Source organism: Lepisosteus platostomus, chromosome 3 (assembly GCF_059453375.1).
Source record: "Lepisosteus platostomus isolate fLepPlt1 chromosome 3, fLepPlt1.hap1, whole genome shotgun sequence".
Classification (NCBI taxonomy): Eukaryota; Metazoa; Chordata; class Actinopteri; order Semionotiformes; family Lepisosteidae; genus Lepisosteus; species Lepisosteus platostomus.
This window is the reverse complement of record NC_142613.1, coordinates 12,224,157-12,330,802: the sequence shown is the minus strand read 5'-3', so window position 1 is coordinate 12,330,802 and position 106,646 is coordinate 12,224,157. Positions and strand designations below refer to the sequence as shown.

The following is a 106,646-nucleotide window of genomic DNA, read 5'->3' as shown; positions in this document are numbered from 1 at the left end:
AAGATCCTGTGGATCTTCAGAAGAGAGGGGTTGTTTACTGCATTGTACAGGCTTCAGAACAGTTCAGATTTTCTCAGTCTCATGGACTTCACTCATTTACTGGACAGAGAACTGCTGAAATGCACATCGAGACTAACTGGGCTCTATACATTAAAAGCACTATTTTGTACATTGACCCCACCTCAAATTAAGGTATTTAATTTCCTTGCAATATAATTAACATTCATATTAAAGCAATCGCCAAGCAGCTGTTTGACTTGGTTACAATAAACATATTCTCTGCAGTCATAGGCCAAGTTCCTCAGTTCTGCCAATATATAAAACAAGAAACAAAAGATTACATTTAAGGAAATTTTAAAACACTTTTTGTACCGATATTAAAAACAATCTATTTTACCACGTAGCTTCCATAATCTCATGTTTTCATGTCCTTTTAATGTTTTTTCTACTTACTGTATTCTTTATGACTTACATTTTTTTTAACAATACAAACCTATTATCAAGACCAAAAGCTTTTTCAATGTTCGGCTTTCTATTAATTGTATGCTACTTTGAGCTAGATGAAAAGTTAGCATTCCTTACCAACAACTACGTTTTCCATATCATTCATGAAGCTACAGTACAGTATTACACTTAATTAGAACTCTGAGAAAACACAGAGAGAATGGGCCACTCGCATTAGGTTTGACAAGTAACTGATTCAGTGTAATGCATCACTCATAACAAGCTCTATAATGAAACTAAGCAGGAGGAAGTCAGGGCCACTAAGGACAGCAGTCCATTTTGTCAATGATGCCTGAAAATAAAAATGAGTTCCTGTTCTTCAGTCCTCTGACCACTGTCTGGTACGAATGATCTTTGAGACTGTTATCATAATGCATCTGTACAGTTTGGCCACTGCAGCACTAATGGCAAAGAGACATCATACCTCTTATGTTTGTTACTGCTGCATTTTTTCACTGGAGGGAACTTCATTCTTTTTGCACTGTAAGTTCATGCAAAAGCTGTGCTGAAGCTTGTTTATGTCTGTAGCAAAGAAACACTGCTTCCCCTTAATTGTAAGAACATTCACAGACCACCGTGTTGAGAGTTAACAAGCAATGCATAACAAGAAGAATCTTCTATATGAGAAAAGGCTTAATCAGGCTGTCATTCAGTTCTGAAGTGGTTAGGGCTCTGGGTTTGTAACAGGAAGGTTGTGGGTTCAGATTCTAGGTGGGGTTATGCTACTGTTGTGCCCTTGAACTTCACTCAGATTACAGATTACATTTTACAGCTGTATACATGCCCACAAAGATAACTTGCTTTGCATAAAACAAATCAACAATGTTTTCAAAAAATCGAATCAGGATTCAATCAATATTCCTTCCATCCATTACAGGATTGTGGGGGAGCTGAAGCCTCACCCGACAAGCACAAAGCAGGATACACCTGAATGGGATGCCAGTCAACTGCAGGACAAAATCCATCAATATTATTCAGATAATAATAACATATTCCACTGGCTTCTGGCAAAATTGGCCCCGGTGTCAGTTTGTGGTAAAAAAAACCCCAACATTTTACAAAAATGTATCTGTCTGCCTAAAGATCACTAATGACAAGATCATCTAGTGAGAAATATCCATCTATCTTCTAACTGCTACACCCAATTCAGGGTTGCAGGAGAGCTGGAGCCTAGTTTCAAGCAATGGGTGCGAGGCAGGATACTGTACATCCTGGATGGGATGCCAGTCCATCATAGCGCACACACAGAAACAGACACACACACTCTCTCACCTGGGGCCAGTTTTCATAGAAGCCTATTAACCCACCAGTATATTGTATCTTTGGACAATGTGAGGAAAGCAGAGCACCTGGAGGAAACCCACGTTCTCTAGGGGGGAGAACATGCAAACTCCAAGCAGTAATGCCAACCACTGTGCTGTCCTTATGACAGAGACTAATTAACTCATATTGGATTTTATATATATTTGATATAATGGATTTTTATATCAAGAATATCTGGGCTCATTTTTCATCCTGCACTCTTTCAAAGCACACGTGCACAGCACAGGACGTTCAGCCAGGCATGACAAGTTTGTTCTGCAGTGCATTGCAGTGATTCCCTTGCTTAACGTGAACCGGAGCTGCAGGAGTACATGGCAAAGCTGGACGAGTGAGAGAGGTGCCTCGCAGATCAGTTTCTGAGCTGCAATTCACCTAGACAAGCCTGGCTCCAGCCTTGGATAGTAAATTGACTTTCACGTAATTTTTGTCTGCAGGGCTAATGCAAGACTACAACGGGAAATGGAAAAGCCCAGGTCACACAGGTAGGCACAGATCAATCAATAAAAACCCTGGGTCCTTCCTTTAAAAGTGAACAATGCTGTATTAGCACTAAAGCAATGCTGTGTAGATAAAAGGTTTTGTTACTGGTCTTAAAAGCCCTGCATTAGAACAATTAGATTTGAAATAACAATGAAAGGCTACAGTAGCCTGTGTGTAGGAGGTGAGGAGTAGTGAGAACAACAGTTAGGTTGGATTTATGAACTGAGAAAAAGATCACAGCTGCAAACACTTATTAAAGCAAAGGAAAAGCTGCAAACAACAGGAGACCATCCGGAATGCCATGCACATCCCACTGTTATAAACCTGTTGGCTCCTAGAACTGTGTCTCAAAAGACGCAAGTGAGTCATCTCAAGACTGTGGCTCAAAAGATAGTTTGATTCACAAGGGGCCAAGATTAAATGTAAACTTCAAAAGGCCAGCAGAGCTCAGTCCACTGAATTTGCCCTGACTGGAAATGCATTGGTTCTGAAAAGACTTGGGCTTAGAGTTATGTGAACCAATCTTACTAGGAGCAGTACACATGACTGATGAAGGAATTTATCTGAATCTTCCTGCATAGTGCAAGTAAACTTTTATTTTTTCCATTCAATCAAGAGAGAATGATATCTTTCTTTAAATTGACAAACAAAACACATGTTTAGAAACACCGTCCATCCATCCATTTTCTAACCACTTCTTCCAGTTCAGGGTTGCAGGGTAGCTAGAGCCTATTCTGAGAAGCAGCAGGTTCAAGACAAGGTACACTCTGGACCGGACACCAGTTCATCACAAGGTAGGCACACTCACACCAGGGCCGAATTTCCCAGAAGCTGATTAAACCCAAGAGCATGTCTCAGGACTGCGGAAGGAAGCTAAAGCACCCAGAAGAAACCAACATGAACACAGGGAGAACATACAGTACAAACTCCAAGCAGACAGCATCCCAGGTCTGGAACTGAACCCAGGGCCCGAGCTCTGCAACGCAGCAATGTGAACTACTGTACTACACCACTGTGTTGCCCAAAACAAGAACCACACATTTGAAAATGTGGGTATAATGAAACCATTACCTCTCTTGCAGAGTCAATCAGAATCTTTCATTTCTTCCTGCAAGGTGCTCAGATACCAAAATTCTGTCAGAATCTGGATATGTTCCATTTCCATTTCTACGTGCACTAGGATCTCTGGTCCAATTATTCTTAGTATAGAAACTAGTGTCTGTCTATGGCATTCTCCTTTCTAGAGAGCTAGTTTGCTCTTCATTGCCTAATGTTTTACTGTTTAAATGAAAGAAATATTCATCTCTTGCCAGAAGACAATAATTTAATTATCTCCAGAAATGATTACGGTTACTACAACACAAATTTTCTGAACATCCCATTAAGAATGGAAGCAGTGTGGTAATGTTTTTAAGACAGACAAAGAAAAGTAATAACTTAGAGCCTATTTCACTTTAAGTCATTCTAAAGCTTTTTATACGCCTTTGCTATGTCTCACAGTGATTTCTGTAATCAACTGTTTGATAGCCTGCCAATATCTTCAATCTCAAAATTGTAATTTAGGCTTGCACACTGAGTACATGTACAACAATTCTATGCTTAAACATCTGCAATTGTCTTGAAATTTCATAGTGAGTTTAAGGTTCTTTTTTAGTATATAAAGCACTGACCACCCACTCCAATCCCAATCCTGGGCCTGGTGACGAACACACCTGTTAGTTTTCATTCCATCCCACCTTAATTAGATAACTGAAGCCTTAATTGATCTAAGAAGTTAAAGCTCCATTAGGTTTAAAAGCTGGGAACGAACAGTTCAAGCTAATCTTCATAACATTTAGTCAATGATATTATAATCGACTCGACTGGAACGAAAAACAGAAAACACCCAGGACTGGGACTGGGCACCACTGACCTAGCTCAAAAACATTGTGGTAACTTCATAAAAATCTGCAGCTTTGTACAGAAACGCCGTGACAATGCAAGTACCTCACTCAAGGGTCCAACAGCAGGGTCTGAAGCTTTGAACCCGCAACCGGGCAGCTGTGTCACTTAACCTGTAAGGTGTCCCCCGTCCTGGTCCTGCAGAGCCATTGTGTCTGCAAGTTTCCAGTGATTCTCTAAAGCTGCAGCACCTGAAGAGCTGGAAGCAGCTGTTCACTGGTCCAGCCGGATTCAGGTTGTTACAAACACAGCTGAACACACTGCTGGCTCTCCAGGACTAGGAATGGGGACCCCCTGGACTACATGGAAAACAGAACACATGAATAAACCCTAAATTCTTCTGGGTAATAACGGCATTAAGAAACAGCTGCTGCAGTCATTTACAATAAGACCAAAGGTTTACCACAAAAGCCCAAATTACTAGAGCCAGGAGACCTGTGGATGAAGAGGTTTTCAATGAACACTTTTTTAACTCTAACCTCAGGTGTTCCAGCACATTTAATTTAAGATGGCAGGGAATCCCAGCTGAATGCGTTTGTAGGACAACATATTTCAGGCGCATGTTGACATAGTCTTTAAAACCCTTTATCAAGGTGTACTTTTCATATGTCAGCAACTCCTCGAAACGGAAATACACGCTAGCCAAAACCCCAGTCAACAGGAACAGACCCTCGGCGGCTGTGAATGTGTGACTGTCCGGAGGAGCAAAAGGCTGACTTCCTTCACCTTCCCCGGTCGGAGCAATCCTGGTGATCTTAGTTCTGCAGGGAAGTGGTTGAAGCCCTAGAAAGGGAAGAGCCACTGGCCTAATCACAGCATCTCCTGAAGGTGATGAGACTGGGTCACAAGAACTTCAAGATGTGGATTGTGAACTACATGCTTTTTCGGCTGTTCTTCACTTCCTACTCACAGAGGCCCTGGCACCTCTGTAATAAAGTAGGTGGGGGTCCTAACTATTTTGGTCAATGATTGTGTAACTAATGGTTGTGCAAAGATTGTGTGCACACAAAAATGTGGAACATTGTTTTTAAAAGGAATGGCGAGCCAATACTGTATATTTAATTTTGAATTAGATAGGAACAGCAGTCTTCATGGGGAATTACGGGAAAACAAAACACAGCTGCTGTATGATGCTTGGTACATATGAATGCTTCTTTCTGAGTAGGAGCACTTATTAAAATACTTCTGCTCCCGACGCCCTGGAGTTCAAGCGAACAAGAGAAGGAAACAAAGACAGGAGAAGATGGACAATGTAAAGCGAGAGAGATGAGACAGGAGCTACAGAGACAAAGGGAGAGAGCTGGCTAGCTGCAGGGAGACTGGGGCACTGACTGACAAGGACAGAGAGAGAGAGAAAAAGAGATAGAGGGTGAGCTAGCGTTTTTCCAGGAATTCACATTAGTTTCATCTTCAGAACACACACACAAATAAAATACTAACAAGCTGGGGTTTCGTGACACCCGGGAGATGGTGCATCACTCGTCTTTAGAAGCACAGGCACTGCTGCAAGCCAGAACCGTTCGCAGTTACATAACAATTACCCCAGCCAGGCAGCCAGTGACAAATTTAACTTATCATTATCAACAGGACAGTGAGCTTGACAGCTGCAATCAGGAAATTAAGTCTGGGATCAACATATATACTGAAATGTATTAAAAATATAAATGCCTTCAGTACTATTTTTTTATATTTTGAATGCATCTCAGTACACACTGTTCTAGTGCCTATGGCCTGAGATTGAAAGTGCAGTGAATTTAAAGTTACTTAGTTAACTCTGTATACTGTTGCAAACACTGCACTGTATGTACTCTATGCCTCTAGCTACTTGGTTTAGGTTGACGTTGCTGTACTTATATGCAGTACACTGTTTCTAAAGGAAAAAACTGCCTGTAAGCTGACTGCTTCGAGCAAGATGTGGGAGGACACCTATAAATACGTGACAGTCTTTACTGCAGCCGGTACGATATTGTGCAAGGGTGGAGATGAGCCCTCATTATTGATCTGCTTGAAAATCTCCCTTTTTAATCTCGTTATGTCCTTTTGCCCTCCGGCAATGGCCACTGGTTTTGTGAAGGCCAAAGCAAATTAACGTTAACTTTTCAATGTGGTCTTTTCTTTCAGGGCTTCAAACAAAGCGTCTTCAATTGATCCTGGATGGGCACATTGTTACACTCTCAGGCACTGAACTGCAGACCAGAAAAAAAAGAAAAGGGTTACAATCTCTTCCATCTTAAAATGTCACACACTTTCCAATGTCTCCTTCTTAAAAAGACAGAACCTCCCCCCAAGGTTAACTGAAGGTCTTGGAGTGGAGACCCAAAACACTGAGACCAGCTTAAAGAAATAATCATTTGTGGTCATTGCATTTGATCCAACCTGTCCGGGGAATTAAAAAGATCAAAGTGTGAAATTAATGAAATAAAATTAGTCATTACTTGCGCATGTTCTGGGTGGCACAATTTTGCATGGGTTAGCTTTGCCGCCTTGCAGTGCTGAGGTCCTGGGTTCAATTCCTGGAGTGCTATCTGTGTGGAGTTTGTATGGTCTCCCCAGGTTTGCATGGGGTTCCTCCCACTGCCCAAGGACATGCTGGTAGGTTACCGGGCCCTGGTGTGAGTGTGTGCCCTGCAATGGACTAGCATCCTGCTCAGAATACCCTGTCTTGTGCCTGTTGTTGCTGGGATAGGCTCCAGCTCCTCTGTAACCCTGCCCTGGATAAAGTGGCTAGAAAATGGTTGCAGATACATGTTTTCCTGGTTTATTTGCATTGATCGGCTGAGCCCTGTATTTGTGTTGCACAGTAAACTTGTTTGTTGTTTCAATGCTTTGTAAACTGTAGCAGTGGTGGTAACATAGAGAGAGGTGCTACATTACGTGTGTGACAATGACACAAACATCACAAGTCCCTCTGCTTTACCAAATTATCGCCCATGAGGGTGAGTGCACTGCACAGATACAGTATGAACCTGTAAATGAAGATCACATCAGGGGGAAAAATCAGGTGCACTGTACAATTTTAACTATACACCCCTTGATTTCCACACTTTTGAAATGACATCCTAAATTTGTTTGCCTTTTTAATTCTACCCTATATTGTCTCGTATCAATATAGTGAATGTATCAATTGAAACAAAGTGTCTCATAAGTAGCCTCTGCTAGCTCAGTGTTTCCCATTTTGTAGTTACAGTTTATGTTTTCATGACCTACATACGAAATCCTGCACTTATCTACATTAAGCTGCCAGGCATTTGTCCAGTCTTGAATTTTATTTCAGTATTTTATTATTTAATATACTTATTCGTCAATGTTTGATATTATCTACAAGCTTAACTACAGTATATCAGAATCTAGACCACTGATATAAATTAAGAAAAGCTGTGGTCCTAGTACAGATTCCTGAGGTACTCCATTAACTACATCATCCCAAATCTCTTATCTCTGTTTTTATGAGGACCTTTCTGAAAACCTTAATATATTTGCTGTGTGTGTCCACTACCGTCGTAGCTTGTTCAAAGAACTGGTTCCTTAGACAAGACGGACTTTTCTGAACTCATATTGACTATTGCCTAGATTATTTTGACTTTGATGATCCTCTGTTTCAAATATCTTTTTCGATAACTTTCCCCGTGTTAGATGTTAGATGTATTAGTCATAGAATTTCTCGAGTCTGTTTTACCACCATGCTTGTGGATACTACTCCAGAGAAACCACTCAAGACAGTGTCGCAGGCTGCTCGAACTCTAATCTATCATACCCGTCGTGAGATACAGCTTCTACATTTAAAGAGAAATGGCCTTTGGATATATTATACACTTCAGATTTGTAAGGATGCAACAGCTCTCTTGATACTTTTTCTTATAAACATCTTTTAACCTTTAAACTGGAGATTCAGATATAATCATTATGGAACATGTTTTAAATAGTAGTACTGTGTTAGCTGGATTACAGTGAGAAACAGCATGATAAAAAGCCAAAGTTCAAGGACAAGAGTGCCCAGAGGGTGTCCAAGGATGGGGAAAAAGTTTTCACTCCATATTTGTGAAATTTGTGAAAAAGAAGTGCACAGAGTTCACACTTTGTGCCGCTCAAAATAAGTAAATAAGGCCAGCTAGTTTGGAAATGAAAAACAAGATTAATGCCTCACTTCTATTACCAATATGCCAATTTAAAGAGCGAGAAGGGGAAAAGTTACAAAATTATTTCAAATAAAAAAGTACGCAAAATAAATGAATCAGTAACAAGTAATTGTTGATGTATGATGCGGTAAATGAAGAAAAAGGTTTAAATGATCATGTGGTAACCAACATTGAAACATGTGTACTGCCATGGATGTGTTAGTAACATTCTATAGCACTGTACAACACCTGACCGTAGATTGACAATTAACAGAATATCTAATTAATAATAATAATTATAATAATAATTTCTTACACTTATATAGCGCTTTTCTGGACACTCCACTCAAAGCGCTTTACAGGTAATGGGGACTCCACCACCACCAATGTGCAGCATCCACCTGGATGATGCAACGGTGCACCAGAACACTCACCACACATCAGCTATCAGTGGGGAGGAGAGCAGAGAGTAATGAAACCAATTCATAGATGGGGATTATTAGGAGGACATGATTGGTAAATTTGGCCAGGATGCCGGGGTTACACCCCTACTCTTTTCGAGAAACACCCTGGGATTTTTAATGACCACAGAGAGTCAGGACCTCGGTTTTTTCGTCTCATCCGAAGTACGGCGCCTGTTTACAGTATAGTCCCTGTCACTATACTGGGGCATTAGGACCCACATACACCGCAGGGTGAGCGCCCCCTGCTGGCCCCACTAACACCTCTTCCAGCAGCAACCTTAGCTTTTCTCAGGAGGTCTCCCATCCAGGTACTAACCAGGCTCACACCTGCTTAGCTTCAGTGGGGGGCCAGTTGTGAGTTGCAGGGTGATATGGCTTCAGCAGTTATAAAAAATAAGCATTTTTATAACTTAATCTAAATCATTATCAAAGCGTAAAAGACCTCTTTGAATGGCAAAGCCAACTCCATTCTAACCTATATTTTAATTTTTTCTCTTACGAGTCATGTCTATCTTTAATGTCTCTGAAATACACAATCCTATAGCATATCCTTAAAACGACATGGAAGACTTCTGATCTACATTCAGGATCTGTGAATTTCGATGGGCATAAAATCTCCTTCTCCCCTTCAAGTGTTCAGTCTTCCGAGTGTTTCAAAGGCTTAGGTTTGAGGCACCATTCATAAATCGGCATGAGAACAATAGTTGGAGGGAGGAAACATAAAGGTAGTACAGCATCGATCCCAGTGAACTGAAGCTGTTTTTTGGAAGCTTTTCTCCAAACTGAATTAGGAGATCAATAAACATTTACTTTAACCTACATTAGGAGGAAGGCGGAGCGGCATTAAAAGAAATGGGTGATTCTATATATTGACTGGTGTTAGCAAGACAAGGACCAGATAGCGTAGCAGTTAAAGTACAGTGAAAGAAGAAAATGTTTGTATATGAAGAATAAAATGTGTGTTGGGTTTACATAGAATTGCATTTTTTATAAGGGACCGGTTAGTCATGCATAAGGTTGGGTACAAGCAGATGTGCAAAATCACAGGCATTCAGGTTTACAAGCCACAGCTGCTCTGGTAGTTAAGCAAAGAATTCACGTAACATCAGCAGCATTTAAACAATTTATGATGTACAGTATCATTCTTGCATAACAATTGTACAAAGATTACGCTTGTCTTGCAATTAATGCATAACCTGCTGCAATTGTGAATATAGATGGATCCATTCCAACAAACACAGTATACTGAGAAACCCTTAAATTACAGTCCCACTTCATAGAATGGAAATAATTTAAGGCTTAATTATCTGAAAGCTCTATTATAAATTGTACAGACTGCGTTGTCTGTACAAAGTATTTAGTATGACATTGACTTCAAATGCCCCACAATGAACATTTACTAAAATAAAGGTAATGAAACTAATATAGCCAGCACTATACTGGCTCAGGCTGTACCTGCAATGGAGGTCTTATCTTCCTTCTATACATTTTGTTAGAAACGTGCAGCTTCATGACGTCGATGTTTCATTTTGTTGAACCATGCACACATAGATACCATGTGCACATACCAGACACACAACGCGTCAATAACAAAAAACAACCAAACAATTCAAAGACAAATTAAACCCTTCTAAAACCTCACCTTTTCAGAATGGGCTGCACTACAAGCTCATTTCTTTAGTTTTTATACCAAAACCTACGGGAGAAGATTATTACTCTGTTAATAGAAGTCTTTCTGCAAGATCAACAGGCACAGTTGATTAAAATTTTTATTACATTAACAAAAATAAAATAATGAACTAGTAATCATCTTAATCCACAAAAGAAGGGTTCCACTTATACAAAAGGACTGAACAGGAGGCATTAGGAGCTAATGCAAGGGTAATGATGTGAGCAGCACAGCTCTGCAATCCAATCCATGCACTCTTGTGGACAAAATAAGTATTGCAGGTATAGCCTTCAACTTCTTTCACCTGAAGATAAACTAGAACAAGTCTGGCCTCACTGGCAAACTCCACCACCTCGTCCATCGCCAGACTAGAAGTCCTTTTTCCTCCTTCGTATTATTTTACTTCTTCAAGTTGCATCTCCGAGCTCCAGCACAATGCGAACCCTTGGAAACACTCAAAAGTCCAAACGGGATTTCTCACAGATGTTCAAACCACTACGTTCAGACAAACCCGGATTTCAGTGTTTCTGTTGCACAATCTAAACAAAAGAAAAAAAGAAAAGAAATCTTAATTACACCAAAATCGTGCTTTGTTAAGCACTTGTGACTCCACAAGGGTATAGCATGGAAAAAGAACGATCCCGGTTCCACTGCCTTAAAAAAAACCACACAGTCCCTCGTACAAAGGTTAGCTGGTGAGAAGTACCTTGATTTTCCCTTCAATAATTAAATCCCAAAGAACCTTCCAAGGACTTGGAAGAGAGGGCTGAGACCTCACTCAAGCTCAAGACCAAAAAAAAAACAAGGTAAAACCTCACATCAAAAGCTGTCTCAAACCCTTCCGGTGGTAGTGTGGAACAGCGGTCTGGGCTCTTGACGCCCATCTGGAGGGTTGCAGGTTCAAATCCCAGGCACGGACACTACTGAGTGACCGGCTGAGGATATGGTGCTTCAGCCAGGTTGTCCCAGCTGCATAAACTGGTGCTTCAATTGACATGTGGCCAGTAAAAAGGATATTTGTCATTTATTTTTATTACAATTTGGATAAACGCATCGAGCAAATAAAATAAGACAAACAACAGTGAGGAGGTTTGAAGGCTTAGGCATTCCAAATAAAATCAAATTAAACTGCTCATTGTTTTAAAAGTTTAGAATGAAAAAAAGTGTTTGAACTTCAGTGTTCCCTCCATTGATGATGACAAAGTGCACCTCTCCACCATGTTCAAGGTCAAGATTCCTCTCACTGCCTTGCAGAGTTCCAATACATTCAGCTAGCACTGCGAGCACAGAACAACAGCATGCAACACCTCCTTCTAGCAAAGTACGTTTCCACTCATAGAGATGGTTTTAGCTGCTTCAGATCGAGCCTTTATTGAGATTTATTAAAGTGGAAATTAAAACCAATTGATGGGGTAATCGCAGTGGTGCAGTGGTTAGCACTGCTGCCTCGCAGCCCTTGGTTCAATTCTTCATGGAGTTTGTATGTTCTCCTCCTGTTAGCGTGGGTTTCCTCCCACAGTCCAAAGACATGCTGGTTAATTAGGCTAACTGGCTTCTGGGAAAACTGGACCAGGCGGGAGAGTATGCATGTCCATGTCTGAGTCTGTCCTGCGATGGACTGGCCACCAGGGTGTACCCTGCCTTGTGCCCATTGCTTGCTGGGATAGGCTCAAGCTGCCCCCAGACCATGAACTGGAAAAAGCGGACAGAAAAAAGATGGATGGATGACAGGATGGGGCAACAGCGCTTCAGTGTAACTCTGAGGTTCCAGAAAGCTCTCCACTATCATCCCCTCACCAGCAGGCCCTCAGCCCGGCACAAACACAAACGCCTCTCATCTCTCTCTTTTTTTTTTTACAGTTTTATAGAACAATGAAGAAAGGAGATTGTAAAAATACATAATGTTGTCCTAGATAACGCTTGAGTCGCGTGGAAACTCTGGGGAGTTATTCCATTCCCTCGACCGTCCGTGACTGCAACTCCAAAAAAGAAAAAAAAAAGTAGGCCAGCGAGTTTGGGAGTTGATTAATGTCGTTCCGTTGTTCAGTCCCTCCCAAAAAGGGGAATAAAGCACAGTGAAGACACCAAACCGTTCACAAAGCTGTGCTGCCAGGTGAAAGACTTGGGCATGTGGTTGAAGGAGAAAGGCTCAGAACCAGGAGGGTCCCAGGTCAAACCCTGCATTACCCTGAGCACGTTACTGAACCACCTTCTGCTCCCTTAGATGGGCCATTAAGTAGGGGGAGGGATATCTGTGACAGCACACAGTGGACAATTCCTGCCACAGGCAAGGTCAGAGTGTTAAGAAGATGACTCCCACTTCACACAGGTGTGCAATACAAGCAGCAATGGCTAACTAACTGGTCTAGAACCCAGAAGCCTTGCAAGTTCAGATCTTTACTTGCAAACTGCACAACATCCTCAATTTCTTCTTGAACAAAGCCCTTCATCAGGGGAAACCCCACAGTGGCTCCAAGCCGAAGCAAACGCTTACATTAGGAGGAAAGTGTACATTAAAGGGATAATGTGGGGTTATTTTTTATCTTTAGCACCGCCGTCACCATGTTTGATAATGGAACGTCACCACACTTGTGTTACTTGGTGCTCTGAACCGTGATGCCATGATGTAATGGTGTACAAAACGTCCACGTTCTATACACTGATGGAAGTATTGGGATTTTTTTCTTTAATTCCATACAGCAACCAACCAGCACTGACTTGCTTACCTAGTGTTACAATACATATACTGGCTGCACTGGAGAGGAAAACATATTACTAACCTGTGTATGTGTCTGCCTTGGGATGGACCGTCACCCCACCTCGTGCCCTACACATTAAAACTAGTCGGTGGATTGCCACTATACAGCTTTCGTATAACAGATGGATAGTTGGAAAACGTGCATTTAATTTTAATTTTGGAATTCTTATTTTATAGAGCACTTGTGAAATGTAGGTGATCTCACATGTTTGCAAGCTGACACCATCTAATAAAAATCTTGAAGGCATGTGCATTTTCACTGCTTATAAACATGCAACTACAATCGAATACCAAAAAAAATCTTATTTTATGTGTGTATTTATCAGAAAACTAGAGCATTTCGTGAATGAGCAAGAGAAGTTCGGGTGGTGTCTTACCTATGAATGCAGGCAGGGCCCAGTTTTATTGTCATGTCACTGTTCAGTCTCTCTCAGGTACATTTGGCTTCCAAGTCATAAAGTTGCAAAAGTTCACTGATAATGTCGTCAATGATGGGTTTCGTAATATCATCGCTTAAGACCTGGACAAGACAAAACAATTTTGGATTGGAAACCGTAACATGGGGGGGAAAAGCATAACAAGGACAACACCCAGTTCATAGCACAATGTAAGTATACAGAAGAGAATCACAAATAACTTCTTTTTATCAGTAATTGGTAGAATTCTCTATTTTTTGTGACCTGGGTAATGGCTAAGGTTCTGGACTCTATATAGTCCAGGTATATAGCTCTTCACTGTACAACCCTTCAGGAAAATGAAATAAAAAGAGTCAGTAAAAGAGAAGCTGCAAGCTGAGACATGACAAACACACTATCGACTATTCCAAATCAAGTGGTGGGGGATACAAAAAATCTGTATTTAAAAAATTAAGTATCATCTAATGCATCAATCTTCAGTTTTTATTAACAATTCCAATTAAACAGCTCATGTCAATAATAATACTTGCACATAGCAAGGTTAATTAGAATGATTAACTTTCAGTGTTGAAGTGAGGATGTCCACATTCAGGTATCACACAATCCAGAAAAAAAAAAACTAGAACCCATTATGAACTGGATTAGAGAATCACAATATCACTGGATCAGAAGGAAAAGGACCCATCCAGTCCAGGTAGAAAAACTATGCAAACTATGCACAGCTTTCTGAAGAGGAGAAGAGGTGTTCGACTGTTCTACAACTGTGTAAAAACATTAGGAACAAAGCACACTCTGTCAAAATCAAGGAGGCATGTGTCATGAAAAGCTCCCGCAGTCCATTTTATTTTTAGCATTTTCTTGCAGAATCACAGCCTTTTTTCCTGTTTATATCCCATTCTCTTTCCAATCACCTCCAGGCACTATTAATATAGTATAGGTCTAGTAGGTCCACAAACATTGTTTATCATTAGTCAGCACACAAAGGCTGCATTGGGAAAGCTGCTTTCTTAAAGCAAACGGCATGACTGCCATAAAAACAGTATTGCCAGCTCAGAGACTTAGGTGTAAAACAAAATCAAGAAATCTTCCAATCAGATCTTCTGAAGTGTTTTTTTTTCCTATTAAAACCTAAAAACGGAGAGCTGTATGTAGGTCCCACGCAAGTCCTGGAAAGCAGGCAGGACTGCATCTCTCTCTAAACCACTGGCCACTGAAGATCTGGGTGAAGCTGCTTATTTGGTCAAGTCAAGTCACTAAGCAATGGTTTAGCTTATTATGAACTGAAGTGGAATTAAAATCTGTAGACACACTCTCCTACTCTCCTTCCAGGACCAGGACTGTAAACCCTGCCCTAAAAACAGACGTAAGTATGGATAACGGAAGCAAAATTAGGATTCACAGTATACCTGAACGGTAGAATGAGACAACGCAGTGCAACACAAGCTTGGTATCTGCATATATATCCCACTTTAAAACTGTTTTGTCAGATACCACTTACAACAGGGAACAATCTGCCAAGACATGTTAATTGCGAAATTATGTATCCTGTCTGTACCTTCATTTTCAATCAGTGGGGAAATATTTCAGCTTCCAGTGATGACTGGGATTACTTGCTCATTCATACCTCATGGAAAAACACAAACTGCTTTCTAGCAGCTGGACTTTACTTGTCATTGGCTACAGGAGTTTCAGTATTTCTGACACAAACTAGAGCCTAACGCTGGGCTTGTGCCTGAAAACATGAAGTCTAGTGAAAGAATGTTAGAAATTTTCTAACATTATGTGAATCGTTGTAAAAATCTCCACTCCATTAAAATAAACAATCAGGCATAAAGATAAGCTTTAACTTATAAACAGTTTCAAATGAGAGGATGCCTTTTAGCCTTTTTAGCAGTCAGTAGCTAATAGTAGCAAACAGTAGCTATAGTAGCCAACCTACTATAGGTTCTTATCTAGCTGTTTACTGAACAAACCCAGGATATCAGCTTCAACAGCATGGTTGGGAAGTGTGTTCCCCACTCCCACAGCTCTCTGGGTAAAGTGACCTATTCCCATTAAACAAATAAAATTCACTGGTTTCTCTAGCTTTAGTTTCCCTCAAGGCTCATTCACTTCCACGCCGCCCAGCAGGCTGCCAGCTAGCGCACCTGGGCTCAGGGCAGCAGGGACAGGGCCACTAACCTGCCACCAGTGTTTCTCGGCCTCCGCGTCCCCCGGCACCTCCATGCCGTAGGTCTCCAGGGCCAGGCAGAGCACGGCCACAGCGATGTGCTGGGGGTGGTGGCGCAGACACAGCGTGCCGTGGTAGCTGTCCCGCAGCAGGGCCCACGCCGTCGCGCTGATCGGCGTGCGGCTCCAGGCGTGCCTGTTCACCAGGTTCTTCAGAGACACCAGGTAGTGCAGGAGGTACTGCAGGGAGTGCAAGGATAAAGAAAGCATGCTTTTAGACTGTGACGGGAAGGCGCAGGGGTCTGCGCGCCCACAGGTTTCTGATGAAGCTTTAAAACGTCACCTCCGGTCTCAATGTGGAAAAACAAGGCACGCACCAAGTTTGCGAGAGGCCTTCGAGGCATCCTGGAAGATCAGAATGCGAACTTTCAAATTCCAGCATTTAGAAAACAACAATGTGCTAAAATTGTGACTTATTTCCTATTTAGTTCCAATAGGAAACACTCCCCAGCTTGCCAAAAATGTTTAAACAGCTATGCAAATGTTATTCACTGCAAAAGCATCACGGCTGCAGGGTGGTAAGCAGTAAAGGGTAATTTTACCATGCATCTTAGTGCACGCACAAAACATTCCACTGCTTGCAAACAGGAGATCACAGTTACACACCCATTGACGCCACCTTCCACCTTGTTTATTAACAACAGCATTTCTGCACTGATGTAACAGTACTTGCCCGGGGTGAGCCTGTTGAAATAACTGCACCCTCTGGAGCTTGAAAACCATAGGAAATCCACTGGGATACATGACCACCTTTGGGGGTCAGTGGATCTGCTTGCCCGTCTGCACACTGTGCTGTGTTTTGCTGCTGGGAGATTGAACAGCATTCTGGCAAGAGTGCCACACAAAACTGGTATTGTGACTTGAAACACTGAAAGTGACGCCACTGTGGTAGCTCTAGACTGTGAAGAAGGAATTTGGAGGGGAGAACCCAACAGGGCTCATTCAGCAAAAGCTTACAGTAGTGTGACCCTTTGGTTCTTGCAAAACTGCAGAGTCACTAGACTGGGCTTTTGGGTCATTGGATTGGTCTGCTTGTTAAATAATAGTACAACAGTGTGTTGGGGAACAGATCTAACAAGTAAACTGAAACATTAACTACATATGCAACAAATATATGGTGTGGATTCTCTTTCAATGAACATGCCAATAGTTAAAAAATGGCCTAAAGCAAAATGTTAAGAATCTGTTCCACGATGATGCAGGAATCAATATAATGTCCAATGTCATCACTGAAACGTAGGCAAGTCCTTTTAAGTTTTTAAAGTCAGTGAATTTTTTGCATTTGTTTTTATATATATTCAACTTATCACAAACAAAATTCGTCCGTCTGCATTCACAAAACTGCTCCCCGGAGGCATTTGCAGTGAGTCTCACTCAACTGCAAAATACATCACTTGGCAAAATAAATATTGGCTCACGTATATAAACCAGAAAAGTACAGCATGTAATGATTATAGTTCAGGTGGGTAGCTGCGTCAGCATGCGTAGGCTGCAAAGGAACAAGTAATAGGTTTATTCCATGCTGAAAAAAAGAAGAAAGAGAACACAACGTTTCGGCCGTGGAGCCTTCTTCAGGTGTGAGGAAGACCTGAAGACCTCACACCTGAAGAAGGCTCCACGGCCGAAACGTTGTGGTCTCTTTCTTCTTTTTTTCAGCATAGAATAAACCTATTACTTGTTCCTATGTAATGATTATACCGGTTAACACCTTGCCATTTTACCACTGCAGTCCCAACCCCTTAGGTACCCAGTCTCACACTGTGAAGGTCTGTAGTAAGTTAGGTTAATCTTTTATTCTTTCAGAAAGAAGAAGGACTTACTGCCCCCATAATATATATAAATATTTTTATGGGCTTATTTTTTTATTTTAAGTATATACTACTTGAATTAAATCTCGCAGAAATCGCTTCTCATCCTGGGCTCCTGACCTTGTGGGGATGCTGGAATGACACCTGGAAGCCGAGGACCCTGAGCACGAGCAGTTCACACTGGACCACGCTGTCCCTCAAGTCCCAGAACCGGCTGTCCAGCTCCAGGGGCTCACTCCGGGGGTTCAGGTACCTCCAAGACAACAGCACAGCACAAGGCGGCGCTCAGCACCGGCGAAGGACCAGAAATCACATGAGCAATGACCCTCCCCACTGTGGAGACCAAAATATCTGACCAATCGGATGGCACCATGGTCAAGGAAGAAAACAGGAGCTGTGAGGAGGGACGCAGTCTGCAAGTACTGTATAGCCATACTTTCTCCTGGACACATTAAGGAGGCACAAGCCATTTATAGGTGTAAAAAGGAGGAATCCCTATTGCTGGAAGGAGAGGAGTCTCTGAGTGATTCACAAGTGTAATAGTAGTACTACTGGACACACTGCAACATGGCTCCCAGATCAGAATGTCGAATGGTATTAAAAGGATAAGACTGCATTGAACTTTAGGGGTTTTGAAGGCCACCAAATGGTGGGCAAGCGCGTTTGTGGTTGATGCAAACTCACGGGATATATTCCCACTCTGGTGCTTTCATGACGTGTTTGCCCAGCAGACATTCTAACAAAGCCCTGAACTCAACTCTCCTATGGGTTTTGCAAGCAGTTTTAAACACAAGGGAAGAGTTCCTCCTTATACAGTATCATGCTTTTACACCAGCTTCGTCAGCTCTCTATGGAGCCTGAGGGTTCAAAATCTCTTGTGAGCATCCCTATACTCACCCAGCAACTCAGACTCATCACAGCTCTTACCTATGTGATTTAAAATTCACTAGTCTGCTAACTAATTAACTAGCACTAGCTGTAAATAAGTAACTAGTTTGCAGTGTGCTTATCAAAGTTTAGGGTGGGGTGGGCAACCCTAACACTGGAAGGCTGGTATCTGTCAAGGTTTTCATTCGAGTTCAGTTCTTAACAAGTTAAACTAGCTAGTTACTGGCTTAACCTGACAATTTAACAGTTTCCTCCAGTTCGGGCAGGTACAGCTGACGACAAAATAACCCTCGCTTGGTTCATAGTTTGCGAACACAGGTGGAAATCAGGCATTTGTCAACTCCAAATTGGGTGGATACATGATATTTTAAATGACAAGTTTTCACATTTCTTCTTTAATTACTTGTAAAACACTAATCAGATTGAGTAGCTCTCAATTAAACGACCTTACTCAAGTGAACATCGGTAAATAACGCCAGTTACCAATGAAGGCGTGAAGTTTCACTGGGAAACAGACCCCACACCTTAAACCCTAAACTGAATCTGTTTTTTTATAAGATCACTTTATTAGCCAAATACAATTTCTTGCATTAGGAATTCATCTTTTCGCATATCCCAGCTTGCTTTCCATGAGACACACAGACAGGGAGAGAAGCTTGGGGTCAGAGCACAGGGTCAGCTATTGTACAGCGCCCCTGGAGCAGTTGGAGTTAAGGGCCTTGCTCAGGGGCCCAATGAAGTAGGATTCCTTTGCCGGCCGTGGAATTTTTACCAGCAACCTTCCAGCCACAGGTGCAGATCCTTAGCCACAGAGCCACCACTCCGCTCCGGCTGCTGAAAAAGCGTGCTCACCAGAGCCGAGACAGGCATGCACTGGTGGGAAAGGTGGGCACCTGCTAGGGCCCAGTACCTGTGGCACACGTTGATGATGTCCCTGGTCCGCAGGTGCTGCTCCTCCACTTTGCCCGCAAGGTAGATGGCAGACATGGCCACGAGATGAGGCTCATATACCTGCAGGCTGGCAGTCTGGAAGAAGCGGTGGTACACCGTGCACGCCGTGGCAATGGGCACCGAGTGCATGCCGAGCTTCACCCCTGCCGCAACACAAAGAGGGAGATACAGCAATGAAGGAAACAACAGTCCGCTATGGTTGAGAATAGAACTGCACGTCTGGGGCTGTGCTCCTCAAAGTGGCTGTGGGTCACCCTCCACAGTCCAGCTTAAGAACACAGCAGGTCTGTAACTTTTTTTTTTACACGCAAGAGGCCATTCAGCCCATCTAACCAGTTTGGTAGCTAGTAGTCAACTGAGCTGAGGATCTCATCGAGCTTTTTCTCGAAAGAAGCCATCAGCTACCACCTTTACTGCAGCCTGCATCCCTTTGGTTCTGAAAAGACGTTCTCACGCCCCTGATTAAAATCACTGAAGCAGTTTGTCTTTTCCATTTTTGTTTGATTTACCTTTAAAAAAAAAAAATCTGGCACACCTCAGAAAGGTCATCTTGCACCCCAGGGTAAGAGCCACTGAGCTACAACACCATGGCAAGGCAGCCTGCTCCACACTCCCACAACCCTTTGGGTAAAGCTGTGGCTCCTGTTCTCAGTTTGAAATGCACTTCCATGTAATAACTATAATAATTGCTTACACTTATATAGCGCTTTTCAGGACACTCCACTCAGAGCGCTTTACAGGTAATGGGGACTCCCCTCCACCACCACCAATGTGCAGCCCCACCTGAATGATGCGACGGCAGCCATAGTGCGCCATAACGCTCACCAAACATCAGCTATCAGTGGGGAGGAGAGCAGAGTAATGTAGCCAATTCATAGGGAGGGATTATTAGGAGGCAATGATTGGTAAGGGCCAATGGGAAATGTGGCCAGGACGCCGGGGTTACACCCCTACTCTTTTTGAGAAACACCCTGGGATTTTTAATGACCACAGAGAGTCAGGACCTCGGTTTTACGTCTCATCCAAAGGACGGCACCTGTTTACAGTATAGTGTCCCCGTCACTATACTGGGGCATTAGGACCCACATGGACTGCAGGGTGAGCGCCCCCTGCTGGCCCCACTAACACCTCTTCCAGCAGCAACCTTAGTTTTTCCCAGGAGGTCTCCCATCCAGGTACTGACCCGGCTCACACCCACTTTCACTGTTCATCCCAGCAGATTTCTTTATAATGACTGTTAGTGGTTTCAGATCTAACAGACACCTTGACAGACAGGTGCTACAGCAAAATACTTGATCGCTGGTGAGGCCAAAATAACTAGAATGGTAATGGGACTCAAGGGTCAGGTTGCAGAATAAGAGTGTTTTAGAGAATATTTAAATTTTTACTTATAATAATAATAAAAATAATAATAATAAACTTTATATTATATAGCACCTTTAAAGGTGGCTTCTCAAAGCGCCTAACAGAATGACAGCAACAATAAATAAAAATAATACACAAGATAAAACACAATTACAATACACAGAGGAGACAGTGGATGGTGGTACTAAGTATAGTATAGTAGGAGCAGAGGGATAAAGAATGGAACCAGTTAAGTAAAGGCTCTTCTAAAGAAGAAAATTCTATTTAAAGAAGAATATTAAATTTGCATTATTTCCTTTCTTTTCTGAGAGTGACATTTTGTTTCATGCAAATCTTGCAGCGAGAGTCCCTTGAAGCTATTGTGAAATAAAGAACTTTAGTTAATGTGGCAAACAGAATGGAGGAAAGAGCTATACCGTCATACAGTTTAATTTGGTGCTTGACTGGAGATTGAGATGTTCTTTTGAGTTGCGATGCGCCCTACCAGTCTCCATAATGAAGCGACACACTTTGAAGTGGGTTTTTATGTCCGAGTTGGCATCCACCTCACTGGGACACCGGCCACTGTCTGCCTCTTCACAAACCTCCATTGGGGAACTGTTCGGGTCTGCACTGAAATATAAATTCAGCAATGGAAACCAGCGCAGCGCACAGTGCAAAAAAACGCTAAGCTAACACAGACAGCTCTAGCTAAAGTTAAATCATTGTAACCATTGTGGCCAAATGCTTCCCACAACCCAATGCAGCAGGCCACCGACCGGATTCTCAATAATGCAAAGACTATTCTGACATCGCCACAAAAGTTTAGAAAAACAACCCCAAGTCCGTTGAAGTGTGGTTCAACAGTTCCCGAAACATTTTTCATCATTTAAAACTCGAAAATGTAAAATCTCCGCTTTCTTTTTTGTACCTATGTATCGCAGGTCGACATGCTCTGAAAACTATATTTGTATATGCACTACGTTCAGTCCATACGTTAAGGTACAATAAACCACGATTAATTAACCACGACACTTGCAATCGCTTTTTTTAATGTTAGGGGCCTTTTATTTTCTACTAATAGAAATACACAGAACAATTCCGTACATAAGCATCAATTAAAATTTCAATTACCAGACATGCAAAATCTTGCAAATACACTTAACCATCAAAGAAAGTGTGGAAAAAGTTTTATCAACTGAAGTATAAACACTCACCCCGAATTAAATAACTGAAATCCAAGAAAGAAAAATAAGTAAGAAGAGGCAATGTGCTTTTAACTGCTAATGTCTTAGACTTAAAAGATTAACTTACGTTACTCAAGAAACGAATGGCCGAGACTTCCGAATAAATCAAATATTTTAAGACATCCACAGAAATTTTAAATGCGAAACTCTCCAATATTATATATCAACCAAAAATACGTTTTCTTAGACAACATACAACTACTCCAACGCATACTTCCATCATGCACTGTAATACCATAGAGTACACATATAAACAGTGCTCTAGTCAAATCGGGAAGTGCGAATAAAATAGTACGCCACCTGTTGAACGGGAGTCGCCAAAATAAACATTATTGACATCACCACAGGCTCTCAAGAACAGGTCAGCGTAGGCAAAAACAGAACAGTACATAGGTTTTGTTATATTTTCCTGGTTGAAAAACGCGTCTGCTTATTTTAATCAGCGATTCGGTCAACCAGTGTTTATAATTTAAATCCAGGAAGGCCTTTACTACTCAGGTATACAATCAATTAACGTGCATGATAGCGAAGCAATTATATTTACTTGGATAAGACATATACATATAGGTATAGACTTAGCATTTACACCTTTACTGCGTATCACAATTCATAATGAAATAAAAAAGTTTAAGTATTTTAATAACATTTTATGAACTTCTAATACACATCACACCACCACAATTAAGGCATATATCCATAAAAAGATACGAGGAATTGTGAAAGAACTAAAAATTGAACCTTTAAAAATGGACTGTTTCGCTTTGGATTAGCTTCCACTGAACGTTAGGAAGTTCCTTTAACTTTCCAGTGTCCTCTCCGCCTCTATTCTTGGCCGGGGACGGTTCTGAATGTCGGCTGTTTGTGGTCGCCTTTGAAGCGGGATCATCAAATGGAGTTTCAAAGCACCTGGTCAGTGCACACAGGCTAGCCTGCGCGGTGAGGTACACGGTCTGAGGCTTTTGCTTCTAAATGCCGCTAACGATTTTCTGATAAATCAAAGATTTATGTGTGTGTATATATATATACCAGAGCTAATTTTGCAAAACTGAGAGTTGCTGTCTTTTACCAAACCAATACCATTTACCAATATTTGGGGTATAGTTTAGCATCAAACGGATACTCTCAGAAATGTTACAAATGTCGGTACGACGCTGCTATATTAAGATACTCACACAAAACGGCTTTCTAAGCAATAGAACATGAGCTTCTCTAGACAGCTAATAGAATTCAATAGTTCTTTCTTTCATCTGTAGAAGAACGCAGACCTTGCATTATGTAGTGGTAACAGGTTTCATAAAATCGGTTCCTGTTGGGTGTATTTTGTTTGTGTCTTAGATGCTTTTCTTTTGGTCGATAAAAAAAGCTCGTTGTGGATCAAAGTAGTGCTTTCACAGCTTTTATTACCAAATTAAATAAGAACTGTGCCGCCCCCTTCACTGGAATTTTCCTAAGAAAAAATAGCGGCCCTTTCTATCCTGGCTCACTGTTGGTGGAATGCGTTTGAGGCTGCCGGACTACAGCTCTCGCAGTCGGCTGTTAGCAAACACGAGCCAGCCCACACTGCCAGATGCCTTCTCCGTGCTTCAAGCTCAAGGTTCAAGTTCAGAACGAACTGTGCAGAATATCGTGTACCTGCTGGAGGTGTTAATAAGGTTGGGGAGGGAGAGCGGGGTGCTGGAGAGATTATATAAACACCAGTAGTTTGGCGCAAAGATGATTCGATGTGTTACTTGTCCCGTGTGCTTCTGCCATTTCCCTCGCTGACTAACTAACCACCTACGTGTTGAATCAGAAATTAGCTGCAGAAAAATCTTTCTGGCAATCAGGTTGTGTAAGTTTTCAATTTTAGTCTATTTTGTTCGTTAGCTGTTGAAAAAATGAAACGAGAAACTCACGCAGAGTGCAAACAACAAAACCATTTTTGTTTGCTATACCCACTGTCCTAGTCCAGACGGCTATTGAGAAGAGTTCTCAAGGATTCTATTGTTCAGGGCAGACAAATAAATGTGTTGGCTCTCCTAGATAAAAGTCTAACTGAAATGCACGTCTATATAGGTCAGTATATACAGTATGATATTATTCATCACATTTAATTTTTTCTTGCAGACGTGTGAATATTTCTGTATTTAACTGGATGTATTTTTCTATTTCATGTCATTTCGGGGGAAAAAAACTATCTAATGTGGTCATTAGCTTTTCACATGGAACGCACTGTCACATAGACATATGTTAACCAATGTGTCCCCACTACTCTAATGAAAGTATTCTTCCCAGCATCACACAATAAATGAATGGCTGACTTGAGGTTTCAGGAGAGAGCAGAGAAAGACATCTGGGGCCATATACTCTGTATCTTCATTCCATCATAGTTGGCTTTGTTTCTCATACACCCTGTACATACAGTACTACACACTGCAGTGACCACATTGTGTGAGGAATACTCAGTGCACACTTAATGATGAGCACTGTACACGGACCAACCTGACTTTGAAGTGCCATCACCAGATTGGCTTGTGTAACACTATTCTGATTCGCCTGCACTATCCCAGGCAAACTGGGTTGAGGAAATTTGTCAGGAGCTGTTTTTGTCCAGAAAGCGCAATGGCAAATAATAACTGAGGAGAAACAATGTCAGAGCATCACAGAATATTACACATCAGAGGATACACCGCCAGCAAGGAATGAAAAAGGAAGATGCAGGTGGGGGCAATCAGCTCCTTAGACAGGGACGTTTTAAAGCTTCAGGGGATGGAAATTATGGGAAGAGCGAAAATTGATCGCCTGTTCTCTCCCCCCGAAGGAAGGAAAGAAATCAGAGGCTCGTTCCTCGAATAATGTCAGGAAGCCAGCCGGCTCTGGCAGCAACAAAACAAGAATGTGAAATGACGTCAACATCTTTTTTGCACAAAAGAGGTGCAGACAGATTGTTTCCCCAAGCGCTGCTCTGGGATCGGTTTGGCTCAAACTACCTCCCTGACCTGTTGCTATCTATGGAAGACTGCAGCCCGTAGCTACAACTGGCAGGGGGAGGCTAACGTGACACACACACAGGCAAAAAATCCAGAACATATTCAAGTCCAATAGAACGGGCTTGTAAATGACCCAAACTTGTTCTGAGCACAGGCATATTCCTGGTTTGAACCTGGTCTGTGTCTTTAGCCAGCTGTGACTAACATTTCCCAAGAAGCAGCATAAGTGCAGTCATGGCTTGAGGTGACAAGGGTATCCTCAGCTTACAAAGCAACAGTAGCCCTATTGTCTAGCTAGTTATTTGTTTGCAGTGTTATCAATGAATGTTAGTGTACTTGCAGTATTGTCAATGAGAGTAAATGTGCTTGGAATATTGTCAATGAGAGTTAGTTTGCTTGCAGTGTTGTCAGTGAATGTTAGTTGGCTTTCAGTGTTGTCAGTGAGTCTATGTTTGCTTGCAGTGTTGTTAATGAAAGTTAGTTTGGTTGCAGTGTCATCAATGAGAGTTGGCTTGCAGGATTGTCAATAAGAGTTAGTTTACTTGCAGTGCTGTCAGTGAATGCAGCATCATTCAGCTGATGCTATCCTGAATGGCACTGTGGAACTTGGCCTGATTAAGATGAAAGTAATGAGTCTCATAGGTGTGAAGTTCACAGGAAATATATTTATCATAATTCAGAGAACAGAATGCTTACAGATTCCTCCAAGCAGCAGAAGCAGAGGAACTCTTCCCTGTCCCTGCAAAAATTGTTCTCCATGAGCTTTTCCGGGGATCTGCAAGAAATCAGCTATTTGCAAGGCTCTCCAACAAGTTCAGGCCCAAAATCATTCAGAATCCTGCCTGAATCTTAGTCCTTTTACTGTATGCCACCTTCTACAGTACAGCACAGTTTCCAATGTTAACTTAAAGGGATGATGATTGGGTGGAGAAAGAAGAGACCCAACTCCTGGGCACCCGATCATACTTGCAATCAGCAAGCACATTAGTCTTCCCTTACGACGTCTCTTTCTGAGAGTAGCTGTTTGATCTCCCTGTTTGTGCTTTGTCTTCCTAAAACAGTTTAACTGGTGTCTCGTAATTGTCAATGTGCTGGTGTGTGTGTGCCCTGCCTTGAAGATTTTACTGGCTATTATTAAATTGTACCTTTGTCCAAGACCTTGTGATAGGGGATGAGCTGTGGTTTGCTCTTGGTCCCCGCCTTGCGCCCTATGTTTCACGGATAAGCTCCCAAGACGGAGGATCAAGAGGCTTTCTGGTAGTGGACTCAAGAAAGGATGTCTGCTACTCAAGAATTAACCAGGCCCCGGTTGGCTTAGTTTCTGAGGAGATCAGGTTTCAGGGTTGTATCGCTGTTAGATATGAACTAAGGTGACAATAAAGACCTACACTTCACAGCCATTTTAGAAACAGGGGCGCAGGTGTAAAGCAAAAGGCGATGGGGAATTATCCAGTTCAACGGATAGTAACAATTAATTCTTTTCTAAATGGTGCCATACCATTGTCATTGTTGCTGTACGTCTTCATCCAATCGTCTGAAAAGATATGCTCACATTCCGTGTGACTAGAACGACAATTCCCAAATGCGGCAAAAAGAAATTAGAAGTCGCGAGAATGCCTTCAATTCGCACCAGTGACAGTCTCTGCTCGGGAGGTGAGCGCTGTGCTTGACTGAGTGACTAACGAAAATGAGCATCGCGGGAGCAGGGATGAGGTCATCTCTGTTACTAAGACTTCCCGTATGAAATATCGATCAGAGAACTGCTGTAACCTTTTAGTTTCTGTGCTTATAGAGTGTTAAAGGATTGCTCTTACAGCGTGCGTTACAAAAAGGAACAGTCATATTTGAGTGTTGAAAATGGAAAGAGAAATAAAGTAATATATGAAGGCATATAAAAAAAATCATAGATACTTTATTGATTCCGTGAGGGAAATTGCAGTGCAACAGCAGCTTAACACAGACAACACAGCCACAGTGTAACGAATGATATAATAATAGTACAATACATACAATACAATCACTACAGTGAGGGGTGCACTAAAAGAGTTACTCACGGTGCAGGACATACAAAGAACAAACTAGAACAGAACAGTACGCAGAAAAATGGTATTGCACATATGAATATACTGTAAATATAGATGTAAATATAGATTTAAATATAAATATAAATGTATTGCACGGGTCCCTGGCATATATTGCACAAAAAAACGGTTGTAAACGGGAAAAGAAAAAGAACAGATGTGTCAGTTTACTGTTCAGTCCAGAAACAGGTCACTGTCAATGTTGCCTCTGCCCGGACGCAAGGTGGATGCGTTGTACAGTCTTATAGCAGAAGGCAAGAAGAATTAAAATTTTCCCAGGATTACCGAAAACTGCAGAGGCAGGGAAGGAGCGGTGTCTCCATCCTAACATTACAGTTTTCATTAACAATAACTGGACCGGAAAGTTAAAAATACTTCTACACGCTACAGATAATATCTGACTAGTAACCAAGGGAACATCACCAGATATGTAGACACATTTATCAGCATTATTACCTCATTTACTGTACATCGAAAGCCAATCAGCTTTGTAAGTTCAAGCAAAAGTCACAGAATTCCCCTAAGTTGCATTCGTAAAGGAGACATTGATATTGACTAACCGCAGCCAAACGTAGGCTTTGGAAACAATTAAAAATACGCATAACTTCGGAGTAGGCTTTTATTTCCTCAGACAATTTGCAGACTGGGGAATTAATTGACAGGATTGCCGATAAAGCCTGCTTTCCTACGAGATATAAAATACTCGACATATTGTCTTCCTTGGCATAGACCTGCTGTATCAGTTATGTAATGCACGGTGGCGTGCTTAGCAAGTCTCCTGCAGCACGAAGACTCTTGGTTACATAATTTATTGCCTGCACTTGACCCTATCTTTTCCTGCATTCGAATGCCTTTCGATTCGATTCACATAATGAGTGTGCATTTTGATCTCGGTTATGGTACAAGACAGAAGCTAAACACACATAACCTCGAGTGGACGGGCAAAGTATTTCCAAAATCACGGAACGTTACACCTGCGTTTTAATTGCTGTGCCAGTTCTCGTTTGCCTTAACTCCCCCTACCTCTCAGTGTTACGAAACACACGAGGCCTGATTTAGGATCCACTTTTATTTTCGTGGCAAGCAGCAAGGGACTGAAGTACAGTACATGATTTGTTTCCCCCTTAATTCTGCCCGTCTGCCTTCTCTCCTGACATTGCATCTTTATACAATTCCTTAGTTCAAAAAGCAGTTCACGGATCCGAAACGGTTACAGAATATGGATTTTAAGCGGCTACTGAATTGCATTTTAACTTGGAGGGTACGGCATAAAAAAGTACGCCTAATGTACGCTTTCCTGCATCTTTTGGGCGGCAGGACATCAAGTACTCCACCGCCCACCGTGGTACTATGAAAGCCAAACGATTATGTTTCACCACGAAAACGCATTTGATACGCATCTGTACAAAAGCAGCACCTACATTTGCGCGCTCAAATAACTCGGTTTCCTACTGTATTGTTTTGTTTATTTTGCAAGAGATCCGGACATCCTTAATACTGTGAATCGAAAGGGGAAAAGGATGTGTATGTAGACCACACGCCTTCAGCGGTTTTCATCTGCCGGGCGAAGAGTCTGACAGCATTTTTCTGAGACCATTGATATGAGCTTTACACTGCCGGAGATTCGCGAGAAACCGCCTGTCAAATCCGAGTCGTCCCGTATCGGCGCTACAATACCTGGATTAATTTCGGTGTTTAAAAGCTTGACTCGGTGGCTTTTTGTAGAAGCAGAAGAAGCGTCTTATTTTGTCATTAAAGCGCTTTCTTGTTATACCGCCATGGCCGCTGCACTTAATTTTTAGTCTCTTGAAGATTCTAAAGAATTAGGCAACTGACAGTCGCCTTTTCTGTCTACGCCAGAGAATGACCCGTGTGCGCAGCGGAAAGTTAAAATACAAATATAAATACAAAACCGAATGCGTTGTTTCTCCTTCTGTCTTATGCCTGCAATTTAAAAAGCCGCATTATTACATCCCACATTGAATACTAACGGGCCAACTGGTGTGGGGCAAGACGACTGAAACTCCACAGTGAAAAATAACGCACCTTCGCACTTTCATGCCAGTAAATCGTAGGATTCGAGAGTCGAAATCCCATTTTAAGTATTCTGAAACAAAACCTTCATTTTTCGGTTAGGGGGCTTCCAAGGAAAGCAATCTCTCGCTTTCATTTCGTTTTTCTTTGGTGAATGACTGCAAGTCGGTATACCCCGCCTGCTCTTTTATCAGTCACCACAGCGCTGAATCACTTTTTTTTAAATACATACTGAATATGGTACAGCAGCCTGTCTTCAGTTGCGATCGAAGATGATTATTGCATGATTATCAACGTCTTCCCATTAGTGCAGCTGGACTGCAAAAGAAGGACAACAAAACAAATCATCAGAAAGGGTAAGTTAATATACTTCTTACTGCAGTGCTGGTGTTCTGTTACAGTTATTTTAGTGCGACATTCTGTATGTGCTCTCTATCCAGCTCAGACAACCCTAAGCGAGACATGTGCCATGTCTTCACTACAGAGCAACAAGCCTAGGGGGAGTATCGCTAGTTTCAGTCATTGACCTCAAAAGATTAAAATGAGACAAAAATCTGTTAGCCGCCGACACCTCTATAAGTGTTTTCAAGATCTGAAACCACTATAATGTGTTTTTTTTCGTCAATAAGAAACACACATGGTTTTAGCCTAGCAAAAACATAACGACACAAAGCACTTTCTCTGACGATGATGATGTTGTACTGTAAATCAGCACCGTCCTTAATTCTTTAGACCCGTAAAGTTAACGTCACCTTGTAACTGCAAGTACACATGTACTGTAAGTACGTGCGAGTCATCGTCATGGAAGTTATTAAGTTATGATATAAAGTTTCTTTGTTTTTAAGGTCAACAAAAACAACATTTTATCTGGTCTTGTAACCCACTCAAAGGCAGCGTTTATGATGCAGCGGTTGCAGAAAGAGCGTGGTTCATCACGAACTTCCCAATTTAACTTTGCTGCAATTACAGTATAACAACTCAAGTGTGAAACTGCTATTGCTTTTGTTTGTAGTCATATAGTGTATCACTTGTGCAGTTCCCTCATAAATGGCAGATCTCGATGGTGGCTTTGTTCTACACTTTCTCAATGGTTATTTATACCAAAGTGGGTTGATTTGCTCGCCGTATTTTGAAGTGCGCAACAGATCGTTTAATTTCCCAAATGTGCGTGGATCGCTGCAGTCACGCGCGGTCACTAAGTGGTCGTTTTTTTTTTGCCAAGATCTTTTGGATGGGCTCAGACGCCGTGAACAAGTTGTCAGGGTTAATTAAAATTGAGCATTTGTGCGCTACGCTTTTGTTGCTGCTCAATGACATTTGTAGAAAACGAATTGTGTTCTCTGCAATCATTTTTGAGTTTGAACTTGAATCTTGAACAAGAAAAAGGACAATGACGGAAACCGCTACTACCAACCCAATTATAGCAAATACAATTAATAATAACAAGTTTGAATGGTTATACTTTTGAATAGTAATAATTCTGAGTCATATTCTGGTGGTGACTTCTTATTTTATGATGTTGTCCTTTTTCATAATTTTCTTCTTAAATAATTTCTTCATGTTTTATGTTTTTTTTGCAGCCTTGCAGCTGAGAGGTAAAGGAATCCACTCAGTGCAATCCAGTGCAGTGCAGAAGCAGGGGCATGCAGGTGGTTTTTCTGTGGAGTAAAGACATCTGGGGAAGAGAGCTTTGAGGGAATCCTGATCCACTGAACCACATCCCACAGAAACAAGCAGGGTGCATCTACAATGCCCAGACTGCATTACAGGATGGATCCAGAATGAGCATATGTGAGAATTCCTCGCATTGTCAGAAAACCAATGGTAATGAAAATCCAAAGACTTTTTCTATAATTGAGGACTGACCTGACACATACTTGACGCGTTTTGGATATCTTAAAATACATATTTTCGTAAATGAATTTAGTGTACAAATGAGTTAAATATTTAATACTGCATAAACTATTCTTTTAAAGACCAACACGGCATATTTTGTATGAGATTCCCTTGAAGCCAGCAAGTGGCCACCTTATTAATAAAAGTGCCTGCAAGCTTTGGGCTGAATCTTTTCCAATGTTCAAGTCATTTGGATGTCTTGACTCAGTCTAAGTGGCATGGTGGAGTGAACCATTCCAATCGCACTTTTAAACTGGTGAGATGTAAATTCTTAGAGAGCTCCCTGCCTCTTCATGAGCAGCTCCTGGTGTGTCCCTCTAGCATCAGGTGAATCAGAGGTCATTCTGCCTGAGTTGGTCTAAAGTTTAAGTGGACACCAGAGAGCATGACTGTGACCTCAAGGATAGTTTAGTTCCAGCCAAATACTGGGTAACACTTTGCAGGCCACCTTCTCTCATTTCAACAGGCTCGCCACCCGTGCTGGATGCCAAAACAATAAACACATGCTTGAGAAAGGCCAAAAACACACCACCAGTTGTGAACGATCCATTCTTTCCCATTTGCCAGCAGGTTTTTTGAACCCTCTTTCACTTCAGAACAACCTCGTCTGATCTTCTTCACGTGTCTTCAACAGACAGTCCCCTGGGGTGACATTTCCGCGTCTCTGTGAGGGCAGGGAAGAGGAACAAGGCTCTGTGTGTGTGATCTAGCCGCTGGGTTGTAGCGGAGCACAACTGGATGGAGTTCTGCGCACGACGCCCCAGCCTTCACTCCCATCAGGCCAGCTGCACTCCCATGATCCTCTGCTGCTGAAACTCTTTTTTATGTTGTGGTGATTTCAGCCTGTGCCTTCAGAGGATTTCAAATTGATGCCCAGCCCCAGAATACGCCCAGGGTCCCCCATCGGCAAAGCTGTGAATGCCCTTCTGGCCCCACGACGGTAGAGGGGTGAAGGCCGCAGGTATGGAGGCACTGGCCCGTTCGCCGTCCTGGCTGTGCGGCGAGCTGGACCTGAGCCCGGAACCTGGGGTCCTGGTGCTGGACTGCCGCCCGCGGGAGATGTACGAGGCTCTGCGGGTGGTGGGCGCCATCAGCGTGGCCATACCGTCCATCCTGCTGAGGAGGCTGAGGCGCGGGCAGCTCACGGTGCCCTCGCTCATCCGCTGCCCCGAGGAGAGGGAGGGCTTCGCCAGCCGCTGCGCCACTCACGCCGTGCTGCTGTACGACGAGGGCCGCGAGGCGGGTCCTAGCGGGGGCCCCACCGCCCTGGAGGAGGAAGAGGACTCAGTGATGGCGGTCATGCTGCACACTCTCAGGAAAGACGGCTGTCAGGTGTACTACCTGAAAGGTGAGTCCAGTTACTGGCACCCAGTACTGGGCACTCCAACTCCACTGTTTCTGGACCAAAAGTCCTACCATCCTCTCCATTTGATGTTTTCTTTCTGTAAGGAAGGTGTTTTGATGAAGGCTGCCTGAACCTTATATGACAATGCTGTGGAGTATGTATAGAAACGCTCCATGATCTGTGGGCCATAGTTTGATTGCATACTGAAGGAAACTAGGGTGGCATGGTGGTACAGTGATTAGCATCGCTAGCTCACAGCACTGCAGCCTTTGGTTCTATTGTGGACCTGGGGTGTTGTCTGTGTGGAGTTTGCATGTTCTCCCTGTGTTCACATGGGTTTCCTTCGGGCGCTCTGGTTTCCTCCCACAATCCAAAGACATCCTGGTGGGTTAATTGGCTTCTGGAAAAATTGGCTGCTTGTGTCTTGCCCTGTAATGGACTGGCATCCTATCCAGGGTGTATCCTGCCTTGCGCCCGTGGCTTGTCGGGATAGGCTCTGGCTCCCCTGCGATCCTGTGCTGGATGAAGTGGTTGGAAAGTGGATGGCACACGCAATATTTTTACCGTTCCAACAACAATATTTTTTGCTTTTTCAATGTGTAAAAAGCAGAAACTAAGGCTTGTAGCACATACATCTGGGAAATATGGACCCCCTTGAAAAGGAGATGATGCATCTCAAGTGGTTTTATTATATTAAATGTAAATTAAATGAAATGTGTGGGGTTATTGGGATGATTCAGGTTGTATAAGCCCCTTCAGCTCTAATCTGGCCTATACAAAGTGAGCAGGACTTGTAGATCATACCCTCTTTTTAAAGTAAAAAATACTCCCTTGCTGTTATGTGCTTCATTGTTTTAGTGATTGACAGCTCACTTACTGTACTGTACACGTGAGAAAAATTCTAGGTCCCTCCTAACAATGCAATTTTTTTTCTGCTTTCTGATGTTCCCTAACAAAGGGAACATTAAAAATAAATTGTTTCACCATTAGGCCTAGAATAGAAAGCCTTCAGCAACAGGGTGGCAATTAAAAGCATTTGGCATGTGTTTTTCGAAAGGTAATCTAATGCACGATTCCTCCTCTGTTAGAACAATCAGAGAGCGTAAGAGGCTTTAAAACGCGAGGCTTTAAAAAAGCACTTGAAATGTAAATAGGAACTGCGGGAGCCAAAAGAATATGACTAACACAATTGCCTGTGCTCTACCGGGAACAGCAGTGCAGATTTAAAAGTTTTGCAATCCTGTTTATATGTTAGAAAGCCCCAACAGCATGCGGTTAATGTCATCTTCTTTGTCGTCCCATTTCAGTTCTGTTTTGCGGGACATCCTTTTTTGTTGTTTGTTGGGCCTTCTTTCTCTGTCTTTACTTCCACTTTGGCAACTTTAATATTCTCGCTGGTTATTCCAGGAAATGTGGTGAACCATCTGCAGTGAGCTCTCAAAGTGCCTTTTTTCACAGAACTCATTTCAGACTGTACTGCGCCACGCTCACAGCTTCATTGCCTTTGTCTTTATTTCTGTAGTGGTCGGTGATCTGGGATCATTCCTGTCTTTGAGGGTTGCTCTGTGAAAAATACGATTGTATAGCGTTGCACTGTAAAGACACCTATTAGGTGTTTAAATTAACTAAGAAAGAGAAATAAAAAGTGTAGTATTCTTCAGTGTGGAATGAAGATGGTACTGTATTTACAGTACATAAATATGCTGTAGGCCAGTAATATTCATTCCAGATCCTGCGAGCTGCTGTCCACAAGGTTTTATAGGTAACTCATAATTTTCAGTGAGTAAAGACTTGGAAACATTAATAACAGAGACAGATCTATTAAGTGAACAATTGATTCAAAAATGTAGTTCATGGTCCAGAGAAGAAGGCAAACCAGAAGATACTGCGATTGTTCAGGACTAGGAGTGAATATCAGTGCTATAGGCTATCAATTATAACAGTTCACTGCACAACAGCATCAGCGATGCATATCATAAAACTGAGAGGAAAAAGAGTTTTCAACTTCCCTCACTTAGAATGGCATAATACATTAGGGAGAAGAGAAGCCATAATAAGATGGGTTTCAATGTTAACAACTGTTATCTGAAAAAAAATAATTGTGGGCACTTCTTATACAGTGTCATTCCCACCTGTGTCTGTTCATCATCACCCAATCAACCAGTAAGAGCAGATAAGTTAGAAATCATGGCAAGCAAGTTGAGGAGAGTCTGTGTACAGTGGAGTATGCTGAAGTTGTTGGACATAGCCCCCCTGAAGTACGTTATGTTACAAGAATACAATGTGCCAAAATAGTGTTAATTTTAAACACTTTGCTCAGTCACCACATGTCAAAAATAGATACTGATGTTCTGGAAAGAGTTTGAAGTAGAGTGGCCAGAGTTATGACTGGTCTTAAGACCAGTGAAACTTACTGTAAAGGAATTGATCTCCAAGGTCATTTTTAAAACATGAAAACAAAGGGTGTTCAACAACAAACGAGGAGCATGGCATCTCAACTGGAAATGAAGAGGTGATTCTTTTGCGGCTGAAAATAGGATTTCTTTGCACAGAGTGTTTGCGGGTCTTTGAATTGAACTGCCCACGGAAGTTCTTAAAACTGGTCCTTCCATGAATAAGCCAGATTAGATTTTGGGTGCAATTAGGAATTGAATGAGCAAGACGAGTCGTGCCATTTGAAACCTTTTATGTGTTTTTAAGCAGACCCAGAGGGTGTTTATAAGGTTTTCTTATAATTATTTACAAGGTTTAGAATAACTACAAAGCAATGCATGTAGCATGATTTAAATTACTGATTATCAGTGACAAAGTGTTTCCAGTGTTAATTATACTGTAATACTTTAGTCACTGTAGAAATGACTAAGGGACAGGTCAGCTTTAGGATGTCTGAAATAAGGGAGAGCTTTTCAGAATGTTGATTACGTTCTGGACAAAATTGGGTGTCAATAGCTTTAGTTACATGCTGAAATATTTTTGCAACATTCTTTTAAGAAAACATCTTGCTTCAGTACATGTGTAGTTCATTAAATAAACTTGAAGATACTATGCATGTTCAGGGTTAGAAAAATAAGGGCTAGAGTTAGAGGGTTAAAAAAGAAAAAAGAAATTTGGATGACTGGTAAAACTTTGGCAACTGTACAAAAGGCTTATTTCAAAAAGGCACAAATGCCTTTTTGAAACCTAAGGTGCCTTTTTTATATGCATCATCATTAACAATTAACCTCAGTTCTGATGGCAAATTTTCTCTTGAACTAATTCATTTCTAAATTTAGTAAAAGATCAACAATGCGTGAAAACTGAAAGTAAAGGCCCTTAGCCACAGTTGTGTTTGGGTGTGGGCTGTGTTTTAGGTGCAGGCACTAAAAGAAAGATTTAAAATGGCTCAGTGGCTCCGTTAGGCTCTGATCTCTCTGCGTTTCCTCTTTCAGGTGGTTTTCAGATGTTCCACAGATTGTACCCACAGCACTGTGAGAGTGGTACCAGTGTATCTGCCCGTTGGCTCGCCCCCCCTGCCTCAGTGCTGGGTCTCGGGGGGCTCCGCTTGGGTTCCCTGGGCTCTGATGGGGACTCAGACCCAGACCGAGACCCGCTGAGTGGGACAGGCCCGGAATCAGACAACCCCAGCCCCAGCTCCCAGCCTCCATTCCCTGTGCAGATCCTGCCTAACCTCTACCTGGGCTGCGCTAAACACTCCGCTGATCGAGACACGCTGTCCAAACTGGGAATCCGTTACATCCTCAACGTCACCCCTAATCTGCCCAACATTTTCGAGAAGAATGGAGATTTCCGATACAAGCAGATCCCCATTTCTGACCACTGGAGTCAGAACCTGTCGCAGTTTTTCCCAGAGGCTATCCAGTTCATTGGTGAGTGAACATGATAGCGCAAGGTATTTCTGCAGAGAATGATCACCCTGTTAGACATTAAAAGGGGAGATGTGTTATATAATTTGTTAGCTATTACATTTCTTAATTGCTTACTTGTGCTGCTTTACTATACGTATTAACCTTTTTTGGTCCCTTGATATAGAATTCTGTCCAACACATTAAAGACTTTTAAAATCCCCTCCCCCCCCAAAAAAAAAATCGAAATTATCACAAGTCCAGGTTTCCTTGATTGTTTTATATGTCACACTGTGTGAATCTGTGTGTGTTCAAATGACATTTTGTATGCTTTATATATAGGCAAGGGACTGTCACTCCATATGTCCCTTGGAACATCTTACAAAGCAGTGAGGACTGGCCACTGACAGCACAACCTGTTTGTGATCGTGCTGCACGCAGAGGAGGGGAGTGACGAAACAGCTTGGCTTTTGTCTGCTTTGTGAGATGTGTTGCTAGGAACATTTGGAGGTGGACTCACTTGCTATTTTTTTTAAAATTCATTCAGGATTGTGTCACACAACTCATGGGTGAATAAACAGGGAAACTCAGATATTAAGGGAAAATATTGGACTTTCATTTTTGGTTGAGTAGTTTTATGGCCTTTGACTAAAAAAAGTCACACCCTACACAAATACGGTAACAGGTTCAATCAAGGATTTCAGAGCAGTGTGCAATGGCAGTATTCTTCCCTCTTACTCTCTCTGGTCATCCAGCGTTTTCAGCATTAATACAGTTACTTGGCCTGGCTGATACAATCAATGCAGAATCAACAACAGAAACTCATATTAAAAGCAGCAGGGCTCCATAAATAAATTATTGTTTCTGAACTATTAATGGAGAGTACAGTACCATTTCATTTACTGTTTGGTAAAAATGATTAGTCAGAACATCAAAGCTTACTTTGAGAAGGAGGCTGATCAGGCATTTTACTTCAAGTGCTGTGCACTCTCTTTTTCTGAAGACGTGATGTAATGTGGAAAAGAAAAATCTGATTATAAGTCTTGATTCACTTTTTTCCAGTACCTACTCTAATTCTGCTCATTTGCAGATAAACTGACCTTAATGCATGAAGAACTGGAAATAAATAGAGACAAACAGTGATTTCTGTTTCCTTGACTTTCACAATGACAGAAAGATGTGTTTTCCTGCAGAGAGAAATTGCTGTCTTTTTATAAGTGACGCCAGAGGTTACATCAAGACTCTTTGACCTCCTGCCTTGATTTAATCTGTTGCCTAAATCTGACTTGGCAGACGACTGGGAGTCTTAGACTCTTTATTCCCTGTGTCCTTCCCAGCTTCCATTAAACAATGGACCAATTTAGAGATCTCTTTAGCCATTCTTACCAGCAAGCTGTGTCTTACTCTGCAAGGGCTTACTGTAAATTAGGTCATGGTCAAAAATAGCAGCAGTCTTCTCGAAAAACTGCAGTGAGACGAGTTCAGATCCTTAACCCTTTCAGACCAGCAGCCTGGGGCAAAAGAGTTTATACAGTACATCAGCTGATTTCTTCACCACTTCTGGTTTATGGTTCTACTGTTCGTATTGACCAGCTTGTGCACCACATAACCCCGTCAGTTTCCCAATAGATGATTACAGCAGCCCCTCTGGGGGGAAGCACGATGCTGTGATAGACTTATCACATGCCTTCACACACACCAGCCTTTTCTGTCCTGCTGAGTTGTTATATATGATGACATTGCTTCATTGGCAGTCTAATCATACGGCGCAGAAGAGAATTACTCAGAAGTCTGAATGTGCATAACAGAGGAGGAAGGAAGTAAGAGCAATAGCAGATAAGGTCTTAAATGCTCCAGTTACTTTTTTTTAGCTGTTCATTTGACCCAGTTGAATTCATTAATGAGAAGCTCCAAAAAGTAGGCAGTGCTATTAAAGAGTTTGGAAGATTAGAATTGCTAAGTAGCTGTTTCCAAATGGATGTTATGCAGGTCCATTAGGATCAGATTGAGAGAATGGCCACTCAGCAGACCTTCAAGTTGTTAATCTGATGAAGAGAAAGAGGTAGATGTAGATACTGATAAAAACGTGACTGCAAAGAGAGGTTCTTGCCGGAGAAGGACTGATATTGCAATCGAAAACAGTAACAAAGGGGAAGACATTGTGATGGCACGATTCTTGTTAACTTGCTTAACAAATGGCACTTAGACCTCTTATGCATACACATGTTGAAAAAATAAAGATACTGGTGTCTTATACAGTCCAATCACTACAATCCTAAAAGGGGCTTCATTCAGGCCAGTGAAAAGGAAAGGCTTCATTACACAGAGTTGTGAATATCTGGAACACACTCCCGGACCTGGTACACTTCCCAGCCAGGTGCTGAGGACCAGACTTTTTAGGCACATATAAGAATAAGCAGGACACAATTTTAGTTTGACTTAGCTAGCATACTACCAAATGAGCAAGATGGGATGAATGGACTCCACTTGTTTGCATCCTTTGTTCTGTTGCTGGGGTTGAAATGACAGCTCTGGTAGTTTTAGGCATATTTTTCTTTTGCGAGCTAGGGTATCGAAAGTGCAAGCTTTTGCTAAAGTTGCCAAGATTCTGCAAAACTCAGTCCTTCTGAAATCTAGTTCACCACAGCTATGCTTTTGTTCCACATACGTAGTATCCAAGCAGTTGTTGCCAAAACTGGTGTATTCATTATTTTTTGGGGTGTCCCTTCCCTCTTTCTTCTCAGACGAAGCCCTGTCCCAGAGGAGCGGGGTGCTGGTGCACTGTCTGGCTGGGGTCAGCCGCTCAGTCACGGTCACCGTGGCGTACCTCATGCAGCGGTTGGGCCTCTCGCTGAACGACGCCTATGACTTCGTGAAGCGCCGCAAGTCCAACATCTCGCCCAACTTCAACTTCATGGGTCAGCTGCTGGATTTCGAAAAGACCCTGCGCAGCCCCTGTGACCAGCTGGCCAATGAGGAGCAGGCCTTCTTCACCCCTCCAGCCAATCAGCATCAAGACCCACCCCCGTCCCCTTGAGGTGGGCGTGCCCAAACTCCGGGTTAATGCTGAATATAATAAACGCACTTGTTAATCCAAGGCTGAGCCATGGTTGATAAAGGATTGTCCATCTGGCCATGACAAAACTGTCCACTGGTGGCCTGATGATTACTCTGCAATGCATTGGAATGTGAGGATAGTGCAGTCAGAAGCGTTTGATTGTGCAACATAAATCTGATTATATACAGAGCCAAAACAACACACAAGCACAAAGCTTTTCTTCCGCACTCACATAATCCAAATGTAAGCCAAATGACAATCGACTGTTACATCTAAGATTTCAACACAGATTTCAACTGAATGTACATAATCCTGCTACTGTCTTGAGATTAAACAAAAGACAAAATGAAAAGCTTTTAATATTATATAAAGGAATTGCTTTTGTATAGCAATTTGTTGCTGGGCACATCTTGCTACTGTTTTTTTATCTATTTTTTACATTACGTGGTTGGTTTTATATACTTGCTTATATGGTGATTTTATTTCATTTCTCCTTGTTTGTAATTTTGATTTTTGTAATTGCTTTCAACCAACTCGACTGTCAATAAAAGCCAATCTTAAAATTCTGTTCCTTTCGGGTGGTCTCTTTCTGGAGTTTTTAGTTCCTGCAGCACTTTCTGATTCAAAGCAACACATTCTGTCTTCTGGATACAGTCCAGAAGAACTGGTCCCATCATTGTATTTTCATTCACAAGCTGATTTTGCAGTCTCAAACCCCAATCTGCAGCCTTTTAAAATTTCAAAGTTGTCTCAAGTTCAAATGGTTATAGCCCCAGAAGTGAAAGCTCAATGGATCCAACTAACATCTCAGTGCAGTTGCTTGTGCAGCTACAGAATTACTGTTAATCTAGCTGTGCAGGTTTCCTCTTATCCTTTGAAGGTGAAAACGCAGTAACCATGAAGAATCCAGCTATATTTACATCAGAACCCTACACTGAACAGATCAATAAGAATCAATCTTCCTAGTACGAATGGAACTGTCCTAGGTCCTGAACAGTTAGTTCTTAAAGGTGATATGAATGGTGAACATATGTTATAACTCTAATGCAGATTACTTTGGAAAATAGCTCATAAGTAGTCTATAAACATTTTTCTTGTATCCAGTCATCTCCTAGACATAGGAACCTTAAAAGACATTGACATTATTGCATCCTTGCAGCTAATAAAATATTCAAACACATGCAGACTTGTGCATCGTAAGAAACAAATTCCTGAAAACTCATTCTTCTTGCAGTTTGGAATAGTCACATTCCTTTTTGCACCAGAATTTCTGGACATTTGCTACTTGAGTCAATGGTTCACTATAGTTCAATTACCTGCATGGGCAGAGGAGACAAAAACATTCAAACTTCTGCAACATGTGCCACTGGGCCTTGTGATTCTTCTCTAAGTGCAGATCTCACAGCCCGACTGAAGACAGTGCACTCAAGACAAATGGTGATAATGGTGAAATCTTAAAGGTGAAATTGAGGTATCTCAATTACTGGGCTAGGTGAAGCATCCCCACTTGACTTCTAATGCACCCATGCCTTCATCAAGTTTGCCAACATTTATATAATGTAGAGCAGGTCTGGATGACAGTTTCCTGTCTTGGCTTTCAATTAGACCTTTGCCAAATGAGCCAATTTGGCCCCACAGCGTAGTTTGAAACTGCCCAGACACTCCGGCCTGGTTTCAAAGACCAAGATTAGCAATAGGTCCAGACTTGTCAACCTCAAAAAGCAGTAGTCCATCCAAGGTTAATGCTAATCAAAGTCTGTGAAACCACTAGTACAAGTAGGGTCTGCTCCTTGGCGTGACAGCCACCAAATCTCCACAGGAAATGTATTCATTAGTCACATTTGAATGCAAACAACGTTAAAAGCTTTTCTGAAATGGTGTGACTTGCCATTAGCTCGCCCTGCAAAGGACCAGCAAGTTCGGGTTGCTGGTTGGACTTTACAGTCCAGAAAGGAGTGATTCAGACAAGGGCTGCACCTTGCACGCAGTGCCGTGCATGTGCAGGGCTGGTGCTCCTTTTTGCCCATGCAGGAAACGTGTGTCACTTCCCACAGGAAGCAGGCTACAGGATGCGGCCCTTTTCTGCAGGAAGTGGGCGGCTGTGAGAAAGGAAACGGAGGGAACAGAGTGTGGCCTGTTTTGCTGCGCGGGGGAACTGGATAGTTCGTTTCAAACCGGGCGACCTTTTTGTCTTTTGTGAAAGAGAAGGGCAGCTCTAGAATGTCACTTCCATAAGAGATCCATTCAGTGACTACAGTGTTGCTGTTGTTGTTTTTTGCTTATTGTTGCACTTTTCTCCAAAAGCAATATTAATTTGATGACAGGAAGAAAGTAAAACTGAACAGCAGAGGTTATGGTGTCCCACAACTAGTAAATTGTACTTGTTATCTTTATTTTACAAATGGAATTTAACATTACAGAAATAGCAATTTGATTCGTGCATAGATCAAGGCCATTAAATTGTGCTATACCTTAAGCAATAAAATGGACTTACTTTTGGCATCTATATTAAACACACTTAAATACCTTTTGTAAAATGAACTAGTCATAACTGCATAAATCTCATGCCCCGTGTCATGGCAGCCTATGCTGGGTTTTTTTTTATCAGTGTTCTTGTTGAAAGTCAGTATTTGAAGGAGTGACACAGGACAGCCTCTACAGGAACAGCAGTACCGAGTGCACCCAACCAGGTCAAGGGATGAAAAATAAAATGAAGTAAATATTTGGATGCTGGCATATCAACAATGTCTGGTGGCCAAGAAAAACCTTAAAATCCCACTTCATCAGAAATCCATCTGCCCAATCATAAATATAAAATGAGGAATTTGAACTGCATGGAGGATTCACCCATAATGAAATAACTGCAATCTATTTGTAAAGCTCTGTCGTCCCCCAGATGGGGCCTGTTTAATTCAATGCACTGCACCTTCAGTAAACCAGAAGTGTCTTGCTGGCCTTGACTCACCCTGCTTTCTATAATGGAACAGAGGGCTGACAGGAGGGGATTTCCGAGCTCTGCTTTCAGACAACACTGCCACCCATCAAGGACACCTCTTCCTCTGCCCTGGCCACAGGCTCTTAAAGGCGAAGCAAACTTCATCGACCCTTTCCTGTCTCTCCACCGACCTCACTGCGCCTCTGGCCTTGCAGGTTCTCTGTGTGCAGAGCTTGTGTGCAGGGTGCTTTCTCCGTGTCCTTGGGCTGTGCGTGTGTATTTAAACCATTCGAGATGGAGGCGAAGCAAAAACAGCTTTTATAAAAAAGATATACAGTAAAATACAGTCTTCGCCACTGCTGCCACATGATGAGACTGGCCACTAGGTGGGGTCTTTATCCATTAGTGTCCTTTCAGGGGGTTGTCAATTCATCAACTAGGGCAATTATAAGTTATAAAGCATCACATTTTTTTGGAGAAGTGCAATGAGCATTCTTTACCAGAAAAATAAATAAATAACAGTTAGAAACAGACGTGCCAAAACACCTCATTTGCAAAAGGACAATTCATAAGTTCAGTTTCCTGTAATGTTGTAATTGGACAAAGAGATAATTAATATTCATTCCCATAAAAGTGCAAATTACAAATACTGCTCTTGGGTGGCACCTTAGCCTAGAGTTGTCTTCTTTCTAATAGTGTCGCATACCTTGAGTGGTGCCATAACCGGACCTTTAAATAGGTGGGTCTAGGCAAAACAGATACCAGCTCAGCTACAAAGTAAAATAAAAGCAGTGCTCTTTATTTTACAGTGCAGGGATACATACTTAAACACAAACAAAAACCAAACTCTTCTTCTAAGTTCTAACTGCACGTTTTCACTTCCTTTCTTAAGTAACTGGGCAGCTATGTTGTTTACGAGCTCCAAAACTCTTCTCAAACACAATCTTTTTTCAGCTAAAGTGTAGAAAAAATCATTTTTCAAGTCCATAGGCTCATGGCTGGGAGCTTCTTGGTTCCATTCTCCTTTGGTACAGCCTAAAATGAGAGCCTCAGCTTCCTAGTTTTAAATGTCACCTGATCAATTATATTTGTCCAATTGGTCAGGTGATGGGGCTTGGCAGGCTATCCCCCTTTGCTTTCTGGGAAATGTGGTTTAGATGAGAATCTCCATCTTGTCTGAACTGATGACCCTTTTGCAAAAGATTAAACACACTGAAAGCAGTACAGTCGACATCAATTCACAATTGACGCCCAAAGACAATATTTATATATGGAAAAATATTTTGAAACTGGACTGGTTGGCTTTGTTGGACAGATGTGAATTTGGTGTTGCTGGATATTTGTTGCTGGATTATTAACCAGTAGGTGGTCTGAGGGCATCTCAAAATTGCAGGGCCAGTGTAGCTCCAACAAAAAACAGTTCCTCACAATAGCTGCCCCAGTGCACTCAAAACTGGCCAGTCTCCTTTCAGTTTCGACCTGGGCAGTTCCTTTTACCCTGCAGTTTTTCTCTCTGCAGGTGTGTACGCTGTGTATATGTGTGACTCAAGCAGATCTCTGATGCTGCAGGGCTCTAGATTTCCCACACACTCAAACCGTACAAGCAAAGATTACATCATATTGGGCGGCGCTCTGCCCTCAGACATTTATGACAATTAGGAAAGAACTGAGTGCTTTCTCGTATTCGATTAGAGGGATATCACTGTAATTCCTCGGAGAGCTGGTAATGGGGAGCATTACATTATCAGGAGTGAGTCTGGCGAAAATGGAAGGTGACATCATCAGTGCAAGTGCATTCCATCTCTTTGCACAGTGCATTAGGAGCCGGCCCGCATTGAATAATAAAGACAACAATAGGACTGTTCTGATAGTGGTGGGTGGAAGACATGTCTGGTGCTCTGTGCAGTATTAACAAAGAATAAAAATAAAATGAAAAGCTTTTATAGCATTTATTGCTCCTTCTGAAAATGAGACCTGTCGTGTACACTACCGAGTAAACATTTGTGAACTCCCACAGTAATTATGGGAATCACACTTTCTTAGCACGATGCCCTCGGTGAATTGAAATGGTTCTTTTCTTAAATAGTCATAAGGGTCAATATTTACTCATTCAATGTGTTTTGAGATGCAAAGGTCTAAGAAGTACAGTAGGAGAAAATTTGTTATTAAGATTCAGTCAGTATACTGTACGTGAAATAGTAAGTGAACCGTTGTTTTCTTATTACAATTAAACAAGTAAACAAGGACTGTTTGAGTTTGAGTTTGAGTTTGAGTTTGAGTTTGGGCAGCCCAGTCCTCTGTTAAAAGTGAGATACTTTGTGAATTAGGTATTTACCATACAGGTTAGAGAAAACACATCAAAAGAGATTTCAGAGGACCTCAGAAAAAAATAAGTTGATGCTCATCAGTCTGGAGATGATTGGAAAACTATGTCTAAACATCTGGGGATGCTACAAAGGGATAATAATCAAGACCTCAGCAACTAGACCCAGGACCCACTATCCTACCAAATCTCCCCAAGAGCAACAAAGAACATCATCCAGGTAGTCACAAACATCTCCGGGGCAACACCCAGGCATCTGCCGGCCTCTCTCACCTCCGCTAATGTCAGTATTCAGGACTCTGCCCCCAGGAAGAGACTGACCAGGAGTGGTTTTATGTGGGAGAACGGCCCAGAACAAAACAGCACAGCCGCCCGTCTCAGGCTCTCCACAGGACGATCCGCAAGACTCCTGGAAGAATCGTCTCTGGAAGGACGAGACAATAGTTAGCCGTTTCTTTAAAAATTAAAATGTGATTTTTGGGGAAACAATAACATTTGACAGAACTGGTGTGTACAGTATATCCATATTATACTATCTGGGTGTATTCAAGCACTGTTTGACTTTTGATGTATTGAAGCGTGGACGTTTGTGAATGTGTGTGTGCACCTACAAAACATCCAGAGAAATCTCCAGACAGGGGAAATTGTCTTTGGTTTTGCTATTCTCTTCTGCAGGAATACTATTGGAATTTAATTGTGTTAACTGGGCAATAAGGAGTTGACAAGGCAGTGTCCCATTTTAGAGAGTTTACTATATTATTTGGTGTAATTTGGTTCATTTTATTATATATGGCTAAATAAATACTATTGATAACAAAAAACTATATTTAACTTTATCTTAGAATTATTAAGTAAATAGCTTTTTAAAGCAAATTAACAACTGATGTTGAAAGAGAAGCACATAGTGAGGTAAGTGTACCCTCTAGAGGTAGACTGCTGTAATAGCAGTAGAGTATTTTGCATCTTAACAAGAACGTTTGACACGGCAACTTTTATAACTAGGCTCATACCACTAATGGAAGTGATCAACCCACAAGTAGTGATAACCTTCCCACATCACTTTAATGATCCATCTGGTTACTCAACTGGTCAAAACGAGTGTTTTATTACTTTTTTTTAATAGTTGCTTATTTAAAGATCCTCCTAAAAGCATTAAGCCTCCACAGGACTGGGTTAATCGAACTCACTCTGCGTGTCAGTCAGCTGTGCCAAAACTGAAAAAAAAAAAAAATCACTGTAGAAGAGCATATTACTTGCCCTTGTTTTATTCTTATTGTCACTAATCATCATCATCATCCTACTGCACTGCTAACACGCACGATTTCCATAATTTAAATGGTAAAATCCAGCATTACACTAAACCACTCTTCAGTGTAAAGCTCCATGTAATTCATTAACAATTACAAATGTACATCCAAGATGCATAAATGATAATTAAAATAAGAGTAACAAGAATTTTACCTAGTAACTTCTGGTTCAGCAGGGGGTCAGAGTTTAATGTCCTTTTTAAGGTTTTTCTGATGGCGTCCTTCTTGTACACAATTCTCTGCGGCCAGTTCAAAATGAAGGCGCATTTTATAAGCTTGTAACATGACAAGGGGGGTGATGTCGCAGACAGCAACTGTGTCAGACTGCTGGGCACATGGGTGATATCATGTGGCACCTCACAATGGTTCTGTGACATCACTGACCTAAAGTATAAATAATCTTCTTAACAGCTACATTGCCACCAGTTTGTAGTCAGATCTCCAAAGGAAAACAGGTTGCTGTAAGTGGTGTTTGTCTACCAGTAGGTGGCAGACTTCCCTCTGTTCCAGAATTTCCAGACCACAGTGTAACTGGACACATTGTGCTGTATGAGGTGCAGTCCTTTGGATGAAGTCAAGGTCCTGAGTATTTGGTCAGTAAATCAATCCCAAAGCACTGCTTGAAATTTCACTCTCGTCTAAGATAGTCTGACCTTCCAAACAATCCCCCTTAATTCAATTTCTTCACCTCATTTGCTGTGCACTGATGTTCCTGCTAGATAAGGCCTGCTGTACGTTATAGAAGAGGATGTGTTTATTTTTAGTGGTGGATAAAGTAGATCTCCTTTATATGTAAAGCAGTGTGATCCTTTGAGGTTGAAAGTTTAATATAAACACAACTATCAATTAATGCAGTCTCAGACTCATTCAACCTAGCAAGTGTCAATTTTAGCAGATTATAATAAATTACACACCCGAAGATGAAAGATGAAACATCCATTTTTCCCATTGTTAGGTAAAGTTTCTTTTGTAAGAACAGTAATCTATTAGATTTACTTGTATAAGGAATTAATTTTTGAAGTTAACTAACATATAGTGTTCTGTATAAGCACTATACTGCTTATAGTGTTTCTAGTGATTTATGCAGTGTGTATACTTAATATGTAAAGTAATAAATTACCTCTTAAAAGCAATTTCCTGCAACTTGTTATTAATTTTAAAAAAGTAATTAATTTGCAAGCCACTTCTGTCTGTAATGGAAGGACTTTTAAAAGCCACTTTTCCCTATGCTACATATTCCTGGTAAGAGTCACAATGTCTGGAACCTGTCCCATGTGCATAGAGCACAAGGATTGTACACAGGATCCGATGGTGGTCCATTGGAGTACAGAGACACATAGGGACACTTTTTGCTAATTGACCTATCCAGGATGTCCTTGTTGCTGTGCCAGTGTATTGTCTTGCTGCATTATGATTTTGTTATCGAGATTTAATAACCAGTCCGAGAAATTGGGACTGTAGTTCCCCTTTAAAGATGGCTGACCTTGTGCATGTATGGTCACATACTGAGGCTACTATGCCAGCAACCATATCACCCTGCAACTCACAGCTGGCAGCCCACTGAAGCTAAGCAGGTGTGAGCCTGGTCAGTACCTGGATGGGAGACCTCCTGGGAAAAACTAAGGTTGCTGCTGGAAGAGGTGTTAGTGGGGCCAGCAGGGGGCACTCACCCTGTGGTCTATGTGGTCCTAGTGCCCCAGTATAGTAACGGGGACACTATACTGTAAAAAGGTGCTGTCCTTCTGATGAAACCGAGGTCCTGACTCTCTGTGGTCATTAAAAATCCCAGGGTGTTTCTCAAAAAGAGTAGGGTGTAACCTCGGCCAAATTCCCATTGACCCTTACCAATCATGGCCTCCGAATAATCCCCACTGATAGCTGATGTGTGGTGAGCATTCTTGCGCACTATGGTTGCCGTCGCATCATCCAGGTGGGGGCTGCACATTGGTGGTGGAGGGGAGTCCCCATTACCTGTAAAGCGCTTTGAGTGGAGTGTCCAGAAAAGTGCTATATAAGTGTAAGCAATTATTATTATTATTATTATTATTATTACTAATGCATGCTGGAGTGGTCATGGGAGACCATTTGTTTCAAGTGCCCTGGGTTGCTGTGCCAAGGTATGGTCTTGCTACATAATTGCACCAGACTATATACACTGATAGCCTCATGATGAAGCAGATCATGATGTTACAGTGCTTAAATAAGTGGGTAATAATATTTACTATGTTTTTCTTTTAACATATTAAAAAATTAGATGACAGTTCATGGCAAACATAAAGTGAATGTTTTCATTGCCTTGACCTATATTTTGGATGAGGACACACTCTGTGCAGCCATCCATTTTCTAGTGCTTCATCCAATTCAGTGTCATGGGAGAGCCAGAGCCTATCCCAACAAGCCACAGGCACAAGGCAGGATACACCCTGGGCAGGAGGCCAGTTGATTGCGGGGCACAGACGGACACTCACACACGCACTGTACACAAACTAATTCCTTGTCAAACTGCAATAATACATGAGTCACAGGATGCTTTCCAGTTTAATCAAGGCTCACAAGGTTTACCTGCTGTTGAATCCTGCCTTTGTAAACCTTGGCCTTTTATTTTATTGAACTACAGTATATAAAGAAATATAAACCTTACTTTTAATTTAGCACCTCACTATATCAGCCTGATTGTAGCCAGCTTCCTCACTTTATATATTAAATTCATTAGTTGTATACATACAGTACTATTAGATTGTCAAATGAAGAAAAAATGTGATTATTTGCCCCACCCCCCCCCACACACACAAGCACACAGTCCACGCTCCACACACATTCTTAATATGAAACACAAAGATAAGAAAAGTAAAAATGTGGATGGTTTTGGAGGGGTGGGGAGAGTAATAAATGAAAAACCTTTTTGGAGTTAGGTGTCCATTCAATATAGTTAAAAATGACCCGTGTTGATATCATTTTGAAACATGACAAAACATTTAGTAACATTTCTGTTGCTTCTGGTAATAACAGTGCGAATCAAAGAGTCCAGAAGTTTTATGTGAAAAAAAAACAAAACAGGCTGGACAGGATTACCCATCTACCTTTGACTTCTGCCTTTGGAAATCTTGACGTGCTACATTCCAGTATCACTCACTCCCATAAGCCGTTTCAGTTTTGATTCAAGACAATAAAATTATTGTTCTAACACAGAATTTCATTAAGGTACTGTAGTTTACAGCACAACATCGTTATACTTGTTTCGTATAATGATTTTATTTTTAGAAAGATTTCATGGAACAGTCCTAATGAAGAGCTGTGGCTGTGATCAGCACGTACAGTACCATTCCTCCAGTGAGCCACTTTACAAACATCTGTGCAGAATTTATATAAAGGGTTTGGGGCACATGCATAAATACAGTATGTACCTTGCAACACTTTGCATTTTGAGCTGTCCAAATTACATTTTATTATTCATTATATTATATTAGGTGATAAGGGTGTGCAGAATCTCACACAGAGTGCAGAAAGTATATTTGAGCTTTTGAACTTGTTTTCATTGTTAAAGGCACAAGTCACTCCCATTTCAAAAGCTAATTACACCACACCTTCATTTTTGGTTTTGTAAGATACCTGTACAAGTTATTCAAGTAATAACTTGTCATGCAAAGAGATGGAAAGAAGAAGAAGTAAAATCTAGATCTAGAGCAGTTTCATTATTACATTTCATTATTATTATTTGATTCTTATTCCTGATGAAGTTGCTCAAATTATCATTAACCTGAGAGAATTGCTTTTCTTTAATAAGGTAAGATATACTACTGCATGCTTACACTGTTTACTGTGTCACTGTTACACTGAAAAAAAAATATTTAAGGGGAAAAATAAGATTTGATTTCCTATTATTTCTAATTTTTTAAAAGTTAATGGATGTCCTTATTTACATTAAATTTATCATTGATAATGGATTAACAATTCATCAGTAACACTGTATTAATATAGCATTAATTCAAAAGTGGGTGGTGGGAATAAATTCAGACAGTTTTCAGACATATATTAATACATTCAGACAGATTAATCAAATGTTTCTATGTCTTTTTAAAAAATGAGTCCCTTACAGCTTTGTAGATAGAGGGAAAATAAAGGCTGTCTCATTTAAAGATCTCCATTATTCTAAATGCTCTGCGAGGACACAAAATACACACAATGATAATGAAAAAGCAATTGTCTCACTTTTATTTTAATAACTCATTTAGCAGATAATCTTATTTATGTTTTAAATAGGGAACAATTATGTTCTTTGAGTGTTACTATTCCTTGCTATAATAAGATACAGAACTCTTGTCATGTGATTTAATGAAAATGCCAGGTACTCAGTGTTTGACATTTTATTTCAAATTGATCAAATTAAATTGAAATTTAAGAAGATCTGTTTAGAATCAACACAAGAAGAACAAACGTTATGACCATGATCATTACCAGGGGGTAATAAAGACTGCTGGATAGTTTCAGGATAACCAATGGCGGTTATCTGTTGTGTTAATCACCTGACTCATCTAGAGAAGCCAGAACACTGGCTCTGTGAGGGACAGCCCATGTGCTGGAAAGCTAAAGGTTACCTTATCTGTTAGCTGCATCTGTGTAACCACTTTTTGACGGGAGCAGAAGAAATTCCAGGACTAAGTACCCCCACACAATTAGGAGCATGAAAATGAATACTCCAAAGCCTTGAAACAGTAGTATGTTAATTCATGGGAGGTAAAATCCCTATCTTCTGTGGGCCAGAGATCATCTAAGGTGGTGGCGGAGTGTGTAGGAGTGATGAACGACGTTATACCCTTTACAAATTAGATAAATGAGTAATGGGTATGGAAAAATCATGGTGAGTCATAGAAGAATTAATGGGAATCAAGCAATTTCCTTTAACTCTAGAACCTTTAACTCTTGGTTTTACAAAAACTTACCACAGTTTAGGTTTAAGCAGTTGAAGGCCCATGGAGACTTTAAAAATACAAGAGCCTGCACAAAGCCTGACCTCTACAACAATGATTTAGGTTGTCAATGGAAAAAGAATGTGAATTGGGTTTGTATATTATAAAGCTTTATTCTACCTTCGATTCTATCAACAGTTTACATCTGATGCTTTCAGAAATTAATGTAATTATTCAGTATTGAGAATTAGTGCAATTAAAAATTAACAGAACTTACACACCTGAAAACATATTGCTACAGGCTGCTTAATATAATTAGCTGTTCATCAAACACATTTGCATTTTAGACAAATACCTATAAAAGGTCAGCAGACCACAATGGTGAAAAATCAGGACACCACCAAGGGTATTGCTAAATTCTGTCCTATGGAAACTTGTAAAAGAAGGTCATAAACAGTTATTTATTGAGCATTTAAGAAAAAAAGAAAAACAAATATTGTTCTCAATGTACATTTATCCTAAATATTGAAATAATTTCAAACAAAATTTGAAATTAATTGATCTGTCTACAGTGTATGAAGAAAAAAAATGTTGCTCTGAGTTAATGTGATGAAGAAAATCCTCAATGAAATTGCGTCACAGATGGATTGCAGTCCATTGGTGGTTTTGACATGAATGTTACTATGATTTTGAATTCAGAACTGAGGTCGCTTTTCATTAACTATCATCAATTTCTATGCTAATATAAAAATCTAAAATATTCTTAAGCAGATGGAAGAGGGTGTATTAAACTGCCTGTAAAATGATGAGTAAAGAATCTGCATTTATAAATGCAGTCTGCAAATGACCCACTCTGAGGTAGAGTTGTCCCAATGTTATGGACACACAGAGCCACCAACACAGTCAAGTCAAGTAGCTTTTATTACACTTAAAATACAACACATAGCTTGAACCTCAATCATCTGGGCTGTCATTGGGAAAAGATTATGAATTAGGTTGGTGTATCATAAAGCTTTATTTGAGATTTTTCAAAAATTTTTCATTTTTCAGAATGTGCGCAAACACCATTCACTAAAAATAAAATCAATTAACAAATTATCACCCAGTGTGTCTTTATCACAAGGATCTGGTCTCCTCTAGTGGCTGATTAGCATTAATTGCAGGTCACGTTTTAGGCTGGCATGTAAATAAAGATACATTTTTCTTAAAGAGATTTGTCATTAAAGATAAAAGAAATGGTTTTCTTTGCACAGGATCTCCCAGCTGAGATGAAATGAGCCTTTCAGCTGACTTGCCTGAAAAGATTGAAGACTGGACCAAAGATCATGTTTATAACTGGCTGATCAGCAGCCTCGGAGTTTCCAAAGTATATGCTGATCAGCTATACCATGAAGATGTCTCAGGATCAGATCTGGTGTTTTTTGAAATAGAAGATCTGACGAAATTGGGCATTAAGTATGGTCCAGCTGTTAAAATTATAAAAAATGTGAGACAACTCAAAGTGTCACCAGGAAGAATATTGAAATTCCAAACAGAGGAAGATCAAGATGCTTCCAAAACAATTCAAACAAGTATGCAGACTGCATCACCACACATGTTTCAACAATGTTCTATCTCTAATGAAGAGAAAGTGGTTAAAACAAACATATCACTCGCTTCTGAATCTGATAAGAGTCCATCAGATACAATGTATTTGAAAAACGTGGATATCTCTTTAGGCACAGACATAAAAACAGAATTATTACCCAGCAGAGAAAAAACATACCCAGAAAGTACCATTTTTAAAGAACCTGAACTTGAAGAGAAAGCTTGGTCACAAACAGCCGATGACAACCAACTAGAGACAGAAAAATCTTTTAAGATAATCCAAGATGTACCCAAAGCTGCCCTTCCAACATCCAAATTCAGAAGTGAGGAGACACAGGCCAACACCACGGAAGTTAGGAGAGATACAAAAGTGGACGATGAGGAGCCAAAACATTCAAGCAATGTTCAGCCAGGAAAAGCTGAGAACACACTGAAGGGAGTCATTGCTCACAATCAAATCGAAACATGTGGGAAACATGAGTCACCAACAACATTAAAACCCGCAAAGCGCAGGCGTTTACCTTACCCCTTTGACAAAAGTCACGAACCCTACACATACTCTCAACATGACATCCTTCCTGCCGAGAAGGGTCCTAGCAATCTCATTGAGCCAGTCCACGAGTGCAAGCTGTTAGGAAACACAGAGCATGCAAGTGAAGCTGAAGTCCTGAAGAAGTTCAGCAATGAGGTTTTCCGGTTTGCAGCAGCCTGTATGAACTCTCGCACAAATGGGACCATTCATTTTGGTGTCGGAGACTTTACCCATGGCGAAGTCATTGGAATTTCAGTGCCATCACCCAATAAATTTGTGGATCATTTTAATAAGAGTTTGAAAGATTACTTCACAGAGCACACTAACATTGCCAAAAACTGTATTAGACAGCCACGGTTTGTTCAGGTTTTGAGCCTTGATACCACAATGTCAAACAGATATGTTATAGAGGTTGATGTGGTTCCTAGCTTTTCTTTAACTCGGAAGGAGGTGTTCAACATCACAATGATTACGTTTGACAAACAAGGGAAAAAACATAAAGAGGACTGTCTTTTTAAACGGGATGGTGCAAGCAGCAAAAATATTCTTGCAAATAAAAATATTCGAGAAGTGCAGAGTCAGCTGAGTGAAATCAAGGAAAACATGAAACTCCTGGCATTAAGAAGAAAAGCTAACGAGATGGAAGGCTCCAAGGAGCCAGGACAAAGCAATCAAGGCCAGAGGCTAAAACGATTGATTGGCTTTGGGAAAGACACCCTCGAAAACTCACTTTACAGCACATATGTCGTTGTTACAAACAAATGCCACCCGAGCGAATTGGAATTCCTGCAGTTCTTAAGAGAGATGAAGTTGTTTGCAGTGTTAGAATTTGATCCAGAGTCGGCACTAAATGGAGTCTGCAACTTCTTCCGCAAGGACCGGATAGCAAACCTTCACTACCCCAGGAATTACAACACCAGTGAGGCTGTATCAGTTATCATTGGAAAGCTGAACTTGTTCAGGCAAACCAGTTGGGTATTTTGTAATGGAAGAACAAACGGTGACAGTGAAGCAGATAAGCCGTTTACTCCCAGCGAGTGGCTGAAGAAACGTGCAGGGGAGGTCAAAGATGTGATTCATTTTCTTTGCAATCCTGATGTCTTGCCAACAGGAAAGAGCCTTGTCATGTTTCTGCTACATTCAGAAGTTACTGAGATATCAGACCCAGTCCTAGAGACATTCTGTACATTCTACCAGAAGCTCGAAGGGGCAGATAACATGCTCTGCATTTGCAAAAATGCATTGATTTTCTCTTACTGGAAAGATTTAGTTGACATCCGATGCAAAATGGATATTACTAGCAAGTGCATTTATGATTTGAACCTAAATGAGATCAATGGCACAATTTTGAAATTAAAACAACCACATACACATTCTTCTAGTCGATTTTTGCCATCTTCTGGTTCCAGCTCTGTACTTCTGGTAAAAAAGGATGAAGACCTTATGACGGCCCTTGACATTGTGTGTGAAAATGAATGCGAAAACACCGAAATTGAAAAAAATGCTTGTTTTGATGATTTTAAAAACATAAAGGAGGAAGATTTCTATAGAGGGGGGAAAGTCACCTGGTGGAACTTCTACTTTTCTGAAACTCCTGGATCTCTGCCATTTATTAAAAGGGACAAATACGAGGAGCTATACAATCTGATCACACCTGATGGAGGGTTTGCAACTCCATGTGTAATACTAAATTTGTTTCATCATCCAGGCTGTGGAGGAACCACACTGGCAATGCATGTTTTGTGGAACCTGAGGAAAAAATTTAGATGTGCTGTCTTAAAAAATAATACAACTCAGAACACAGAAATAGCTTTGCAAGTGATACACTTACTGACTTGCGGAAAAGGAGAGCAGTCAACCTATACCCCTGTTCTTCTTTTAGTAGATAACTGGGAAGAAATGGAAAGTATTAGAGACTTGCATCGTTGCATTCTTAATGCAGCACCCGTGAAGCAAAAACAAGAAACTTTGATGGTTGTAATTCTGAATTGCATGAGGTCTCAATTCCCAGCTGAAAGTTCAAAAAACAGTCTGATCGATAGTGTGTACATCACTAACAAACTCTCTCAGAAAGAACAAGGTTTCTTTGAAGCCAAACTGAATGAACTTAGAGTCCATCATGAAAAACCAGAAACGTTCTATGCTTTTATGATCATGAAAAGCAATTTCAATGAAACTTACATTAAAAATGTGGTCCATAACACTCTAAAAGACTTGAATGTGTCCACTAAGGAAGCACAATTAGTTTCCTTTTTAGCTTTGTTGAATTCTTACGTGAATGGCTCCTCTATGTCAGTCTCCCTCTGTGAAGAATTTGTAGGGATCAAAAATGCCCTGTGGGGAAGAGAAACACTGGAAGAGAAAATGAATCCTTACTCTACGCTCCTCATTCGCTTTAATGTTGAAGAATACGGCACTTATCAGGGCGTTCGATTTCTTCATCAAATGATTGCTAACCACTGCCTCCAAGTGTTGACAAGAAAACACAATCTAAAATTATGTGAAATGACAACAAATTTACTTCATTGTGATATGTTGTACAAATCTGGCATGGGCAAAGATATCCTTATTCAAAACATCCAGAGTATGTTGATCACAAGGCAGCGCAAAGAATATGGAGATGACAAAGACACGCTTTTTTCTCCTTTGATCGAACAGATGCAGCAGGAAGAAGGTACTACCCAGATCAAAGATGTCTTGGTTGAAGCCACAAAGAGGTTTGACAAGAATGCAACTATTCCTCAAGCACTGGCGAGACATTTCTACCTGAGAGAGAAGGACTTTGAGTCTGCACTAAAATGGGCACAGGATGCAAAACACAAAAAATATAATTCCTACATTGCTGACACTTTAGGACAGGTCTTTAAAAGTAAACTGAAACATGAAATTGAATGTGCCGAGGCTAAATGTAAAATCCTCACACCAGAGGACTTGGAAAAATACTTGCAGTTAGCACAGAAGGCCACAAAAGCATTTAAGGATTCACAAGACTTGGCAAAGAGCGATGATTCCACTGACACCCCTGAATATCGCAAGAAAAAGCATAGCACTTACAATACTTCTGGGCATATTGGTGAAATGGATGTAGCTATGATAATCTTTGATGTTGTCAGGGAGGTCCCCTTCTTCAAGTCTGATGACCTGAACCACATAAAAATGATGAATTTTCTCAAAAACAAGATGCCAATCAGCAGTCTTCATGAAGACGATAGTGAGGTGAACTCTCAATTCATTTCAGTACTGCAGAATCACGAGAAGTTTCTTGTCACGTTAAAGCCTCAAGTCAAAGAGACATTTGTTTTCTTTGAGAACTACTTCACCTATCTGAAACCAAGGTCTATAGAGAAACAAACGGCAGAAGACAGAAACAAAAGAAAGGTTTCAGACCACTTCAAAAAGTACATCAAACTTTTTTGCAGCTCTGAAACCGAAAGGCAATCAGAAAGGGTCAACCAACCAAAACTCAGTTTACAACAAAACATTGAGGACTACAGGAGGTTTTTAGAAGAAGAAAGAGCAGATACCTTTTCTGGACTGCTCCAATGTCTAAACGAGAAGAAGGGGTATGACATGCAAAAAATCCTAAATAGTTGGTTGTTCATTTATAAAAATTCAACGAAGAAAAGTTTGAAAGATACAACAAACATTATCTTGGCCAACATTGTTCTGTACTGTATTAATCGGAGGTCAGCCTCACTCATGCATTACACAACGCTGACAGCCCTTCTCAATGAAGCCTTGCAGGAAGAAGGAACCCATTCGAATTGTACAGAACTCTATTACTTGGCCATGTTACTTCTGTGGCCTGGGAGTAATGTTTTGCCGGAAAATGCATTTAAAAACATTTGTACCTACGTGACATCGATTAGGAGATCCTTTCATCGTCGCTTTGCCCATGTTTGTCGTACAAAATCTGCCATAGCACACTTCTACCTCGGCAAATCCACCCAACTGAGAAGAATAGTGCACAAGGCAAAGCTTGATAACAGTTTAGGGCCTGAAAAGAATTCCAAAAACAGTCTCTGGCAAAGTGGAGCCATATGGAAGGAGAAAACAGTGCAAAACCTTTTGCTTCGTGTAAAAGGCACAACCGAGAACGGTGATGTTTATGTCCATTATGATGGAAATCTAAAAATTCCAGTTCGTCCAGTTTATCTTGGTGGTGTAAGGAGCGGGTACAGCATTGAAGAGGTTTCTTTTTATCTTGGTTTCTCCATGGAGGGACCAGTGGCTTACAACATAGAATACATCAATGACTCATAAACTAATTGTGTCATTTTCCTCCGTTTTGAAAACAACGAGGGAACATGTTTTAAAAACATGCACAACATTATCCTGATGAAAGAAAAAAATGGTTCTAATTCATATTTCACATATGAGGTCGGGCAAACATTTTTGCTACACCAAAAATGCATGATGCATAAAAACAAACAAAAAAAAACAACTGTTTCTCCTTGAAACAGTTCCTTCTCCGTACCATTGGCTTACTGACATTCCTGTGGTCAGACAGGTCTACTCATCACAAATATAGGATAAAGAAGGAATCCATCTTAGTCTATTCTAATAATTCTAACACATTATTAGTGTGATAATGTCTCACAGCTGGGTTGCACTTGGAAGAAGGTTGACACATTTATCTTCACGGCTGCAGAAATGGTTTAATAGTTTCCAGCCATTGCCTTTTGATGCGAGGTTGCTGAAGCCCATTTAAGGAATACTATATGTATTTGGGATTTATGGATTATAATGGGTAGATTAGACTACAATTGTGCCTTGGTTAGTCAAAAATGTCTGAAAGCAAATATGAAAAATGTAAACCAACTATTTAACATAATGGAAAGGGTTAAGGTTACCATATGCAAATATCTATGCAATCTCAGGTGTCTGAAACTCATTACATGTAAATGTTACTTAACATATCTTGAATAAAATGATCTTTAGCCTGATGAAGACTTTACATGCATATTAATGCTAGCTACTGTAAATTAACTGTTTCTTTTTCTGTTACTTTGTGTTAATTCTGAAACTTTGATTGTTAATACTAATGAAGTATGTCCTCATTGTAAAATACATATTATAAAAAAAGACCAGCGAAAAATTGCTGAGGTTCATGATCTGAAATCATTTCTATTGCAATTGCTGCAGTTGTTCTGTATTTTTACTGTGTTTTTTTAAAAAAAAAACTGTGATAACCACATCTAAAGAACATGCAAGTCTCAGGCAAGGACCAGAATCAAAACTCTTATCCTAAACTCTATAATTGTTGAACTTTTTCTTTGTTTTACGAATGTTTGGGATTAACCTGCTTGGTTATCAATGGCCATAGGATAAGGAGGCTTGTCCTTCATTCAGAAAGAGGAGTTTAGCAATGAGCAGCTGCAAAGAATTTGCAATTTGGGGTGTAGGTGGGATGAATGTGAAAAAGTGAGAGATGTGTGCAAGAGTTATACTGTATATAGCAAAAGTCTGTAATGATTTGGATCTAAAACAGCTGGGTGAGTTTAACTTGTCTCTCGCTATCCCTCCTGAAGTTTAGTTAAGAACGTCCATTTGTTGATGCCTAAAACTTGGTATTCTACATTGGCGCATGTGGGGCTCACTATGGCCAATCATCAAATATCACTATCATCCAATCAAAAACTATTCTGTTGCTTTTGCTTCTAAATTTGAGTTTGTCTGTTACTTCTGAATTTATACACTACTTGAAGTGACAGACACTCTGTGTACACTTTGCTATTAATCTATTATTTCTGTTTTATGCCTGTTTATACACTGGTGGAATGCATGGAGTGGTTTAGTTCACTTTTTGCTCCAGAGTAAGATATGCTTTTAGTTTTCTGAGTGCAACTGTCAATGTCTAGACCTGCAAAGCAAAGATTTGTCAGTTTGGATAACAGAAAAATAAATGGAAAGTTTTTCTTACATCAATGTTTTTTTCTGATTTTTTTTTTGGAAGTACAAGTAAAACTACAGCAAAGGATGTTCTACAGCAAATATCTATCAAATCTGGTTCTAGCAATGTATTATTCTTAACACGTATCCTTTTGTCTTTTCTATTGTACTATCCATGCAATATTTTCATTTTGTGTAATTAAAAATAATCATATGAATAACCGTGTACTGTATGTATACTTCTTTTTTGGATAAAAGGACACTTAAAGTATATGGTGGTTTCCTGTTGGGCAAACAGAATAATCCTTAGTTAAAATGCAATTTTCCTTATATATGGAAGTAGACAAAAACGTGAGCTTCAGAGAGTGTGTGTATTGCATGATGTCAGCATCTTAAGTTAATTATTACAGACTACAGAAAATGTAATCAATCTGGCATATATTACACCTGAGTTTAACATTGAGATCTCTAGAACTAATAACAGAGGATACTGTAACTCTAACATATCAACATGACTCAACAAATGACTTTTTCATTTCTCACTTCTCTTCCCTTGAACAAGGCCTCTCTGACCACTTAGCTATTCTCTTCAATCTGGGATTACCTGTTTCTAACACTTCCCCCTCGCGCTCTGTAAATTTCTGCAACTGCACATCAATCCATTTTCTAACCACTTCATCCACTTCAGAGTCGCAGGGAAGCCAGAACCTGCAACAGGTGCAAGGCAGGGTACACCCTGGATGGGACGCCAGTCCATCACAAGGAACAAACCCCCAGAGCTAATTTTTCTGGGAGCCAATTCCAATACCAGTATGTTTTTTGGACTGTAGGAGGACACTGGCACACCCAGAGAAAACCCACATGAACACAGGGAGAACTTCCAAACTCTTCACAGCCAGCGCACTGTCACGATTATAGTCCCTCCTCCTTAAGGGTGCTCCAGCCCTTTCACTTCAGACTTGATTATGTACACCTGACCCCTGTTCCCAGTCCACCTTAAAAGCCAGGCGCTGACGTTCATCCGGGCTCTGCATCTGATTTCCGTATCGTGCGAGTCCGGGACCTGGAAGCGCCTCGTCCCGTTAAGGTTTTAATCTCTGTTCAATCACCTGGCTATGGACTTATTCTGTGTTTTTGGATTACCCTCTGGATTACTTTTGGATTGTTTGCCTCGGCCACACCTCCCCCGTGCACCAGCACACTTTGGACACGCTCCCCTGCTTTTATCCCCATATCCCTGCATGATCTTTTTCCTAATGTTTCCTCACAATTCTGGATTGTGTCATCCGCATAGGGTCCATAAAGAACTGATCGTTACACGCACCAGGAACTGAACCCAGGGTCCCAGTACTGCGAGGCAGCTGTGCTAACCATTGCAAGACCATAGATAAATAAACCTTAAATAAATGACCCCAGCGTACATAAACATTGTTGAAATGTTAAAGATGGCTGTTGAAAGTGTGCATGTTTGTTCTCACCAAATGGAGATCAATTATTGCAAATGTTTAGTCGCTGCACAGATTTGGATAACCTCGTTTTAAAGTTCCTGCACGGCAGAAAGAGGGAAAATGGTCCTGGGGGTGTAGTAGCATATTAACCTGGATATTATTTTACAAGACTTCCATCATTTTGGGTATTACACAGATGATGCAGACAGACACATGTACAGGTATAATGATAATGTTTTTCTTCTGAGGAATTTCTTTCCAACAAATGAACATACATATTTGAAATGTGAGGATTCCACAAATTCTGCCTGGAGACCTTAAACAGTATGAGCCAGGGCTTTGGGGAATTTCAGAACAGAGAGCTCTTGGTACAGCTAATCCTCTTTGCTGCTGCAGAATAAAGGAAGTGGTAGAAAAAAGGGTGAAAGTTCATTTACTACATTTACTGTGCTCATCTTAAAGTGCTCCACTCTTTGTAAACTGCTTGATTTAGATTAGAAAATATTCCTCAAATTGGAGCAGGGTGTTCTGTGATGACTGTGTTTCTCAAGAATAAGTCCCTTTTGCACCAAGGAACTACCGAAACCAGGTACAGTGCTGTTTCTGTTTTTTTTTCAAACTGCTTTTTAAACTTTTTAAATTGATTATAAGTAGAAAAAAAGTATGGTTTTGGTATTTGTATTTTATTGTAACAATAATTAAATATCAATGCTATGTTAATCATAATAATGTCACAATTATACGGAAAACATTTTTTGTGATTTTGTATGCAATGTTAGACTGATTTAGTTAAACATTCAGTAAAGCCTGAAAGCCATGTACAGTATCCCTACAGAACAAAACAAAAATACAACAATTACATTCAGACCAGTTACATTATTAATACATTATTGTGTTTTTTTATTTTATGTATTTCAAGAACAAAACCCATTTAAATAGAATGTGAATGGTTGCAGCTGAAATTGATTTTACACAGATTTGAAAGCATAATACTTCACCAACATGCAATGAAAAACTTTTAATTGTTAACTATGACAGTCAGTTCAAATCTCAAAGTCCACAGACCTCTATGTTTTCCAATTGTTTTTAATGACTTGGTTTTGAAGTATATTGGAAGAAAAACAGAGCATTAATTGAATAGGTAGTTTATAAAATTGGGTACTTCTGTGCTATGCCCCACATACGGCTCAGGTCAGACTTATGTTTTCGTAAAAAACATTTGAGTGTTTTTCTTCCGTGACAGTTCAGTGATATGTAATAACTGAATAATATCATTTGAATAGAACGGCAGTTAGCTCCTGTCTTGAAGGGCCACACCATTTTTTTGTTTTAATCTCATTTGCGTTTTGAAATTCCTCTTTAAACTACCATATTAATCAGCTGCTTTAATAATCTTTAACAAATGAAGAGTTAAAAATATCCCCGTCTTATTTATTTTAGACTACAATGCTGCTATCTCCAGCTGTCACCTTCACCCTCCTCACTCTGTTTGTGCCAGGCTGTTTAAGTGGTAGGATTCTGGTGTTCCCTGTGGATGGCAGCCATTGGGTTAACATGAACATCCTCCTCTTGGGCCTATATGAACGTGGCCATAACCTGACTGTGATACGGTCCTCAACAAGCTGGTATATTTCAGAGAAGGCACCCCACTACACTTCCATCACTGTCCCACTAAATGAAGTCTTGAACTTGGAAAGTCATGACTACATGTCTTCGTTTCTACGGAGGAACATTGAGATTCGCCGAGGAGAAGGTTCTCCTCTTGCTTTCATTGCCCTGCAAAGAGAAATCATTTCTTTGCTCAACGATGCACACAGGATGACCGCACAAATGGTCCTCACCATGTTTGAAGACAAACACCTTATGAAGCGACTCGAGCAAGCTCAGTTTGACCTAGTCTTGACTGATCCTGGTTTTGGTGGAGGAGTCCTTGTGAGTTACTTTCTACGGTTGCCTTTGGTCCTTAATGTCCGCTGGATCACAAATGGGGATGGTCACTTTGCCATTGCCCCATCCCCTCTGTCCTATGTTCCTACAATTGGCTCCCGAATGTCAGATAAAATGGGCATCATCCAAAGAGCCAAGAACATTCTCCACTATGGCATAGGCCTCTACATTGATCATTTCGTGACCCGGCCTCATTACCAGGTTGTATGTGATCGCTACTTTGGCCAAGATGTTAACATCTACTCACTCATCCAGGGGGCAGACCTATGGCTAATGAGAGTGGACTTTGTCTTTGAGTTCCCGCGTCCCACCATGCCCAATGTCATTTACATGGGAGGCTTCCAATGCCAGCCCTCTAAACCCCTGCCCCCAGATCTGAATGATTTTGTTGAGAGCTCAGGAGAACATGGAGTGATTATAATGTCACTGGGAACACTGGTCAATGGCCTTTCAGCTGAGCTGACTGAGAAAATAGCTTCTGCCTTCGCCCAGCTTCCTCAGAAAGTCATCTGGAGACACCTGGGGGAGAGACCTTCTACCCTTGGTAATAACACCTTACTGGTCAAATGGATGCCGCAGAATGACCTCTTAGGGCACCCTAAAACCAGAGTCTTTGTAGCTCATGGGGGCACCAATGGTATATATGAGGCCATCTACCACGGGGTGCAAATAGTTGGCATCCCTCTGATCTTTGACCAGTTTGATAACATGGTTCGTCTGGAGGCCAGAGGGGTGGCAAAGGTTTTGGAAGTCACAACCCTGGAGACTGCTGACATGCTTCAGGCTCTTCGGGAAGTCTTGGAGGACCCTTCCTACCAGCTGAACATGCAGAGGATGTCCAGCCTTCATCGGGACCAGCCCATGAAGCCTTTAGATCAAGCGTTCTTCTGGATTGAATACATCATGAGGAACAAGGGGGCAAGTCACCTGCGCACAGAGTCCTATAAGATGCCTTGGTATTCTTACCATTGCCTGGATGTGGCTGTGGTCTCGCTGACTTTTCTGTTTGCCATCCTGGGCACCATGATAGCTTTTTGCAGATGTCTTTGCTGTGGGAAATGCAAGAAACAAAAATTCAAGAGGGACTGACTTTAAACATTAGACAGGAGCTATCTTATCACTACTGTATACAGTACACAGTAGCATACCTCACAGTGCCCTTATTTGATTTACGTTTGTATTTAACCTTGAGAAACAACTGTAATTGTAGAAGCATAGATTACATTACTTCAGTGCTGTTGACATTGTTTTGCTTATCACTGAAGCCGATTATGAATATGCCAACAGGTTAATTGTGAAATCCCAAAACCTGAATGAAACATATAATATGTTTTCAAATGGATAAATGTTATGTATATTTTTTAAATTAAATCCTCAATTTGAATTTTGACTACTTTCGTATACTTTTTATGCAGAAAAGTTGTTTTTTTTTGTGCAGAAATGCAAAGTATTGTCAGTTTGCAATCAATAGCTTCCAATATGGGTGCTGTACTGTCTGTGCAAAGTTATGGCTAATTGGCAAACCTTTTTTTTACCTTGGTGGCAGCATGGCACCTCCGTATATTAAGAAAGAGAGCAAAAATATATGCATGGTTTGTCACATACAAAATATTTTTATTTGCTATTAAGAAGACAGATGAAAGTTAAGTCTTCACTTACCAAAATCAGAGAGTTTATTTTAAATATTTAAGCTTCTTAAAGTTAAAATCTCAAAAAGAGTACTTTAAACCTCATTCTGTCCCTAGTAGTGTAAGTATTTGTGGAATCCAGTGTAGTTTCCCGAGTTGCAGCATACAGCCAACCACATTTGAGCTTGACATGATTTATTATATTTTATACACTGTACAGAGAAACAATGTTAATTTCATGCTCTAAAGCAGTTTAAAATACATAAAAACTCTGTTTTTAAATTCTTGTGCAAATGAAATTTTTTTATTTTAATATTTTTGAGTTTTTTAACCTGGATATTGGCATTTAAAAAAATTGAAATACAAAATTCAATATCCAGGTACTGTATTTACGCTACACATGCTGTGAAAAGCGGTTGCCAAGAAACGCTTGTAAACAAAAACGGAGGCATAAAGATGGCGTCGAGCTTCACAGCTAACCAGGTAAGAATACTCAGAATCTATATTTTATGCAAGCTTTAATTCATGATTTAATTACCCTGTCTGTTGCCGTCACATTTTGTGTAACCTTGACAGCCAAACGCATTGTTACGTTTCAAGAAAAAAAAGGGGAACTCGAAGGGGAAGCGTGTCTTTTTTAATAGTAAAGTTACACTATGAAATGCATAGTGAAGAGTAATCAACGAAGGCATTAATAAGTAACCTTCTCAACACATTGTAAAGTTATAAGATGTAATTTCTTGTAACATTTACAGCAATAGAGACAGTCTTCAGACATTCTTTATAAAATTATTTAAACGAAAGGATAGATCTATAGGAGTAGGCGCTTATTCTTTTAAAGTTTGAGGTTTAACATTTTTTTAAACTTGAAAATCATACATTACCATTGATAGTAACAATATGAGGTTAATAATGGAATAATGAAAGAGAGAAAGAAAAAAAACAAAGTTTCTTTCAGTAGTGAAGAAAATATATACTGACAGTGGCAGATTTACTAGTTTTAAAATGACGACGATGCAATATCTTTGATTTTCTAGTACGAAGATGCTTTCAAATCCCAAAAGCTTCAGAGTTGGACCATACCAAAACAGTTCAAAGAGGTATGAGATTATAGTGTGTCGTAATGTATTGTTTAGCCACATGTTTCTTTTGTAGCTACATTGAGCCTTTATGGTTTTAAGATTTTACTGCAGGCTGTTCTACCCAAAATAGGCCAATATCAGCTATATTGTAATAAACCTAAATTGCTTTTAGGTTTTCATGTCTGTTCACCCTTAAGAAATTTTACAATGGTGAATCTTCCTGGTTATTTTGTACTTTTGCTCTGCAAGATGTACTATTCTACCAAGCTTTTGGAGTGCTATGATGATTCCATGGCTTTGTGTACTAAACTTCTAGCACTGGAGCTCTTGGACAACTTCATTGAGGTATACAGGGTCTTAAACACAAACTGTATATCACTCTCAGGTCTTAAGCAAGTGATTGTTTTAAGTCAGTTGCAATCAATTTTAGGGCTGCGTATCTCAAGGTTTTTTTATTTTTAACAAGAAAACATGTTATTCAGCACAAGGCTATTATACTGTACATCATTTTAACATCATTTATGCAATTCTAAAAATGTTACATTAGTCATCTTCATCTTCAATTTCTGAACCTATACTGTTGGTGCAATCAGGATTCTACCCTCTTAATGGCAGTTTCTGTAAGTTACATTAAAAGTCAAATGTTTATTGTAATTCCAAAATTGTGTCTTTTGCAAACCCTTCCCAGCAATATTATATACAGTATGTCAATAGGCCCCAGGCTAATGGAACAGTTAGCTTTCCTATCAAATTTAACATCCTTAAATACAAGTTTTGCAACTTTTGTACATCTCTCTTTAGAAGGATGTTAATGCCACTTTAGTCCTATATTCCTATTTGAACCTATATTGCAGGTTAAGTTAGTATTATACATTTCAATATCTGTTCCTTCAGGTTACATTGATAGTACCAATTTCAAATCCAACCTGACTTAACCCTGAAATATTCTGTTTAAACTGTTTAAAGCATCATTAATAACCCCGAACACACAAAATATTTATGTTAATGTTATTATTTAGCCTTGAACAAACCCCAAACTGTAAAAAATATAAGTTGATCTAAAATGTGAATCACAAGCATTGTGGAAAAGTACACCTACATAGTACTAAAATTTAACATTCTACATTGTAACGCAGGCATAACCAAAGCAGGTCACAATGGAAATCAGATCACACAGATCAATACCTCCATTGTCATTGTCCATTGTGCCTGTGACAAAAGTGAGTGACTGAAAATAGGGACTAAACTCACCTCTTTTAAGACGGAGAGGTAAAGTCAAGATAGGTACTGTAACAAATGTGTGCGCTCTATTTCCCTCTGTGTTATGGCTTCTGCAGAGGCCCTCTACATTGGATGGACACACTCAATTCATCGTCAATGACCGCGGTCACCTCCTGCCCGGATTAAAATCCAAGGTCGGGTCTTCTTCCTTCACTTCCAACCTGGCCTTTGTTCAAATAAAAGTATTGGACTGTTTTTGGTTTTCTTTGACCCCTTTCCCAGTTTGAGAATAAAATCAAGCAAAGAAAACATTTCTTTGCATATCTTATCTAGTACATACTATCTTTTTTTGTTCATTGTGTTCTGGGAAGAAGCTATGATGTATTACATTTTTACACCAACTAAAAGCTATAAATACAGTAACAATGAATATACATTATGGCAAATCACAGTTAAATTATCATTATTCTTCTAGTGCAAACCTCTCTGATTTATGACTTATGTTTCTAGTGATTGGTATTAAAAATGTATTGACAGGCATTAAAATGTAAGTTATGAGTATTGGGAAGAGTTATATTTCAGAGTCTCACAGTTCTGCTCCTATACTTCTTTGGTGAAAGCATTTCCACTCAATGTTTAAATGCTGATCTCTATGATACAGATCTGATAAAGATGCTGGAGTTATATTTGTGAAAGCCTCTGATATTTTTTCTGTACAGAAGCAGACAGCATGGGGCTCATATGTGGGAACTTGGGATTTGCCTCGCCGCATCTCTCCAGGTTACATCAATTACACTGCCAGGTCAGAAGAGGGTGTTGCAAAACTTAGAACCTGGGTAGAAAGGAATTCTTTCAGCATCAACAGCCGAGCCGAGAAAGAAAAAATGAACAAAGACCCGGTAAGAGCATTTAATCCCTCTGCACCAATACACAGAGCTACAATAAACAATTGCTTGGATTTCACAAGCATTTAAGGCAAAATTTTCTGAACCTGGTTTGGGGAGTCATCAAGAATCCAAGCGTTTGAAAACTCATGGTGTGTAAATAAACCCCACAATCAAATTCAGGTCTCAGAACTTTCTTTTATACACTTCATCCTTCCCCCGTTAGAATCACTAGTTTTTCAGCTGCTGATTAACTTGACTTGAGTGTTTTCACTCTTGTATGGGCATGAAGGGGATAAAGATCTTGTATGGTTAACTCAGAAACCTGCACTATTGCAGCACTAAATGGATGATGTGTAGGCAAGGGAAGTTGAGGATAGCCTAGTTCACTCACTTCAGCCAACAGTGCGCGAGTGCTTTGGGAATCCTATCCATAGCTGATTGTGTCAAAGTACATTTTCTGCAATGCTGAATGAGTTTCTTAACTACAAGCCAATTATGACTTTGTTTAAACACATTATAAAGTGGTGTTAATTTTAAATAAAACTTTGATGGTTGGAACAAATGGAGTTAGGAAACAACTAGTTGAAACAATAGTTCCCAGCCATTTTCTTGATGCACTGAACTTGTTTTACTCTGTTTTTCTGCTTGTGTTGTATCATTATATTTATATTTGCCTTGCTAACAATTCTACCCAAAGTAGCTTCCAGAAAGACACTTTCAGGCAAGGCATGTCCACTGTAAAGCAGCCTGCAGCAGTAAATTCCGAGAGGTATTAAAAACACAACAAAGGAATATTGGATCCAGTACTGCCTCAAAATATAATTTCAAGTACAAGTCTTTTTCTGATCCACAAAGCCTTTTCAGAATACATTCTTTTCAAGTAATAAGTAGAATGAAATATAATATAAACCAGAGATAGTTAACTACTGAACCAGATGAGCCACCGTGTCCACTGGTTTTTATGCTACTCTCAATGACTTGCTTTGAATCAATTCCCAGTTGATTCATTGTTGTTTTAAGAACAAGCAACTTCTAAGAGTTATGAGCATAAACATTAGAGCTTTTAACAATACTGAAATCAGAACCATCTGAAAATTCCACTTTGTGAAAAGTCAATAATTCTACAGAAAATATGTACTGTAGCTCATATGCAGCTGATGAGCCAGTAAAAAATCGCACCTTTTAAAGTGAGCCCAACTGCAGACAGTTCAAATGCTTTGCAGAGAAAATATTTTTTAATTTTTTATGGAAATTTCAACACAGAAAAATTGAATTTAAAATAGCTTTACAGCTGATTATGACCAATGTCCAAAGACCCGATCCAGCTTTATTAATTGTAAGTTACTGGGTGTTATCTCCGTTTAGCAAACTCCAATTAACCAAGAAGAAATACAGCAGCCTGAAGCCTCGCCGAGACCTCCGAGTCTCGAAGGAGCACCTGCCACATCCCGACCTGCAACCCAGGAGAAGACGGACTCTCCTCAACAGGAGGCTTCACTTCTGCCACCAACTGCAGAGAAGCCCACATCTGAAGCAAACTGAGCAAGGGGTGGGGGGACTTCTAAAACTTCATAAAGTAATCACTTGTGCATCATAAAGTAATCAAGCACATCTGCTGCATTTTGTGATATTTTGGAGTTAGGAGGTTTGGAGTTCAAAATTCACAAAAACTTAAAAAGGTTAAGTAAAAGTGTACTTCTACTCAAGGTCTGTTGTGCTCATATGTTTTATAATATGAAAGTGAGGTAAACCAAATTCTATAGTTTGCTCAAGGAAGAAAATTTTAAAGGTGAGCTACTAAAAACAATAACAAGATACTGTACTTATTTTTTAGCTTAGCAGAACCTAGTTTCTCTGCATGTAGTATTACTGTATGCTGATGTCTTTCAAAGGTCAATAATTGTATTTTCATTCACTGTTTATATTGTTTTAGATGGACATCCATAATTTACATAATTATTACAGCAATTCCAAGGATTCACATGGTATAAACTGCTTACAGGAACCATATATGCCAGTTCAAGTGATTAATTTTTCCTTGTAACACTTTTGAAAGCACTGATTGCTTGCATTCCTGATCTAGTGTCTCTTATTCAGTTTAGCTGCTGTTCCCAATGAATTAAATAATCTACTGTAACTCAAAGTGAAAATAGAGAGCATGTATTATATGGATTATGGATATATGGATGTATAATGACCAATGTTGAGTAATCTGCTCACCTACTGTAAGTGCAAAATTCTCCTGAGCTGAACTCAGTTTTGAGTAGGAAGTGTTTCAGATTCCACAGCAAAATGGCTTTCAGTAGTAATTAATGCCAAAAGGGGAAAGCTCCCTGAAAAACTGAAATAAAATTAAAATAAAATTCTGATCCATACTCCATACAGTTAAAGTGAAAAATGGAAAAACCACACAACTAGTAATTCAGCAGAGGATGAAAAAACTACCAATGCCAGTTAGTGGCCACAGTTGTGAGTACATACACAAATTTAGCATGGATTCCATTATGTTTGTTATATTTTCTAGAAGGACTGTTGCAACTTCTTTTAACGCATTTAAGACTTTTTTTAAAAAAAAAAATACAGATCCCCCTTGAAGAAAAATGTTTTACATGTTCATTTTAATTTGTGTATCCTTCCTCATTTGTAGCTGAACCAAAACAAGCATAGACTTCTGGGCTATTTTTATTTTGCGATTTTATTATATCACAAGCTATACATAAAGGAAAGCAGGGTGCTCTGGCTCACTGGCCAGGGGGTTGACAGTTTGATGAGGTTTTCTCATTGGCGTTTTTTAGAGGATATATCAAACATCAAGTCTTTTTTTTCTTTACATCTTAGGATAACTGCTGCAACCAGACAGAAGGAGCCTTCACACCATTTTCAGTATAATTTTGTAAAATTCTCAACTCCAATCATACAAAGTCTTTAAAGAGAAGTGTCCCAGGCATACATTACAACAAAACAGATCGCGGTCTGTCCCTGTACGTTCTTTCATGTCACTGCAATGCTTTGCTGTTCAATTACAGATCAGACTGAGGACAGTCTTTTGACTTCAGGTTCTTTCAAGGCAGCATTACATGGTAAAAAGATGGTTTAAAGTTAAATGTACCGGGTATCATATTTATATTACTTTTGCAGGTCTTTGAAACTATTAAGCAAAGAGGTTGGACTTTCAATTCATGAAAGCAAGGACTGTAGATAACAGAAGCAGAACATTTTAATGATTTTGTCCAAAAAGAATTTTGCTTTAAAATATCCTATTTCAACAGCTGGCCCAGGTATTCAACTCCACACTCTTAAAGTAAAAATACTATAGGTCCATTTTCCTAGTTCAGGCCATTCAAGGTTCTCCATCTATGTCTACATCAAAATGTGTGACAGGAGCAATCCATCACATTTAAACAAACTTAAAACGCCTTATTCAAGACATATTAATATAACAGTCTGTAAATAAGATTGGCTGGACAACTCCCTCTTGTAATAACAAAAGTTAAGAGAATTAATAAAAATTAAAAAGCTCCCTACTAGCTTTTGAATTTCCTCTGGAGGCTTTACACAATTGTGGATAAAGGTATACACCTCCATACACACGCTTTGTAAATATAGGTACCCACTGTTAATACATTGTAGTTTTTATTGTCCTTACTGGTTTATTTAGTAGGATTAGAATTTGCCAGTGATACTGGCATTCTGTAGTGTGCAAACATCTGTCCACGGCTACAGTGTCAAGATAACACAGGGTTCTTCATGTGCTGAAACCAGGTTCTACAATATCAATGTACAGTGAGCACCACCATCTCTATCCCACATAGCTGAGTCTTTGAAAAAAGATAAAAAATGCAATTCATAGTGAATCTGCATGAACTGCTCAATACAACCCTTACCTAACCTAAGGTCTAGGAAATAGAATGCTGTGAACATATGCTGTACTGAAAGGTGTTACAAATGCAACAAGAGAATACTGGAACCAATAGCCTTTGTGTTTTTAATGCCTTAGTATACGGTGTATATATACACACACATAAAATATTAAGTCTTTGTGTTGAGAAGACATGTTTCTCAATTTGGTCGTTACACATATCAGATAGTTCCATTTAAAGGAAATGAGTTTTGAAACACGAAGTTAAAAGCATAATGCTCTTTGTAATCATCCAATATGCAAGACTCCCACTTTTGCTCTTTGTTCATGCTCTGATCACAGAGATTCTGCACGATGTGTGGCATTCATTTGAAATGAATGACCCATTGATCAAGTTAGAAACCATAGCTCATTTCTAAAGGGGACTTTATGACACTATTTTGCAAAACTACTGAAATAAGGCACAGTCTGACCATAGCTCTGATGTTTAAAAATATCCACAACTAGAATTACATGGGGTGCAGCTGTTCTTTGAAAGGATTTAGCACTAATAAAAAAGCATATTTAACAATTTCAAGATATAACACTATACAGTTCTTTTTACAGGCATTAATACATGCTCTTTCTACCTGATTCACATGTAATAAAAAATAATGTTTACTTATGTTGGAAGTTTCACCTTATTAAAATAAATTAAGTACCATCTTTAGTAGTGACCTAAACTTTAAAATGGACAAAACAGAGCTGCTGTACACTCATGAACTCTATTTCACAAATTACAACAAAGCTTCTTTTGAAGTCAAACCAAAACATTCTATAATTTAAAACCATACAAAAACGTTTTCAGTGCAGAAATTAAATAAAAATTCCAATGAAGCACAAAGGCCAAAATCTTCATCTGCACCACCGTTAACTACCCCAGTCAAAATGTATGCAAATTATAACAGTGCACATGGGTAGCACAATGCCTAGGGGGTCCATTTAAACAAGAACTGCAGAGATGAATGTCACCGACTCAATCACCATAAGCAAGAAGCAGTTTTCTCAAGACTACAAGCTATTGAGAACAAGACAGTGTACAGTAATTCCTCATACACATCGAGCTATGTGCTTTAATACAAACACCTATTCTATTTGAAAAGGGATAAAAGAACATGTGCAAAAGAAACATTGATCTCTGGAGTGCAATGAAGCACACAGGACAGGACTCACCAGAATCTACTAAAGGATGCCTCTGGCCAGCTACATTCAAGCAAATTGGAAAACCTTCAAGTTCTCCAAGAGGTTGTCAGCCATCATTCAGATTAAGGATGCAAAACCTTACCATCTTCATGTGTATAATGAAATTGATAAAGAAAAAAAGAAAATCTGATTCCTTGTTAACCGACGTAACCAGTTAATGCATGTAGTCATGAACAGCATAAAGAGAATATAAAAGGACACCTCTGAATATGATTCTGCTCTATTTCCTTATTTTGACTGACATTCTCTGCTTTACAACCAATCAGCTGTACAAACAGGACTAAACTGAACAATCTTTAATAAAGCTGAGAAAGATTTCAACAAACAGGAGGGGGATTTGCCTTCTTTAGAAGGAACTCACAATGATACTATCATATACAAATTTGCTGTATGATCCGATACTTTCACTACAAGCTCAGATAGTAACAGCTCCATGAAACACCCCAATACTGTCAAACAACTGTACATGGGACACAAACTCATCTTTAAAGGCTTACAAACAAGAGGTAACTTTCCAACAACTTCACTTTTCAAAAGACATTTAAAATCTGTCAAAAATAATCCACACATTAGATTATATAAGGTTAATGCTACAAATAATAAGATTAATTCAAGGAAAGCACTTAGGCTGTAGCAAAGATGACCTTATTTAACTTTTTCTAGAGAACCTCCATATCCCTAGATTATGGAATAGCAGAGGAATCTGTGTGTTTTCTGGCTTGTCTTGGAATTTGTTTTGTTATAAATGAATACTTTCACCACTTCTTACTTATGCTAGAATATCAATACCATGTTTCCTTTATTAAACTATTAATTTACAAAGTATTACCATGTAGCATTGAGTTATGGTGGGTTGGATGACCATACAGAAAAACGTTTACTTGTAACAACGGAATGGCCATACTACAATAGCTTGCCTGAGCTCAAAGGTATAATTTTCAGGTTCTGCAGACCAATGCATACAATTTAAGATTTTTTGCAATTAATTATTCACAATCCAAAAACAAGAGCAAAAGGCTTACTTAATTCTAAAGCAGTAACATCCATTCCTGCTTCTGAAGGACTTGTGAATTTCTTGGGACCTGAGCTCTACATGACCAGACTGAATCATAGCCCAAGTTGGGTCCAGATATTTTTTCCATCTTGGATTTTACGATGCCTAGCAAACATGCAAGGCTGTGGTTACTCAAGACATGTGCGTATTACTGTTATAAACTTTAAAGGAGGTCAACTGAGTTTGAGGTATGTGGGGAAACAAGAGGTAAGCACAGGTTATATGCCCCACCCTGCATGTATTTCATGCATCAGACTAATGTATAGCTTTACAAGATTTACACAGTTGGAAAAGTGTATTTAGATCCTACTGAAAGGACTTCTAAAGTTAATACGACATGAGAGCTCAGTCTTCAGTAATATTCTAGTTCGATTCACACCACTGCAAAATGTATTGTTCCGTTTAATTCCTTGTAAATGCCTTACATGTTGTCTGAACACCTTAAATAAAAGTATGTTGAAAGTTACCTCCCGTTACGTCAAAATCCCTCTCAAAGAACTCCAGTCTGTCTTGGTCATCCACCAACTCTCACACACACTCGCGCGCACTCACACACACACAGAGCGGTTCTGTAAATGTTATTTATATATGTACACCCAAGGGAACTCCGGTTGACTGTCTCCTAGGAGGCTTCTCTTGCTCCAGTGCCCCCTATGATCAGGTTGCGTAGTAGTTTCCGTCGGCCTGCTTGGTAGTCCTCCTCGTCTACATTGACAAGCAGTTTGATGGCTTCATGGCCTACAGCCTGCTTCAGGGAGTCGGTGATGAAGACGCCCTTGAGGGCCTCCAGCAGTGAGCCATTGATGTAATCCCTCCAGAAGGCATCCAGGTACGTTAGTTCCGAGAACTTGATGTCGCAGATGATGGAGCCCAAGTCCCGGGACTTGAGGATTGTATTGGCCTGGTTGAACCTCTCAAACTGGCGCTCCAGGGCCTCCTGCTTGTTGGAAAAGACATTGCCCTGGAGGGCTGACTCGTGCTGGCAGTACTCGGCACGCACCCGCAGTCTGATGTCTGGAAGAAGTTAGAAGTGAGAGATAATTTACACTTCTTAAACCTTTAAAGAATTCCCAGTAAACAGAAAAGTGGAGCTGAACCATCCTCTCTGCTTATAATTCCATTATATTCCATTTTGGAAAGTTACAATTGATCAATTTCCTGAAATTTCTGTTAAAATTAAATGCATGCTTTTGTGGAGGATTAAATCTTACCATGACAAAGATCATTTACTGAAAATGACAGTGTGGAAATGGGTTTTCACCCATGCTGATATACCACCACACAAAACCACTCCCAGCTAAGCCCAACAAATGATATACAGGCAGTGCATTTCACCTATATTGACATTTAAGTGATGAGATTTGCCATATAAACTTTCTGGGTAGAAAGTTTCCATTGCCCAAAACTTCCAATGCCACATTAAAATAGAATACATTTTGATAGTGCTCTATGTAAATTATTTTAATTTGCTAGTTTCATCTTAGAGTGTTCACAAGTTCACAAGCAAATATAGATCAGCAATATATCCAGCGAAAAAGCATTAGGTAGGACACACATCAACTGTACAAAACAGGCTTAACATGCCAATAGCTGTCAGAAAATCTGAAACTATGGCATCTAGTTTATTAGCTGTATTGAAGGAATAGTAGAAGTGGTAGCATTGCAATACGATGGTTTAGACTGTGTCTGATGAACAGCACTGCAATAGCAGAAAAGTGAGTAGTTAGCCAAGAATTATGCTGATCAATTTAAAATACAGATAAAAAATGTGTTCCATGCTTCAGTCAAGCACAAAAAAGTTAACATGGCCTGTTGGTATTCTTTGATGCAGGCAGTTGGTCCAATGAATGCATTTAAGATATGTCATTAACCAGATGTTAATGGACTCACTGAGTAGTGCTAGATAACTGGGTGAGCACGGTCAAAGTTGACTTCAGTATCCAGGGTGTCTGGTTTGCCTTTTTGCTCAGAATTCCCTGCAGTTACTTAGGCACCTGTGACTTAGCATGATATTGGTGATAACTGCATCTGTTATCCCTGTGAATGTCTTGTTCCGCAATTCATGTTCATGGCATGCAATATGACTGACAAAAATAAATGATGTTGTATTAGATTTTATTCCTATCCTGGAAAACAGCAAGATATCCTAGTTTTCCTTATATCTAAATCATCTTACTGCACTTAATCCAATACGTATGCAATTGGTCGAGCTGACTAAAATCACATAAAGACCTTACTAAATGGCAGTACCAGACACATTAGATCATTCCACAATAATCGTATGGAGATCTTTCTGGTGATATGTTTTAAACTTAAAGTTCATGCTAACCTGACGTAATTAGGTCACACTCCTGATTCAATTAAGCCACTGAGAGCAACAGTGAAAAATAATCCAGAGGACGCACTAGGTGTAAAGGACCAGAAACGAGTATCACAAGGTTCTAAGCTCCCGATTCTTACCACAGGTCTGCTTTTCCCTACAATCTGTGGCACTGTGAGCTCTCTTCCTCTTCCTGCTGGGGGCACTAGAGGTGGGTTTCCCTCTGCCTGAGCACACCTGAGGGCCTGTTGGGGAGCAGCAGATGAGTGGTTGCGTGCCTAAAAAACCCAAAAAGGTAACATGGGATTTATTTTACTTTGAGCTGCTGTTCTTTAAGTCTGCAAAGGAACAAGTAAAGGTTTATTCTATCCTGAAAAGAGAAGAAAGGAAATGCAACGTTTCGGCGGTGGAGCCTTCTTCTGGTGTTCTTTAAGTCTGTCTCCCTAAAATGTTGCGTCATTTCATAATGAGGAACTTATGAGCCATTTAAATCCAAGAATCAGTGCTATACATACACGTAAAGAACACCATTCAGAGGCTAATAGATAGATAATACTTTATTAATCCCGTAGGGAAATCAATGTCACTCTTTGTAATATGGATAGTAATATAAAAAAGCACAGACAACATTCGTTAGCATTTTCTTTATAACAAGGCTTTATCATGATGTGAAGTAATATTTATAAGGATAGAAATACCCAATAGGGGGATCAAGCAAAGTCTCTTTTAAGTTCTCAATTGAGAAGTTCAGCTTGAAACTGAAATAAAGGTTTATAAGCAACATATAAAGGCTGATCGCTGTGAAAAGCTTCAGTAAGGTCTCACCTGAGATCCACTGTTACACAAGACACACAAAAACATAGATGTTTTTGATTATGAAAAAAAATTCTCAATATGGAATAAGTAATTGTAGTAACATTAAGAAAGAAGTAACCCTTAGCAGACATGCAAATAAACTGGTAACCAACATTTATTTTCACAACAGACTTTTGATGATATTCACCATGTCTGGAAACTTTTCATTTATGAGATGAACTGGCCCTTTTATAATACTTGCAGCAACCACAATGGTAAGTATAAAAATGTTGGTTCTTCGGATTTTGTGGTAGGCAAACATTTCCCTTTACAAAATACACAGGATAAACATATCAGATTTTCATTGCATATCAGAAAAATGGCATCCAAGTAAAGAATTCATCTTCGTGGTTTTGGGTGGTCTGATATTTACTCACGGTCTTACTGTGGTGGATCACTCCTAACAAGAATCTCTGGAAGTTTTTAGGTGCTGCTTACCCGTCCTTCGCTGAGATGGAGCCCCCCTGTTCTCTCCAGCACTTCTGGGTGAAACATAGCGTACCGACGTCTCCTCCAGGTACTTATCCACTGGATCGGGACACACTGCAAACATTCAGAAACGCACAGAAAATTCAGGCCAAATAAGAGCTGCAGCATGTGAACAGTGTGTTACTGTATAAGCTAAACAATGGCATCTCATGCAGATTTAAGAAGAAAAGTGCAAATTTATATTTCACAACCACAGGGAATTCTATTAGTTATTAAAACAAAAAATATTTCTTCCTATACATCTCATAAGGGAAAATAATTCTTTGTAAATCATTTTTAAGAGACATACTAAAATGGTTGGGTTTAGAGAGTTAAGGTACACCTAAGTTATCTGAACTCTCTGATACACTCTTTCTGTTTTGTAAAAGATAGATGTAAATCTTGGAACATTACCAATGTTAAAACAACGGAATGTATTTCCCTTTTCCGAATTAAGCACAGTAAATCCATTTGCAGAGCTACATTTGATTTGCTGCTTACACATTATGGAATACAAAATATGGAATACACTTCCATGCCAATAAGATTCTTGGCTTGGGAATCAGCTAACGGGAGAATACACACTACTGGAAAACATTTAATATTCTTAAAGCCAAAACACAGAACAAAATAAACACCAAAAACAATACAATTACACAAAATTGTAATAGAAGCCACATAAAGACACCTTCCATCTATATGTACAATCAATTGTACCAACGTCATTGACGTATAGTGTCCAGTGACATAATGAAAGGTTTGTGTGGAAACCATACCACTGGGGTCTGAACAACAACACATGGCAAAAACACTACTGGCATTAAATAAGTATGTGGATATATATGCACCCATCATTTGATTTACAAGCATCCAGTTTAAACATTTTCACCATCACAGTTGTCTGTGAGTCTCATGAAGAGATTTTCACAAAATTAACAAAGAGATGTCCTTTGTAGCCAAACAAAAGACACCATCCTTATACTGTGTCCTCCTACAACACAGTTTCTCTGTTTCTCTGATGCGTCTGCCATCTTAAAACTCTTCAGATATTTTCAACTTGTCTGTTTATATTGATAATTATTGTACCAGCATAAATAGGGTAATTATCACAAGCAATTGTGTTCTTAATTTGATGAGTCTGTGCTCTGTTAGGTTAAAATATGTATTATTGGGGGATTGTCTAGAAAGAAGGAATGAATGGGAAGGTTTTACATGTCAAGTAATGAGAAATGTATTTCACATTTATTGTATGTACTTTCACAAATACAAGCGAATTACAAGAAATAAATTAATTTTGTAAAACAAGAGTTGGGCATATATAAACTAGAACAAGTAAAATAGATGAAAAAAACTAACTTTACCATCATATTCTATGATTTTTGGTGGGGGCTCAGAAATACACATATCAGAACAATGTAAATTTTGTGAAAGTTTATTTTAGAGCACAATCACAAGTGGATCTATACCACGTATGGCAAGTAGGAATAATCTCACATCATGGAATATTTCAGTTTAAATTTTAAATCTTCAGTGCTTATGCACATTTTGAAAATTATGCACACTTCATACAAGTATTAAGACTTACTGTTGGGTAACAGGATTCGTAATAAAAACAGCTACAAAAGATCACTATCAAGCAATGCAAAATCTCATCACTGGTTCAAGATTTTTTCCAGAAATGTTTAACTTTCAAAGCTGTATCCCACCCAATGGTGTCATTCACAAGAGCGTATAGAGAGACACAGACTCACCGGTCTGTCTTTTCCTTAGCGTGACGTAGGGAAGCAGGTCGTGCCTGGTAATGATCCTCAGGAGCTGCAGAACATGTCTGAAATTAGTCTCGTCGCACCTCCCCTGCCGCTCCAGAGCTAGGAAGAAGTCTCGACCGTTGCGGATGCCTCCGCGCTCGTATTCGTCAATTACATCCACAAAGAGGAAGGACAGTACTCGGACATCGCGGTGTGTGAGCTGGGCTCCCACAATATCGAACATCCTATGCAGAGAGTACAGACCATAGGCACTGTCCACTGCCTCCTCAGGCCAGGGTTCAAACCTGCCAGTCTGTGCTCTCCGAGATGATGGGCCGCGTCCACTGCCAGGTGTGGAGGTTGACGCCACACCCCCCATGGCAGAAACTCTGGAGCTGGAGCTATAGGACGTGTGAGAGTCTGATGGACCGCGGGCGTGGCTGTGAGATCTGCCTGGGTTGGTGGTGAGGTTCCTGGTGATCAGCAAGTGCGGAGAATGGTTAGTGTTGTGCTGGTTTTGATTGTTGGGCGGTTGCGAGGTCATCACTTTGGGTGGAGCTGGACGCCGTAAGAGCGTGTTTCCTTTAAGCATGCAGAGTGGCCTAATCGATCACTGCCGGCAGCCACTCAGATTTCTTCATTTACTCTCCTTCCTCGTTCTTCTGGTTTCCAATGGGGTCTCTGAAAGACAGGACACGGGAATTTTTAATGTCTTCCAATTAATGACTATACAGCAATTCTTCTCTCCTAAAGAAAGGTCATTTGAAATCCAGAGAAATGTACGTGGGTCTGACTGTTTTTTCTTTAAGGGAACAAAGTTTACATTTTCAGGCCTATACGTTAAGATATATGCTTTGCATTTATTTTGGGGAAATTGAGAAAGGAAATCGCATGAAGGAAATGTGACCCATGTCACTCTTTTTCAACACCATGTTGAAAGCATTCCCAGAAATTATGTGACTAGTAGTCCACAGGAGGATTCATGGCATTTAAGATAGGACAGCCAAGGCATTCCATAGCCATACTCTTTACTGCATTTTACAGCCCCTTTCTCACTGGCAATCCAAACCCAGATTGTGGTGACCCGGGTTAAAATGACTGCCGTATGGAAGCATTATCTGGGTCAGAGCAGGGGTGATCCTTGTCCCATGTGCAGGTGTATCTGCCTAATGTGACCAGGGTCCAGCAAGACAAGAAGCTGACTGTTTCTTGTGAGCCGAGAAGATGAAAACCCCTAGTACAAATTTTTACATAGCTCAAAATTGTCAACAGGAAAACTGCATTTTCAATTTTGAGGGTAACAATTTTATTCCCAATGTATCCTTTAAAGGATTTGATACCAGGTGTGTGAATTAAAATAGAAAATGCAACATGAAAAAACAATCCATGCCACCTTTAACATTTTAATTTCATGTACTTTTTTCAACATAAAAACATATAAAACAAATCAAAACATTAGACATCAAAATCAAATATAAAACTATTGTTACAGCTTTAGGTGATGGAGAAGTTTCTTTATGATTTTAGATCACGTTTGTGACACGTGGAAGAGTAAACACTTCTAACTTCAAAGCAGAGAGGATGTTTGCTGAGGTCTGGAGGGTCCCTGGAGCAGAAACAATTGTTAAATTTACCTTAGTATACCTTGGTAAGTTGTAGGTTAATGATTGTCAAGGAGCAGTACAGAAACACACAATATTAGATCACATTAACAGCACATAGAAAAACGCAAGCAGAGAAGAGAGAGGAGTTCGGGCTTGAAGTTTGCGCCAGGTGAGAGCCCCTACTTCATGATCATCCAAACCAAATCTGACTTGAGCTCGGTAATTGAACCTGGTTAGAGAGAGCGTGCTATTCTGTGTTTTTAGGGAACTTGGGTTACCTGGGTAAGACACCTCAGTTAGAAACGTCTTTCCTGTTTAGGGTGCATTTTTATAGATAGGAATATTGGCTCCCATTTATTCTGTGGCATCAGGGGTGCAGAGAAAGAGATTTAAATGCAGGTTGCATTGTATTTAGTTAGAAGGCAGCTGATCTCTTATGTGGCCTCTGTAGGCATTAAGAGTTCAATGCTTAGTAGCAGTCTGGGGTTTTCTGAATGCTAAGACTTCTGAAACACCTTGTTTATAAATACTGTACATAGAGTAACTTGTGTGTTGCATCTTTTGTTGTGTGTAGTGTAGTTTGGGTATTGTCATTGTAATAAATATTTGTTTAACCAAGTGTGCCTGAATTATTACTCCTCTCAAATAAACTGTGCCAGAGAACAAAAAAATTATGTGCCTCTAATTATACCAACTGCTCAGGTATATTGCTGGAAATCACTTACAAGTTGGGGGTAATTAATAATTATTTCACTTATTGACTAAACCGCTCGGTCAATTCCTGATTTACACCATTTTTGTAACCCCCCATTTGTAACAATATTTATTCGTTCAGGGCTGAAGTATTAAAATTCCTTATATAGCCCAGTATTTCCATTTTGAAATTAAACACTGTCACATATTTTTAAGATACAACACAATCAGTAATTTTGCTGGAAAGATTTCATACAAGACTGGCTAACCATCTCATACAGCAGAAAGAAATCAAAATCTCTTGCATGCCATCTTAATTTCCAATGTAAATTAAACATTGTGAAAGATGAAGCGCTGTAGAAAATGCATAGCACTTCTGATGTAACTAACATGTACAGAGGCCATTCAGTAGAAAGATCTGGTCATAATCTTTATGACAAACTGTTTTCAAAGGTGTAGAATAAGCACATTGATCATACTTGTATGAAATGTAATGTGAGATTACACACCACGACCTAGGCAGACTTGTAAATAGGTATAGCATGCTAATGTAAACATCTTAAAACAGAGAGCAACTCCCACTAAACAGGAACAGAGCTGCATCACAGCTCCATAACAGTTAAATAAATTGATTCCATGCAAACAGTCAAGAAACAAGACAGACCCATACAAATGTTTCCTTTCCAGTCACAATGCAGCAGGAGACAGTGTGATGTGCCATGTAACAGTGAGAATTTTGTTCTCTTCAAAGATTAATCACAAGTCGACCAGGTATGGAGATCAACTGTGACTGTAATAATTTCCAACTGAAAAAAACACACTGACGAAATAAGGTGGAACTGATCTATCATACAGAAGTGACACTGGTCATACTCCTTTACATAAGGAACAGGTAAAGGTTTATTCCGTGCTGAAAGGTAAAAAAAAAGAAAAATTTCAACTTTGGAGCCTTCTTTTGGTGTGAGGGAGAGAGGGAAAGCAGCAAATAAATAAGGCAAAGGAGAACAAAACACAGTATGCAAGAGGGGGTGGGCATAAAGCTGGCGAGAAAGAGGGTCCAAACTCAGGGAGAACAGGAGGAGAGGTGTGGAAAGCCACAATTTTCAAATGAATTGAGAGAATTAGAAGGAGATTAGTCTGCCTTTGAGAGAAGAGGGAAGCCAAGATTCAAGTTGTAGGTTAATTATGGTTTTGGATGTCTTTCTGCAATAGAAGTTCTGAAACCCCTCATTGAGGACTGGAGAGATTGGTGCGCGTGGTCATTAAAGGTGAAATGGGGGACAATCATTTCGAAGAGATTTTTGATCCTCACAGCTCTGACATGTTTCCTGAACTGGGCTGTCAGTCTTCTTCCAGTCTCACCAATTTAAATGGCTATACACACTTACTTAAACGTATCTATTTACATAAGGTACCGCAACTGCTAAACAGGTAACATCCATCCAAGCAATTTCTAACTGCTTTATCCATATTGAATTGTGAGGGAGCTGGAAACTATACTGGCAAGACAACAGGTGCGAGGCAGGAGTGGAGTAGAGGAGTTAATTGCCATAGGTACTAGTACACAGGAATTCTTATTCATTCTGGATATGAATTATGTCTCTCGGTACATACATGGTACAACAGACAACACCACACAATGAAGACAGTACATTAAAAACATAATAATAATAACAACAATATCAAAAATGAATGTTGTGGGACAATAAATATGTAGTAGTGAGAAAAAAAACCTGCCAGACCATGCAAAAAATGCATAGTGTAGACAATGGAAACACAATGGAAAGTATGCTGGTCCATCACAGGGCAGACACAGACTCGCAATGTCTCTGGACTGTGGGCGGAAACCAGAGAACCTGGCAAGAACCTCAGGTCTGGAATTGAACCCAGGGCCAATCACTGCTTTTTTTTTTGTCCAAACCCAGCCTGTATTTATCTCATTCTTCGGGACAGAGGAATTGCCATGAGTTATAGGCCTGAACTCTGAAATTAGCATCACACTATCCTAGAAGCATTTCACAGCTGGCTGCTGCCTGGTGACGAGCGTGAATCCTACAGATCCTACAGAACGACCCAGCTCCTTTTCTCAGACTAGGAAGATGCATGACATACTGGTGCTTCTGGTGGAGTACAAAACAGTGGCAACCAAGACAGGCTCCATTTGTCATTCCCTTTTTATTTCGTTATTCGTGCTTATACTTTGCATCCTACTCGTGTATACAGTAACATTAGCTGCATTACCACGTCTTAATTCTGTGAAAGGCAACAGTATACGCATAACAGTACAGTACTAACAGTCCAGTTTACGCATAAATGACGGCACTACATGTATGTTTAATATACGCCATGATGTTTAGATTCATACTGCATGCGTTTCCTATGACGACAAATCCGAACACGGCACTTCGTTAAACGGCATAAACCCCGACCTGCCCAAATGCTCAACCACCTCACTTCCCTGGAGAAGATGTACTAGCTGACTCTTTTAACGTATGACCCGAGGAACAGGTCGGGTCTCCCCCGTTCAGTCGTGATGCAAGAGTCGTGTGCACATTACAGTCCAGAATAATTCTACCCCCATTACCAAATCAAGCTCACGAGACCATCCCCCCTGATCTGTCGAAATATCCGACTTCCATTCTCAGCCACTGACAACCAAACAATCGAATGTAAATGATTCTAAGATAAGTCGCTATAATGCACATACTGCGAAAGGGGTAGACGCCAAAGCTTTTGAACACCTAACGACATTCCACTGTACACAACACACTGTATGGCTCGTTATAGCCCTTCAATCTATAAAACCTGACACGAAAGCCATGACAACTACAACAGAATAAGAAATACACATTTCAATATAAACTTACCTGTACATTTATTTGACGTGCAGGTATAGTTGAACCTAGAAAATCTCAAAGACACGAATGTAGAATAATTCTGGGCGTTTGAAACGATACACCTTTCTTCAGTCGTTAATTGAAACTTACATATCGCAAAAAGCCAAACAAAAACAAAAATATAATCATATTTACTGCCCAGATTGACCTGTATTTGCTGAGCCAAGTCGAAAACAAAACAGCTAAAGAAACGTTCTGTTTACTTTTAAAATATTTCTCCGCGTTGTTTTTATGTTGTGCTGGGTTGTTCCGATAGAAAAAAATCACAGTCCTGTCTCAGTTTCACTTATTTCCTTCATTTACAATTATACCTTGCGTTTTTTCCTTACTTATTAAACGATATGATCCTTTTCTGAAAAGCTTTTTAAATATTTTACAGTTTTTTCAGTGTTATTTTCTTCCTCCTCCAACTAAAACCCAAAAGAGACAGCCATCTTTGCTCCACGGCTAAAATGAAGGAACATCCGGGACATCATCCAATTGAGGGCAACATCCGGGGAACGTTGTCAGCTACAAAACCTCAAGACAGCCCGTCGTGTGTGGAGTATGTGGATGGAAGGTCCGGGAACGTTTTGTTTAATTTGAATTTTAAGATGAGAATTTCGAAGTAATTGTTTTTAAAGCACCTTTAGAAGTATTCCTGAACATCTTAGCGATTGTATTAATAATAATATGAATTCTAGAAATACTTGATTATTAACGTTTTTTAATTAAAAATATTCTGGAAAACAATGCTTCATAGAATATATGTATGCAATGTTTGCTTTTTTTGTCAAAAACATTAAATAATACTCAACATCTTAGCAGAAAAACTTCAAATTTAATCTAGTAAAGTAAAAAGCAAAGCTTTTGTGAAACAAAGCCTGCGATAAGAGAACATAACGGAACACGATACCACCGGGTATTTTATCGGACCAATTAGGGTGAAGTACACTACTCAAGAGTACGGGACCTCGTTTCCTCTGGGATTTTCACCCATGCTTTTCCTTACGAGTCCAGAGCCTTGTCGGCTGCTCCACATTGCTACTCTCCTGATGTGTGCTGCATTGACAAATTTATTAGGCCACTCTGCTTATAAAAGCACTGTTTAGCTTGAGTTATTTCTGAATTTAGAATGTTCCATTGTATGAATTTGTATTATATATATATATTTCCCGAGTAATATCAATCTGCAAAATAAAAACATTAGCAAACGACACAACTGACATTTACATTCCTCTTCTTAGAAATGTCTTATTGTGGTTGCACTTTCTAGAATACAGGACCTTGCCTTTTCCTCTGGTGCTTCTTCTTTTTTAGTTTCCTTATTTATTCTCCTTTCTAGAGGATCTGGTATGGTAAGGAGATGGGAGATTACACCAGGTGTGAAGCCCACTGAAGCCCTGGAAAGTGATATCTGCACAATGCTGAAATACTTGTCCCCCTAAAATGACATGCGATCTTGGATATTCAGGAACTATTTAGGTCCTCTTATGTGAGAGGAAGCACTTCCTACAGCTTGAGGACATGCAAGAGACATGCTTCAGGGTCTGTGTGTGTCTTTAACCACCTCCCCCAGCAACAACATAATTTTCCCATGATACCCTTTTCACATCACAGACAACCCCAGTACACCTGAGGTGGCATGAATTTACCTAGAGCCAGAGAGAAAATAAACGCGACTTTGTTTAATGATGATTTACCAATGATTAACATACATAATCATTTACATGCTTAACATACTTACTGTGTTAATTCATTTTAATATACTTAATTCATCCCAGAGGGGCAATTTAATAAGGTAAATAAGAAGGTTTACACGGTTATATGTCTAAGTTATTTTATTAAAATTGTGTATCATTTAATTTCATGTTGAAGATGAGCAATTCAGGTTCTTGAAAGGGATTTCTTAAACTAGTCATACAAAATATAACTTCTATTCAAGTGAGAAACAGGGTAATCTGGGGAAAATACCAGCAGCTGTACATGCTTTTGTCTTCTTTAGATCATTTCACTGGCTGGATTCTGGTAGCCACCTTGTTAGCCACTTTTAGTACATTTATCAAAATCAGGACAAAAGAAAACAGGGTTTCAAGATTCTTCTTTATTAATTACCAAACTGTAACAGAGTTAACAGATTATACCTAAAAAAAGTAAAGCAGTCACACGAACCCCCAAGAAGTATTGGATAATGGCACCTGGATGTTGTTTTTCTTATACAGTAGATCTTCAGATTATACTAGATGTTATGGTGTGGTTTCTGCTTATTTGCCATAATAAATACATATCGTAGTAATGATAGATTTGGAAAAGTCTTAGAGGAAGAGATGAAGAAGCAAATCAGTGCAGACAGCTGATGTAAAAACTAGTTTTCTCACATTGGTTTTGGTGGCCCTTAGAGGCCACATGAAATACTGCAGGCTCCCAGCCTACACTACCCAGGCTGCAACTGGGCAACTGTGCACGGCCACTACAACGCACACTGTCACAGCAGGCTAATGACATACACCAGTGATTGCCAGCCGTGGTCCTGGAAGAGCCAAAACCAACGTCTTCTGGTTTCTGCTCCAGTTAAATTCTTAATCACAGGCCAATTGATTTTAGTTTTCTATCTGGGGCATGCTTGTAAATCTGCTTTCAGCTCTCAAGAGTCAAACGGGATTTATAATTGGTATCAGCTCTGTACCAGTTTCTGAGATTCCGCCATCAGTTAGCACTGGAAATTAGAGCTCAGCCGGAATGAAAACTGACCGAGTGTTCCTTCAGGGCCCGCTTGGAAAACTGCAGTGCTGCATGGACTATAGGGTTCAATTTGTGTTTTAAATAAGGAACTTAAATGGTTGATTTATTATATCTAAAGCTTCAGACTGGCTATTTACATTCAACATCTGCTGCACTCTCTAAATTGACCTGGGCCAAATTAAGTAAGACCCACACTTGTAACTTCTAAGGTATAAGTTTGTGAAGCCGACCACTCACTTCACACCACAGTCTGAAAATGGAACTTTAATCAGCAGCACGAAATAGGTTTCTGAAAAAAAAATACACTAAACATCAAAAGAAACATATAACTCCATGAAGGTCAAGTAGGTAGCTATGTCAGCATGCGTAGGCTGCAAAAAAACAGGTAAAGGTTAATTCCACGCTGAAAGGTAAATAACAATATTTCATCTGTGAAGCCTTTTTTAAGAAGCCTGAAACATTGCATCGCTTTTCTTTTCCTTTCAACATGGAATAAGCCTTTACCTGTATCACCCCGTGCATGTGTTCATGTGCAGAAAAATGACAGAACACCTGTGATTAGGTGATTTAACCTGGGGATACAGAAAGCAAAACTCAAAAAGGAGCTAACATGCCTCACATATCAAGAGAATAACACCAATGCCTGCCAATGGCCTGTTTTAAGCAGGGCTCAGTCACCACACTGTTGCCTGATGTCTACACAGCCACAGGTAGGCTGTGCACACAGCCTGCAAATTCTAACCTGACAAGATGTTGCAGCCTAAAATATCTGGGAGAACATGAGCCACAATACCTCACCAAAATCAATGGAGAGGTCCAAGTGTGATGGTCTAGGCAGGAGTGGCTCACCTCTACAGAACCTGGAGTGCTTGTTGGCAACCTGACTGCAAAACACTACACTACACTACAAGTCCGGGGATCTCACTCTTGCTGCCCTCCTCGTGGGCCCCTCCTGATATGAGTGACTGCAGTCCAGGAGGACAGCACATGTCCTCATGCTGCTGGTACACCAGTCTTGAGCCCCTTTGAACACGTACTGTAGCATCCAGGTCTCAAAGACCTCTTAGAAGGTGCAAGCTTGTCTGGGCTGTGAGAGGACTGGGACAGAGTCCAACAAGACAGCATCTGCAATCTGTCACGAAACACACAGATGTACAGCTTGCATTGAAGGCCAGACATTCTACTAGCCTGTGGCTCCCACAGTAAACCCCGTTATTGACTTTGCCAAGGGCATGTCTATCCCATATATTGTTAGTGCACCTGCAGCAAAAATGATCTTGATCTTGAGAGTAACTTTGAATTTGTTGCATTTGTGAGGGATAGGCTTTTTTAATGCTATACTAAATTTACTTCTCCATCCATTACTACAACTGTTTAACATACTTTTTGTCTTTGTCTAGGTTATCCTAGACTAAAAACCTTAGTGAAAAATGACTTCTGTAAATGTAGCATGGCCTAATCTACTAGGTATCCCAACGTAGAAGATGTCTTTTAAATCAGAAGTGGTTTGACTTTTCTGTTGAAAAAGGCAGCGGTCATAGTCCTAATAATAAAGCCATGTCTTGTTGTGACTACTTTTAGGAGTTTCACAAGATTGGTTGCTTTGCCTTTTTTAGAGGTCTACGCACCAACACATTTGAAGGGACTGAGACCGATTACGACCTTCAACACAACACTAATGACCTGCCACACACCCTGAACTAAAACCACAGTGCATGCAAGCAAATATCAAACATTGAGTGAGATAAACTCCGAACAAAAGTCAAGATGTTTGCAGTGCAAAAAGAATGATATGTTGTTTCTTACTAGATCAGCTTTAGAGACAGTAGGAATGTAGGAACCCCAGAATGTGTGGTTTAAATTGAATTTGGAGGATAGACACGGCAGTACAGAGTGATGCATGGCTCTGTGGGTACATAGCAGGCGTGTCTGCTGTGTGGTCCTGGATTATCACACCTAATCTCAATCACATAAGAGGGGGACGTGGATGTGATTTAGTCTGGATTGCAACAAGCAATCCTGTGAATCCTGTGAAAGGACATACAGTATCCTTCACTCCACATGAACACCTCTGCTGGATGAGTTCCATTGCTTGGTTCATTTCAAAAGAAAATGCACTTTGTTTTCATTCCAGGTTTCAGATCCACAGAGTGACAATAGTGTAATATTAAAAAAAAAACAATATTAAAAGTATTAGAATAGGTAGCTGAAAGGAGAGCAGCATGCAGGTTTGCTGGTTTTTTAGCTCTGGCAGCTCATTATAAGGATGTTCCAGTTCAAGCAGCCAAACAGCCAAGTCTGGTTCCATAATCATAGACAGTGGAGTGATGGCCGGTCATTTCCTCCACATGGATTTTGTACATTTTAGTTAATTAAATCCGCTCGTTTCTACCTCTGATGTGTTCAATTCATGCAAGTTACAATTAGTAACATGCATAGAGTGAATCGTCTTCCAGGGCCACAGTCCATCCGGACAGGACACCAGTGAGGCACGTCAGTAGAGGCAGTGTGGGGACAATGATCATGTGTGTGACCATGACGGGGCAGGTCGAAGAAGTGAGAGAGATCTTCAGATACGGGAGGAAAATTCCTGCAGAGTCCCAGCTGTTCTGAGAATGAGACTGCAAGTCTGCCCCAACAGTCCTTCATCTGCTGGCTTCACAACTGCTCTGTTTCTCAGACACATCCCTGTCTTCCAGCTCAGAGACCTATAGAGAAATGGATTTGCAGGGTACGGATGGATCAAGGTTTGGCCTTAAATATTTCAGGAAATGTGTAAATTCAAGGCTAAAACACTAGTGAAAAGCACACATGTGTGACGGGCTGAAGGCAGTTCCCTAGTCTCTCTCATGTCCTTGAGGATCTTTAACAGGTAACGGTAACTTCCCTGCGCTAGAGAAAAGGACTTTATAAAGTTAACCAGCACATTACTTTCTGTTCACTTGCCAACTCCCGGGGGCTGCAATATTTTCTTCCTCCCAGAGGGTGTATCTGGGGGTTGGCCCAACGCAAGCTCCCAGAGGGCAGGCTCTCATTCGTGAACCCCTACTCGGGCACCCAGGGGCAGGGGAGGCTTGGCATGCACAAGACGGTGCCTCTTGAGGTGCTGGAACTGGCGGAAGCTTTTCCCACACTGGGCGCAGGGGTAGGGAGTTTCCCCCGAGTGGATCCGCATGTGGACCCGCAGGTTCTGGACTTCGCTGAACCTCTTCCCGCACTCGGCACAGACGTGCGGCCGTTCCCCCGTGTGGATCCTCTGGTGGGCCTTCAGGGACTCCAGGAGGTGGAAGTCCTTGCCACATTCCCCGCAGTGATAGGGCCTCTCCCCAGTGTGGGTCTTCCAGTGGCGCTGTAGGCTACGGTAGTGACCGAACCCTCTCCCGCATTCAGTACAGCGGTATGCCGGCTTCTGGGCATTCCCGTGCTCATCCAGGTCCTCAGCGGAGAGGTCCCGCCGCCTCCCGTCGCCGGCATGGAGCCTCTGGTGGGCTTTGAGGTTGCCCAAGAGGTTAAAGGTCCTCCCGCACTCAGTGCAGAGATAGGCCTCTCCCGACGCCCCCGCAACGCCGGGCGTCCAGGGCTTGTTGCAGTGCTGTGACGGATTCAAGTCCTGGCGCCAGAAGCTCTCGCCAGCGTACACGTGCTGGAGGTTTCGCAGCACGCCAGCCGTGCCTGCATTACCGCCACCATCCGCCTGGCACTGTGTGGGCTCCGCGGGCTGCTGCGAGCCTGCCCCTGCTCCGGAGTATTTTCCGGAGGGTAAAATCATGGAGGGGAGCAAGGAAAGGGCAGACACGTTGGGGACGGGCTGGTAGGGCTGGAGACCGTAGTTCCACGGGACGGAGGCAGAGGGGGACGGCTGTCTGGAGAAGGGGGCAGGAACAGGGTGAGGGCTGCTGCCTGTCTCGGGCGGCAGATTCTGTTCATGCTGATCAGACAGTGCTTCTTTGATAGGTACCTCCAGGCAATGATCCGTTTCCACTTCTGAAACATGACAGACAGGCATGATCTAATAGCAACTCAGTTAAATTACTTTACACATTATAATTCTTCAACTCTCCTGAGGGCTTCTCTGTAGGTCAAGCCTGGACATTTTCGCTTACCTTCTCTGTAACTGTTCAGACTATTCTGCTCTCATATCTTGTATCCTGAGCTCAGCTCTGAATTTTTATCTAGCCAGCATTAGTGTTGACTTTTACTCAGTGTACGGTATACCCATTCTCACCTTTTTCTGTATTTTTATCACCATGAAAGAACCAGAAACACATAATACACATTAATAGCTAGAGATAGTTGTTTTCTTTATTCCACTTTTAATTATATCATCACACTGCCTGCCTACTTTATCTAGGCAGACAGATGTCAGAGCTCCTGGTGGCAGTTCAAGCACTAACTTAGAATTTTTGTCACATTCCATGTTATTTACTTTCTCAACAAAAATGTGAGCTGCCTACAGAGAAGGACAATGCCTTCTGCATACGGCTGTCAGCTTAAATATCTGCCCAGATGGCCAACAGCTTCCTGATTTCTGTGTAACAGGGCTCAGCGCACTGAGCGAGTTACAGGTGTGATGTCACACCCTCTCAAATCTAGGCAGTACAGGACCTGGTCTTTTACTGTAGAGGAGTTATCTGTTGTCTAGGAAGTGAAGCTCTGTGTGCCCAGAGTCTATGTAGTAGGGGGTGCCGTGACTTGGATTTCTCTGACTGATTTTGCTGCAGAGCAAAAGAGGAATTTAGAGGGGAAGAGTAACGGGGCTCAGTGCGCTGAGCCAGTTACAGAAGTGACATCACCTGCTTCAGAAATCTAGGCAATGTAAAACTCTGCCAGGGCAGTGGACTGATCTTTTGGTTTGACGGAGTTATCCACTCTCTAGTGAAGCTACGCGTGCTCGGAGTCAGCGAGAGACCGGAATCAAACCCCAGCAGGCGAGGGGGGACACTCATCAGGACTGCTTGCGTACTCACTTGCTCCACCATCTGCAGCTGGCAAGGATATAGGACCGCCGTCCTGTGTCGTGGGATCCTGGCAGGACAGCTCCCTCACTAGACGCCCCATTTCGTCGCAGCCAGACACACAATCCAGACGGGGGTCCCCCTGGGACACGCCACTGTTTCTGGGGCACCCTGCCGTGGGACTTCCTATCTGCTGCTTCCGTGGAATCATGGCTCCAGCAGCAGTCCCGTTCCCGAGGAAGAAGGCAGAATCCAGTGGAGAAGCATCTCCTTCACACACAGGCTGGGAGAAGCCGAGCTCGTCCCCTGATTCCGATCCCGATTCCAGCACTGGGACCTGTATGATGTTCAGATCCATCTCGGCATCTTCTTCCTTTACGCTGCATGGCACTAACTCCTGATCCTCTCCGCACCTCTCCCTGTGTCCTTGGTCCCCGTTTCCTTGGACTCTCGTTATCTGGGGAAACGTGTTGCCTTTGGCAAAAGGTATCCACTTCTTTTCTTGTTTTGGAGCTGCTTCTCTGCTCGTGTCCTCTTGGGCATGCAGACCTGCTTACACACAGAAGCGAAAGTCACAAGACAATGCTGAGGGTTCTGCCTCTGTTGCAGCCTAACAAACAGCTGCTGGTTGTCAGGAAGGCAGGCAGTAGAACGGTACATGTCCAGGATGTACACACAAGCTACAGTAAACGTCATCTGATATCAACTCAAGCCGTGAAAACGGATCATGATCGTTTTCGCTTACAGGATTTTGCAAGATGTCATTCATTATGCTAGTTCATTATACCTGTGATGTTTTTATTACAATTTGGAACTACTGTACTTGTACATTTACACAAAAATGCTCACATGAGATCAGAAAACCGATTTTCTGTGGTCCTCTGTTCGGTAGGTACAGTATGACCCGGCTTGCCATAATATCAAAGCACGTGAAAAGTTATTCCTCAGAAATGAAGACCGATAATTGTATTAATAACAGTATTAAAACGTTTTTCCCTTAGTTTTTACCTTCTCCGAGAATATTTCATTCGAACTCTTTTTATGCTTTACGTACAGTATACATCATGAGTTATCTTAACATAATGTGGAAATACTGTAATTCACATCTTATTGTAATTCTTCCATTAGCAGTTTTATTATGTATTAAATCTTGATGACTATAAATCCAAGCCTACCGATATTTATAAAATAGATTCGCGTATAACACACTTGTAAAAATAGGGAACAGTCGTAACTATACTACAAATTATGCACTCACATTATTCGCAGTGTTTTACTAAACCAAATCTGGTTTATCACACTTTCATTTGGATCAGCTGAATGGTAAATATTTTAGGCACTTTTAAATACTGTTTAGAGCGTTTAAGATATTTACTCAGATAGGAGCCACTTTAAAATTTAAAATGCTTTGAAAGGAAGCCCATAGGAAATTAAATGAAATTTCTCATTAAAAATCTGTAGAGCAATACAGGATTTTTTACATCAGTGATGCATAATTGAAAACAATCTCACCTTTCTCCGTTTCCAGTCTGGGAGCTTGGATACCCCTGTTCTCGCCGCGGCAGGTCGGTGTGTGATTTTCCCACAGAGCCTCAGTCTGACAGTTTGGGGTTGCCCGCGGAGGACTGTCCCCAGTCTGGGGTGCGGGTGTGGAAGAGGCGACCTTTCCAGCGAGCGACTTCGCCGAGAGCACTCTCCTGGTGCGCAGGTCTCTCTTCGGGCTGCCGACGCGGCTCCTGGAGGATGAGGGAACACGTAGCGCCGCAGCCTTGTCCGCGGAAGTCAAGATGTATCCCCGCAGTGCGCTCAGCTCGCTCTCGGCGATTTCCACCCGGAGCCTCAGGTTCGCCATCTCCTTGCCGTTCTCGTCCATTTTGACTTGGAAAACAGCGAATTTGATGTCGATAAGCTCCGACATAATGGCTTTGAGAAGCGCGTCGGCCCTGATGACATCTTGATCCTTGTTTTGGACAGGAGAAGGAAAGCTGTCACTCCTCTGCGACGTAATGATCTCGCCCATTTCCGAAGCCGGGCAGTTCATTGCGAGTCCGCAGTCCAGTCTAAAATGCGATTTACGAACTGTTAACGGCTTAGCAGTACTGTTGTAGCAGAACAGTTCTTGTACATCAGGAGCAAGCAGTACTGTAGCTGTAGCAAAGCAAGGCTACAGCAGACAGTGTGTAGGACACACGACGCAGTGAACGGTTTCAGTGAAATGCTCAGACAAAAGAATAACCGTAGCGACAGATCATTAAGGCATTCAGTTTTATCACTTGATTTTGACGCCAGAAAAATGTCAACAGCTCTTCTTTTCCTTGTTGTAATTTCCTCGTCGTTTCATTCTTAAAAAAAAAGAGAAGAGCAAAAATAATCGTCTTACCGCTGTCGACTAGAGCGCCCCCTGACACTTTCCTCCATCCCTGCTTTTTAACAAGGATCTCTAGGCTGTATTGTCTTTCCTGTCTTTTTCATGTATTAATTAAACGCCTTGGATGTATGTTTTGATGTCATATGTTGTATATAAAAGTTTGTGTCAGCGTTTCGGGAAGAACAAACTCATGGTCATCACGGGTTTACGACATAAAAACCTAGGTTCTTCAGTGGAATAAAATAACTCATAAAAAGTGATGGGTTTCTCCTTTACCTCAAACCAAAACCAATTGCTGTAGAAGTATTTTCTTATATTGACAAATAGCATGTGATAACAAACATTTCCCCGAAAATAGTAATGACCAAGCAGTTCTTGGGTGAGATCGGATTACAGCAGTGACGAGCGCCAGAGGCAGTGTTAGTTCACGCCTTGCAGCCGCAGGTCTAAATTGAAAATCCGGTACAGATGCTCTTTTCTCATTTGTTTGTTCATTGTGTTACTCCGTTGTGGCTGTCTGGTGGAGGTGTTAAAAATTGAAAGCGAGAAAGATGCATTATGAAACTGGATTTCTGCTGGTAAGGTAATTTAATTAATATCGATACAACCATTGCTATCTCTACTATTGATCACTGTATGTCGGGGCACATGTGAGGTATCCTTTTGAATACTTTCGTGTCCATGGCATTTTTTTTTACAAAATAACAGCTTGGGTCTGTTTTAGGCATACTGTACATAACTGTAATTACTCTGGCCTTTTAAAACCTGACCTTTCCAAAGTTCTGTGAATTCTAAAATATTTATCACTTGATAATTGTGACTTTCTATGTAGTGGGATTAATCGAGTGGGGGCTGTACTTCAGGTGTGGATAAAGTCGGTCCTATTATTTAATTGATTGATGAAGGTTCTTTGGGATTTCTGTAACACAGAGCGACACGTACTGTAGATGTGAAGAATTTATTTCAATACTAATTATACCGGATTCTAAACTGTTACATAACAGTTACCATCGCCTATTTTATATAAAATTCATTTGACTTAATAAACCCGTCCTGATCATTTTAGTTAAAGAATAACAATAGATAAAAACACGTTATGCACTGACTGTTGCGAGCTCAGTTTTAAGGCGAGTTAAGTTTTGATTTCCCGACGGATGCTTTAGAAAAGATGCGCGAGCATGTTTCGTCACTAGAGAGTTTTCCGGAGAAACTGAATGGAGACAAATGACCACTCTTGACTGGACATTGTGATAATGAAGTTGTCTCATTCATTCCTAAAAATTGTAACTCCAATACTGATACACCTTGCTGCCATTTACACACACAAAAAAAACAATAACTTTGAGATTGGTGCAGAGTTACCTCAATAGAGATTAATATTTTGCATCTCAGTCATATTTTTGTATCCCTATGTTCGGCAGTCTTGAAATTTACAGAAAAAAGAAAACTTTCAATTTCCCATTCGAAATTTCGTTTCTGCTTGTTTTGTACGAGATACACGCTCGCTTGTAAACCTGTCAGACAATTTCTAAGTGTTAAACTGACGCACGGAAGTGTACAGAAGCTGGACACGTGAACATGAAACATTAGGGATCTGTGTGTGAAATATGTCTTCCGTGTTAAAATAATAATTGATTTAGGTAGTCAGAAACCTGCTGTATCTGAGGAGCGAGAAACTGGTAATGTGGTAACTTTTCATGACCTACCCAATCAGATTCTCAAGATCTGTTCCAATTACACACGATTCCTTTATTAGATACACTTCCCGAAAAATCCAATTCCAGAAATCCGTGTGAATACATCTCATACACCTCTGTTTCATAGATCATGGCTGTCATGTCTAGAAGCTGGGCATGCGTCATTATCTGAATAAACTATACAGATTGAATTTACCTTTGAAGAGTAAGCTTATACTTCAGACATGAAACCCTTTCAGTCTTATACTGTATAGCTGGAAAGTAAATTAATGATGTATAAAAACATGAGGGACTGACAGTGAAAAGACACTTTCTAATTTTTCTCTCAGTTTTAATTCATTCATAAATAAATTATACAAATACTCAGTAAGTATGTGCATTCAATTGTACATATACCACTACTAATCACTGCTAATCATTCATTTATCCATTTTCTAAACCACTTTACCCAGTACAGTACAGATCTGTGGGGGAAGCCAGACCCTACTCCAGCAGGCAATGGGTGCAAGGCAGGATACACCCTAGATAGGATGCCATTCCATCACAGGCCAGCCAGACACAAACATGCACACTCACACCAGGGCCAACTTTCCCAGAAGCCAGTTACCCTACCAGTATGTCTTTTGACTGGGGGAGGAAACCAGAGCACCCAGAAGAAACCAAAACGGACTGGGGAAGAACATGCAAACTCCACGCAGATAGCACCCCAGGAATTACTATTAATTACTATCAACCACATTGAAATTTGAAATTCAGTGTTAGGAACCTAATCATGAATGAGTGGACTGTTCAAAAAGTGTTTTTGTTAATGTTGAAAGATAAATCTTGAAATCAGGGGGAACTGTACTGACTTCAGGGAGTGTTTTTCAGCTCTGCTCCCTCCTGGTATCTGTGCTGGGATCCTCATCATTCCACACTTTCCCCTTCCTGGCTACTTGCTCCAGGGAAGCAGAAGAGAAGTCTTGCACAGATCAGGGGGAGATGGTGAGTGAGGAAAGCACATGGAAGATTTGTTGTGAGAAATTCCAAATACATACTGTACTGTACACAGAAAAACAATCTGGTATGCCTTCAGTTAACAGAGTATGTTACCGGAGAGTCCAGCCCTGGTCCAGTTGAGTCACAGACCTGGAAGCCAAAATCTGGAAGCATGTTAACTTCTCCCTTCAAAGGAACAAGTAAAAGGTTTATTCCATGCTGAAAAGAGAAGAAAGAAAACACAATATTTCGGCTGTGGAGCCTTCTAACACCTGAAGTAGGCTCCATAGCCAAAACATTGTGTTTTCTTTCTTCTCTTTTCAGTATGGAATAAACCTATTACTTTTTATTTTGCAGCCTACGCATGCATTGAATTAGTAATCATGGACTGGAAAATAAAATGAATCAATTAAGTTTCTACAAATTTATAGGAGGATTGTGCATCATCACCATCTTCAAGGTATTTGTGTGAATAGTTTCACACAGAGGCATGTAGAAAAAAAAAGTGACATTTACAATGTGACCTAAAATATCAAGTTTATCTTAAGGTTTGCTACTGCAAACAGTTTTATAAGCCAACATACTGATTTATAATATCATGACCAAACTGACTAAGGATGACCAACCTACTGACAACCTGAACCTTGTTCACATTATTTCATTCAGGTCCCATAAAATTTTGCTGGACTAGTAACTACTATTACTAGTGGCTTAGGACTGGTTAACCAGGACACAAATGTCTCAACCCATTTTTTAGTTATCTAGTTATGTACGTTTACTGGTGAGTTCTGAGTGTCCCTGATTGGGGTATCTCTCTCTTTACCTTAGCTGGCGAAAGATGACAATACCTTGGAATTAAAGCCTGGGCCAGAGATGGAGAATCCAATGGAGCTTGTGATCAATAGGAATGGGAAGCTCTCTGTCAACCAGGAGGCCTTACAGGTGCTGTCCGAGATTGATAGGCCAGTAGTGGTTGTTGCGGTGGCTGGGCCAGCCCGAACTGGAAAGTCCTACCTACTGAACCGACTAGCTGGCAGGAAGAAAGGTAAGGGACCATTAGATGTTAGGTTTCCATTGGGTGGATGTGTGGCACCTTTCCCACCAGCTAACTAAAGACCAGTGTTTGTGTGACAGTCTGTGATCATTGGAAGTGGGCTCAGGCAATAATTTGGCTTCCATGGTATAACATGGGTCAAAATTCTTACTGAGTTTGAAGTGAATTTTACTCTTAAGAGGCTAAGGCTAATGTGGACACAGTGCATGGGAATTTGATTTGAGGGGTATATCATTCAGAAAGCATTCGTCAAAGTTTGATGTGGCCAAATCTCAGGGGCTAGGCAGGCCTGGGTCCACTCCAGGCTTAGACAACTCAGGTACTGCATCCAAGGAAAATTAGTTGCGTTGTAACATTTCAATAAGAAATTCAAAAGCAATGCCCACAAATGGTAACAGGAGCTTTGCATTACAGACGATGCTGTGTCCTGGGATGGGATGTTTTGTAAGAGCATGGGTGTTTATCCTGAACTCATGATCAAATTGAAAAACAGGATGTGTGACGTAGCCTGCCTACGAATTACACCTACTTTAAGTGGCTTACTGTGTCTTGCCTGCATCAGTGCCACCCAGGGGTAGCTTTTTTAAAAAGAAATAGAGATCTCAATGGACGTTTTTAATAAAGCAGACTTTATTAGTAGTTGAGAGACTCGTTTCCTTCTAATCCTCTCTATTCATCTGCAGGTTTTGACTTCACCCCTATCTCAACTTCACTCTACCTGACTGCTCACTCTGCTTCTCTCCTGCTCCCGCCTCCTCTCATGGGAGGACATGGGAGTCTTTTGTTCTCCCATGATTTATTAGCTGCTGATTTTCCTCTCTTTCTTGCACCTGCAGAAGGCTCCACAGCCGAAACATTGTGTTTCTTTTCTTCTCTTTTCAGCATGGAATAAACCTTTACTTGTTCCTTTGCAGCCTACGCATGCTGACGCCGCTCCCTACTTGTAATATGTCTTTATCTGTATGTGGTATGTTTCATAGAGAAGCATTAGTGGGTTGAAACATTAGAAATTTGCATAGGTATGGGAAAAAACAAGTATACTGTAGTTCACAGTTCATCGTCAATATAGGTAATATGATGGAGGGATGGACCTTCCCTATGAAGCTGTAAATCAGGATTAAAAATGGAGCACAGTCAATGAAGCCTGATATATGTTAAATACTATGCAATTAGAGTGAATCCTTCTAGCTTCATCCTGATGTTGTTGGAAGAAAAAAAAACTTTTGAAAAAGTCTATTCATGTTAGATTGCTACCAGCTGGTACACTCATTCCTGAAGCATTTGGATAGCAACAGTGTGGTCATGAAGGGTACAATAGGTTCTAGGACAGTGAACATGACTCTAGCTGTGTATAATTTGTACTGCATTCATGTGCCATTATGAGATTCCATCCTTGTCCGATGTTAGCTGTCTTGCTGTGTTTGTCTGACTCTGTTGTCCATCCTGGTTGTCTACTATAGTTGCATCTCCCATCTGTAATGGGAGTCATGCTGGCTGAGAGACTGTCACTTCCATTAAAAAGCATGTTTGCTGCTCTAATGTCTTTCTGCACTGAAGTCTTCTGCGGAGAGTGATGGTGATGTTATTCCTTGAGTCTTCGTTTTCTGCAAGAACCCTGCTGGTACCTGCTTTTTTGAAAAAGCTCAGATTTTTTTGTCCTTTCTGACCTAGGTTTTCAGTTAGGTTCTACTGTTCAGTCTCACACTAAAGGAATTTGGATGTGGTGTTTGAGACATCCCACAAAACCCGATCACGAACTGGTCCTGCTGGACACAGAGGGCTTTGGAGACCCAGAGAAGGTTGGTTTTCATGTTTTCATCAGAAATAACAAAAACACAGTTGGGTATGTGTTTCCAACAGCAGTTCTATCCACCTAATTTTTAAGTCAAAGCAGGCAAGCAAATGATCAACAACTCTGGATCTACAGAGCTATTGAAGCAAGCGCATGAGGTGTTGCCAAGGAATTCAATTGCTTAAATATTTTTTTAATATGAAACTGAAACCTTTGTTATGTGATGCAAAAAATATGTTCCTGATCAATATATTTAAAAGTGGGGTCAGTATATAGTAATGACTGGGGCTCTGGACCACCTTACCTGTGCCCTTGAGCAAAGTGCATTGCTCCCAGTTACTCCAGTATACCCAGCTGATTAAAGGATCCTGGCAGCTGAATAAACCTGTGATCCTGTTGTGTGCTTATGCTGAAGATAACACCGCTTCTTATAGGATGGTTCCTCTCTTGCAGGGAGATGACGACAATGATCATTCGATCTTTACACTAGGCATTCTTCTCAGTAGTATGTTTGTCTACAACAGCGTGGGAAATATTGACCAGAACTCATTAAAAGATCTACAGTATCCTTGAGTTCATTGTGAGGTACATGATTTAACAGCGGTGTTCGAGTGATGTGTAAGTGATCTGTTCAGGGTTCCTTATTTATTGATTCTTATTATAACTTATGCGTTTAGCTGTGTCAGCATGCGTAGGCTATAAAGGAACAAGTAATAGGTTTATTCCATGCTGAAAAAAGGGAAGAAAGGAAATACAATGTTTCGGCTGTGGAGCCTGAAGAAATCACTCTTTAGAACATATTCTGCAGTCTGACCCTCATCAGAAATTCCAATGTTTTCACAGATTTTGTAAAATATAAAAAATGAAATCATCCGAACTCTAAGGCTGACTGTGAAGCCAAAGAGAAATGTATGTTTCTTAACACATCTCCCAGCTTTGTTACTAAGCTTGCTCAGTGGATTCAAAAAGACACCCAAACCATTGGCAGCAGCACGAGTGACTTTATAACCTTCTTTCCTGAGTTTGTGTGGACCCTCAGAGACCTAACCTTGGATCTGGTGATTTATGGCGAGCCAGTCACTGCAGACCAGTACCTGGAGCACGTTTTGAGGTTAAAAAAAGGTGAGTTTCCATTGCCTAAGGCAATGTTACTGTTTATTTTTTCTTGAGTACCTGTATTTCAGTTTCAATGTGTCATACAACCACCTCAGGAGAGAAGCAAGCCACAGTTCCTCTATCACAAAGCTTAGTCGTATCTTTACTGCATCTTCCTGGATTCTTAGCTTCAGTATACCACACTGTATCTCATTCAGTCTCTGGATTGAAAATCGAAATGTACAGCAAGTTCTTGAAAGGAACTGGTAGTCAGGACAGTTCTAGGTTTTAGTTGGCGGATCAGTCAATTTAATTTGGCAGAGAGCTAATCCTGGATTGAAGGCAGAAAATTATTTTCCAAGTTGTCCAAGCAACCAATGAATTCTCATTCTAAAGTATTTATTGGGGGAGAAGAAGTCAGAAAAAATTACATTTTCTTCTGTTTTTCTTAAAACTCACAAGTAGCAAGCTCAATGTAAAATTGCTCAGTGTTATACATTTTTTCTACTTTTTTCTATTTCAGACACCGATGAGAAAGCTAAAAAGTTCAATGACCTACGAAGATGCATTCGTGAATACTTCCCTTCCCGGAACTGCTTTGCACTTGTCACTCCGACAATGGCATCCAATCTGAAGAGACTGGAGGAGCTGCAGGATCACGAGATGGATCCGCTGTTCGTTAAACAGTTTGCAGATTTCTCAAGTTATGTTTATAACACAGCAAAAGCAAAAGATGTGGACGGAATGTATAATGTGACTGGCCGAGGTGAGGTTACACGAAGGCTGCAGAGTGGTCCAATTGCTGTCATCACGATCATTTTCTCTGATCCTGTGTATTGTGATTTTGAAATTTTACAAACGGTAGGGGTAATAACTGTTCCTATTTTCCTAAGGAAAAGATTATTCACAGAAAATTATTGCAAGTTTTTAAAAATATATATAATCCTTTTCCCTGCTTATCTTGTCAGTTGTGTCCAGTGTCATACAAAAAGTTTAAAATAAACTTTAGAGACAGGCTTGCATTTGAAGTCTTTTATAGGGCTGGACAATTTAATTTCACTTATATTTACACTGCTGACAGTACATGGAAGAGTAGTTTCGGTTGAATGGTATTGCAGTTATTGTAATTCTTTTTAATCTTAAAATGTAGTGTAACAAGTAAGTTTGTCCTGGTCTGGAAATTCTGTGTAATGCAGTTTTCCTTTGCTTTGACATACCATATCACATTCAGATCTTGAGAAGTATATGTTCTTGGCATCTTGGGTAATGTAGTCTTTCCTTGAATTCACAGTGCTGGGCAATTTAGTGGACACATATGTGCAGGCCCTGAACCATGGTCAGCGCCTGTGCGTGGAGAGTGCTGTGGAGAGGCTGGCTGATATTGAGAACTCTGCGGCTGTGGAGAAAGCTGTGACATATTACACCAGCCACATGAACAGCTCCCCTGTAACCAGCCTGGAGGAGCTGTTTAAACAGAACACTGAGCACTTCAACAAGTCCCTTGAGATCTTCCTGAAGCACTCCATGATGGACAGAAACCACACCTACTACCTGAAACTTTTTGTATGTGATTGGAGCTGTCCTCTTGTAGTAGAAGATAGAAAAGTGTCTGTCCGTTCTGGTTAGAGGGGCATTCAGGCCTTCATTTTAGGATTTAGATTGAGATTCAGGCCTAAATCTGGGTGTTATAAATTAATTATAATATTTTGTATAATTATTAAATGAACTGACTAAAACGGCAATGGTCTCGTCATACAACAAAAACAACCGCTGCTTAGACAAAAAATACTGAGCTGATTCATAAGAAACCAAAACTGATTATTGTTTTAAAATAACATTCCCAACACCGAATTACCAATTTGAATTCCAGATGTTGTATTTAAAACACAATTATCCTGATTGGACTGAAAATAAGGTTGGCTAAATTCAGGGACATGGGCCTTGTTTATTTACTGCCATATTGTGATATCTAAAAGACCTTGAATTAATTAGACTGTCTATATTGTACTTGAGAATGATAATGAAAAATACAGGAATTAGCTTCCTGTATGTTAAAATATATAACTATGAATTCAATATGATCTATTAATAAGCATAATGTGTATATACAGTATAGCTATGTCTAAATATATGTGAATAACTTAACACTTTATACCCATTATTTTTTTAATTAATCTAATATTTAAAACACCCTATCCACTGTACCTGTGTCATTTATCCTGTCCTAAAATATTTTACTTAAATTATCAGAAATAACACTTGAATTCTTTCTTCTATTGTAAAACTGTCAAATGCAGACTGTAGCTGGCTTTTTTCTATTTTCTGTTTGTGTTGGATTGGAAACTATCCTATTACCATATGCAGAGTGCCTTGACACCTGTAGCGATTTGTCTTTTCCACTTTCAGAGAGCCTTGAAAGAAAAGTATGAAGATTTACGCCATAATATTGAGACAGAGTCAGAAAAAAGTTGCACATCAGTGCTGAAGGAATTGGAAAGCATTGTGAAAGAACGCCTTACTTCTGGATACTATATCAAACCAGGGGGATATGGAGACTTCACAGCAGATGTAGAAGATACTATAAAGAAATACAATGCAAGGGTGGAGGGAGAAGTCCTGGTATGGTATTTTACATTTCTGTGTCAACATCAATAAGAACACTAACAGATGTACAAGAGAAAACTCTTGTGTCTCTTTCATTGTGAGCACAGGAGAATTTTATAAAGAGATTTAAGTTCTAGAAAATTTCATCAAAGATACTGGTGTTGTGAACTCAGGGGAGTAAAATGTTTGAGTGAGGAGCTGAAACAACGACTGTTGACTGCAAAGGCATTAGTACTGTAAAGGTTTAATCCAGAAAATAAAAAGGGGGAAACACATCATTTTGTTAAGCCTTTGCCAGGTGTCCAAAAAGGCTTAAATGAAGAAGGCTTAACAACCAAAACTGAAACATTGGTTACAATTGGAACACAAAACATTCTAAGAATCATTTAAAAACTGAAGCCTACCTAGAGATATACTTAGACTTTCCTTAAGGATCTCTCTTGATTTGAAACTTAAACCATTACCTAAAGTAACACACTCTGGATTAAGCTGAAGGTCTTTCTCTCATCATAGAGAAAACAGAATTCTGAAAATGACAAAAATGTCTCTCTCCCGTTGTCCCTTCATAGACCATAGGGACTGTTTTTCTCTTTTGTCTAGGCAAGCAAAGTTCTGGACATATTCTTGCAGCAGATTAATTCTTACTCTAAGAACATACAGAGAGCAGATACTTTGTTACAACAGGCAGAGGTGAAAGGTAAGAAAGAAGCATTTTTTACATTGTAATATTTTACAACCTTAACATTTGACGTCAAGCAGTGGAACTAATTGTTCATTAAGCTTATTTGCTGCTTAGTTGGCCTCTCTGGTTTTCCATATGATGTGGATCAGCCCAAGAAATGGCCCAGAGATGGTTTCAGTGGGCTGCCGGAAACAAAATGTGAGCTAAAGTTAAAAGACCTGTTTTTATACAAATTAAGATTCAAATTTCTGTTTTATCTCTTAGAGACCTGAGGGAAAGTGAAAAAGGAGCCAACTTTCCCTGTGTTACAAACATTTCTGTGACATATAGTTTTGAAACTATAGCTCTCGAGACAGAAACAATTGAAGCTTTTATACATTTTATTCTTTGTGAACTAGACACTGGATTTTAGAAGCTAGCATGTAGGTATTAAGTATCTCTTGGTGCTTTTTTCAGAATTTCACTTTTTGCAGCTCAGTTCAGAATGTTTTGTTAATGTCAAAATCTGTCATGTTTTTCCTGTCAATCACTTTCTGCACTTCTCCATCCTTAAATGTGTAAGTATGGTGTAGGCTTACAGAGACATTGATTAGATGAATACATCTGAATATTTCAAAATCATATCTCCTGCTTAGTTCTGCATTACAACTGAAGTTCTACAACTAACAAGTCACTTGGCAGTGACATTTCTGGGTGAGAATTGTCTTGTGTGTATTCTCTTGCCCTTCCTTCAACCCCTGACAAGAGCGCCTTAAAGAGCAGCAAGAAGAATCAAAGGAAAAGGCGAGGAGAGAAAGAGAGGTGGAAGAGAAGGAGAAAATGAAGCAGAAGGAGGAGGCCATTCGAATGCTGGAGGAGAAAAATGAAGAAATCACTCAGGGGATGACTAAGAGAGCTCAAGACATCATTAACAGGAAGAAGCAAGAACAGGAGGACTATGAGAAAGAAGGGAGTAAAAAAGACTGGGAACGGATGAAATGGGAAAAAGAAAACTATGAACATCATCAGGAGGAGCAAAGGAAATTTTATTTTAAAACATTTAAGAAGCTTTTGCAGTGGGTCTTCAGTTGGTTTTTCTGAAGCAAGTTAGAGAGTTCAGGACAGCAGTGGGATAGTGGGTTTTTGAAGATGGTCGTATTTAATTGAAGTGTAATGTCACTTTAGCTTGCCACCTTTGCTTTCAAAATATTCTGTTCACTGTGGCGATGCAATGTAGAAAAATGAAAACAAAATCCTTGTTGCTCAATTACGTTTTTTTTTCCCTTCATCATCTATTTTCTGTGGTGAATTTGATCTGATGGAATACAGTATGTCCATTTATTATTCTCACGTACAAGTGGTGACAGACATTCTTGACATACCTTCAATGTCTAGTTTAAATCTGCTGCTCAGATCTCCTTCTTTCTTCTTTAGTTTTCAAAGGTTTACAAGTTGTTCATGTGCTAATGCAAAATCAGCCTCACACAAAGATGTACTTTTGTTTTTTCGCAGTGCCTGTAAACCCAGTTTAAAGTGCAAATGGGAAAGGGGTTCAGTACTTCACATGTATTCCTCTGTTCAATAAAGGTTTTAGAACATTCATGTTTCTTTTATATTTTTAAGGGGTAGATGGACATAACTTATTTTACTGCATTTTTTTCAATCACAATAAGTATCTGCATCTTTATATCCGTGACGGATTTCACTTTTTCCTGTCTGAAAGTGTTGCATGTAGTCAATGCCAGACTCCCAGTGTGCTGAGTTACAAAGCATTTCTACTGTACCTTCCTGTTAACCTGCATGTTAAGACATACTTCATTAGCAGCACACTTTTAAGCTATTTATCTTTTCTCACCTACTCAGATTGAAAATTTAATTGATTTATTTTTTAAATTTATTTATTTAATTTTGGGATTATAATGAATCAGCAATGATGAGTGCCACAATGCAACTACCAAGTAAGATAAGATCACTTTATTGACCATATACAATTTCTTGCGTTAGGAATTTGTCTTTTCAATTCAATTCAAGGTGCTTTATTACCATGACCGATGGGTACAATCAGTACTGCCAATGTCTTTTCACATAGCCCAACTTGCTCTCCATGAGACACACAGACAGGGAGAGAAGCTTGGGGTCAGAGCGCAGGGTCAGCCATTTATACGCCACCCCTGGAGCAGTTGGGGTTCAGGGCCTTGCTCAGGGGCCCAATGGAGTAGGATTCCCCTGCAGGCTGTGGGATACAAACCGTCCGCCTTCCAGCCACAGGCACAGATCCTTAGCCACTGATCCACCGCACCGCACCAAGTAAATAGTAATGTGTACAACCTCCAAAATGTCAGACACTGAGACATCATTTAAAATATATAGTTGAGTTTAAAAAGAGAAAAAAGTATAGAGGTTGTGAGGAGACCACATTTCTCATTTGCTCACAGTGACTAGTGAGCAGAAAGAGACGATTTTACGTCTCAATTCACGAGATCAGCGGTTTCAGGTCTGCTAGCGATAACAGGGCGGTCACAAAGTTCCTGATTTTACACTTAATTAAAAATGTGTAAAAAAAATTGTGATTTGCGATTTCGATTTCAATTAATTTAATACTCAAGGTTTATTGCTTGGTCTGAGAAATTGGGACTGTATATCCTCTCTAAGGAGAATATAAGGAATTTCAAAGTGCTCATATGCGGTCTATGGATTGGGAGAACTCTACAAAATGGCACACATTTCAGGGTGGAAGGCATAACACCAGACACCACACCAGTGAAGTTTTTATCTGTTAAAGTTTGTCTCGAATGATATCATCTCAATATTTTGTTATATTTGATCTAACATGAACTCGTCATTGAGTTGCCAATTACGAACCTTTCTGTAAAACACCGGGATGAAACAAAAGACTAAGGCTTTTCATTTCAATTGCAGAACA

General features: G+C 40.3%; 8 protein-coding genes across 17 annotated transcripts; 5 read left to right on the top strand and 3 right to left on the bottom strand.

The window, feature by feature from the left end:
* Positions 1-10,578: 10,578 nt before the first annotated feature.
* On the bottom strand, positions 10,579-22,371 carry ccnq (cyclin Q). Of its 2 annotated transcripts, none has more exons than XM_088627133.1 (7): positions 22,108-22,371; positions 21,396-21,523; positions 19,506-19,689; positions 17,828-17,960; positions 15,852-16,079; positions 13,632-13,774; positions 10,579-11,035 (listed from the first exon to the last, which is right to left on the bottom strand). In XM_088627133.1, the coding sequence occupies exons 2-6, from the start codon at positions 21,499-21,501 to the stop codon at positions 13,685-13,687; spliced, it is 741 nt and encodes a 246-aa protein (XP_088483259.1). In that variant the 5' UTR covers positions 21,502-21,523; positions 22,108-22,371; the 3' UTR covers positions 10,579-11,035; positions 13,632-13,684. The 2 variants fall into 2 exon arrangements, with proteins under 2 accessions (XP_088483259.1, XP_088483258.1); XM_088627132.1 differs by having other exon boundaries at positions 22,205-22,371.
* Positions 22,372-28,435: 6,064 nt separating this feature from the next.
* Positions 28,436-39,928, top strand: LOC148674406 (dual specificity protein phosphatase 7-like). Of its 5 annotated transcripts, none has more exons than XM_088627117.1 (5): positions 28,436-29,577; positions 30,802-31,045; positions 31,752-32,465; positions 35,891-36,328; positions 36,647-38,069. In XM_088627117.1, the coding sequence occupies exons 3-5, from the start codon at positions 32,036-32,038 to the stop codon at positions 36,709-36,711; spliced, it is 933 nt and encodes a 310-aa protein (XP_088483243.1). In that variant the 5' UTR covers positions 28,436-29,577; positions 30,802-31,045; positions 31,752-32,035; the 3' UTR covers positions 36,712-38,069. The 5 variants fall into 5 exon arrangements, with proteins under 5 accessions (XP_088483243.1, XP_088483238.1, XP_088483240.1 ...); XM_088627112.1 differs by lacking the exon at positions 36,647-38,069 and adding an exon at positions 39,049-39,928 and having other exon boundaries at positions 28,453-29,577; XM_088627114.1 differs by lacking the exon at positions 36,647-38,069 and adding an exon at positions 39,049-39,928 and having other exon boundaries at positions 28,453-29,577; positions 31,688-32,465.
* A 9,613-nt stretch (positions 39,929-49,541) lies between these two features.
* Positions 49,542-59,066, top strand: LOC148674405 (sterile alpha motif domain-containing protein 9-like). The gene is made up of 2 exons (XM_088627046.1): positions 49,542-49,711; positions 52,088-59,066. Exon 2 carries the CDS (start codon positions 52,108-52,110, stop codon positions 57,214-57,216), a length of 5,109 nt encoding a protein of 1,702 aa, XP_088483172.1. The 5' UTR covers positions 49,542-49,711; positions 52,088-52,107; the 3' UTR covers positions 57,217-59,066.
* Positions 59,067-60,743: 1,677 nt separating this feature from the next.
* On the top strand, positions 60,744-68,669 carry cfap126 (cilia and flagella associated protein 126). Its single transcript, XM_088627138.1, has 6 exons — positions 60,744-60,883; positions 64,272-64,351; positions 64,906-64,968; positions 66,288-66,365; positions 66,891-67,070; positions 68,424-68,669. The coding sequence occupies exons 2-6, from the start codon at positions 64,325-64,327 to the stop codon at positions 68,598-68,600; spliced, it is 525 nt and encodes a 174-aa protein (XP_088483264.1). The 5' UTR covers positions 60,744-60,883; positions 64,272-64,324; the 3' UTR covers positions 68,601-68,669.
* On the top strand, positions 61,740-63,630 carry ugt5e1 (UDP glucuronosyltransferase 5 family, polypeptide E1). The gene has a single exon (XM_088627081.1). The coding sequence runs from the start codon at positions 61,740-61,742 to the stop codon at positions 63,327-63,329; it is 1,590 nt and encodes a 529-aa protein (XP_088483207.1). The 3' UTR covers positions 63,330-63,630.
* Positions 68,670-69,735: 1,066 nt separating the features above from the next.
* Positions 69,736-84,263, bottom strand: dedd (death effector domain containing). The gene is made up of 5 exons (XM_088627106.1): positions 83,769-84,263; positions 78,608-79,285; positions 76,827-76,931; positions 75,674-75,811; positions 69,736-74,227 (listed from the first exon to the last, which is right to left on the bottom strand). The coding sequence occupies exons 2-5, from the start codon at positions 79,194-79,196 to the stop codon at positions 73,836-73,838; spliced, it is 1,224 nt and encodes a 407-aa protein (XP_088483232.1). The 5' UTR covers positions 79,197-79,285; positions 83,769-84,263; the 3' UTR covers positions 69,736-73,835.
* Positions 84,264-85,866: 1,603 nt separating this feature from the next.
* Positions 85,867-93,972, bottom strand: LOC148674401 (uncharacterized). Of its 2 annotated transcripts, none has more exons than XM_088627072.1 (3): positions 92,987-93,972; positions 91,487-92,026; positions 85,867-90,503 (listed from the first exon to the last, which is right to left on the bottom strand). In XM_088627072.1, exons 1-3 carry the CDS (start codon positions 93,513-93,515, stop codon positions 89,551-89,553), a joined length of 2,022 nt encoding a protein of 673 aa, XP_088483198.1. In that variant the 5' UTR covers positions 93,516-93,972; the 3' UTR covers positions 85,867-89,550. The 2 variants fall into 2 exon arrangements, with proteins under 2 accessions (XP_088483198.1, XP_088483199.1); XM_088627073.1 differs by having other exon boundaries at positions 91,487-92,023.
* On the top strand, positions 93,198-105,323 carry LOC148674400 (guanylate-binding protein 1-like). Of its 4 annotated transcripts, XR_015935561.1 has the most exons (12): positions 94,258-94,420; positions 96,410-96,523; positions 97,346-97,562; positions 99,243-99,370; positions 99,817-99,926; positions 100,298-100,485; positions 100,982-101,224; positions 101,750-102,021; positions 102,865-103,077; positions 103,663-103,759; positions 104,490-105,083; positions 105,119-105,323. XR_015935561.1 is itself a non-coding variant. In XM_088627077.1 (11 exons), exons 2-11 carry the CDS (start codon positions 96,521-96,523, stop codon positions 104,822-104,824), a joined length of 1,806 nt encoding a protein of 601 aa, XP_088483203.1. In that variant the 5' UTR covers positions 93,198-93,317; positions 96,410-96,520; the 3' UTR covers positions 104,825-105,323. The 4 variants fall into 4 exon arrangements, 3 of the variants coding, with proteins under 3 accessions (XP_088483203.1, XP_088483204.1, XP_088483201.1); XM_088627077.1 differs by lacking the exon at positions 94,258-94,420 and adding an exon at positions 93,198-93,317 and having other exon boundaries at positions 104,490-105,323; XM_088627078.1 differs by lacking the exons at positions 104,490-105,083; positions 105,119-105,323 and adding an exon at positions 104,009-104,483 and having other exon boundaries at positions 94,257-94,420.
* The last annotated feature ends 1,323 nt before the right edge of the window (positions 105,324-106,646 follow it).

Coding starts and splice junctions, on each gene's coding strand:
- LOC148674401 (XM_088627072.1), bottom strand. CDS start 93,515: ATGAACTGCCCGGCTTCGGAAATGGGCGAGATCATTACGTCGCAGAGG. Junction 92,027..92,986: donor CAGACTGGAAACGGAGAAAG/GTGAGATTGTTT, acceptor TCTGTGTGTAAG/CAGGTCTGCATGCCCAAGAG. Junction 90,504..91,486: donor AGCTGCAGATGGTGGAGCAA/GTGAGTACGCAA, acceptor GTCATGTTTCAG/AAGTGGAAACGGATCATTGC.
- cfap126 (XM_088627138.1), top strand. CDS start 64,325: ATGGCGTCGAGCTTCACAGCTAACCAG. Junction 64,352..64,905: donor CGAGCTTCACAGCTAACCAG/GTAAGAATACTC, acceptor TTGATTTTCTAG/TACGAAGATGCTTTCAAATC. Junction 64,969..66,287: donor TACCAAAACAGTTCAAAGAG/GTATGAGATTAT, acceptor TGGCTTCTGCAG/AGGCCCTCTACATTGGATGG.
- dedd (XM_088627106.1), bottom strand. CDS start 79,196: ATGCTTAAAGGAAACACGCTCTTACGGCGTCCAGCTCCACCCAAAGTG. Junction 76,932..78,607: donor GCTAAGGAAAAGACAGACCG/GTGAGTCTGTGT, acceptor GAATGTTTGCAG/TGTGTCCCGATCCAGTGGAT. Junction 75,812..76,826: donor TCCATCTCAGCGAAGGACGG/GTAAGCAGCACC, acceptor TGGGTTTTTTAG/GCACGCAACCACTCATCTGC.
- LOC148674405 (XM_088627046.1), top strand. CDS start 52,108: ATGAGCCTTTCAGCTGACTTGCCTGAAAAGATTGAAGACTGGACCAAA.
- ugt5e1 (XM_088627081.1), top strand. CDS start 61,740: ATGCTGCTATCTCCAGCTGTCACCTTCACCCTCCTCACTCTGTTTGTG.
- LOC148674400 (XM_088627075.1), top strand. CDS start 94,394: ATGCATTATGAAACTGGATTTCTGCTG. Junction 99,927..100,297: donor AACTCATTAAAAGATCTACA/GTATCCTTGAGT, acceptor CACATCTCCCAG/CTTTGTTACTAAGCTTGCTC. Junction 101,225..101,749: donor GTATAATGTGACTGGCCGAG/GTGAGGTTACAC, acceptor TTGAATTCACAG/TGCTGGGCAATTTAGTGGAC.
- LOC148674406 (XM_088627112.1), top strand. CDS start 32,036: ATGCCCTTCTGGCCCCACGACGGTAGAGGGGTGAAGGCCGCAGGTATG. Junction 32,466..35,890: donor TCAGGTGTACTACCTGAAAG/GTGAGTCCAGTT, acceptor TTCCTCTTTCAG/GTGGTTTTCAGATGTTCCAC. Junction 36,329..39,048: donor AGAGGCTATCCAGTTCATTG/GTGAGTGAACAT, acceptor CTTTCTTCTCAG/ACGAAGCCCTGTCCCAGAGG.
- ccnq (XM_088627133.1), bottom strand. CDS start 21,501: ATGGAGGTTTGTGAAGAGGCAGACAGTGGCCGGTGTCCCAGTGAGGTG. Junction 19,690..21,395: donor TCGCTTCATTATGGAGACTG/GTAGGGCGCATC, acceptor GTGTTGCGGCAG/GGGTGAAGCTCGGCATGCAC. Junction 13,775..15,851: donor CCGAGAAACACTGGTGGCAG/GTTAGTGGCCCT, acceptor TGTCTTGTCCAG/GTCTTAAGCGATGATATTAC.